The sequence below is a fragment of the Anas acuta genome, chromosome 22 (assembly GCF_963932015.1).
Source record: "Anas acuta chromosome 22, bAnaAcu1.1, whole genome shotgun sequence".
Lineage (NCBI taxonomy): Eukaryota > Metazoa > Chordata > Aves > Anseriformes > Anatidae > Anas > Anas acuta.
In genome coordinates, this window is record NC_089000.1 from 1,317,588 (window position 1) to 1,454,151 (window position 136,564).

General features: G+C 52.5%; 3 protein-coding genes and 2 long non-coding RNA genes across 19 annotated transcripts; all 5 read left to right on the plus strand.

The window, feature by feature from the left end:
• The first annotated feature begins 2,295 nt into the window (after nt 1–2,295).
• Nucleotides 2,296–28,480, plus strand: ARHGEF10L (Rho guanine nucleotide exchange factor 10 like). 15 transcript variants are annotated; one of them, XM_068658242.1, is made up of 30 exons: nt 2,296–2,405; nt 10,446–10,530; nt 10,751–10,936; nt 11,044–11,071; nt 12,095–12,183; nt 12,329–12,412; nt 12,664–12,833; nt 13,273–13,389; nt 14,301–14,409; nt 15,116–15,208; nt 16,024–16,130; nt 16,306–16,383; nt 16,455–16,634; nt 16,826–16,942; nt 17,034–17,126; nt 17,391–17,564; nt 18,253–18,398; nt 18,734–18,748; nt 18,935–19,119; nt 19,221–19,336; nt 19,545–19,672; nt 19,759–19,859; nt 20,776–20,897; nt 21,156–21,242; nt 21,339–21,568; nt 21,738–21,892; nt 23,628–23,773; nt 25,920–26,094; nt 27,387–27,509; nt 27,597–28,480. In XM_068658242.1, exons 1-30 carry the CDS (start codon nt 2,340–2,342, stop codon nt 28,082–28,084), a joined length of 3,993 nt encoding a protein of 1,330 aa, XP_068514343.1. In that variant the 5' UTR covers nt 2,296–2,339; the 3' UTR covers nt 28,085–28,480. The 15 variants fall into 15 exon arrangements, with proteins under 15 accessions (XP_068514343.1, XP_068514353.1, XP_068514347.1 ...); XM_068658252.1 differs by having other exon boundaries at nt 2,389–2,405; nt 10,446–10,526; XM_068658246.1 differs by lacking the exon at nt 2,296–2,405 and adding an exon at nt 3,787–3,923.
• Nucleotides 28,481–49,264: 20,784 nt separating this feature from the next.
• Nucleotides 49,265–58,167, plus strand: LOC137843473 (uncharacterized). The gene is made up of 2 exons (XR_011089543.1): nt 49,265–49,554; nt 55,974–58,167. It is a non-coding gene; the product is annotated as an uncharacterized lncRNA (long non-coding RNA).
• Nucleotides 58,168–86,733: 28,566 nt separating this feature from the next.
• LOC137843487 (uncharacterized) lies at nt 86,734–88,915 on the plus strand. Its single transcript, XR_011089553.1, has 2 exons — nt 86,734–87,256; nt 87,580–88,915. It is a non-coding gene; the product is annotated as an uncharacterized lncRNA (long non-coding RNA).
• Nucleotides 88,916–89,969: 1,054 nt separating this feature from the next.
• IGSF21 (immunoglobin superfamily member 21) lies at nt 89,970–126,929 on the plus strand. The gene is made up of 10 exons (XM_068658673.1): nt 89,970–90,165; nt 112,358–112,470; nt 119,712–119,833; nt 123,432–123,550; nt 124,098–124,213; nt 124,432–124,882; nt 125,997–126,082; nt 126,245–126,437; nt 126,526–126,564; nt 126,686–126,929. Exons 1-10 carry the CDS (start codon nt 90,102–90,104, stop codon nt 126,757–126,759), a joined length of 1,377 nt encoding a protein of 458 aa, XP_068514774.1. The 5' UTR covers nt 89,970–90,101; the 3' UTR covers nt 126,760–126,929.
• Nucleotides 126,930–127,078: 149 nt separating this feature from the next.
• Nucleotides 127,079–134,679, plus strand: KLHDC7A (kelch domain containing 7A). Its single transcript, XM_068658672.1, has one exon. The coding sequence runs from the start codon at nt 131,685–131,687 to the stop codon at nt 134,007–134,009; it is 2,325 nt and encodes a 774-aa protein (XP_068514773.1). The 5' UTR covers nt 127,079–131,684; the 3' UTR covers nt 134,010–134,679.
• The last annotated feature ends 1,885 nt before the right edge of the window (nt 134,680–136,564 follow it).

The window sequence follows — 136,564 nt, forward strand, 5'->3', positions numbered from 1 at the left end:
GCCTGCCGGTCCCAGACGGGATCTGGGAGATCAAAGGCGAAACAGAAGCAGGAAAACGCCGTCAAATCATCATTAAAAAGCGGCTGCAACGCCGGGCTTTGGAAAAGGCGTTTGCTGAGGAGGAATAACTTTGTGGTGATGCTGCCCTGGCTGCCGGGATGGGTTTCGGCGTGCACCCTGGGCGCCAGGGCCAAGTTCCCCTCCTATTTACCTGCTCGCATCTGGACAGCCCGCAACAGCGGCGGCTTTTTTTCCCAAAAATCTCATGCATGGGGAGGCTGGCAGTGTCGTGGCCCATTTTGGGGCAGCTTTGTTCTAATTCCGATAGGAATCAGAAATGAAAATTAAGAACATCATTTGCAGGAGCGTGGGGGGACCTGGTTTATCCGAGGGCTTTCCAGGATGCAATCCCTACCTGATGTGATTAGAGGGCTGCTGGCTGCTTGTCCCTAAAAAACTTATTTTTCCCTCAAAACTCCAGCTGGGTTATAAAGGCCTTGGGTAAAGGGGGAAGGTTCAAGCCGAAAATGAAGTTTCATTTATCTTTAGGGCTTTTTGCACCCGCCTTGGCTGGCTGCCTGCCGGGGGAGCTTGGATAGGGTTTACTCGAGGAATTGTTAATTCGGGAGGGTTTTTCCCCTTTTTGGTAAGGGCGGCAGCACCAGTTGGTTGCGTCAGGCCGGGGCTTAAACTGGTTTTTCCTGGGATAAGGAAAAACAGGTCAGGCCTGTTGCTTCCCAAGAGTGTCTTGGCCGGGGAGCAGCTCACCTCACATGGCTTCGGATGGGCTTTGGCATCCCCTCCTGGATCTGGCCGTAGGCTTTGCATCCCCAGCGGGTGAGATTTGGGGCATCCCCGGACTTGCAGCAATTGCAAAAAGTGAAAGGGGGGGTGGGCGGGGGAGCGCTTGCTGCAAAAATAGCCCCAGCACAACGCAGTGCTGCCGCCGTGCCCCGGGGAGGGGGCGGATTTGGGCACAGCGTGGGAACGGTGTGCGCAGGGGGGGGATTTGCATGCCCTGCCTGCGGGATTCACACTGCTGCGGTGAACGCGAGGCCCTCTTCGTGCTGCTCTTGCACCTTTGCTGTGCTGCTGGAGGAGCCGCTCGAGGTGCATTTGGTGTTTGTCTGAGTTTTTTGGGGGGGTCAGCTCTGTTCTGCCTCCGGCCCTGGTGAGGTGCTGGGGGCAGGTGGGGCTCGAGGAGCGTTTTGCTGCCAAATGCCCCATTTTCTGGGATTTTCACAGCTGGAAGATGAGGGGGGAAACAATGAAACTAAAGAAATTAACGCATTTAGTGCTATAATCCCTGTTCACACACAGACAAAATAATATTCACAATAGGTGTCATTTAAATTTCAAATAACATGGGGCTGTTTGGTTGGTGCACACAGCCAAAGGCCCCATCTTCATCTCATCCCGGAGAGCTTTGCATCGCAGCAGGATTTGCAATGATGAAACGGGCAGGATGGTTAACTGGCTAACGAGTACGGGATGGCAGCGGCATTTTGGGGGTGCAGGATTTCCTTTCGAGCTCGTACCCGACAAGCAAACCCAGCTCAGCTGCTTCCTTGCGCCTTTGTGCGAGGCAGTGGGAGGTGGGCTCAAGGAGCGGTGCCTTCACCCAGGGCGATGCTGCACCGTGGTTTGGGTGCCTCCCTTGCGAAAATGCACGGGGGTTTCCTGCAGCAGGTGCCCCAGAGTTTCCCAGGAGGATGCCAGCAGAGGGCATCCCCCGACCAGCTCCATCGCTCCCATCACCTCCATAAATACCTAAATGCACTCATCTGGAGTGGTTGTGTGAAGTGCACTCTAAATAAACCCTCTCCTCCAGCAAACACCAGCTCTGACCTGTGCTACTTGCAAGCACGTGGTGTGTTTACAAGGCTAATTAAACTCCAAATATTTAAAGTTCCTTGAGAACATCCCCGTTCCCGCGGTGCTCAGCCCCACGGAGCTGCGTGCACGCCACAGCGCCAGCTTGGCTCGAGTCGTGCTGCTACGCACGCCATAAAGCTTCGCGGGCAGGGCAGGAGCACGGTAGGTGCTGGATCTGCTTGGAAGGGGTTGCACCGGGCACTGAGTTTTTGCTTGGTGTGATTTTCGTTCTGCATGGCTTTGGTTGTGCACTGTTTTGCTCGTGCGCAATTTTGCTCGTGCACGAAACCTTCCTATTACCATTTATCCTTGCAAATGAGGCATCTGTGCCCTTGCAGGGGGTGCTGCAGGGTCAGACCAGCTGGGGTCAATGACCAGTGATGGGCAAGCTGCTTATTTAAGTGCTGGCCACCACAGCAAGCAGTTTGCTTGCCTGCTTTTCCTCCAGGTCCTTTCCTGGCTAGATGAAGGTGTCCATCCCTGTTGCACCTTGCCAAATGTCCTCTGGCAGGAAGGATTTGCTCACCCAGGTGGATAAATGAAGCCCCTGCTTTTGGCTGGAGCGTGCCCCAGCCCTGCAGTGTGGATGTGGCCCTGCTGTGCTCCCCCTGAACCTTTGTGGGTTGAACCCTCCCTACCCAATCCCAGCCTAGTGCCAGACTGGACTTTTCTTTGGCAAAGCAGAGATTTTGCTGCGTGGAAGCAGGAGGTGTCCAAATACCCCTGGGGCTGGAAGGAAACTCCTATCCCTTGCGGGTGGTTGCAGGCTTGGTGCAATGAGAGCCCCGTGCCTGGTGTGGGGGGGTCTGGGCTGGAGCTGCTTGCCATAGCCAGGAGCCCCTAGATTTGCAGCCATGAACCCAAATTCCTGATGGAGCAAGGGGGTGGAGGGGTTTATCTTATGCTTTCCCTACCTCCCTATTTCAGTTTTTTTTTTTTTTCTTTTTTTTCCTCTCCTATTTGAGTTGAAATCACTGTATGAGGGGCTGCTTGGCTCCAGCACCCTAGGGTGGCCCAGCCCTTTGCCCTGCCCTGTGTGGGTGCATCGGTGGCTGAGTCAACGTGGCCGTGGCACATGCAGGGCACCCACCCCATGCCGAAATGCAGCCGTGGCACAGGGCTTGATGCTGGGAGGACTGCTCGGGAGGACTGCAGTGAGCAAACCTCCCGCTGCTCCCATTTCTGCTGCCTCCCTGGGAACTGGGGCGTGTGCGGGATCACGCCCTTGGCCGAGCTGTGCCATAAACCCTGGCATTGCCACTGTGCTGACACACCTCAGCAAGGGTGCCGTGGAGGACTGGAGCCTTTGAGGCTGTGCGGATGCAGGCAGCGCAGTGCAGAGCCTGCTCTGGTGTGAAGCATCCCAATAATTGCACCAGGACCCCTCTCTTTGGTGCTGACCGTGCCTCCCATTGGGTAGGTGCGTGCACTTTTGCTTGGCACTTCAGCCGTTCTGTCTTTGCAGAGCTCTTTTTGGGGTGAAGTAGCCACTCGGTTTGGCAGGAAGGCTTTGAGTCCTTGCTGTGAAGTTTCGGAGGTGCAGATGGAGCTCTGGACCCGTGTAGCAGCACTGTTTTCAACCAACCCTTACCTTCCGTGGCTGGAAGACCCGAAAAAAGTCAGTTCCCGTGATTGGATGCTTTGGCTTTTATCCAGCCGTAGTGACACCGGGGACAAAGTCCTCTCTGCTGGGGCACCGATGCTCCCGTGGGGCCTTTCCAGCAGGATTTGGCACCTCTGTGGGCACAAACACCTGGCGGGCAGCAAACAGTGATGCCATTATCTGCACAAAAAGGTGTTTTTGGCAGCTGTGATGCAGCTCCCAAGTCATCCAAGGGCACTGGGGATTTTTTTTTTTTCAATATTTTTTTTTTTTTTGTGTGTCAGGCTTGTTCATCCGGTTGGGGCTGGGATTGGCCTTGCAGCTGCTGGGTTTGTTTGCAAAGGGGCGTTCTGCAGCAGGGCGAGGTGGCAGCAGCTGGGGTGTGACAGTGGGAGAAGCTTCCTGCAGAGCGGGGAAAATGTGGCCTTGAACACCGATGAGACAGGTGAGGCTGGTGCAGTTCGTAGCAAGGATGTTGTGTTTAAATGCGTGCACGTATGGAGTGGTCTTTGCACCTCTCTAACTTGCTAGGTTTTGGCTCTGTGGTGCTTTTTGGGGAGGAGGGATTTTATATATATATATTTTAAATTATTTACTTATTTATTTTTGCTGTGAGTGGGTTTTGGTGCTGGGTTTGCAGAGCGACTTTGTAGTGTTTTGCTTGGGGTCCCTCCTCCGGGAGGCATCGCTGTCCCTCCTAAACCCAGGAGGGGTGCCCGTGGCTTGTTTGAGGCTGGGGGGGAAGCAGCTGTCTCCTCCCAGCCCTCTGCTGGGGCTGGAATTGGTGCCAGGCATGGGTGGGTGCCCTCGGAATGGGAACAGGGATGGGGCTGCAAATTTGCAGCTTTGGTGGGGAAATCCCCCAAAGCGGGAACAGGGCAGACAGCGGCTGCGTTTCGGGGCTGCCACCCGCATCCCGTGGCTCTGGGATAGAAATTCCAGGAGAAACCCTTCACACTCAGAAATTCGGGAAGCCCCCCCCCTGCAAAGCCCCTCTGCCACCCAGGCTCTATTTTTGCACGAGGGATGCTCTCAGCAGCGAGAGGGTTAAACAATCCTTGTGCAGGGGGTTAAAAAGCAAGGAGGGGGCCAGATCCTGCTGGGGGGGCGTGAGTGTGTGTATGGGGGGGACACATTTATTAGGACTGGGAGCACTGGGAGTGTAAATCTGCTCTGGGAAAAGAGCGGGGGGGGGGATGCTGCCCAAATCCCGGCATCCCTTCTGCCTGCTGCCGCTCCCAGCTGGTGCGAGCCCCACGGCGGCAGGATTCAACCCCGGCCGAGGGGCAGGGACCTTGCTGGGAGCCCCCAACCCGGGGATGGGGACCCCGCTGCATGGCGTGGGTGGGCGCGGGCAGGATTAGCCCCATCGCCACCAGGCTGCTGCTGCTCCCCCGCCGCCCTGCCGGGGCCCTGCTCGGCTGATGCGGACACAAAGCCGGAGGAGACGCGGCCTTCCCAGGTCAGCAGAGACCCCCTCCCCTTCCTCCTTGCCCCCCACCTCCTCAGCCCACGTCTCTGTACGTGGGCCCCGATATATTCGGCTGGGTTTGTGTTTATAGGGTCAAGATGCCCCTTCCATGGGGAGGAGGTGGTCGGTTTGCCTCCTGCCCTGGCCGGCAGTCAGGGCTTTGCAGATAGATATGAGAGAAAAGCGCCTATTTTTGTTGTTTTTACTGATAAATATTGTAATTCAGGCTGGGACGGGAGGAGGAGGAGGATGGTGAGCATCGGCGTGTTGTTGCTGCTGTACGAGGCTGTTCCCGCACCCGTTCCAGTTTATTTTCCTCCCCGATTTCTGCTCCGTTGCAAACTCTGCAAAGGTTGCAAACCTTCCCGTGCTTCCCCTGCTGTTTCCTCACGAAAAAAACGGAGCTTTGGGGTGCCGAGCACCGACCTGGGGCACCCTTGCACGGGGGAAAAGTTGGATGTTGCTGTGCTTTGGTGGCGTAATCCAACTGCAGGATTTGCACCCACGCAAACATGTTTTTTATTTATTTTTAATTATTTTTATTTCTGCTGTGTCCCTGTGAGCAGATTTGGAAGAAAATGCCCCAAACTGTTGTGTATTTTTTCTTTCCTTTCCTTTTTTTTTTTTTTTTCTTGGCAGCCTTGAAACTGCTTGTGTCATTTTTAGCAGCAAGGAGGTCTTTCCTTAACCACATACAGAAAATATTCCTGATTTTGGTGCGTGGCTTGCTGGGAATAGCAAACACGACATGTCGTGCTTGGTGCTAATCGCACTTTCCTCCTTTTTGTGATTTTTTTGGGGAGGGGTTTGGACACTGATTGCATTGGAGAGAGGGGTGTGCGCTGTGGGATGTGAGGTTTGCAAAGGGGGTAAAATCCCTGCAATGTTTTTTTTTTTTTTTTTTTTTTGTCTCCATTTGGTCCTTTGTTATGTATAAAGTGTGTTTTAGTGGCTGGTTGGTTGTGAAGGGCAGGGTTTTCCCAAAAAATCAGGGGAAGCAGACAAAAAAAGTGGAAAAATGCACTCACAGTGCAGAAAAGCATCTTATGGTGTGCTTGAATAGGTCTTGGCAAAACAGGTCTGCAGGGGACAGACTAAGAAAATTGGAGAGGGTGATCTCAAATACACCAGCGTCACCCTCCAACACTGATTTTGGGGAGTTTTCAGGCAAAATAAGGGGAAGCAGCAGCAGCCCATGGCGGGAAGAGAGGCTGTTTGCGACAGTGGTGGGAAGTTTTGGTTCAAACTTTGCGTGGAGGCAAAGTTCAGAGCTGTTGTGGCTTTCAAGCTGGAAACATTCCTGGGAAAAAAAAAAAAAAATCTGCTCATTTGTTATTCCTGATTCTGCCCTCCCAGTCCCTTCCCAGGGCAGCTCTATGGTGATGAGCCGGGTTGCTCTGCGAAGCGATGGAGCTGCGATGCAGATAGCCATAGGGTCGGTGCAAACTAAGGCTGCCTTGCTGCTTTTTGAGGCTGTTTGCAAGAAATCTTTGCAGAACGGGCTCTTTTGTGCAATGCCTGCGCCTTCCCGCTGCAGGTCACAGCCAGACCCAAGGCGCTGTTTTTTTTTTTTTCCCATGGCCTTTCTTTGCCTCGGCACTAAACATAGACAGACCCCAAAATGCCAAACCGACTCCGAAGGATGCATGGGTGCCTGCCAAAAAGCCACAAAATGGCTTTATAAGGGACATAATTTTGATTTTTTTTTTCTGATTTTTGTTTTCCACTTGCGCTTCTCATGGCGCAGGCTGGATGAGGAACGGATTTTCCGGTTCATCAGTGATGTTGAAAAGCAAAATTAAAAGGAAAGCAGCAGCAGTTCAGTGCCAGGTCTTTGGGCTTTATCTGGAAGAGGGCAGCAGCAGGGATGTTTGCCCAAAAAACCCTGTTCCAAAATGAAAGGTGGAACCACCTCGCTCAGGAGGAACTTTTCCCCATAAACTGATGGCTTGTGGCAGAGGCCAGCTGATAACAAATGGCAAAAATCCTTGGATTTTGAATCGTCATTTGGCTGAATTTTGGGGCTGGAGGCCCTTTTGGGGGGAGAAAACTCCACTTTCTGCCTCATTTCATTCCTAATGTTTACTCATCTTCCCCTTCTGGCCACCTCCACCAAGCGCTGCTGGATTGTTGGCCCCAAAACCCCAGATTTGGGCACTTCTGAAGACACAGGATAACTTTTCCTTGTTGGGGCCCATCTTTCCACCCAATGCCTTAAAACCTCTGCATTTCTTTCCTTGGAAAGCTGGGAAATTCAGCACGCAGCCCTGAAATGCACTGCATGGACCCAGTTAGGGCTTAAAAAAACTTCATGCAACCCTTTTTTCGCCCCTGCTAGTATATCATTAATGCTTTCCAAGTGGATTGGGTGAAAGATCAACCCTGCGAAACTCTCCATGCAAATAACCCAAGCTGCCGGCTTGCACATGTTTTTGGGGGTGGAAAACCACCCGGAGGAGAGCTGGGGTGACAAAAGCCAGCCCCGAGGTGGCAGTGGGACGCAGGGAGGAAGCAATAGCGAGGCGGAGGAAGCAGCAGTGGATTCTTATTTCTTGCTGTGCCTAATTTATGGGTGATTTATGGGCCGGAGCTGGAGCACCGCCTGCTTCCCCGGGTGGATATCTGCTCCACCGCCTGCTTTCAGGAGCCACATTTGGGGTCTCCGGGTTTGGATCTGGCCACCCTTTTGTCGATGCCATTGCAGGTAGTGCTGCGCTGGGGCTGTTTGTAAGGTGGGATTGACGCAGTGGGGCTGTGGAGAGGAGCCAGAGGGATTCCCTGCTTGAATCCCAGCTGCTTTTGTGCATTTCTCAACTTTGGGCTGGAAAAGTGGAAATCTGCTGTTGTTTTTTTTTCCTAACTTTCACTACTGCTTGTGCTTCACTTCACCTTGACGCAAAGCCATGCGCCGAGCCGCTCGTGCTGCCACTTGCTGCAGGACGCAGCACTCTGGGAGGCTTTAACCCCCTTTTTTGCCCCCCCCTGCCCTTGAGAAGGGGGGCAGTGGGGCTGGGGGGGGGGCTCTGGGGCTGGGATCCTGCCATGTCCCCAGGCTGGCAGCTGCACTGGCAGCTGGGCCCTGTCGCTCCGCCGCGGGGGCTAAAAATAATGTGATGGAGCAGAAGAGGTGCCAGCCCCCCGGGAGAAGGATGCTGCGGCCGGCTGGGGCTGGCTTTAGCAGGTGGCCCTGCTTTTCTGGCTGCAGGGACTTTATTTATATCCATCTCTGTTTATTTTCCCCAGTTGGGAGGGAGACGCTGTGGCGTTTAACTCAGTCCTTCCAAGGGTTGTCTCCACCAGCATCCCCGTCCTGCTCCAGGGTGCGCTCCCTAGCAGGGCAGCTTTCCCCCCCTGCCCTATCCCATGCGGATGCATTTTGCCAGCGGGATGTTCCTGCCCCCGTTTTCATTTTTTGCTGTGCACAGCGATGCCTTCATTTCATTTTACCAAGGCTCAATTAAAGCTCGGGGCCGGCTGGGTTGGAGAGCAGGCGTTCGCCTGTTAACTCTCCCCCCCAGCGGGCGTGCTTGCAGATGGGAAAATAACCAGCCCTGGGACAAATCGGGCAGATAGGAGCTTATGTCAACTGTCAAAATGGTAAGTGACCTTATCCTGCAGCGCCAGTGGGATAAAATCGGGGCCGAGCTGGCTTTGACTGCTGCCTGGGCTGTGCGGTGTTGCCGTCCTCCTCCCGAAAAGCCAAAAGCCGCTGGCGTGCGGGGCAGAGGCAGCAAGCACCCGGGGTCCTGGGGCATCAGCATCCCCCCCCTCGGCTTTCCCTTGTGCTCAGGTGGTTTTTAATCCTTTGCGTTTTGGGGGAGCATCGCCGTGGAAGTGTCTTCTGTGTCGGGTCCCCCAGTGGGGCTGGTTGGTGGCAGGTTTTTGGCTCAGCTGGCGGCTCATCCATAGGGGCAAGCCTGGAGCTTGCAAAAAGGGGGAGGCAGGAGGGTCGCCCGCTCCCGCAGCCGCCAGCAAACGCTGATGGGCAGCAGATTAGGTGACATGAGAGCAGCCTGCAAACACGCCTTGGCTGCGAAGCGCCTTCTGTTCCGAGGGCCAGAAAAAGAGTTCGAGGAGGAGAAAGTGTCCCTGGGTCCTCCCTCCAAATAAATCACCCCAGCGTGTTTATGCAGGCGCCGGGCTGCTTGCAAAAGTGGGTAGAGGAGGATATTTACAGCACTGTGGCGGTTGCTTGGAGAGCTCAGGTCAGTGAGGAAAAGAGGATTTTTTTTTTATTTTTTTTTTTGTGTGTGCTGGGAAAAGGCCAGATGGGTGTCAGCTCAGTGTTTTGGGGGGGTTGCAGCAGCACAGGGTTTTTCTTCCAAGCCCTTTGCAAGACGCCGTCTGTCCTTGTGCAACCCCGAGGAATTGCTGCTGCAGGGGGCTGGGAGCTTGTCCTGCAGGTTCAATGGGATTTTGGGGCGCTCAACATCAATACTGGGGTGTAAGACCCTGGGCAAGTTCGCGGTGTTTTTTCTGACTGTTGGCGTGGGTGTTAGCCTAGCCTGTTTCCCAGGCTGAAACACCAAATAATCAATGGTTGAGGTCAGAAGAGGAGGAAAAAGGGTCCCTTGATATTTCCTTCCTTTTCCTGTGGCGGGGGAGCCTTGGGGAGGTCGGTCTGCTCTGACCTTCCTCATTCCTCCCTCTTCCTCCTCTCCTCCCCATGGCTGTGCCGTCACCTCCCTTGGGGGGCTGGAGAGGAGCAGGAGAGCTGTAGGAACACCTATAGGGACACCTATAGGGACGTGCACCCGTGTGTGTGTGTCCATGGGGCTGGGGGGCTTGCTGCAGGCCCCCCTGTGCTGCAGCTCTCAGGGCTTTGGGGCTTTTTTTTTGGAGCTTTTGCAGCTCTCAGGGCTTTGGGATCCTTTTTTTGGGGGTCGTTTAGGGTCTCTGCATCCCCTGCTTCTCACTCCTGTGGGAGATGGGGGTCCAGGTGGGGGGGAAATGGTTTCCTGGGGTGATTTGGGGTCAGCTCTTCAGGACGGGCTGGTGGCATCTGGCAGATGCTTGGGACCGTTTTGCTCTTTGGGGCTCCCTGGGCTTGCCCTGCTGCGATTTCTCTCCCGTGCATCACCCCTCGGGCTCAGGGGTCTCTGCTCCGTCCTTCCTCTTCCTCTCGGTGACCTTTCAGGGCGCCGTGCTGGGCGTCTCGTGTTACCGGAGCGGGTGGGCCATCGATCCAGGCAGGGAGGACACTCGCTCGGTGCTTTCCAGCCTCTGAGCACGGCTGAGCCCCTTCGGCTGGGTGCTCGGAGCTGGCTGGGATGGATTCGGCCCTACAAGGTCTCTGGGCATGGGGTGGATGTGGCAGCGTGTGCTTACACCCAGGAGTGGTGTTTGTTTCCTTGTGAGCAGGTTCTGCAGCAGCTAGAGCAGGATTCGTCCCCCCATGGGGTGCCTGGGGGTCTCTCCGCGCTGCCCCCTGCCCAGGGGGGACCTGTGGGGCTGCTCCCCCCCCCCTCTGATCCCATCTCTTCTTCCTTCCCGCAGGAAAGGCTCGGGGACGGGCCCAGGCAGAGCGTCCGGACCCCCTGTGCCATGGCTTCGTCTGAGCTGCCCCCATGCCCCGCAGTAGGTACTGTCACCAGCCGGAGCTGGGTTTTTTGGGGGGAGGAAAGCCAGCCCTGTGCAGGAAGCGGGGACATCACCCAATTCCCCATCAGAGCCTCGTGGTACCACCAGACCACGAGGGGCTACTGCAGGGGTTTTTGGGTGGTGATGCTCTCTGCCATACCCCACATCCCTCTCCAAATCCGTGCCGGGGTGACACCATCCCATGGGGTTCCTGCTCGCAGGTGACCGCCTCGCCCCAGAGGCCCCCGGCGCGCTGCCCCACGGCGAGGAGGACCTGGGCGAAGCCTTCGACTTTGAGGACAGTGACGAGGAAGACGACGAAGACTCGGCAGCCGAGGCCGAGCCGAGCAGGGCTGCGGTCCTTCAAGCACCCCCCCGCAGGCGCCGTGCCACCAGCTCCAGCATTGGTGAGGCCCCCCCCGTGTCCCCAAAGTGTCCCCTTTGGGTGGCCGAGCCTGCGCCATGCTGCAAGCTCGGGCACCGACCCCATTTCTCTGTTTTTTTCCCTTTGCAGAGGGGTTGGTGCTGGAGACCCAGGAAGGGTAAGTGGGGTTTTGGGGTGGTCTGGGGAGAAAATGCAACTTTGGAGGGGATCACCCTTTATTTAGCATATCCCAGTTTTGTGCTGTGCCTCGGTTTCCCTATTTTATTCCCACTGCTCACAGCTTGCAAAAAGGGCTGGATGCCTGAAGCAAGCAGACCCTGGGGGTTTGTACGTGTCCCCCCCCAGAGAATGCAGGGGGTACAGCAAAGGGGCAGCCCCCACAGGGGTGGGGACCCCACATCCAGCCTCCCTGGTGAGTCTTCCCCGTGCCTTTGCAGAGCAAAGATTCAAAAAAGCCATTTTGGGGACTTGTGCATCCTGCCTGTGTGGGCTGCCTGGACTAACTTAAGCCACTGTAACCCTAAAAATTTGGTCCCCAAGCCCTGGAGGGCGACAGCAAAGCAGCAGACGTGCAGTGGGATGCGCAGAGTCCCCTGCAGGGCCAGCCCCACGTGCAGCCGTGCTCTCCGTAGGGTCAGTATTAATAGCAACCGGTGGCTTTGAGGCTGCAAGCTCCCTGCTGGGGCTTTGCGAGCATCTGGAGGCGAGCAAAAGAGCACGAGCAGCCACCAGCACTGCTGCCGAGCACGGCTTGTTGAATTTTTCTCTTCTTTTTTTTTTTTTAATTTTTTTTTTTTTTGGTTTTGGTTTAATTTGCGTCGGGATTGCATTTAACGAACGAGCTCATCCTGCTGCTCCGGAGGTAAACGCAGAGCCCCCGCGCTTGCATCCCACCCCCTGATTTCGCAGCTCACATTTCTGCTGCCGGAAAGCCGGAGGCATCGACCTTGACTTTTTAACGCGTCCGCTTTTCTGGCGGCGCGAAACTTCCTCCGTGGGGCTGCAGCTGGGTTTGCATCCCGGGCAAGGCAAGGGGCTTTATTTTTGCTGCTGTGCCCCCCAAATGGGGTGTGAGCCCCATACGCTGGGGGGTGATGGGGTTTGGGGTTTGTATGCATCCAGCCCTGGAGGCTTTGGCACCCCGGGGTGCTCTCTGATGTTTTTTTCACCCTCCCTGCAGGCTGCCGGCGGGGGTGAGCAATGGGGAGGCTGGTGGGGCCCCCCCCAACATCGGCACCCAGACCTGGAAGAGCAAAAACAGCCACCGAGGTGGGTTAAAACACATGGGGAGAGGGGCAAAGCACAGCCTGAGCTGAAAAACCCAGCCTGGCCTTGGGAGCAGGGAATGATTTTGTGGTCCCGGCTTGATTTTTGGGGTCCTGACACGGGGCTGTTTTCTTGCTTCCCCCCCAAGGCGAGCGCTTCGAGTTCCCAGCAGTGGAGGACGATGTGATTTACGACGACGTCCCCTGTGAAAACCTTGATGCTGACCAAGACGGTAGGGGCAGCCCTCCCTCCTGGGGTCATCATTTTTTGGGGTCATGAACCCATTTCACAGCCAGGCAAACTGAGGCACCGGGAGGGGAGCATCACGAGCAACGTCCCCGTTCTGCCCCTCCAGAAGAGGCTGCCAAGGGGCAATGCAGCAGGAAAACATCCAGGACTGGGGAGGGTGCTGGATTTGCAAAACCCCGATCTTCTGGGATCCCTGGGGAGGGAAAAGAGCGACATTTTACCGAAATGTCCCAGGGGCAGAGCGCAGCCTGATCTACGAGGACGTGCAGCGAGGCGAGGGGCCGCGGGCGGGCGAGGATTTGGGTTGGAGCTCCAGCGAGTTCGAGAGCTACAGCGAGGACTCGGGCGAGGAGAGCAAGCCAGAGGCTGAGCCGGCCAAGCAGCGGGCGTCCTTCCAGCCCAAGGTAAGGCTGGCGATCCCCTCTGCCTTGTTAGCTTGCAACTCACTTCTTTTTTTCTTTTTTTCCTTTTTTTTTTTTTTTTTCATGGGTTTCCTGGATATATCTCGCCTAAAGGTCAGGGGCTGCCCCGTGCTCTCAAGCAATATGAAACCAGCACAGCCTCATGAGCTGCTCTTGGATTTTTTTTCTCTATTTACTCTTTTCCTTCCCTTTTTTTCCCCCCATCTGTTGCATCTGGGCATGTGGCTGCCGCTCCCTGCCTTTCCTGTGCTTGCCGCCCTTCCCCGCTCAGACCAAGCCGGATTTCGGGAGCACGTTTCCCCGCGCCGTGCTGCTTGGGGGTGGTTTCTCCTCTTGTTTTGGCTGCTTACCTGAATCTCTCTTCTCTGCCCTCTCTCGCATCCTCTGGCTTCTCCTCCCGCCTGGTTTGCTTGGGGCTCAGCTTTCTCCAGACCTGAATAGACTAAAGGAGAGATACGCCAGGACTAAGAGAGACATCCTGGCTTTAAGAGTTGGGGGGAGAGACATGCAGGAGCTGAAGCAGAAGTACGATTGGAAGGTACTGTCCCTCCTCGGTCCTTTCCTGTTCCTAAATTTCCTGGGGGGGGAGGGAGAAGAAGCCCTTCCGTAGGGATGTGAATGCACCCGGGCTCAATCCAGCCCCTTTTGTCCACCAGCTGCCTCCTGTGTGTCTCGTGGGCATGGGGACATGGGGACATCTCCATTCCTTGTCCTGTGGGCATGGGGACATCTCCATTCCTTGTCACTTTCTCCATCTCACCTGCATCCCCTCTGGCAGTTACCGGTGCCTGCGTAGAGCAGCTCCCCGTCCCCGATCTGCCCAAACCATCTGCTTTTTGGGTTTTTATTTTTTTTTAAGGGGCATTTGGACAAAGCAAGGTTCGGGCACCCTAGATGGATCTGAGGAGGTTTTCCCCGATACGGGGTCGGGAAGGAGGTTAAAGGGAGTGGAGCTCCCTGCAGATGTAGAATCTTATTGCAAAGCCTTTCCCTGCCCCAAACCACTCAGGTTGGTAGTTTACAGCCAGTTTGCACTGGGATTTGAGCAACTTGCACTAAAAATGTTGCAGTTTCAGGTGTGAAGGGCAAACGCCCCTTTTTCCTCTTGCACGGGTGCACACCAAACCCCGCTGCAGTGGGCTGGATGCGCTCGTGCCCCTCTCCCCTCCCTCCTCTCTGCTTTCACTGCATGCTCACGCTTTGCCTGCGCCCGCTTGCAAGCTGATGGCATGCGACCGCGTCCCCACGGAGGGGACAGAGGTGCAGGAGCCGACCCCTTTGGTGCTCAGCTTCCTCCCTTCCCTCCTCTTCCTCATCCTCCCCGTTGGCCAGGACTGGTTTTTAGAGGATTGGGGGGGATGCTGAGGGCAGTGTCCCTGAGGGGATGGGGTAGAGGGATGCAGTGCTGTGCGATCTCCAGCGCCCCGGCCCCTCTCGCCCCCTGCCCAGATGACCCAGCTGATGAAAGCGGCCAAAAGCGGCACCAAGGACGGGCTGGAGAAGACCAAGATCGCGGTCATGAGGAAGGTGACCTTCCTGCACCGTAAAGAAGCACCAGGTGAGCAGGCTGCCACCAGGGAGCCCCCTTTGTTGCCTTTGAGAACCAAAAAAGCCCTTTTGGAAGCATAAAAAAAAAATCCATGTTTTTCGTCATGGCTCCATATGGCTTCTAGCTTCTCTGTTCTATTTTTTTTTTTCCATTTTATGCTTTTAAATTCATTTTCCCCGTTGCATTCCCAGCTCAGTCTGTTCAGCTCCCTCCTTGCCCTTCCCAAAGCACCCAAAGTCCCTCCTGGGAGTGGGGTGGAGGGGGGGACACCAGGCCAGCACCCACGGGTGTTCCCAGTGGGACAGCGAGTGGGCAGGTTCTCCATACAGGATCAGTGCCTGGAACAGTTTAGGAACAGTTTAGGAAATGATGAATTTGGGCAGAACTGACTTTTGGGGTGTTTTGCGATTTTTTTTTTTATTTATTTTTCTTGCTCAATCCTACAAAGCTACAGGGTCAGGTTTGAGGGGCAAACCCCCTGAAGCATGGAGATCCTTTCCCTGTGTGCTCATCCTTTCCCTGAAGGTGTTCCCGTGTCTCTGCTTTGTTTTGGCTGCTGCTTGTTCCCTGCTCTGCCCTGGGATGCGGGGAGCAGCCCCGTTTTCTAGACAAGGGGTGAAAATGCAATTGTGTGTGGTGTGGTGGTGGTGGTGGGGGGGTCCTGGAGCAAACCCCAGCCCCAGCTCAGTGCCCATAACATTTGGCTGCCCCATAGGGGATGGGGAGCGTAGGAGGAGGGCGGCGGAGGTGGAAAAGCCGCCGCCTGCCCCCAGCATCTCGAGGGGGTTCCTGGAGCATCGCGGGCCAGGTAGGATCCTGCCAGGAGGCCCCCCTGGCTCTGCCAGGCCCCCCCTGGGGATCTGCCGTGTGTGCCCTGGCCTCGCTGCATGGTGTGCGAATTGGGGTGGGAACCTGGAGAAAAAGGTGCTCCGAGCATCCCATCCCCAGGGCGCGGAGCAGAACCGTCTTCCTGGCAGGGGGGGCAGCAGCAAGAGAGCTTGGGCAGCCCCGCAGAGCCGGCAGCGAGGCGCTGGGATCCTCCCTGCCAAAATTAGGGAAGGAAAAAGGTCACCCGGCTAGCAGCACCCTCCCCTCTGGTTATTTATACGCGGCGGGGATGGGAGCGGGGCGGCGGGGCCTGGGCGGCTGGAGAGGGGCATGAGGCCTGCGCCATGTGGAGGAAGGAGCTGTCCCTGCCCCACGACCCCATGGCCCACTCGCCCTCCTCTTCCTCAACTGCTTCGGCCTCGGGTAAGGCCTGCTTGGGCGCTGGGAAGCTCGCGGGCCTGTTTTCTCTGCCATGCTGCTTTTAGCTGCTGGTTTTTTCCGCTTCTTCCCTGCTCGCTCCCCCTCTTGGAGCAAGGACGTGGGGGGGTTCCTCAAGCCGGGTCACTTTTTGGGCAGGGTTTGTGCTCCCCCCCCCCCCCCACGGGGCCCTGGCTCCTTTCTGGCTTGCAGGGCCTGACTCATGCTGGTGTCCGGTGACAGCGGCGGGGCCTGGGGACAGGCGATGCCGGCTTCCAGCTCCGCTTGCGGCTGCGAACCCAAGCAGAGCCCCTGGAGCATCAAAAAAAGTAAAATATATTTTTTTGGTGTTTTTTTGTGGGTCGCTTTTCCTCGCAGGGGACTCAGAGGAGGAGGACACGGGCTTCTTGGAGGTCACCGTCTCGGACATGAAGCACCCACCACCGGAGCTCGGCCCCATGCCCGCGGGGCTCAGCCCCCAGCAGGTGGGTGCGTCTTTGGGGTGAGCACTTGGCTTCCCCTTCCCCTTTGAGCAACCCAAAATAACAAAGGGCTGAGTCGGCAGAAAGCAGCGACGCCGTGTCAGCAGCAGGGCGGGGAGGGGGGGGCACTTCTGCATGGGGGTTCTCGCCCCCCATCAGTTATCTGTGTGCCTTTCAGGTGGTGCGGCGACACATCCTGGGCTCCATCGTGCAGAGCGAGCGCAGCTACGTGGACTCCCTGAAGCGCATCCTGCAGGTGGGGGGCCCTGGTTTTGGGGGTGGGGGGCGCAGGGCTGCGGGATGCTGACCCGCCGCCGTCGTTTGTAGGATTACAGGAACCCGCTGATGGAGATGGAGCCCAAGGTGCTGAGCGCCAGGAAGTGCCAGGTGGTGTTTTTCCGCCTGAAGGAGATCCTGCAGTGCCACTCCATGTTCCAGATCGCCCTCGCCTCCCGCGTGGCCGAGTGGGACTCGGCGGAGAAGATCGGGGACCTCTTCGTGGCCTCGGTAGGAGGGCGGTCGGGTGCTGCTGCCCAGCCTCCCCCAGCCCTTTCCCAGCAGTAGCAGGGGGTGGAGGAACCGAGTGATGCAGCCCCACCACGGGGTACCCCAATATTGCCCCAAAACGTCACGAGCCCCCACAGCCTGATTTTGGGGGGCCTGATGACACTTATCCTGCCCTTTCCCCCCTTGCCAAGTTCTCCAAGTCGATGGTGCTGGACGTGTACAGCGACTACGTCAACAACTTCACCACTGCCATGTCCCTCATCAAGAAGGCTTGTCTCACCAAACCTGCCTTCCTCGACTTCCTCAAGGTCAGCGGGTCCCGAGCGTGGGCACACGGGGCTGCTGGTCACCGTTTGGGGTGAAAACTCCCCTTTTTATTGCTTTTTTCCCCCTGCACAGAAGCGGCAGATGGCCAGCGCGGACCGGGTGACGCTCTACGGGCTGATGGTGAAGCCCATCCAGAGGTTCCCCCAGTTCATCCTGCTCCTGCAGGTATGGGTGAGGGGAGCCACCCGCTTTGCACCCCGCTTTGGCAGCCTGGCTGCTGCAGGAAAGGGTTTAACAACAGGCAGTTGATTCCTTTTTGGGGCTGGCAGTCTGCTTGTAGGGCTTTGGGGACTTTCCCCCTTCTCAAGGTGGGATGCTGGGAGGCTTTTCCTCCAAACTCTTGATTTTGCTGGTGATGCAAGCTATGGCACCCCCATTCACAGCCCGATGGGGCTGGTGTCACCCCGGTGATGTTTTTTCCCCCCCCAGGACATGCTGAAGAACACCCCCAAGGGCCATGCGGACCGCCTGTCCCTTCAGCTGGCGCTCACAGAGCTGGAGACGCTGGCGGAGAAGCTCAACGAGCAGAAGCGCGTGGCTGACCAGGTTGCCGAAATCCAGCAGCTCTGCAAGAGCATCAGTGACCGTAGCAGCCTCAACAAGGTTTGTCCTTCAGCCTCGCCACTCCTCCTCATCATCCCCTGCTGCCAGGCGGCTTTGGGGCTGGGTTCACATCCGTCCCCTCTGGCTGGTGTTTGCAGAAGTGCTGCGGTGCTGGGGCTCCCGGGAGGGGGGTTTTGGAGAAGCCAAGCTCCTGTCTTCCCTGAAACGCTGTCCCGTAGCAAAAGCAAAAATAAAAGCCTGCCGTTTGGAAATTCCCTTCCACCCCCACCCTACGGCACCAAGCCCTCCAGGAGAAGGCTGGCGGGGGGTGAGCCAGGGCACGCTGCTTTTTTTTCTTCTGTCGCCTCCTCCCCTCCATCCATCTGCTTGATTTTGCAACCCCTGGTGGAAAACCATGCATGAAGCTATTGCAACACATCCTGGGCCGTGCTGCAAGCACGTGGTGGCCTCCACTGCCTGTCCCTGCGGCTAGGACTTGGGGACAGAGGATAAAGGGACTCAGAAGGGGCTGCAAAAGGGCCGCGTTGATCCTTTAGGGCTCTTTTTTTGCTCTCGGTGGTGTGAAATGCAGGGCGCAAAGCTGTTTCCCATTATTTTAAAGGACCAAACCCAAGTTGTGAAGGGAAAACCCTCACACGAGCACAAAGCTCCCCAAAAACTGGAGGGGGTGGGATGCGGGCAGGACCCCCAGGGCTGAGCCCCCTGCCCGCTCCATCCCCTTCTGCAGCTGCTGAGCTCGGGGCAGCGGCAGCTCCTGCTCTGCGAGACGCTGACGGAGACGGTGTACGGGGACCGGGGGCAGCTCATCAAGTCCAAGGAGCGCAAGGTTTTCCTCCTCAACGACATGCTGGTCTGTGCCAACATCAACTTCAAGTACGTGCCGGCCCTCCTGCGCCCCTAAATCACTCTGCAGAGTGCTGGTGTGGTCACCCCCCAGCACCTGTCCCCTTCCCCACCTCAGTTTTGGGCTTAGTGTGGGTTCTGCTAGCTTTACCCCCAAAACTGCTTCTCGTTTTAGAGGAGCGAGCCCAAGTTTGGGGCTGCTTTGTCCCATTGGGCAAAGCATCCGTGCCGTGATGCTGTGGGGAGCTCCTGGGGGGGGTTTGGGGACCTTGTGGCTCAGATGTTGATGCTGCAAAAGGGGGGAAGGAAGCTCTCTCTCTGGGCTCCCAGTGATGCTTTTTTATTAACATTTCCCCCCAATCCAGGCCGGTGAATCCAAGGTAGGCGCTGAGTGTGGTTTGTGTTTGTGTGCCCCATGTTTTGGGGGTGCAAGCATGACCCGGTGCATGCTGTGGGGTTGCAAACAGAGGTCGGCACCTGCTTTTTGCAAGGGGAAGCGGTGGGATTTGCAGGAACGAGCAGCACCAGCTGCCGATTTACTTGCTTTTTGCCTCCTCCCTTGGCAGAGGCCAGCTGGAAATTAGCAGCCTGGTGCCCCTGGGCCCCAAATACGTGGTGAAGTGGAGCACGGCCCTCCCGCAGGTGCAGGTGGTGGAGGTGGGGCAGGAGAGCGGTGCCTACGACAAGGACAACGTGGTCATCCACAACGCCGGCGCCAAGAAGCACGCGCCCACCGGGCCGGCCTCGCACAGTGAGCACCCAAACCTGCCTCTGCACAGCCCGGGTGGGATGGGGAGCAGGGACTGCTGCTCACAATCCCCTGTTTTTTCCCTTTTCCACCTCCCCACCAAGATAAAGTCTACCTGGGGCCGCCACGGCTGTTCCAGGAGCTGCAGGACCTGCAGAAGGACCTGGCGGTGGTGGAGCAGATCACCCTTCTCATCAGCACGTTGCACGGCACCTACCAGGTACCTAAATGCCAAACTGGGGGCAAAACTTCACATTTAGGCACAAGCCCCCATGATGTGCCTTGGGGAGCTGCAGGGGGGCTGTCTGGACACTCTGCTAACCCCATGGGTCCCATCACCCCGTTCTGAGCTCCACAGCCTCCCTGTGGGTAAAATATGGGGACTGAGGCTCCGTGGAGGTGCTTCCCTGAATTCTCACTTCCCCCAGAACCTGAACATGACGGTCGCCCAGGACTGGTGCCTGGCTCTGCAGAGGATGATGAAGGTGAAGGAAGAGGAGATCCACTCTGCCAACAAGTGCCGCCTCCGTCTCCTGCTGCCTGGCAAGCCAGACAAGTGGGTTCCCAAATTCTTCCATCCAGCTCAAGGAGGGGAGGGGGCTGAAGACAACCCACTGACTGATTTCTTCTCCCCCCACCCAGGTCTGGGCGCCCCATCAGCGTCATGGTGGTCTTCATCACTCCCAGCCCCCTGAGCAAGATCTCCTGGGTGAACCGTCTGCACTTGGCCAAGATCGGGCTGCGTGAGTAGATGGCTGGGGTGGCTCTTGCTTCCGAAAGCAAAATCTGGGAGCAGAGAGGGGTTTGAGTCCTGGTGGGGGACTGGGAGCAGGGAAAGTGTTGGACCAAGGTGGTGGGAGAAGTTTTCAGCTGGTTTGCATGCTGGCTGGAAGTGGGAAATGATGGGAATGGTGTTTCTCCCTCAAAATGCTTTGCGTTATGAGGCTCTGGGGTGGCATCTCTGGGATGCTTGTTGATGGATCTCAGCTTGGCCTTGTGCTGGTGCTGACATTGCCCTGTTTTTCCATGAAATTATACAAATAAACAAGGGGGGAGCCCTTCGTCCTGACACCTCTGTGTCTCTATTCCTTTTTAACTCCATGAGCCACTGCAGGAAAAAAAAAAAAAAGTTTAATGGAAGAAAGAAAAATCATTCCAGCCCAGGGGGGATCTAAGCACTCAAACACGATTTCAAATGATTTTTGATTCTCTTGTTTTTAACAGTTTGTGTTGTTTTTAATCTGGGATGCCTGGGGCATAATCCTGTGTCTGCAAGTTAGAAATGAAAACGCATTAAAGCCTAATGTGAAGAAACACATTAGTGCTTTCTTTTTTTTTTCTTTTTTCTTTTTCCTCCCTTACATATATAGTGTTTTGGGGGGGCTTTTTTGCCTCTGCTCAATGCAGTTGCTTGGCCGTGCGCTGCAGTGAGGTGCAAGAGTTTGGAGAAGGAATTGGGGTGTGCCCCCAGCCCCCTGCGGATGGTGGTGGCTTGGGGTTGGGAATGTGAGGCTGTGCTGGGCATGGGGTGTTTAATGCATCCCAAAAGCTGGTGCTGGGGTGGGTGATGTGGCTTCCCCTGCTGCACCCAGGCTTGCTCATTTTGAGAGGGAGCTGGGGGTGTCCTGGCCATCCTCGAACTACTCTGCTCCCCCCCAGGGGAGGAGAACCAGCCAGGCTGGCTCTGTCCCGACGAAGACAAGAAGAGCAAAGCTCCTTTCTGGTGCCCCATCCTCTCCTGCCACATGTCCGCCTTCTCCTCCAAGGCCCTCGATTTGCAGGTAAAGGCGATGTCCAACCTCCTGAATTTGCTCCTTCCCCTTCAGCTCCATGTGCAGGGAGGATCCAGGCTGAAATCCCACGGGGGGCTGATTGGGAGGGGGTGGCTGAGCTGCTTGCAAGGGCAGAAATGGGCGCAATCCATCCTGGTTGGGGGGTGAAAAATAACAAATGCCAGCTGGATTTTGGCTGGGCCCTGATTTTGGGGCACGTGCTGTGTACTGTGCATGAGCTGGGATAAATGTGTGTGTCTCCTGCAGCTCGGCGCCGCGGTGCACAACCCCGTGCAGTCCTCGCTGCTGGGCTTCTCCGCCATCAGCACCTCGCTGCCGCAGGGCTACCTCTGGGTGAGCAAAACGAGCCCCAAAACGGGGTGAAAAACACCAGGTTTCCTCAGGAACCCATCAGAGGAAAGGCTAAAAATGGTTTTGTGGTCCCTGCAGGTTGGGGGTGGCCAGGAAGGCGCAGGGGGGCAGGTGGAGATCTTCTCCCTCAACCGCTCGGTGCCGCGGACGGTCAAGTCCTTCCCGGTGGCCTCGCCGGTGCTGTGCATGGAGTACATCCCCGAGGCGACTGAAGGGGAAACAACGGGGACCGAGGAGACCCGGGCAGGCACCGAGCAGCCCCCTACAGCCCTGCACCCCACTGTTTGCTTGGGACTGCAGGACGGCAGGTGAGCACCCCGGAGGGAAGGCACGGGCAGGGGTGCGTGCACTTGTGCGCACGCGCTGCTCTTGCAGCCCTCCTCCGTGTGCAATTGCTGCAAAGAGCTTTGCACGGAAATTTTATGGCAATGAGGAGTGGTACTCATCCTGCTCTTGCATCTCCCCTTTTCCCTCTAGCATCGCAGTGTATGGCAGCGTGGACACGGGGACGCAGTGCTTGCTGACCTGCAAGAGCCCGGGCATGCAGCCTGTCCTGTGCCTGAAGCACAGCTCTGAGTACCTGTTTGCGGGGCTGCAGGATGGCACCGTGGCTGCGTACCCCAGGAACAACGGTGAGGGCACCCCCATGCATGGTTTTGGCCCCAAAACGGAGAGCGGGGCACCTTAGGTGGGCTGGCTGCTAAAATAGTGATAGAAGCACCATTTTGTGTTTTTTCTCTGCTGTTTCATCCCCTGCCTTGCAACCCTGGGGTGTGTGTGGTGGTGGTGGGGGACATTATTTTGCTTTGCCAGGATCAGTGGGGTTTGGTTTGAGGGAAATGTGCAGTGAAAGGTCCCAGTGGCAAAGGGCTGATGGGGCATGAAGGAGTTTGCTTGGAGGATGGCAGCACCTGGGGACTGCTGGATCCTTCCTGGGTGCACAAGGACCCCTTGGAGCTGTTTGTATGGGGAAAAAAAATCACCTTTTTGGTGCTATAAAGAGAGCCAGTCCCCTCAGGGGGATGATGTGCATGAGCCCTCTGCTTTATTGGATTGATTTGGGTTTTATTGTCGCTGGCTCCAGCTGTGCCAGGTGTTGCAGCCCTGGTGCAGCTTGCTCAGAGCCGTGTTCCTCGGAGGTTTTTCCCAGCTGTTTTTTCTCTGCTTCGTCGCTAGAGGGTGGGAAAGAGCCTCAGAAACGCTGCCCAGGCCCATTCCGGGGCAAAAACTCCAGTTTGCTCAGATAACCTGCAGGGAGAAGCACCAAAGCTGCTTATGTTGCGTTTTTGGGTGCTGTGCGCCCCCCTTTCCAACCCTGGCAAATTAACGGCGTGGCTTTAATTTCTCCTTGATTGCCCAAATGCATGTGGAAGGCAGCAAGCTGCTAGCAGGATGTTTTTTTTTTTTTAAATCTTATCCCTACCTTTTGCAAATTTGCACGTGGTGGCACACCTGCTGCACGGCTTTGTTAGAGAAAAGCTTTCCCGAAATAGCTTGGTTTTACGTGGAGCTGCGAGCACCAAGATGTGCTCGGTGCAGGGGCTGAACAACGGCTCGGTTGCGATGCTGACGAGAGCAGAGCTCTGAGCACCCTGGGGCTCTTTAATCTCTCAGATCGTGAAGTTTTGTGGTTTTTTTTTGAAATTGCCACGGAAGTAGGATGCCTGCTTGAAAGTGAGAACATTTATCCACTGCAGCCGTCCAGCCTGCTGGAGGTGGTGAATTCATGGAAACCTTGGTCGGTGTCTTACACAGACACTCCACTTCGACCCAGACGAGCAGTAGCACTTTAACAGCTATAAAAAAAAATAAAAGATTAATTTGGGCTTTTCCAGCAAGGATTGGGTGCTGTTGTCGTGCCTGAGCATTCGCTGCAGGTGGCTGTGCAGCAGTGGCACTGTCAGGCTGTGAAACCCAGACTCTTCCAGCTGCTGAGCCATTGGCACAGGGGTGCTGCAGAAGGGCTCGGGGTGGATAGCGGGGTTGGTGGCTGCCCATGGGTGTTCCTCTGCTCTGCTCTGTCCTTAATTCTTCTTGCAGAGTGTGGGGGGAAGAAGACAGCGTGGTAGGAAGGGGTGGCTGTGTGCTGTGGCCCTCGTCCATCTCCCTGCTGGTGGCATCGAGGTGTTGGGGGCACCTTGGGCTGCGTGGGGGGCAAGAGGTGACCCCAGCACCCGAAGGTGACATCTGTGGGTGGCAGGGACACCTTGTGCTGGTACCTGCTTGTGCGTGCCCGTGCCCTGATTGGATTTAAGCCACTAGATGCATGAAAAGATGCTTTTTTTTTTTTTTTTTTTTAAGTTGTTTTTGCTTCCCCTATGGCTAAGCTTCCTCTCACCCTCTCCCGGCCTCTCTGCTCTGCCCTAGGGGGGCTGTGGGACCTGGCTGAGCGTCCCACCTGCCTGACCGTGGGCACTGGCCCCGTGCGAGCTCTCCTGACGCTGGATGAGACCGTCTGGGCCAGCTGTGCCAACCAGGTCACCGTCCTCGACGCCTCCAGCCTGCGCACTCAGGTACGGTGGGGGGGCACTGAGCACTGCCAGCACCCCTGGGATGCACTGTGGGGGGGGATTTTGGGAACTCTTGGTGGGTTGGGCACAAAAGGGCGCATGTCCAGCACCAGGGGTGTTTGTGCGATGCCCAAATAGTTTTTATTGCTGCCTTGCAATGCCTTTTGGTCCCTCGGTGGGTCACAGGAGTCCTGATCCTTCCACGAGGCAGCAGCAGTGTTGCTGAAACCTCGCCCACAGCTGCATGAGCAGGGAATGCTGAATAGTCACTTAAAAAAAAAAAGGGAAAAAAAAAAAAACACTTTATCCCACCTTTAATTTTCTCATTTAGTGTCCAAACTTAGTTTGCATGTATTAGCTGTCGTAAATCCATCCTACCAGCAGTGCCAGGGATGAATAATGCATCGGAGGGCTGTATTAGTTTTCTGTCTCCGATTCTTATTTATGACAGGAGCCGGTTGGGAATTCTTGCAGAAGAAAAGCGTGGGGGGGAGCGCAGGGGGAAAAAGAGGGGGGGGCACATCCTGGGTGATGCGGTGTGAATTGGCAATGCAGGGGGGGCAGCAAAACAGGGCGTTAAAAGGGGCTGGGGAGGGGGTCCCACCCCTGGGATGCTGATGTTGGTGTGCAAGCAGGGGGTGGCAGCCCAAATCAGCTTTGATTCCCACCGGGAGCTTGCACCTCCCTGTCCTCTATAACAACAGCTCTGCAAACCCCCAACCCATAAATAGAGCTTGGAGAGCTGCGTTACGGGCTCTGGGGTCTGTGTGAATGGGGCTGACAGCTTGGGGATAAACCACCGGGGAATAAATCCCACGTTGGATGGGAGTGAGGGGGAGATAACCTAATAATCTCTGTCCGCCTCCGTTCTGTGCGAGCTCGTGGGGAGATTGCACTACGCCGGTGCTCTCCAGGGAGGGATCAATAGCTGCTCCTTTCCTTTAAAAAAAAAATAAAATAAAATCAGAAATTCAAACCCCTAAGAAGTGAAGTTGGAGTGTGTGCGTGGAGGTGATTTCAGCCTGCATCGTGCTCGCTGCCCCGGTGTGGTTTGGGCTCGTTGCTGCGACGTGGAAAGCAGGAGCTGCATTGCAGCAAGACCTCGGGGTTGCAATTAAACAGCAAATCACTGCCCGAGGACGCGTGCACGGTACATGCCACGAAACAGCCGCTCTCCTCCTGCTCCCGGCAGGGTTCGATTTTTAACCTCCAAACCTCTCCTTTCACCAGCATCGTCATGCTCCAAAGTCTGCTTTGCTCTGGAGCATCCCGTGTCTGCAGGCTCGAGCTGTTCCCAACCTGCCTTCAATGCTAATACCGGTTTTTATGCCTTGCCTGCTGCTTGGGGGATTTTCGGAGAGTTCATTTCATAAAGATGTTGCTGGGTACATAAATCCAGCGCTGCTGGAAGCGTTTGCAGCGCGATACTCAGGGGTTTGGGAGCTGGGGCTCCTTGCAGGGGCTTGCTGCAGGAGGGAGAGCGGACAAAATAGGTAAACAAGGTGTTGATGAGGATTTTAGATGTGTTGGAGCGTATCGGGAGCAGGAAGGGATGGGGCAGCACGGCAAAAAGGTCAAGTTGAGGTTTTCAGCTCTGTTTTTTTCCCATCTGAAAGCGGAGACAGGAGATGCAGCAGAGCTGAGAAGGTTGCTCTCCACCTCTGACCTTTGAAGAATCAGCTTTTATACCAAAGCAGCGGATATTTTGTTTTCTCTTCCTTTTGTCCAGAAGTTGTTGTACAACAATGGTCCCCAAACAGCTCTTGTGCAGGGGCTGAGCCTTTGCTTGCTGCCTTTTGGGGCAGGAGGGAAGCAAAAGTTCTCGTCCCACCTTGGCGCGAGCTTGGCTGGTGCATCTAGTCCAGCAAATAAGCCTTTTAAAGAAGAAATAAAACCTGGAGGGTTGGGAAAGGCTGAGTTACCTCCCTAAAGAACCAAGAGGAGGCTGGTGAGGCGCTACTTTTGGTGTGCTCTGCAAAAATCAGAGCTGGTGGGGAGGGCTGGCACCTCCAGATCTCTCCTTTCCCACCTCTGAGGGTTAGCAGCCCCAAAAGCAGCTGCTAGAGAGCCTGGTCCTGCAGCAATACATGGAGCAAATCACTTTTATTGAGATTCCTTCTCTATTTTTTTTCATCTTTGTGGTCTGCAGCAAACTTTCGAGGCCCACCCAGACGCGGAGGCCAGCGTGACACACATGATCAAGGCGGGCAGCGGCGTCTGGATGGCGTTCTCCTTGGGCTCCTCCATCCGCCTCTTCCACACCGAGACGCTGGAGCACCTGCAGGAGATCAACATCGCCACCAGGACCACCTTCGTCCTCCCAGGTGGGCTCTCAATCCCCATTAATGGGAGAACTGGGGTGTCCACCCCCCTAAATGGTTCTGCTTTGCTCGCGGCCGTGTTGATTTGCAGAGGGATTGTGCTGCAAGGGATTTATCTAGCTCATGGTGTAAAGTTTTGGAGCTTTGCCCTGGAGCTTGGCTCTCCCTTTATAAGCTGCAGGGATGGAGCTGGGGGCATCACCCTGAAGCCCCAGGGCATTTTTAGCAGGTGGCAGAAAGAATATCTTGAGAACTCCCAAGCAAAATGCTAACACTTTGCGGAAGGAGGGTGTTCATAGGCTGCGAGAGTAGTTTTTAGGCTGCAGAAGCTTTGGGATGGGCTTGGACAGGTCTGAGTAGGGTGCTGGCAAGGCTGAATGTTGGGCAGATGGAACCTCTTCCCTTCATCCATGCATCCAGTGTTTGCACTCATGCACCCACCCCATTATTGTGTGCGCATCCACACCCCATCCCTGCACCCATGCGTGCCTCCGTGAACCCTGTCTTTGCACCACTGTGTGCATCCTTGCATCTCATCCTTGAACCCATCTGCACTCCTGTGCGTGCAGCCATGCACCTCTGCACCCCTGCACCCCCTCGTGCATGCACACCGCAGCCCCACGCTCCCCTTTCCCCCCACTTACCCTCCAGCACATCCCCTCTGTGCCCGTTTGGCTCTCAGCTGCCCCGATGTGCCGAGGAAAGGACGAGGCTCAGCCCTGAGCTTGCAAGGTTGCCTCCCCCTTGTTCCAGCTACAGAACGTCGTAATTGTGTAATTAGTTATAAATGCAATACTCGTGTAAGTCACTCTTTCTTTTTTTTTTTTTAGGGCATGTTAAAATATTTATCACTTCCTTTTCTTCCTGGGCGAGTGAGCGTTCGGTATTAATGCGTTTTTGAACTCGCGCTCCCTCATCCTTTTTAACTAGACAGGTCATTAATAAAGTTCTCGCAGAGAACTGGAGTTGCATCTCTGCAGATATATTGCTTTGCTGAGTTTGACGCCGCAGCGCTAAGTCTCTGCAATAAAATATTCATTTGCCATTAGAAGCCTCGCTTCTTTTCGCTCCTCGTCCTTCTGGTTTTTATTTATTGGGATTTTCAGCATTTTCCCTGCACGGAGATCTTCACGCAAGGGTGGTGCTCGGTTCAAGGGGGGCTCTGGTGTGTGTCCCCCCATGTAAAACTCTGGGGTGTGTGTGTCTGGGGGAGGGTTGCCCACTTTGCAGTGGGATGCTGCTGTTGCTAAGCCCTTGCTCACCCCTTTTTTTTTTTTTTTTTCTCCTTTCTTCAGGACAAAAACATGTCCGTGTCACCAGCCTGCTCATCTGCCAGGGCTTGCTGTGGGTTGGCACCGACCAGGGCATCATTGTGCTGCTGCCCGTGCCCCGGCTGGAGGGCATCCCTAAAATCACTGGTGAGCACCCCAAAAACTCCCCCGCTCAGCAAGGTGATGCATGCAGCCGTTTGGGCTCTTCTTTCACCAAATCCCTCTGTTTTTCAGGAAAAGGCATGGTGTCTCTCAACGGGCACGGTGGCCCCGTGGAGTTTTTGGCAGTGGCACTTAGCACCCTGGCCCCCGACGTGCTGAAGGGCAACCAGGAGGAAGAGGAGGGTGAGGAAGAGAAAACCCCGGAGCTGGATGGCCCCCCGCCACGAGAAATGAGGAAAAAAGGGATTTTGCTACAATACCGCCTGCGCTCCACTGCCCACCTCCCCGGGCAGCTCCTGTCCGTGCGGGATGCTCCGGCGGGGACCAGCGGCACCCCGGAGCACACGGAGGAGGACGGCTCCATCTACGAGATGGCCGACGACCCCGACGTCTGGGTGCGGAGCCGACCCTGTGCCCGTGACGCTCCCCGCAAGGAAATCTCCTCTGTCGCCATCATTTCGGGGGGCAGGGGGTACCGCAACTTCAGCGCCGAGCCGCAGCGCCGGGGCGGCGAGGCTGACAGCACCCTGCTCATCTGGCAGGTCCCGCTGATGCTATAGCCCCCCCGGGGACCCCCGCCCGGCACCTACCTCAAAACCACCCATAAAGCTGCCGGGGGGTGGTTGAACCCCGGGTGTGGAACCCCTGTTTATTTTTTTTAAGGAGAAACAGGAAAAAAAAAAGGAAAAACTTAAAAGTGGACTCTTTTTTGTCCCCCAAACCAGCTTTGTGCATTGGGAGAGGGGAGTTTTTAAACTTGGGAAATGGCGACCTCCCTGCGGGCTTTGGAGGCGCTGGGATTGTGCTGGGCTCTGGCCGAAGGCATCTGTGTGTATGCGTGTTAATATATATAAATATATATAAATACGGTGTATATTATTACCTGTATAAAGAAGGAATCTGTATATATTGGGGCACTCGGAGATGCAGAAATAAAGCAGAGGTGTGAACATTCACCAGGTGCTGGCTGTGCTGAAATGGGGTTTGGCTAAAATAACCCTTTTTTTTGGACTGTGAATTGAGGATTTGGGGTATTGAAAGCCCATGTTTTGGGAGCTGGTTTGGGGATTTCCCACCGAGCAAGGGAGCTGTTTCTACATGGAAGACAGTTTGGGAACTGCCAAAACTTCAGCCTGGAAATAAATCCCATAGGAATAAATCCCATAGGGACCAGCGTGTTTCCATATGAGATCTTGTAACCCCATTCAGCTTGAGAGCAGATGTTTTCCTTCCATCGCAGCTGTCCCTCCAGCTTTGGTGACAGCACCCCAATGGGTTGATACAATCCTCATGCTCAAAGTTCAACAGGAAGCCCCAAAATTGCTTTAATTTTGCACAGAAATGGTGTGGGATGGAGTTTCTCTGTCCGTGCCAGAGAAACTCAAGGCCAGGGAGGTGGAAAGTTGTCCGCGGACTAAATCAATTTATAATGTGATCCTCTAACTGGCTTCAATTTGATTTTCATTTGTAGCACTACAATTATCAGATTGATATTCCCGGCAACTCAACCTTGAAATGGGACAGCATGGCTCGTGCTGCTGGCGAGCAGAGATTATCTGCCCTGGACCAATTTTTGAGTATTCTTCTAATTAGCCATAAAATGTTCTTTGCCCCCCTCTTACCCTCCCCAAAGTCTTTTCTAATTAATTTTTTTTCCCCATCTCAGCATCAAAGTACAGCATGAATGGGGCTGGCCAAGTCCCAGACCAGCCGTGCAGCTGATGGAAACCAGTTTGGCACTGGTGGAGAAGGGTGCCAAGGAGATTGTGTCTCTCTTCCTACTGTGTTCCCCCTCCTTTTTTTAGCCACAAAGTGTGCTTCAATGCATTTAATGCAAAATATTTCTAGGCAGACACCCTGCATAAGATGCTTTTTGTAAGGCTTGAGCCTGCTCCCATAAATCCGAGTTGGTGATGGGTGTCCCGCACTGAGACTCATCTTCCTAAGCTTTTTATTATTTACAATTATTCCCCTTTTTCTTCTCAACATCCCTTTTAATGATTGCTTCCTTCAGCCTCGTTATCTTGCTCAGATGCTGATGTGCTGGGGCAGCCGGCACGCTTGTTGCAGATGATGTTTGCAAACTCCCAGCAAATGCTTAAGCAGAAAGTTACCTTTAACAGCTGTGCCCCCAGGGTGAATATTTTTCGAAACAAAACCCCAGGGTTTGGGTTTAGGGGAGATTTTGTGCTGGTTCTCTAATGCAAGCTCACAGCGGATTGCTGTCATTGTGCAGGGGTGCTGCGAGGGGCGGATGGGGATGGGGGTGGCAGGGACCCCACTGATGCCATCCTATGGAGGACAAGAGAAGGTGGTCGCTGTGACAGCATGGCAAAAAAAAAAGGAATGGGAAAATATCAGCCTTCCCACATGATGCTTTAATCCCTTCAGATTTGGAAGCCGCCACCTAAATCCTTGGCTCTTTTTCCATCCATAGGCATCTGGATTTATTCCTTCCCACCTTTCTCCTTCTCCATCCATTTTGCTTTGTGCCAAGCCCTGCCCAGACCCTGGCCACCGACGGACTTTGGCCCCCGTCTGCATTGCAACGAGCATGAAGACTGACAGCTTTGCGAACTGCTGCCCTGCCAAAGCTCTGTGAGAGGTTTAAAAGCTCCCCCTGCGTTGGTCTGGATGGTGGCCAGCACCACGCAGCTTTCCCCATGAGGGATGTTGGAGTCACGCTCTTGGTTACAGCTCCTGGCTGAAGGTCGGGGGATGAATTACGCACAGGCACGCTTTTTGCCTGCTGGAGCTGGGTGGAGGAATTTGGGGATGCCAGGGGTCCAGACCCCTGGTGGGACTGGGGCTCAGCTGGGGATGTGCTGCAGCCCTTGGGGTGAGCTCCTGCTTTGGGAAGAGGCTGCGGAGAGTTTTGGGGGGGTACCTTGGACCCCCAGAGAGAAAATGTCAAGGGAGGGTGCTGGGGTTGTATCTCCTAGGGGGTGCTCATGTGTCCCATGGGTGTCCTGGTGGCATCTCCTGGGGGCTCCCTGTTGGTCTGTCCCCAGGGTGTCCCTGCTGCCTCTCCCAGGGGATGGCCTCGTGGCATCTCCTAGAGACGTCAGGACATCTCCCAAAGATGTGATGTGGAGGGGGAAGCCGTGGCTGAAGGCTTGGGGAGGGTGTCCTGCTGCAGACAGGGACGAGCCCTGCCCCACTGTCACCAGCAGCAGGTGACCTCGCTGGCAGCTCGTGGCCATTCCCCAAATTACAGCATCCTCTGGGCAGGGAGGGGCCGTGCCAGCTCCTCACCTCCCAGCTGCGGCTCCTCAGCCACCACCCTGCTTCCCTTGCAATTAGCGAGTCGTTAGGGAGCCGGGATGAGAAATTAATGACCAGCTCCCCAAAATGAAGCTCCTCGCTCTCCCTCAGGGCTCGCTTTTAGGGCAAGCACATAGGGAAGGAGCCTTGCACGGCTAGGAGGATGCTGGAGCTGCAGGATTTGGGGCAAGGGATGAATTGGGTTGCTTTGCTCACCAGCAGATGCTTTTTTTGGGATGCTGGGCTGTGTAAATAGCAGCCTTGGCCTTGTTTCAGCCTGGGTACGGTTGATGAGCACTTTTGCAATGTAAATGCAACTTGACAGGGCTGGGGAGGTCTTGGAGATGAATTGTGGCCAGGGTTTATTTTGGGGGGAGAGGAAGCAGTGTTGCAAACCCACGCTGTGGGGGCGGGTTGGGAAGGGACAGAGCAGCCCCCAGCACTGCCTAACCAGCACAGAGGCTTCCTGCCCCCCCCAAATGGCACTAATTTTCTCATTTTCTCACTTTTTTTTCATTTGAATGAGGCCAAGTGGTATTTGTGCCCCACAGAAGGTCCTCGCTCGTGTCCTGCACCATCACTGCTGCTGATTTAGGACTTCCCTGCAGCTGAGCAGCATTAGGGGGCTGTGCCACCCCCACCCCAACTCCTGCCCAGGGGTCCCAGCTGTGCACGTGCAAACCGTGCAAATAATGCAATTTGCAAGCAGTAACATCATCGGGTCAGCAAACACGGATATTTTGCTGCTGGTGTGACTGCCCTGGCCATCAAGGCTGTGCTACTGGACTACTGGAAGAGTATTTTGGGGTGGGTAATAAATCCCTGAGAGCTACAGCCTCTGGGAGGGGTCTGTGGTCCAGCTGTAGGATTGCAAATGGATGGGGCTGCTCGAAAATCTGTCTTGCTTCCTTCCTCTTCCCTGTGAGATGCAAGTGAAGCCATTTCATTTCCATCACTTTTAATCAAGTGGTTTTGAAGCCTCCTAGGTTCTTCCCCCCTCCTTGGTGACCTTCCTCAAGGAAGAGGCTTTCATCTGCAAGATGGGATAATGCGTGTGGGGGGGGGCACTTGCATTGGCAAGGGCTGGGGACATCAAAGGGTCCCCGTCTTCCTCCCTGGCAAGGCACAGAGGTAACTCTGCCCCCGGGACATGCTTTGGAGGAGAGTCTTTAAAAAAACATATAGAAATCTCTAATAATAATAACAAGCGGCGTGGGAGCCCCAGGGGGGAAGGAGCAAAGGAGAAATTGCTTTGAGCTGCAAAGGCAGGACTGCTCTGAAGACGGGCTCGCCTGAGACTTGGGAAGGGATGAGAAACCTGCCTTGAAAGGAGCAATTAAAAGAGGGAAGCAATTAACTTGCTGCAGAAGAGCAGGGTGCGTGAGCTGGGGCTGGGTGCTGAGGGCTGGGTGCTGCAGCCCTGATGCTCCCCGCTCCCCCCAGCCTGTATATTTAGGAGCATTCAGCTCATGCCCCTCTCCATTTAAATACACACGTACACGTGAACTGCTCGCAGAGCAAGCTTGCCACAACCCCCCTCACTTTCACCCGATGGCTTTGCACTGATGCTTCTTTACACCTGCAGGCAACCGGACCCCCTTCTCTTCCTGGTCCCCTCCAAAATCCCCCAGGTGCTTGGGCGTCCCTGCACACCTCCACACCACCCAGCTGCCTGCTGATGAAAGGCAAGAGCAACGAGCCCTTTGCAAAGGAAGGAGATCGTGCATCCCAGGGGCATCGTGCTGGGAGCCTGCTCCAGCACCCGGCTCGCTGTGTGCACGCGCGGTGCATGCAGATGGAGCGAGCAAAGGGCCCCGTGCTGCTGCAGAGGGGAAGGAGAACGGAGTTTCCCCTCCATGAATTTGGGGTCTCTCTGAAGGTGCGTGGTTATTAAGTTCCGAGCTGCTGGCAGCGAGGAGGCGAGGTGGCCGGAGGGCTTTTGGTGTGGAAATGATTCCATCAAACGCAACAAGTGGCTGCCGGAGCAGGATGAAAGCAAGCTTTGCTCTGAAATAAATACTTGACAAAGCAGCCCTGCTCTGTGAATGATTTCCTTGCTGCAGCAAGCAGTTAAATCCCCCAGGCTCAGCGCTGGCATTGATGCCTCCCCTGACAAAATCCCCTAGCAAGGGGGCACCCTGGGCAAGGGGAAAAGAAAGGAAAGGATGAAAGGGGAATTCAGAGCATCTTATTTCTTTCAACGAGGACCAAGCACAGCACCTGTCCCCCCAGCCATGCCCTGTGGTCCAGCAGTGCTGCTTGAATGCAGTCAGAGTTTAGTTCTGCTTGATCTGCAGGCAGGTGAGCCTGGCTCCTCTCAGGGTAGGACAGGCTCCAATTTGCCCCCGTGCTTTTGCTTTGGGGGATGTAACCCCAACCCTTTATTTCAAGGGATCTGCTGGCATTGAGCAGATCTTAATTATAGCAATCAATTAATTTCAGCTTGGGTTCAGGGTGGTTTCGTGGGCAGTCCCTTTCCTCTGTCATGCTCATGGACTTTGCATCAGGACAAGAAGTGTTTGAGTTGGGAGCTGGTACATCTAATTAAATATTTATGCACATGCCCTATTTCAGCTTAATTTCTCCAGAATTCACCCAAGTGAAGGTAAATCCTTCCACACGGGGCCTTGAACCCCTTTGCAGCAGCCCCGGGCTTGCACTGCTGGTGCAGGGATGCTGGCATGCATGCTCCCTGTGAAAAGCAGGGATTTGGGGCAGTTTACATGGGAATCAGCTGTTTATATGTATATATATAAAAAAGGATAGCTGAAGAGTGGTTACACATGTACAGCCGTGATAGAGAGGTTTATGCAGCGCTCCTTCCTCTTACGAATATCAACATATATCCATCCCATGGCTGTAATGCATGCCTAACAAATGAACAGTTGTAATATGCAGGCAGGAAAAAGGCTCAGAGAGGCTCGTTCAACTGGGGGGAGGGAATAAAAAAATTGCTTTTTGTTGATTGTTGGAATCAGGGCCCTCCTGGGTAGGATAAAATTGCATTTTCTTTCTTCTTCCTCATCCTCAGTCTTTTAAAAATAGGTTAAGAAATTGCTGCTCTGTTATCTGTGGAGGGGATCAGGCAGCCGGTGACAACCCTGCTAAGGAGGAGCTGGTGCCAAGCTATTGCCAGGTGCAAGAAGAGCAAATATTTGCTTGTCTCTGGCCTCCACATGGCCCAATCCTGCTTTGGCTCACCCCCTGGGGCAGCAGGGCTGGAGATGGTCCTGGTCCTGCATGCACTATGGCTGCAAACACATGGGGTCAGCTGCAGGAGGACACTGGGGGCTTCACAATGCCCCCTTCAAAATAAAAACCTCCTGCAAAACTTGCAGTCATGTAAAATTCCTAGGCCAGGTTGGGAAAGATGCAGCATCAATGATTTGCCTGCCTGGGGTGGCGGGGGCTGCCCTGCAAATCTTTGGGGTGGCCCCATGCTCACAGCCCCATCCCTGACCCCTATTTTTGCCCCCCACCCCCCTCCCCCTGCAAACTTCTGCCAGCACCTTCCCACAGTAACTCAGACGGCAATGATTAGCCAAATAAAATTTCCATCTGTTGAGGACTTTCTGGGAGTTATTACCAGCAATAAAACCGATGCGAGGCGAATGATGTATCCGAGGGGGTAAGTGCCTTCCATTATGAGCAAAAGTGACTTTTAAATAAGGTTACAGACTTCCTTATTAGCCTGCCCAAACCCCTGGGAGCAGCATCCCACAGGAAAATCTGTGCTAGGGAACGGCTCTCCTGGCTGAGTTCATTGCTGCAGGAGGTTTTCAGGTTGGTGCTTGGGTGCTGCTGCACTTTCAGTGTCCCTCAGGATGCAGTTTTACTGCAGGCGGTGCAGCACACGCACCAGATTTTTGGGAGCCCAGCTGTGCTCGGAGACGTGCAAACCTGCTGGTGTGCTGTGCTCTGTCCCCTAAACCTGCTTCCCTTCCAGAGAAGTCAAGGAGCTGGTGTCCTTCCCCCAGCCTTTTTGCTTATCTGCCCTGATTGAGGCTAGCAAGGTTGGCCATGCAGAGCAGGGGGTTAACCACGCTGCTCCTGCTGCTCTTTGAAGGCAGGCAGGGCTGGGATCAGCAGGGAAATGGCTGCTGCTGGAAAGAGATGGGATGCAGAGCTATGCCTTACTGCTTCAATATTTTTTTTCAACCTGGTGCTTGCTCCAAACGACCTGGCGGCAAAGCAGGATGCCCCAAAAGGGCAGCTGGAGGTTTTGGGGTGGGCTGCCCAAACCTCGTCAAGGGAGGAGCAGTGCTTGCACGCAGAGGGATGGGTGCCAACGTGCAAAGCTCGTTGCAGGTGGGTGCCTGCGTGCTTCAACCAGCTGTACTGCAGGGGGGCTTTCTGCCTTGCAACAACAGGGCTGGGATGTTTCAAGCCGCAGCTGCACTTCTGGCTGGTTTTCCCCAGCCCGTGCGGCCGGCTGCATTGCAAGCGCTGCAGCATTCGAGCCGTGCCCAGGTTGCGCTGCTGCAGGGGGTCAGCCCAGGAGCATCGCTGGTAAAAACGGCCGTGTTTGCACAAAAAGCTTCAGCTAAACAAAGCGGCAGGGGGGACCGATAGAGAGCAGCGGGATGGAGCCGCCTCCTGCAGCTAACAGGCAATATTCGTGCCCTCTTAATTCCTACAAGTGAATTTTCTTGGCAATTTTGAAAGATTAAACCCAACCGAACAGCAGGTAATAATCCAAATGCTGTTGAATGCTTAACGAGACGGGGGCCAGGTTTGCATCCCAGGTTTGTACGAGGCAGGGCTGGGCTTGGTGACCGCTGCATGGCCTGGGGCAGCTCCAGCCATCACAGCCCCTCTGCACCTCGCCTCCAGAGCAAAGGAGCTGGGTGGCAGCTCGCCCACTGCGTGCCCCACGGGTGCTTGCAAAGATGAGGGTGCTTCTTATTTCTTGAGCTGTAGCAGTGAACAAGAGCGATTTCCAGCTCCACACCTCTCTTCTTTTACCTTTCCAATTGCTGAAGGGCAAAGACGCGGCAGCAGTGGGGCAGGGAGGTGCAGCCGGAGCTGGGGATATGGCAAGGATGACAGCTAAGGGGTGGGTTATTTGGGGGGATGCTGGCTTGGGGGGTGTTTTTGCAACGTGGAGGTGAGAGGCTGTGTGCACAGGGGGTTCAGGTGCTTGCAAAACCACACTGCAGCCTCAGAGCTGGGTCTGCATGGTTTTGGCTGCCAGTTAGGCATGAGGCTCGGCTGAGATCGCCCTCAGGCCCTACTCAAAGTGCTCAGATTGCCTTGAAACTCAGTTTTACCCTCTCCTTCGAGCCAGGCTTGGCTTTCCCAAAGGAGCAGGGTCCTTCCCCAAATGCCTTGTTTCCTTCAGCTGTGTTCACTGCTCTTGCTGGAGCTGAGAATGGTGCTTTGAGCTCAGTCCCAGCTGGGATCTGGGGACATTTGGGGTTTTAACCCCCAGATGGAGCATCATGCCTCCGCCTGGCAGCAACACCAGCAAGGAGTGATGGGGAAGAGCAAAAAGGGATAACAAGCCTTGAGTCTTCCACTGGCAAAGTTTAGAAAACATCCGCCTACCTGCCTCGCATCTCCCTGCGAGCTGTCAGCCCTGCTCATAGCATCCCCAGCACGGGATTTATCGTCGCTTTAGCACGGTTGTGCCACTCAAACAGCTCTTGACATTGCTTCCCATCACCATGCCCCTGACATTTCCATGGCAATCTTATTTATTTTTTTTTCAATAATTTACCTCCCGGTGGGTGAAGGAGGGTGCATGGACACGCATCCCTGGGGTGTGCCTGGGTCTATGTGAAGCTGCGAGGATTGGGCGATGGTGGGGCTGCAAAGGGCAATTTGGGGCTGCAAGGGGCAATTTGGGGCTGTAAGGGGTAATTTGGGGCTGCAAGGGGCAATTTGGGGCTGTAAGGGGCAATTTGGGGCTGCAAGGGGCAATTTGGGGCTGTAAGGGGTAATTTGGGGCTGCAAGGGGCACGGGGTCACCGTTAGCTGGACCAAAGGCTGGGTGGGTGTTGCTAAAAGTTGTTTTGCAGATGGTCACCATGCACCTTTCCTCCATACCTTTGCAGTCCTTGCTGGCCTCTGCGCCTGCTGTTAGGGATAAAGCAAGGTGAGGAGCAGCTTGCACAGGGTGAGCGTGCCCTCCTCGTGCTGATAGCCACCAAAGCCAGCCGCAGGCATCGCCGGCAGCAACCGCTTTGGCTCAGCTTCCCCCCGACGAGCCGCAGACGAATTTCTGATGCAAACTATCCCCCGTGGCATCGCTGCCTTCCAGAGCAGGCAGGGAAGCTGGCGGCCCGCCGGGCTGCAGCTTTCGCTATCAAAGCCTTGCGACGTGGCTCAGGCACAGAGAGCAGTCGGTCCTGGGAGCGATGATAAAAAACCTCCCCAAATCTGTGTTAGTTCGCAAGCTTCTCCTCTCGGCTCTGCCCCCAGGGACCTGGTGAGTGCGAGACATCAAATACAGCGGCAGTGAGGAGCAAAGCAGTGGAAATAAGCTCCTGTGAAGGCAGCTGAGGCTGAGTTCAGGTTCAGTCGGCCTCAATCAGCTCAGCTGCAGCCTTTCCAAGTGAAGCTCCGTAAGCACTGGCAGATCCACCACAAGACCAGGGCTCCGGGCACTAAATCCTGCTTTTTTTTTTTTATTTTTTTTTATTTTTTTCCCCCACTTTTTTTCAGGGCATGCTCCGCTGCGGGTGATATAAATACCGGCTAATTGCCTCTGCCAAATGCAATGCCAGCAAGCCCGGTACCCGAGCCTTAACGAAGCGATTAACCCCGAAGCAGCGGGACGGACCTGACCTCTGCTTCCAGTTGACTTCTGCCGTCAACGCGGCATTGAAGGAGCATCCTCAGCACGAGCCCGGCTGCCAGCTCCGCTCCTGTTGCCCGCCGTTAATTTGTGGAGACACCGTACTGCTGCCAACACCCCGCAGCTGCCCTGATTTCGGTCGGTCCTCCTGCAGTCACACAGGGTGATGGCTGTTGTGGGGAGGGGGGAACGAGGTCCCACCACGTGCACTGGGGGTTTGTCCCCCCAGCTTTCTGGCCACTCTGGTTTTGCAGCCCCGTAACGGGCTCTGAGGGAGGGATGGAGGTGCAGGGGTGATGGGGGCGTCCCCATCCGGGCATTTTGGGGAGCCCCACGTTGCCGCTTCTCAAAGCCAAGGGCTTGGCCGAACGCTTGGTGTTGGAAACCGTCACCTTGATTTGGGAGGAAAGGAAGCAAAACACTTGAGAAATGTCAAAACACAGGCTGTTCAACGGTGATTTGCTAAACTAACAATTTGGGCTGCAAGAAGAGCCGTGATTGCCCTCTTCAGCTCTCTTGGATGGGTTTGTTTTTCCTCCTGGCTCCACGCCCTCCAGCGACGTTTCGGGTTCCAATTCCTTTCCTCGGAAGCCGTAGAGGGGAGGTGCTGGCAGCCTCCGGGATGCTCTCTGGGGCTCACGGGGGACATTTCCCCATGTTTTAGCATTGCTGATGGCCCCAGCACGGCTTGGGGTGCCCCCCACAGCACCGTTGGCATCAAGCAACTGGTAATTGTGCCGGCGCGGACAGGAGCGGCTGCAACCCAAAGGGATGCAAATCCACCCCGAGGGCCCTTCTGGCGTGAGTTAGCCTGGAATGAGGTTTCCCCGCTCTGGCTTGCTGAGACAGGGGCTGACCTCCTGCATTCAGCTCGGCAGCCTTGCCTGGAGCCGCCGTTTAGCGCAGGATGGCCGTAGGCACCACGCCAGGCTCTGGTGTTGGGTCTGCGGGTTAATTTTAGGGCAACCCTCGCCCCTGACTTGAGCAGGGCTATCAGGACCTGCTGTCTAGCGCGTGATGTGATAGCCACGCCGCGTCCTTTCCAACGCCCCGCTCGCTGATATCGGGTGCCATAAAATTGCACTTAAATGCTTTCAACATTTCACCCTGGCACTGCTCAGCTGCTCGTTTGCCCGTTCACGCTGACAAACAAGCCTAGCCTGCATCCAGCCAATTTCATGGTCTGATTCCTGCGCACTAGCATAATACAATAGTGTCCTGGCTAAAAATAATGCAACGTGCACTATATTAAAGGCTGATTCATGATGTCTCTATGAAGCAGTTGCTCTGTTACCTTCGCAGGCAGGGGGTGGAGAATCGTGCCATAGCTGAAGCGTGGCTGGATGCAGCTCGTGCTTTTTCAGCAGTGATGCAGGGATGCTGAGCAGGAGCCCAAGGGCTGTCCTGCCTCTGGCTGCTTTTTTGAAGGATGCATCTGCAATGCAAACACCTTTTGGTCACCCTCCACGGTGCTGGCAGGGCTGGTGGGCATGCAGGGAGCAGGGAAGGGAGCGTTGGATGTGAGACACTGCTACGGGAGCTGGAGTTCCCCCTTCCTGGGGCAGGATATTAGGCAGATGTCTTAATCAGGCGACATTGTTTGCGGGAGCTGGACCTCCGCACGCGTTGCTATTCCTGGTGCGAGGGCTGTGCCAGCAAAAGTTGCCAAGAGGAGAAGTTGGGTGAGCTGAGAAGTAGCTGCTGTGCTTTGGCATCACGGGGCTGGGAGACGTGGAGGGAGGCACCAGCTGGAGCAGAGCCTTCGGGGTGGCTCTAGGTGACCCCCTCTATTGCTTGGGTGGCCCAAGCTGCTGGCACTCTTGCTAAGAGGGGGAGAGATGGCTGAGGGTGTTGGGGACTTGCAGCCTGTGCCCGGTAGCTTTAACAGAATCACAGAATGGATGAGGTTGGAAGGGACCTCTGAAGATCACCTAGGACAACCCCCTAGCAGAGCAGGATCACCTAGAGCACCTTGCGCAGGATTAACCCCACATGGGTCATTGTGACTGGGACCAGTAAGGCTGGAGAACTGGTCTGAAGAGCCCAGGGTCTACTCCCAGCTTGCTGAGCTTGCAGCCATACCCCCAAAACACGGCTCCATCAGCTTCCCCAGTTAATGAGGCTTGGTGAGCTCCTCGTACCCCTGGAGAGGAGGGAAAAGCCGTCAAGAATTTATTAGCCTAATTACATTTTCCTAATGCAGTTGACCCCAGCCGCACAGCAGAGTGCTTATCAAAGCTGCAATCTCCTGGACATTATTGGACTCTTAATAAGAGGCAGTTGGTTGCTGCTCCTCCTCGGGCTGGATGTGGCCGTTCCTGGCAGCTCAGGACCATGGTGCAGCAGCGGGTTTGCTTCTGCACCGCAGTGCTGAGGAGGGCTGCAAAGCCTGGGGGGCTGCAGGGAACAAGGAGGGGGATGCTCGAGGTCGGGGAGGGTGTGCTGGATGGGATGGGGACAGCGGCGCATGGCACGGGGAGAGAGACACACACCAGGATGTGGTTTGTGGTCAGGTCCCTGCTGCCAGCTCAGGGCAGCGCGCTGGATGCGAGCCGTCCTAATAGGATTGAGGGCGGCAAGGGAAAAAGTGCTCTTGCAGCAGCCTCTCATGGAAACAAGGCTTAAACGCTCTTTGTGCCGGAGCTTTTTGAAGTCCTTGTCAAAACGAACAATTTTCAGGTTGTTAGCCTGAAACCCCCCTCTGACAAACCCGAATCTGTCAAGTGGCCGCATCCTTCCCAACCCTCCTCGGCAAAGCTGTTGTCATCTGCAGCAAAGCTCAGGGGGGCTTGTGGGGTCTGCTGGCTCTGGACCCCAAACCCTTGCAGAGCTGCACCCCACCGGGACGCAGAGCCACGAGCAAAGCTGGGTCACCCCCGAGGGATGGAGATCTGGGGGAACAGGGGGCTGATGGCGATGCTTTTGTGATTTTTATCCCTGATAAACTGCTTACAGATGTGCACGCAGCTATTTTGGGGGTGCTGGGGGGAGGCATTCCCCCAAGCCCTGCTCTGTGCCAAGGGCTGTGCTGGCCAGGTTTGGATACGGGCAGCAAGTGCCTCTGCACCCCGGCCAGAGCTGCGGGAATGCTTGAGAGTGGTGGGAAAAATAAACTCCCCTGGGGGGGATGGGGATGAGGAGCTGGGGGTGCAGGGTCTGAGCTGGGTGCAGGCACCTCCTCAGCAAGGATTCTGGAGCTTGAGAGGTGAAATCCTGCCCCCAGCCTGCTGGGGGGGAATCCTTGCTCATAAGCAGCCAGGTCCTTTGCTCTTGCTGGTGGTGATGCGCTGCCCATGCCAGCATCGCTGTGATGTGGGGGCAAAGCAGATCTGGGCTGAATCCCTCCTATTTCTTCCTGCTTTCTATTAATTTTGTTCCAGAATCCAAAAAAAAAAAAAAAGGATTTTGGTTGGTTTGGTTACCTTGGTGGGGGGGAGGCTCGATGGCCCCAAACAGTGTTGGAGTGATTTGATGTGCTGGCTAACCTTCCCCCTCCAGCCCTGCTGCCAAGCTAGGGGGTTATTTCGATGAGGGAGGTCTGCCCCATGCTGCCAGCCGGCCCAAAGCATAGTGAACAGCCCCAAAATCTCAGCCTGTGGGGCTGGGGGCGATACCTCAGCCTGGCTCCCCTATAGCTTCCTGCGTGGGGCATGGGACATTTCCAACTGTAAATGTATCCCCACGTCTGCAGCCGATGGAGGGAAAGCATTTTATTATTATTTTTGATCTGCTGACTGGTTTTCGGGGGCTTAACACAGCAACGCTCCCTGCCTGGCTCGGTTTCAGGTTCCCTGACAGGCTGTAATCTGTTCTTCTCCAAACAATTGACAATCTCTGCAGTGGCACGGAACAGACAGCTGCAACTTGCTGAGAGCTTTTGCACCCCAAGGTGGGGGACGTGGGCTGTGCACGCAATGGGAGCCCCCCCAAAAGCTGTCCTGATGGTCCCTGGTGTGGTGGTGATGCCGGGCAAGCCGTTCTTCCCATCCAAAGCCTTTCTGGGGCCAGGGTGCCCACGGATTTGGGATTCACCCACCTTCACCTTGCAACAATTCTGCTGCACAGCATGGGTGAGGGGCATCACCTTTGAGAGTGTTTTTTTCCCCCTTCCCCCTCCCCAAAATGTGTTGTTGGGAAGGAAAATTGAAGTCTTGCAGAGCACCAGTGCCCAAGAGTGAAGCTGCATCCAGCACCTCCTGTTACCCTATGGCTGCCCTATGGCTGTTTCATGGTTTATAAGGGTTTTTTTTTGGCATAACATTGGTTTTGGTGGGTAGACACTGTGGCAGGGCAGTGTGTTTTCATGACAGGCAGCTGCTTCGTCCTTCCCGGGCTATTTTTGTCTCGTTCCTTAAGCAAATGTTATTTAAATTGCTTCCTCCGGGCCAGTTTACTCCCATCTTTATTTCCCTGTCACTCTGATCTGCCTTTAAACTGGCTTTAAGGCTGGTGGCTACCCGAGCTTAAACTCTCCCGAAGGCTTATCCCTCCCGCCCTCGAATTTTGACAACCCTTTCAAGGCACGCAACCACTCCACGTCTCTTTCTTTCCCAGATAATGAGATTAATTACAACCAGATATGTGCTCTGCGCGATGCTTTTGGAGGAACTGGTTATGTATTTTGACTGCTTTGCTTTCCTGCCCCCTCTCTCTTTGTCTTTGTGCTCCTTAATAGTTCTGTCTGCAGTCTAATTAGCGCTCAGGGGGTAATTGGGGCTGGTGCTTTGGGGGCGACGGTGGCGCAAACCTGTGCGGCTGGTAGATGGAGAAGTGAGGCAATTTTGTAAATTGCCGTGCTGCCGGAGGGATGCTGGAGGGGTGGAGAAGCCGCCCCATAGCGGTGCTGTTCCCAAATTCCTCACTGTGCTGCAGGGCCACATTTGTCCCCTCCGAACCTTGGTGCTGGCAGTGCAGAGGAGCCCTGCTTTCCATCCTGTCCTTGCACACCTCAGGGCACTGATGGCAGTGGTGATTGCTGGCTTCTCGTCAGGGCTCGAGCCCGGGACATTTCTCCTCTTGTTGCCAGCATCAAAGCTGCATACAGCTGGGGAGGAGGTTAGCCAGTCCGTCCGTAATTACAGGGCCAGAGCCCATGTGAACATCAAACCATTAGTCTAATTTGACTATCTAACAAGGAGCTGTGATGTTTTATGCATGGTGCCTAATTTTACCCTCGCAATCTCCTGCTATATTTAACATCATTAATCATTGATTCCCATGGGGTTGGAACCCTGATTAGTGTCAGATGTATTATGGGAGGAAAGGGATTTAAAATAAACCCCCTTTCCGTTCTCCTGGGGGAGATGAAGCCGGTTCACCAGCGTGGAGCTGCCAGTCCTTGCCTAGGTTGAGCCTGCAGAAGTAGCTGGAAGAAAATGCCATTCTCAATGCCATTACCTGGGGGGAAAAAACAACAAAACAAAACAAAAAAAGGAAAAAAAAAAAAAAAAAAAAAAACAGGAACGTGCAAGGCAGGGGGACAAAAGAGCAAGAGCTGGGCAATGCGTGCAGGCATGGCAAGCTGGCGGGACTGCTGCTGCGAGGAGATGGGCTGGGAGATGAGCCCTTGCTCCAGCACAGCACGGCTCATCTCCCCGACTGTGCCTCGCTAATTAAACACAGCTCCCGCCGATGTGAGATGGCGCCGGTTCCTCGCAGGTAGAGCTTGCAAAGCTGGAGGGCATCCAAGAGAAAAGGCAGGAGCTGAGCCGTGGCTGCTTTTTCCACAGCCACCCTGTCTGCTCCCAGGGCGCTGGCGGGACGCTTTCCCCTTCTCCGCTCCCTGCCCGAATCTTATTAGCTCTGTTTACATGGCAGGGATGTCAAGCGATTAATTTTTAATGGCTTGGTTTATTGCGTGTTTGAACGGTTTATTGAGTAATTCCCACATTTAAGTGATTAATTCCCCAGAGTTGGGAGCGACTGGTTAGTTTTACATTAATCAGGCCGTCTGCATGCCAAGGGAGGGACAATCGATCAATCCCCAGTGCCAGCAAAAGTGATGTTAAAATACCTCAAGGTGCAACGAGGTTAAGGGAAAGGAGTAATTAAGGCTCCACGTCCCCTTTGGAAACCTGGTGCCTGGCCAACAGCTGGGCTCTCCACTCCGTCCTCCCGTTCCCAAAGCAAAACAAACCCCGTTAATTAATTTGGAGGCTTGTTGGAGTCCCAGCTCTTGTGGCTCTGTAGGGTTTTATGGGGTTGAGAGTGATTTGGAGTGAAAAACGTGCATGGGGAAGATGTTGGGCTATGGGCAAACACGGCAGAAAGGGAGGGTGCAAGTCCATCGGACCTGGTGCTGTCCCTCCATGCACCCAGCAATGAGACCTGGCTGGCATCCCGGAGCCTCCTAAACCTTGTGCTCCACCACATTTGGCCCGAGGGCCTTGTTTCCAGTTCCTTCCCTCCCTTTTAGCTCCATCCCCAGCATCAGGGCAGCTCTCTCCTTTCCCGCACATCCTTTTTAACCCAAGCACTGAAAAACCCACCTGTGAAGGAGGTGGGAAGGGAGCAAACAGGTGTCGTGCAGCAAATCCCAGGCTGCTGCAAGAGCTGCTGGGCTGGCAAATAAAACAACTGAAGCAGTTTTTATTTTTTATTTTATTTTTTATTTTTTTACACGTCCGCGTGGAAAAGGAGCCGTTTGCTGCCAGCCAGGCAGATGCAAGCTGCTAATGATGGCTCCCGATGGCGCAGGGAGCTGCTGTCTCCTGCCTCATCAAAGCGGGCGGTGGCGAGCTCGGCTCCGCCGAGGTATTTTTAGCAAAGGCTTTGCGCTCGCACTGCGACTCGAGACGTGCGTCTTTGCCCCCCGAGAGAGCAACAAAGATGTTTTTTTTTTTTTTTTTTTTTTTTTTTTTGCAAGGGATAGGTGGAGATCAATGCCCTAATGGTTAAAAAAAAGGGGGCTTTGGGGACCCTACCCCTACCCTGTGCAAGGGCTGTGTTGGAAATGCAGTTTTGCCACCTGGTACAGGAAGATGGAGGGATGGTTTTTGTCATTTCCAGCAAGGACATAATTGTTGGTTTGGGGAGCGGTGAGTACAGCAAAGCCTCCTGATTCCCCCCTCTTCAAATCACCAGGTTATCATCTCCTTAAGGCTTCGCTTTTCCTCTTCTCGCCTCCTGCCTTGTGCGGCCAGGCTTCCCCTGGGTGGGGAGTGGAGCAGGGATTTATGGTGTGTGGAGCGATACTTTCACTCCTACCTGGAGCTTTTACAAAGCAATGTTCAGCCTTTAGAGCAAAACAGAGGAAACCCTGGTGATTTTATGAGGTGCACAAAATGAATTGAACTGCATGGAAGAAATGCTTCTCTTTTTGCTGTTACTGTCAGCAGCTGGGGCCAGGTCACCCACTTGTTTATTTAAGCACTGGGAAAGGCTGATACATCTTGCTCCAGGCTTGAAAATTCATCCCCATTAGCATCTCTGCTCTTGTTTGAACAGTCTGCAGCAGCAGTTAATAGTGCTGGCATTGATGGTGTGACTGTAACTCATCAGGGGACTGACTGCACGAGCGCTCTGCAAGCAAATGTGCTTCCAGCCAGAATCAGGTGCAACCCCCTTCCCCAAATCTGCCGCTTTTAACCCAATTTTGGCACTGTGGCTTGGCCCCACTGTGTTCTTGCTTGTTTAATGGCCAAGGTCTTCCTGCTGTGCCATCCTGCGTGCACTGTGGGGATGCACCTGGGGACATGCACGGTGCAATGGGATCCTGCACCCAGTTGGGTGCTGCTTTGCCACCAGCACGCTCCATTACCCATTTCCTGCAAAACTGCCCCAAATTGGGAGCACCGAGCCTTGTGGCTAGCGGGCCTGAATGTTCAAGTCCTGGATTTAGGTGAGCTGGTGGCTTCCCAGCCTACCCCAGCATGGGCTGCACCCTGATGGGGTCAGGAAGCGATTTTTGCACCCCAGGCTGGCAATTGCTTTTGCATTTAGCAAAATGCAGGTGGAAATAACCCGTATTGTGTTGTACCAGTGCACAGGCATGTAGTAAACTGAGCAGAGCATGGAGTGCTTGGCAGCATCCTCGATCTCAGACCACAGGGGTGAGACACAGAAAGGACGTTCAGCCTTCAGTGGGAGGCTTCAGTGCTCTTGCAGTGCCAGGTTCAGGGAAGGCTTGGGCTGGGGGAGAAAAAAAGAGGAAAAAAATAAAACTCCCCTGCAATTTCTCCAGGGAAGGAAAAAAGAGAAGGAGAGGAGAGGGGAGGAAAAAAAAATTAGCAAAACAAGGGATGGAATCACATCCTCCCAAAGCACAGATGGTGCAATTAGAGGACAGATCCTTCGCTGAAGATGATGCCACTCAAGGAAAGCAAACAGTCCTGTGGGGGGTCCTTTCTCTTCTTTAAAATGCTGCCAGCAGCATGTAATTCCTTGATGGAAATTGTATATTTAAGTACTTAGGACAGTTACAGAGGACACAGCCAAGAGAAATGAATTCTTTTGCCCTAAAACGTTCAGTGTGGCTGCAGAAAACTCTGTCCTCCTGCTTCTCCATCAGGTCCAGACCTGTCCCCACCGTGGTGATGCTCTGAGCTTGTTATGTCTCCACCCTGATGCTTTGCAAGAGGAGAAAACCCCAAAGCAGGATTTGCATCCCTACAATGCACCTGGATCTTTTTGCCTTTTTTCCTCCTTTTTCCCCACATATTTTGGGTAGCCAGACCTGGTGCACAGGGCGCTGGGTGGGGATGGAAGGGGAGGGCAATACAGCGTCCTCAGGGTGCACCCCACAAATGGAGAGCAGAGATGGACCCCTGCAGGTGATTTCAGGAGGGTAAAACCCAAGGAAAACAGCATCTCCACCCCAATGAAAGCCTGCAGATGGATTTTGGGTTTGGGGTTGCAGCTCCACCTCCCCTCTTGCCTCTTCCTGGGTCGCCGATTCGGGCTCTGGAGACCAGAAACAATTTCCAAACGCTTTAAATTAAGAACTTCTTATATGAGAGTTTAATTACCACATTATAGGACAGTTACTGGGCATTAGGATTTTTTTAATAATTATTAATATCATATTAAACAATGAATTATCGCGAACAATTAGAATTAATTACATTTCTCCAAGTTAATTAAATTATTCCTATAGCAGGGAGATGAGTCTGCTCCACCATAAAAATTAGTGTCCCTAATGGGAGTTGAATAACATGTCACTGGCAGGAGCTAGGATGGGTTCGGTGCTCCCAGATTTCTTGTCTTGGCTCTTTCCCTGCTCATCCCAGTCATATTCCCATGTCATCCCAGTGTCCTGCTGGTGTGGACTTGGACAAGGGTGCCTTTTTTTCAGCTCTTTCACCAAGAAAACATTAGAAGCAGGTATCTCTGCTGAGTTTCATAGGAAAGGGGATTTTTTTAGTAAATGATTTTAACTGAGCTGCTGGAGGCAGGGCGTGAGCAGAAGTGAAGAGAGCAGAAGCAGGAGGAGAGCAGCAGTCCATGGGGACACGTTTGTATCCCCAAACACCCCTAATTTGGGCAGTTTGACCCCACATGTAACATAGGCTATGATTTTCCCAGACCAGCCTTGCTTTGGACAACTGCTCTTCACCAGAATGCCCTGGGGGTATTTGGGGAGGCTCAAAACTCCCCACAAAACCAATTTCCCGGTGCAGAAGCACGACCACATTGCACCCCCTGGCCCCTGCTTTGCACTGGCTCCTGCGCCCTTGCAGAGGCTTTGCTTCCTGTTACACGCACTAACTCAATTAAAACCCCAATTTATGTCCTGCTTGCGTTGTTCAGGGGGAAATCTGCCTTTGCTGTACCTCCTTGCACAGCACACGCATGCACTGGGATAAACCCATTTGACCTTCCCCGCTCTTGGCCATAATGACAGTTATCCTCCATCATCGCTTGGAAATAACTCGCCGTCATTACGTGCCTTCTTGCAATTTTCCCCCATTTACCCGATGGGCTGGCTGGGCGTGGATGGGATGTAATGGCTTTATTTTATTTTATTTTTCTCCCTTCCGTGGCTCATGTAGGGCAGCGGAGGTTGCTTAACCCTTTGTGGGCACCCGGGGTTTGCAATTTCCATCCCATATCGTGATGCTCTGGCTCTTCCCACCCCACTCCACCATCAACTTCTGCTGTTTTGTGCAGCCTCAAATGACCCCAAGGCTCCTGGCCTCAGTTAAAGTTTCTCTTTGGGAAAAGCACCTCTGCTGTATTTTATTTTATTTTTTTTCCCTTTTCTGAATAAATTTGCAACAGGGTCCAGGAGTGAAAAATAAAAGCTGCAAGCAGCAACAAAATGAGATTTCTTTCTCTTTAAGACTATAATCCCCTGAGATGTAGCAGTGCAACTGTCGACGGGATGAGATGCTGCTGCAGATGAAATAAGCACTTTTTTTGGGGGAATATTCAGTAGCTTGGGGGTGTTGCAGCCCCCAAACCAGCCTGGTTTTGGCTAATTTGGTGCCTTGCTCAGAACTGCCCTTGCTGCTGGGCTTACCCCCTGCCCTGAATGTATTTACTGCAAGGGCTTTCCTGGTGAATGACATGCTTGAAGTTGCTCCTGGATTTGCCCCATCTGTAATGTTCCCATTACGCAGACAAGAGGAAAGGAAAAAAAATAAAGTGCCTTCCCAAAAGGCACATAAATGCTGAAAATTTCACTCATTGAACTCATAAAGTGATCCAGCAAAGCACTTAAGCACCTCTGTGGTGATGCTAATGCCGCTGCTGCAATTAGCAAGGACTAAATACATAAATTGCTGCTGGATCTGGCCATTGTCCCCTCTCTGCTGCTCCACTTGCTGAATTACAGCTGCCCAGAAATGAAGCCGCTCTCCTGAGCAGGAACAGGAGCACATCCTCATGCCCAAGAGCAAGGCTGCCCTTGTTTTACAGCCTGACCTATTTGTTTCCTTCTGTTGAACAAGGCGAGCATCGTGCTCCTATTTACGTCGGTGTCACTGAGGCGGTGACACGAGTCGGAGCCAGCCTGGGGAAATGAAAAAAAAAAATCTCTGTTAATAAAGTGCCGGGCGTGCTTGTTTGGCAAATGTTGGCTTTATTTCAGCAAAACATAGCAATATGGTATTTTTTATTTTGCAAAGGGGGGGTTGCACTACAGCAGAGAGGGAGAAAAAATATATATTTTTATTTTATTTTATTTTATTTTATTTTATTTTATTTTATTTTATTTTATTTTATTTTATTTTATTTTATTTTATTTTATTTTATTTTATTTTATTCAAGAAAATTCCTTAAATTTCCTGCTCCCCTTTATACTGCTGAGACTGGGGGAGGCGGGGGGAAGCACACTGCCTGTTAGGCTCTCTGCACAGTTCCCTGATTTACCCCCATTTATGCTGGATTTGTCCCTTTGCTGTGCTGGGCACCCCAAATTTGTGTGCTGTGCTCTCCTTGACCTGGCAGCTGCAATATTGGGGAAAAGAGCTGCTGAACGATGACCTCCCTGATCCCTGCACCCTGCTGGAGGAGCTGAGCCCCATGTGGGGCAGGTTCAGGTGCTGGCTTTGAGCTCTGCAAGAGCCAGAAATCCTCCATGGGGCATCAGCAAAAAGTAGGGCGCAGGTCCTGCTGCAAAGCAGCTGAGCTTTGCACCTTCCCCTTGGTCTTCCTATTTTCCTCCTGGTGTTTTTTTTTTTTTTTTTTTTTTTTTTTTTTTGTCTTTTCCTCCTTGTTTTTGCACCACTCCCTGGTTCTACAGGCAGCCTGGGGGTGGGGGCTGCAGCTTGATGCCCCCCAGCTGTGACCATCACCTGCGGCTCCCTGGGGCTGGGCAGGTGGCAGAGGCTCTTGCTGCTGGTGCTTCGGGGCTTTTTGCCCCCAAATTCATGGTGTGTGCTACTTTGGGAGAGAGAAGAGGCAGAGCACAGTCCCAGCCTGCTTTACCCTGTGCCCTGGAGGAGACAAAGTGCTGGCGTGCTGCATTTTGGAGAGGGGAAGCTGAGGCCTTCACCCATGGGAACCTCCGAAGGACACGGATTCCTGGTATGTTCCTCAAAAAAACTAATACTATTTAGGCCTGGGGTTGTTTGGAGAATTTTGGGAGTGGGATTTTTTTTTGTACAGTTTTTTGTCACAGGTGAATTTGAGAGAGGGGCCTGTGCTCTGCAGGGCCTTTGGTAAAGGTGAATGTGAGGAAGGAGGGTGTGCTCTGACCCCTGCCTCGCTGGGATGGTTTTTGCATTGCCTGTACGTCCTGCTGCCTTCCCGTCCCTACAGCTGCTGCTGGTGGGGTTGTTTTTAGCATTGAAGCATTAAAAGCAGGGAAAGAACAGTACGAATCAGCACTTCAGGCTTCACCACCTGAGCCTGGGGTGGGGTTGGCCCTGTTCTTCGCAGCCCTAAAGCAATCCCCATGGCTGCTTGGTATCTTATCTTATGCCTGGCTGTCACCTGGGGGCATGTTTCTCATGAATGTGAGTCTTGTGTATTGGGTTTTAGGGGAACAAGCTTGAAATAGGGCCTGTGGTGGCTGTGGGTCATTCCCACATCCCATCCAGTGTGAGCTGTTGCACCGTGATTGAAGCCTGGGTCCAGAGTCAAGCCCTGAACCCCCAGACCTGCTTTTTGGGTTTCCCTATAGTACTAATATCCTGCTTTTGGGGCTCTGCTCTACTTCACCCTCCTGCCTGGCCCGATGAGCAGTTTCATGGGCAGGCACTGTACTTGGGGCGCTGGGCCACGAGGTGGGGAATGCCACTTGGCCTTCACTCCTGACCTCAATGTTTAAGGGAGCATTGGGTCCTGTGGTGCTCAGCGCCCCTTGGCCTCATCCTGCAGCCTTGCTGTGCTCTCAGGGCTCCAGCAGGTGAGCACCAGCTCTCAATGCCCTGCTTGTGGTGCCTTGCACCAGCCCAGAGCTGCCACGCATGCAAAAAAAACCTGCAGCAATTGGGGGTGGGGTGGGAGGGGAGCGGAAGACCACCCTTTTTGACCCATTTTCATAACCCAGTTGCCAGGCAAGGTGCAAAACGTGGTGCAAAACTGATTTATTTTTATTTTTTTTTTCTATGAAATTCACGTCAGGACAGGGAAACAAAGAGATGGCTTTGCTAAGCAGTGCTTAAGCAGGGCCCGGTGGGATGGAGCTCGGCTCATTGATTGCAGCGGGTGTTTCATCTGCAAGCCTCTTGCTTTTGAAAACTCACTCAAAGAGGCAGGTCTGCTCTGCGACAGGGGGATTTGCTTTGCCTAGAGGTCTCTTTTACCAAGAATTTGCTTGTTGGGGCTTTTACCAAACCAACATGTAAAATACAGCAGGCGCAGGGCGTTGTCTCACCACGCATCAGGGCTCCCCGTGTTTGCATGCAGGTACTGGTGCACCCTTCACCAGCCTCTGATTTGTAACTTAAAGGCTTGAATATTGGGCTGCGAGGGAGGAAAATGGTGCATTTTCTGCAAATTTAGGTTCCTTCTTCTCTGCCTGCTGGCAATGCAAGCTATTGCTCCTGGACTGGAAAACACCCTGGGGAATAGACAGCCAGGAACCAGCCGTGCCATTTGGAGCTATTGCTTCAAGCTTAATTTGTTTCCCTAATGCACACGAGGAAAGAAACGTAGTGGTGCGGGTGTACAGAAAGAAAAGTCACAGGGCTTCTGCAAATGGGGAGGGAAGAGCAGCAAATGGGGGAGTCCTGAGGCCTCTGTAAGCTGATGGAGTCATTATGACATGATGTGCCCAATTAGTGGTGTTTTTTTTCTTTTCTTTTTTTTTTTTTTTTCCTAAACAGCAGGGTGCTGGGGAACTGGGTGTACTGGGGACTTAATGCAGGCAGGTGTCAAACTTATCCAAACTACATGCTCTGGCTTAAGGGTAATGCTTTGAGAAAAAAGCTAAAGCTATTTTTCCAGAGAAGATAACTGTCCTTCTGCAGTACCATTTGTATCTCCCTTTGCAAATCTGCATTATCGAGTTATTTTTCCTCTCCCGCTTCACATCCTGGCACTGACGGAGCAGGACAGCAGAACTGTGGGGCCAGCTGCCCTTTCCTCACCATTTATACTGCCTGTGCCCATTGATCCCCTCTGCGTTTTCCTCTTCTTCTCTTCCTCTTCATCTCTCCCATACACCACTAGTACCTAGGATCAGCACGGGCACAGGTATGTAGGCACGGGTGGAGTTAATTTATAGGCAGCTGTTCTCATCTCACCCTTGACTGCAAATATCTCTATCAGCACTTGCACCCTAGGATTTGCAGTGCCCTGCCTTGCCTGCTTTCTCCCCTTTTGCAGTTTAAGTGTTTTATACCAATGCTCCTCAGTTCCTGGACTGAATTGCTCACTTCAAGTGCTAACTGGGTGATGGCAGGAAATAAATGCAAGAACCAGGCTTTTAAAGAGGGAAATAAAGCATTATTTCATTAAATTAAAATCCAGCAGTGTAAATACACTTTTGTTATCAGCCAGGAAAGTGCAGACAAGGCAAAAGTGTCTTTTAAATATGAGCGTGCCTTTATCTGGAGGTCTGCACGCAGGGCCGGGGGGAATGGGAATTGCGGCTGTCAGAGCTGGTGCTGCTGCAGCGTGGGGAGAGCAGTCTCCACCATGGCTTTCTCCTATGGGGTCTGGGAAAATACGGGTGTGCCCATTCTGGTCCATCTCCCTGGCACTGAAGGAAAAGCAAGCATGTGGCATGAACACAGAATGAATACAGAATGATGCTCTGCCCTTAATTTAGGTGCAGTTTGGGATCGGTGTTGTTTACGGGGTGTTCCCAGCCTCCTTCAGCTCTTCTCTTTCCCTTTTGCCCTCTGCATTTTGAGTTTTTGTGCTACTCCCTCCCGATGTGGCGGTGATATTAGCACCGGGGCTGGAGGTGGTGGCTGGGCTGTCTGGGTGGGGACATCTGGGTTTGGGAGCTCGGGAAGGTAGAGAGAGACCCGGCTGCTTCCCCTTCCCCACCTGCATTATCTGCTGCTGTTTTGGTTGCCTCGGGGGGGGATCTCAGGGATGGCTGGTGTGACAGACTCGCCTTCTTTGCCCATTTAGCCACCTGACCCCATCTTGCTCCTGGCTTTTGGGTTCCCCATTAAATGTGGGCTGGTTGCAACCATAACAAACGCTCCTTAAAGATCTCTTCCCAAAGCAGAGCCAGCCTGGGGGCACCCTCTGGGTGCAGGATCCGTGCCAGCTGGGAGTGGAGAAGGGCTTCTTTGCCCAGCCTGCTTGGGGGGGAGAAATAAACAGTCCCTTTGGATGTGCCGCTTCATGCGGTAAGTGGGTTAGCGGCGGCTTGGTGGGAATTAGCTGGGCTGGGAGATAACAAGGAAGAGCAGCTGCACGCAGAGGGTCTCCCCGTTTATCTTCCAGCTCGGGTGCGTTGTGGTTGAATTCCCAAGGTTTTCTCTGCAATCACAAGGGGGAGAAACTTGCATCTCTCTTCCCAAAGCCTGAGATGCTGGCGTGATGATGAGATGCCGGGAGCTGAAGCCTTAAAAACATCGTAATCACGAGAGCTGTCAAACAGCGCATTAAAGTAAAGAATTACAAGCGTGGAGAGTTCCCAACTCCATGCACATTTTAGCTTAAAACAATTTTTCATACAAAAAAATAACAACAAACAAACACAGATTCAATAGATTGTTACTGGCTCCACTCACAACCCTTTTTATGCCTAAATAACCCCTTAAAAAATTCATTAAAGTCTTATTGCAGTGCCGGAGTCATTGTGCTGAAAGTGTGCTGGGCTGCATCGACGTGTTCAGGAGGATGCAGAGTCAGCGGCGAGGTGGGGGCTTGCAGGCATTGCCAGGAGAAAGCCGAGAAGGGGTGCTGGGGGCAAAAAGGCCAGAAGATTTGGTCCTGAATGGGTTTGCAGGGATTTCCAGCCTGTTTATAGCCCCAAGCCTGCTCCATGATGTCTCTGTATGCACGGTGCCCGAGGACCAGCTGTCCCCTGTCAGAGAGCAGGGATGCTGCTGCACTCCATCAGGAGGGAAAAGCTGGGGTTTGGGGCATTCCTAAGCCATAACGGATCTTTCTCCAAGGCTTTGTGGTCACAGAGCAGAACAATCCGATGACAAAAAGCCTCAGACGTGTTTGGAAGCTGTTAAATTTTTGAAAACAATCTTTTGATTTGGGAGGAAGGAGAGCAGCTTAAACCTCGTCAGTGTGTTGGAAAGATTTTTCTGCGAGTGCCTTTGTACAGGTAGGGAAGGGTGATTGACTGACAGCAGCGTTACTTTGAAGACGTTTTCGAGTGATTGCAATAGATTTTTATGTTCTGAAATTGTCAAAATGGAGCAGCTTTGTAGTTGCAAATGATTTGCTTTGGAAATCTAAGCCGGTTACGGGAGGAAATTGAAATCATGAATGCGCAGGACCGTGCCAGGAGCTAGCATGCCTCTAAGCGATGCAAATCCATCACCCGCTGGGGCTCTTGGTGCAAGGCTGGCCTTACCCGAAGGCTCACGAGTGACCCCACACCCTGTCCTCAGGGCTGCTTCAGGTGATGATGGCATCTTCCCGACACCAAAAGCCCTGGCACGGTGTGTGTGTGGCCTTTTGGTCTCCGCGGGTGGCAGCATTGTTGGCAAATGTCCCGGGGAGGTGGCTGCTTCCCCGTGGGCTGCGCACCCAGCCTGGTTATCTATGTCCCAGTTTGGGGATGTTTCTGCTCATGGCAGGGCTGGGAGCAGTGTCAGCCGTGCCAGTCCATCCTCCTGCAGCCCTCCAGCTTTGCTGTGCATTGCCCATTCCTGTGGTTTTATTTTTATTTTTTTATTTTTGCAGGAGATGCATTTACTAGTGCTGTTTGCAAGCCTGCTTGGGGGCAGTAGCCATGCACTTAACTCCTGCACCAGGATTTTGCCCAGTAAACTTTTTCTTCTCCTTTTCCAAGCAGAAAGAGGCTTGCTGGTGCTCTGAGAGCTGCAAAACGCCTGCGTTGTGCTTGCACCATGCAATGACACCAAAGCTGATGTGGGAAACTTCAGCTTGTAATCTTCCCTGTTCTGGTGGGGGCAGAAAAAAAATCTGTGAAATCCTGCAAATTGGCTCATGTTTCACTAGAAAGGGGTGTACAGCAGCGACAAGGGCCCTTTTGCCAATGCAGCTGGGTTTCTGCACCTGATTTTGGGGAAGAGGTGGCTGAAAGTGGTGCATTGAGGTGGGAAGTTTTGCATTGCTGAGCCCATTAGTTTCTCTTGCTTTAAAATGAAAAATGTCTCTAGTTTAAAAAATAAAATAAAACGGAATGTCTTTTGGATAAATGATCTGGGAAAGAGTAAGAAATAACAATGTTTTTTAACAGATGCACTATTGTCGAGCTGGTGGTTTGTGAGCTAGAAAAATGGCAAAATTTGCTAAACAGGGCTCAGTAGGTCACACTGCAGCTTGCTCCCATCTATGGGAGCTGCTCGTGCATCAGAAATGCTGGCAGAAATCATTGGGAAGACGTTACAGCCCCAAACCACGAAGCCAGGCAGCAGGAATGGTCTGCCTGCTTTTGTTTTGCCCCAAAGTCTCAGCTCCCCCCACAGAAAGCTCTGTGCAGCTGAGCCCAAGAGTGGTGATTTAGTGTTCAGCCCTTGGAAAGGCTCCTGGGTCAGCCTGAGCATCTCCCTCTCCTGCTCAGCCTCTGATTTCTGGGAAGGGAAGAAGGGGAGAAATAATCCTCCCCATTTAAGGGATAAACCTGTTAATGGGGTCAGAGGCTTCAGGAGGACACAGGCACGCCATGGGATGTGCAGATGCTGCAGTGCAGCCCCTATCCCTGCCCACACCAAGGTCATTAATGATACTTTAGAAGCATCCTTCCTCTCTGTATATGCTAAAGAAATGGAGAAAATAAATGAAAATGAAATGCGAGGCTCTTGAGTACAAGTGGTGCTAGGCAAAGCCCCTTTTGAGGCTATTTTCCTCCATCTCGAGTGCATGGGATTTGCACGGCTGTTGGCTGTACCTGCTCTGCGTGATGTGGATTTAAATGGCTTTGGGGAGAGGAGCAGTTTGGGGGTGAAGTGCTAAGATCTGGAGAATAATAGTTTGGTACAGGGCTGGTGCTGCTTGGGGCACTGTACCCATTGTGTTACATCTCTCCTTTCTACCTCATCCCATGCTTGTCCATTTTTATTTTTTTTTTTTGTCTAATATTTTGCAGACGTCCTCGTGCTGCACTTAGTGCCAGTTACCCTACAAAAAATAAGAGAGATTTCCTTGTGGGAAGGGAAAACTTTGCTCGTGTTGGAGCATCACTGTTCAGACCAGTGCAAACACTTTGCCCAGCCAAGACCTGCTTTATTTCCACGTTCTTTACCATTATTTAACCTTTTTCTCTGTTCTTTGGCAACACAGCTATTTGTCAAATACATTTCACCACGCTCTGCTCTGACACTGCTGGATGTCACGGATGGCCTTAAGGCTGCATTTTCCTGTCCTCAGTGAGGCCACCTCTCCTTTTCCAGGTGACAACCCCCTTCCCACCCAGATGCCTGTGTGCAGAAGCAGATTTTGGGCCATGGGATCCCCACTCCAGCGCCGCCACGTCCTGCTGCACATCTTGCGCCTAAATTATTCACGCCGCTCGCAAGCTGCTCCGTGCAGCCCGGAGTCGTCCTGCGGTTGATTTTAAGGCATGGTGACAGGTCAAGGACTGGATCAGTAGCGTTAATACACGAGCACGGGGCACGCGGCGCCGGCGGAGCAGATGTCGTGTAAGTCACAGCGTGTTAACGCTGCGATGAGGCATCGCGGTGACGCTGCTGAGATGATGCCACCTTGGAGAGCAAACGGGGCGTAGTGGTAATCCAGGATGCTCCGCGCTGCTTCTCCCATGAGCATCTCCATCGGTTTTGTTAAATCTCGTCCAGGACCCGCTCCGGGATACTGCGGGAGATGGGATGCTCTTTGCCTGGTTTTTGGTGCCTGGAGTGAAGTTATCGGTACTCGTGCAGGTTGTGCATCTTTCCTTAAAGATCAGCACAGAGAAAGAAATGCCTTCAGGGGGCTGTTAGCTTGTGCGAGTGCAAAGCAAGAAAGCAAAGATGAAGGATGTCTCCTTTTTTCCTTCTTGACTGTTAAGGTCGTGAAGGTCATGGCCAAGATGTGAATACCCATAAAAACATCTTGGGTGATGAAGATGAAGCCCACCTTGGGTTTCAGTTTGGTTGAATGCCAGACTGGCCAGAAAGTCAAGAAGAAAAAGGCCCGGTCCCTTTGCTGCCTTATCTGACTTGCACCTTGCAAGGAGTGGGTCAACTGGAAGGAAGCAAAACCTTGGACTTGGATTCAAAGCCAAAATCAGGTTCTGTCACTGCAAAGCTTGGAAATGCTTGTGGTGTCTTTCCTCCCATCATAGCACGGGGGTTGCAGCCTTCCCACCAAACAAACAAAAACCAACCCCCAAAACAACGGGGTTACTTGAAACCTCACCCAGGATGGCTGCATTTTTTTCCAGCTCCTTTGCAAGGGCCGGGATCCTGTCTGCAGTGAGAGATGAGTGGCGTGCTCACCCCCATGCAGGGGCCCTTCAGCCTCTCCTTTTGCTTTTAGGGGTGCCCAGGGTCTTGCTGGGGGCCAGGGCAGCTTTGCACCTGGCAGGAAGGGATTCAGGGAGGCGGCAGCAAAAGCTCAGCCAGCATGCCAAAATCATTAAAGTCTCATGAGCTTGGCAGTATATAAATATGAAACTTGGACAAAGACAGCTTTTTTTTTTTTGTCTGTTCCCCCCATCGCCAAAGTACAATCAATTTCCTCCGAGTAAGTAAGAGCATCTATATATAGCCATGGGGAGATGCTGAAGTGTTGCAAGAGGCTCTGCTCAGGCAGCAGGGTGCACTCACCATGCCTGAAGAAAACCCCCAGGAGCTGGGAATGTGGGGCTGAAGGGGCTGAAGTCCCTTTTCTGTGTACACTGGCTCCGTGAAGGTGGCCATGCACCCTCCAGCACCCCAGGTGATGCCTCTTTGCTCTGCTGTAAGAAGATAAAGGAGCCCAACAGCTCCTGGATTGAAGGAAGTCGAAGGGTACTTTTTGCTTTTTTAAATTTTCAAATCGGATTTTTATTTAAAATGGTTATCTATGAAAAGCAGGAGCCCATAAGAGGGTTAATGACTCGGTCACTGGTTCCCCGCGAGCCAGCAATAACCTGATAAATCGCTGAGTACACTCAGGCTCGCATCGCCTGAGTCCCAGCTCAGGCTATTTCCTGTGCGGTGGAGACCTCTGAGTAGGTCATTACTGCCTAATTACTGCCTAAACGCTCTCATTTGTCCTCCCGTTGTCAGCCCAGCCATGGCAGAAGTTCCTCCTGGCCTCCCGCGTCTCTCAGACCCAAGAAAAAAAATGGTGAAGAAAGACAGAAGCAAGGCTTTTTTCCCATCATATTGCAAAGAAAACTCCTTCCACGCCAGCATGTGCTGGCATTTGGCTTTTTCCTTCGTTACAAGCCGGGGATGAGCACGACACATCCTGGGTGCTTGCAGCAGAGCTCGTCCCTTCTCCTCGCCTCTGCTCTTGCATTTGATGGCTTGGTCGTGAGCACCCATCTCTTGCTCCCGCAGCCAAAAGCACTGCCACGTCAGCATCTTCCCCAGCCTCGTGCTGTTTGGGCAGAGCGTCAGGCTTCGGGTGGGTCCTGGATTTTTATTTTTTTTTTAATTTTTTCTTTTATTCCATCCCCCCACCCCCACCCCGGTCCCTCTCTCTCCTCGCTGCTGTTTTTCTGCTCGCGGCCCTGGTTGTCGTCGCTCGGTGACAAGCTGATGAAAGCTGCTCCAAAAAGAGGGTGAGGAGACAGATTGGTGCGGAGAGGAGGAGGAGGAGGGAGGGGAGAAAGGACGAGGCGTCGAGATGCCACTTGGCTGCCGACGTTATTCGACTGCATCTCTTCCGTGCCTAAGCACACGCTGTGACTAATCCCCTCCTCCATTTGTGGTACCTTTTCCTATTTTTGTATATATGTATGTTAAATTTTAGACATCTTGAATTTATATATATATGTGTTAAATATATAACACGTACATCTCTATCTCTGTATGCGCAAGTGGCACCCATGTGACGTGGGGACGGGACAGACCTGGTTCTGGGCTGATCCCTTACTCATGGCAAAACGCAGCACAAAATGTAACAGGGCTGCTGTGGGTAAAATCCAAGGCAAAATAGATTTTTTATTTTTTTTTCCTGAAAATATTTTGGTTTTTCCTTCTTCCTCTCCTTCCCAAGAGGGTAAGAGCTTTACAGGCCAAGTTAAAGCTTTTTTTTTATTTTTTTTTATTTTTTTATTTTTTTTATTAACTAAGTTCTTAGTGTAAGCTCAGCCATGGAAAATGGTATTTAGGACCCAACGGTTTGGGGATTTCTAGCAGTGGGGCAAAACCTGCAGGGAACTGCAGTGGGGTCCATGGAATTATTCTCCGTATGCTTCCTTGGAAATGGCTCGGTGCGATGCTTTTGCAAAGGATTGGGTTTCTCTCGGCATGGGAGCGGGAGGCAGATGAAGCAGAGAAATGCAGCTTATCGTACTTCTTTTTTTTTTTTTCTTTTTTTTTTTTTTCCCCCTTTCTTCTTACCTTGCACTTCCTCCAAGCTGTCGTTGGCAGCAGCCTCCTCCCCAAAGGCAGCGGCACCTGTCTCCAGGATTATTTTTACAATCTCTTTTTGGCAGCGGCGTCTCCTCCCGCACAAAAGCCTTTCCTATAAATAACTCCCGGCTGCGCTCACTCCCCCTCCCTCTGCGTCACTTCATCTTGCCTTCATCTATCCCCGGGCTGCGGGGACGAGTTGTTTCAGGAGCCCAGAGCAGGACTTGGGCTTATTCATCGTCCTCGTGAGTGCTTGGAATGGGTCGCATCCGAGGCTTGTGTGGGATACCCTGTAACTGGGTCACCTGTGGAATACACCACCTTGATTTTCTCCCCAAACCCCGTTATTACATGATTATTAAATTAATGTAAATGCGTTCCCTCTCTGTGCATCCTCTCTGATGCTCCGAAGGCCGGGCAGCTCCACCCTTAAGCTTTGCCCCCATCCAGGAGTTGCCCAGCCCTGCAATGCTGACCTCAAAAAGGCCAAAGCTGAGCTTTTCCTGAAGGAGGACGTGAGTTTGGTGCTTTCCAGCCCTTTCTGTCCATCTCAGAGCCTGGCTCGAGTAGGTGAGAGGGGAAAAAGCTGCATCACCCCCTGCATGTGCATTGTGAAAGTGACCCCTTGCCCCACGGGAATATTTTGGATTTCTGGAAAAAAATACTGGAAAGCAAAGTTTCAAGAAACAAAAAGTTGCCCCAGTGGAAGCATGCTGGGTATGGACCCATCAGGAAAACTGAAATGAGCTTCGAAATGAAAGCTGAAATGAAACGTGGGATAAATCCAGATTCAGGCCCTGGAAACCTTGCACTGGGTTACCCACACCTCCGCCCCGTGCTGCCAAAAACTGAGGGCAGAAAAAAGGCAAATGCACTGGGGAGGGGCACGAAACCTCCCATGGGTTGCAACCGTGGTTTTTATTTGGGATTTTTGATGAGATTTGCTGGGGAGGTGGTGGTGGGGGGGCACAGTCGGTAATGAAATGCTGCTCACGCACCCTAATGAAGTGCCAAAAGACTCCGTGCAGGGCTCACGGCAAATTAGATGTGGATTATTGGAGCAATGAGAATTGAACGACCCGAGATGTTATCAGAGGGGCCGAGTAGGCGTCTCCTTGCCTTACAGCACCCAGCAGCCTGAATTTAATTACCTGCAAGGGAGCAAAAGGTGTACCCCCCTACCCCAGAAGTTGCACTTTTGGGTTGCACGATGCCCAAGTGCGCATCGCGCGTGTTTGCGAGCAAGCAGTGCTGCTTTGTTGCGTTTGCACATGCTTCAACCTTTTCCTTGCCTATATATCAAGGTGCTCGCAGCAAGCGGGAGGCGACTGGGATTGCCCCCTTTCTCCTTTGCATCCTCCCCCAAAAATGCCTGGGAGCTCTGCCCCTGGGGGGCAAGTCGGAGCTGGGTGTCCCCTCCGCTGTCACGCAGGCTCATTAGAAAGCCAGCCCCGTCAGCAGAGAACAAGCAGATTTAATTAAACGTAACCTTCCCTTCAGCGAGAAAATAAACCATGTTCTCCTCGTAGAACAATTAGTATTTACAGCCCCCCCTTACGGTGCTTCCCTCCCTCCCCCCCCACCCTTTTTAATACTCTCCTTTATTATCCCTGGCTGGGAACAGGCATCGTTTCATTTCCATAAATTAGCATGGGGAATTGGGGGTGGAGGAAGAGCAAGAAATATAAAGGAGAGAGCAGGGGGAAAAATGGATGGGGCTGAGGAAACTCTGGGGACAAGTGATGCTATCAGCCCCCTCCCAGGATGGCGATTTGGGGGGTTTCTCCCCTTTAAGCGATGGCTGGAGGAAAGCTGGGAAAATGGGATTTTTAAGTAATGAACTCGGTAGTGAGGAAGAAACAACGCCTCTCGCCGGCTGGAGGAGGGAGCTGGCAGGAGGAGGTGGGAAACGAGGATTGTTTTTTAAAGTTCACCCAGTCCCTGGTGTTTTGCAGGAGATAAAAGCTTTCGGCGGCCTGGGCAGGGAGCCAAAATCCGTGTTTATCTGCACACAGATATAAAATTCGATCTGCGCAACAGCCGCTAATTCCTCTTTGTTCGTGGGGACGACCCGGCAGCGTCTCCGCGCCAAGGAAATGTCAACTCGCTGAAACGCCGGCAAGCACCAGGAGGAAAACCCCTTCGGCAACGCCACCTCCAAGGTCGAGCTTCAGGGAGGGCGTGAGCCCAAACTTGCTGTTTCAGAGGTGTTTTGTGGGCAGGCTGGCTTGTCCTGGGGGTTTTGGTGAATCCCCATCACACGAGTGTCACCCGGGCGGAGGGGGATGCTGAGCATCGAGGACCACGATGGTCCCGTCTCTCAGATGTGCGTCTGGGTGCAACCAGCCAGGTTTATGCTCGTTGGAGGTGTGTTGCACACGAATTACTGATGTCCTCATTCAGATGTGGAAGCAGGTGGGCAAGGCTGGCTCCCAAAGCTGCTCTGCCCTGACCTTAAAAAAAATCCTCTTTAATGTCGTTGCGACGTTGACCTGCTTTGCTGGAAGATTTCACAGCTAATTGCTGTTAATGGATTAGTTTCAAGATCTGGGATCTTGCATTTTATTCTCAGTTTCCAAAGCAGCTATGCTGTCGTTGCAGGATGTGCTGGGTTTGTCCCCATGGATTCATCAAGCTCCTTGATCCCAATTTTCGGGTCTCAGGCTGGAGCTGGTGCATCAATGCTGGGGCTCCTCTGGAAGGATGCTGTTGCATTGCCTTCGCATGATGCCCCTGTGTAAAATGTTTGCAACCACAAAACATTCACGACTTCTGCTTTTAAGACAGCCTTCCAGGTATCAGAGCTGGATGTGGCATTGCGGGCTGCTGCTTTCTTGGGTAGTCTTCCTCCCGATGGTGGTTTCCAGGGGTTAAGAGCTGGGGTTTGGCACTCAGGGAGTGGTGGGGCGATGCTGTCTCTGTCCCTCAAGCCTGCCTGTTGCCACCAGCTGCCTGTAGCCAAAGCATCTTCACATATCTGATGGCTCAATGCAAAGGCATCACGGACTGCAGTGCACCTCTGGGCGAGGACAGGCTGTGTCCAAGTCCCACATAACCCTGCTGAGATGTCCATGGTACCAACTGGTGAAACAACCCGATGAACAAACACCTCAGAGGCTTTTCTGTCCCTGCTATCGCTGCGTTAGTTGTTCGCTGCCCCTGAAAAAACACTCAACGAGTGGAAAGCGCTATCAGCACCCTATCTGTTTACTCCCTCTTCCCAAGCCGTCAATCAGCTGTCCTGATTATGTAGGTGTGATTGACGGCTGCGTGGAGGTGACATCACGGCTGCTCACAACAGCTGGGGAATAATGAGTGGCTTGCGGTGATTGATGCCGGTGCCGGAGAAGGCGCACGGGCACGGCAAAACCCCCGCTCCCAGCAGCATCCCTGGAAGCGAATTCAATCTGCGAGGTTTCCAGTGGTCCCTTGCTTGTTCGAGTTACGGTTTATGTGTTTTGGTCTGTTTCGGAGGCAGGCGGGATGTGTAAAACAGCTGAAACATGTAACTGGATTTCAGTAGTTATTACGGGAGCGCCAGGATTCAATCTGCTCTAACCCGAATGTGAGAAATTCCCAGAAAGCCAATTTAATTGACACGTCTGAATGAGCTTTTAGTTAAAATTGCTTGTAAATGCCATTTTCTTATTTTAAATGACCTCAGCTGTAGACAGCTAACCTGACTCTAGCTTTTTGTTGCCCAGCCGGAGCCTTTCCTGTAGATATTTCCATATGGTGATTACCAAAGTCGGCTTCCCCCATCACTTGCAGTCCCACAGTGAAGGGAGTGGAGGGATGTCCTTTGGGAATAAAGGATGGAGAGACAGAAATACTTTTAGGGGTTGCTTTTCTGGTCTTCCTCTTGCACTGAGCCATTTTGGGGGGAGGGCAGGGGGCAGGCACTGGAGCATTTTTCCAGCTTCCCTTTGCTGAATTTCTCTCATTCCCTAGGAGATTTCAATTTGGGCCACGTACGCCTGGTTAGGTTTTTTTTCCACCACCCCCAAAAAACCTGAGCTGGAAACCTTTAAATACCTTTTGTCTTTTATTTTATTTTATTTTTCATCTCTCCAACTGGTGCAATCTCTCAGCATCCCATCCAACGTGTTATCTTTTGACAAGACGTCCCCGGTGACGCCTGGCACTTGCACATGATTGCCCTCGAGGGGACAAGGCTCAGCACAAGCCCCTCTGCTTGCAGATGGAGCTGTCTCCCTCTCCTAACCCTCACTAAAGGTGTAGGGCTTTGCATCCACAAAGGACTTTTAAACAGGCAATCTAGAGGTGAAAGCAAATGCCCCTAGCCCCACAAGTGTGTCTGTGGGGGTGTTTATAGCAAATTTTCTTCATTTTTAATTTGAATATGAGCCTGGATTTCCCTGTGGAAACCCAGTCCTTGTGGGTAGTGGCAGAGAGAGAATGAGATTTTTAGAGAGAACCCCCCCAGCTCTGCCCATGGTCCCTGGGGCTCCAGCACAGGGAAGAACACCCACGGGGGAAGAAAAGGGAAAAAAAACATCAGAAAATGAGGGGTGAGAGCTGAAAGGCTGGAAAATGCTCATATTTATTTGTTTTTTATTTATTTATTTGGCATGCTGCTGTGCTCAGCATCCCCAAAAATGCCTCATTTCCCCCCCATTTTGCAGGACACCAGCTGGCTTCTCCTGTTGCTGAACTTGCCCTCTTTTTTTTTTTTCTTTTTTTCTTTTTTTTTCCATCTATATGTATTTATATACACACACACACACATCTCTCTGTGTGTGCCTGCAATTTCCCCAACCCTATCTCTTTTATTTTTTTTAAAGTGAGTTGATTTTTTCGCTTGATAATCCTTTGAATGTCGCCTCTCTTCCCCACACAAATCCCCGCAGCTGTTAGGACTTCAAATCCTTCATCCATCAAGAGAGGCAAGGAACGAGGAGGGCAGTGGGGGGGGGACTGAAAAGGTTCGCCTGGCACGCACAGAAGCGGCAGAACCTGGAAAAAGGCCCCAGTGATGCGGTCGACGCATAAAATGGGGAAAATTTCTGGCACTCGTCGTATCATTAATCTGTCTAAAGTGGCTTTGATCTCTTCTGCTTTAATTAACTTATAATTATAATGTGATTATATAGATTTTTTTTTTTTTTCTGCACAAAGTGGTGGTGCAGAGGGATGGGTTCCTTCCGCCCATCACTGTCCCCACAGCACCCACATGGTGGCACGGGGACAGGTGGCCCTTTCCTCAAGGGATTTTGAGCAGCCACTGGGGACTCCTGCTCCTAAACACCTTCCGAAATGCTTTTTATCAAGAAAACACTCGCGGTGGGTTGAGTTTTGGGGTCACAGCTGGCATGAGCCCAGTTGTACCTGGGTGCTGTTGAGCTCGTTGTGATTTTTGGCACGTTGCAATTTTGCTGTGAAAATGGGATTTCGTGAATTGGTCAAATTGCTAAAATGAAAAGGAGACAAATTGGGGTGAAGCAAATGGAGCTGCCTGAGCATCCCCGAAAACCCTGCACCAAGTGTAGCCCTTTACAAGAGGAACCCCAGGAGGATGGGAACCAGCTCATGTGCATCAGTAGCCAGATGGAGTTCTTGAACCTTATTTTGGGATCTATTTCTGTGTTCCTGCTTTCAGTCTCTGCATCCTCTGATTGCTTTAGGAGCCCGAAGGCAGGTATTTGGCTTTTGCCAGATGAGACACCTCTGCCGTGCGAATTGGTTCCTGTTAGGAAGAATGAATGGGGACCCCAGGGCTGAGGATGAAAACAAAAATAAAAGCATCCTTTTTGCAGATGTCAGTGCATTAGCTGTGGGAATGGGAGGGGTGGGACATTGATGGGTAGTAGGGTTTCATCATCATGTTGGATGTTACCCCTTCAGATGATAGATATTCCCCCAAAACTGCTATCAAGCAGCTGCTTTACACCAGTGTCTGCATCCGTTAAGGGAAAGGGAGTGTGCAGAGATTTCGGTTCGTGTGGTTTCCCATTTGCTGTTTTTTCCCCACTCATTGGAAGGTTTTCGTTCAGGGGCTGGGTTTTGGTGCAATGGGGAATACAGAGGATAGAGCAAATTTGCACCTCAGCGCTGCCTGTGGAGGTGCAGAGCTGCTTTGTCCTGTTTTTTCCCTCATTGCCTTTCCTCATCTGACTGACCTGGTGGGTATTAGAGCAGGAACGGGAGAGGGGAGGTGTATGGAGCTGTGCTAACTTCCTACAAAATACGGGCTCACTTAAGCAGCACCTGCTAAATGCAGAGCCCAAATTAAGGTTGGGTTGGGTCTCACTCATCGTCTATAAGCTCCATGCCTGTTTTCAGCCCCTAGCATGCCCTTGACACGCTGCTTTCTGCTCCTTTTCTCATCGCCACCGATGCACGAGTGGTTTCTGCATCCAAATTGTGAATTAGCAACGAGCAGGTATTGATCTGCTTTGCACACCTGGAACTTGCTTTGCCTGGCATGGCCCGTGGAGGAGGCAAAGGTGGGCAGGAGGATGAGGGGGCTTAGCAGGTAATGCCCTCGGTGGGCTGTGGCTCCCCTTGGCTAGCTCTGTGCGAGGAAAGCCAAATGCATCCCTGCAGAAACCTCTCTGCGTGACCACGGGCTCAGGGCAGGGCCATTCCCTCAGCATCCCTTGCTGCTTGCAAACTCCTGAAGTCAAGAACTATCAACGCTGTCTATTCAAAGTGTAACCTCGCAGCTGGGGCATCTCTCACATCACATAATCCCCATCCTCGTGCGTTAGATAAATAAATCGCAGCTCCCGTGTTTCTCCAGCTGTCCTCCTCCCTGCAATGAGCACTTGGGCCTGCCGGATGCACTCAGAGCTGGTAGCAATAGTGAGAGGCTGTGATTCGGCTGGAGAGGGAGAGAAAAAGTGACATTTACTTGAATTCAAACTATTCTCAGTGCTGAAAGCATCCTGTCCCCAAATCTGACCACGACGGGATGGTCTGTTTGTCTGTCTGCACTGCGGCCCCAGCACAGGAGGAGAGGTGGAAGCAGCGCGTGCTTGTCTGCGCAGCCCAGAGAGTCAATTAAAATGAAATGCCGATTGATTTTTGCAATCAGCATTTCAGGAGGATTCCTGTGTTCACTTGACTGAGATAATCAGCAGTGTCAGAAACCTGGAACTGCGCAGCCTTGGGGGGAAAGAGTGCAAAGCTGTTGCGCTTCCCATCGCTCGCGTGGAGTTGTCTGAGCAGGGTAATGTGGCCAAGCTGCACCTCGGCATCTCCTGTGGGTGCATTTGATGATTTTATGTCTTTTAGAGCATGGAAAATTCAGCTGTTCCCCTCTGTTGCAGTGCGGTGATGTCCAGTCCCCAAACCCCATCTTGTCTCTCCATACAGAAGCCCAGCAGGGTAAATCTTTGAGGAGCTCGGGGTTGTCCCAGCTGTTTGGGAGACACCGACACCAGCACCAGGGTGGCCACGGGTCCGGGTTGAGCTGCTCTGGCTGGGGAATGCTGGTGGCGAGGGGGAGCACGGGGCTGTGCACCTGGAGTGCTGCTGAGCTGCCCGTTTCCAGGACCATGACTTCTCGCTGGAAGATGCTCGTGGAGAAAGTTGCAACGAAGAGCTCATTCGCACCTGCCAGGCAGGGCAACAGGCAGCCGCCAGCAGGCAAAATGCTGTATCTCACCCTGAAATGGTGTTTATTGGTGGCAGACAGCGCTGGGACCACTGTCAGGTGGCATAGGTGAGGCTAACAACCAAGGGACAGAGCCTATTCTCATCCTCAGACCCAGCCCTGCTTTGTGCAGGCGTTGTGCAAAGGTCCCACGTACAAACAGCAGCAAGGAATGCACTGGGGTGCACTGATACGTCAGAGTTATAACTCAAAATGAAGGAGCTGGCTTCTGAAGATGTATTTTGGTCCCCAGGCAATTTTTGCTAAATCTGGCGTTGGAGGCAGACTTGCATGGGTTTTTATTAAGGTGAATAGTGCAGAGGTTTGGTACATCCGGAGGGGTTCTTTCAAGCTGGCTGGAGACACTTCGATTGAATTATAATCTATAAAAATCCAAATACTTTGCAAAAATGCTGCTGGTTTCACCAGGGTCCCATTTGGGAAGATGGGTCCAGAGAGAGCAGAAATACTTTGTTTCATCTTTTCTTTCAAAAAATGAAGCACTTTATTTATTTATTTCCCCTGCTTTGAAGCATTTGGTTTTCAATTTGGGTTTGAAATGTATAAGAAGACATTTCAGAAAAGCCTAAACTGCAGCTTTTCAGACAACCCAGCCTGCTGCTCTTGGTGGAGTTTTTCTCTGGAGAGATGGAGAAATCTGTGTTTTCTCTGAGGACAACAGTGAAATCCAATTTCTGCATTCGCGGGACGCAGATTTCTGAACTTGGTGGTTATCTGCTCGGGATAGGTGCTGCTTGTTGGGCAAAAACCTGGATTTCTTGGTGCTGCACGCAGGAGATTACAGGCATCCCAAATGACTCATAGCTGAGCAGATCACTCTGAAAAAAAGAAAACCAGCTCCTCAATTCCAGGCTCTTTCTTCTATATATTTTGCATGAGATAAATATGCATATTTTTGGTTCCTAGAAGCAGATGACAAATACTGTGTTGGTGACATTCCACCAATGGCTGTAAATTTGTTCTGCTTCTTGGCCATCAGGAAGACCTGGTTGGATTTCCACCAGCTGGAGCGCTCACCCATTAAGCAGACCAAAACGGAGTGAATTTGCAATATTTTTAGATAGAACATATTGAAATGTGCAGGGTAGGGGACAGGGAGGGAAAATGGACGTTTTCTTTCATTGCCCAAAAGCATTGGTTCAAGTGCAATTTGGCCCCGATGCTGGCTGGGTGGGAGGTATGGTGCAATTAGCAAAGCCAAAAATACGGCGTTAAATGGGAATATTGGGCCGGGAGGGATGGAAGCTCCCAAGCACAGCAGCAATTTTCATAAAATGGATAGAAGCCATCGGGGTACATTAGGTTGAGAGGAAGGGGTTTTGTGGACTGGGAGTGGTGCTCGGCCCCAAAAATACGTCTGTAGCTCTGTTGTCCATGGGGAATCAAAGTTATTAACTAAGAGGAGTCCGTGGATATAGAGAATTGAGTTTATTAGGTGAAAGGACTCTTTCAGCCCTGGTAACAGCCGAAATAACCTGAATATTCATTGCCTTATAAGCAGCCGCAGGAGTGTGGGATGCTCCCATGCAGCAGGGAAGTTGCCGCAGGCTTGTAGAAAAGCTTATTTTTAGGAAATCCACCCTGAATCGATGCGGAAAGCTGGCTAAGCAATGACAGCTGAGGTTTAGCCCCCAGGGAAAAGAAAAAAAAAAGTTACCGATGAACATCGCCCATCCAGGAGATTGAGATTGGGAGCAAAACGCAGGGGGTAAAGCAGCAGGTGCAAATAGGAACTCCTGTTTTCATGGGAAATTGGGATGGAGAGGGGACGGCAGGGGATGTGCCCATCCTGCTACCTCCTCCCCAGCCAAGCCTGCTTCCCTGCATGTGCCCAGCCCTCGTCGCCTTCTTATTCATCATTATTAAGTCCTGAAATTGGCCGAAGACAGGGAAAAAGGTGCCAATTAGAGGCTTTATTTCAGCTATCTGTCTTCCTTTCAGGCGCTCAGCTTACAGGAGCAGGACTCGCTGCAAATGAAGAAAGACTTAAACGTACCAGAATGACTTACAAAATGTTTAAATAAGATTTCCATCCGTCTTCCCTTTTTGACCGGGTGTTTCGGCGTGATGGGAAGAGGATGATTTACAGCCCACGGCTCCCTAATGGGCTTCGCTTCGCCTGGAGGCTTCGAGGAAGGGGGGGGGGAGGCTGAAGGTTAACGGGCTGGGGACGTGAGCTGGCACTGCGCCCCCCCCCTCGAACCTTCTTCTGGGTGAGCAAATCCATCCCAAAACCTTTCGCTGAGGTTCATGGCCCCTTTTTGGTGCTGAGGCTGATTGGGTGGGGATGCAGCACAGGACAAGGCTGGAAGCCATCGAGAGGTTCTGCTTTGCTCTTTTCAAATTAGGAAGAACAAATCCACTCCAGGACCTTTCCCTGCACGCCGACGTTTAAAATTTTGGTTCCTTTTCCAATGTTAAGAAAAAGAGTGGGGGGAAGAAAGCCTGAAACTGTTAAAGCAGAAAAGCAGAGTGAAATGCAGTGACTGAACTGATCATTTTTTAAAAAGCTTTCAGTATTCAGTATTTCATGAGGTTATGACATATACATATGTATTTCTCCCCTTATTCAGAACAGACCCATTTTGCAGTATCCTGCCAATCTTCTCTGCAGTTCTGTCCTCCTGGGGCAGAGCTGGGCATTAGGAAACAGAAATGAGCAGCATTTTGTGATGCTTTTAACCCAAAATGGGGGTGGTGGTGGGCATGCTTACACCCCTTAACTCATTTCTCTCCATCACCTCTAGGGTTATTCTTGACGTTTGTTTTTTTCTCCCAATTGAATCTCAATTAAGAAGATTTGCTGGGGCTGACTTTATATGGGGCAATGCAGTAGTCTCTTGCTTAATGATTTAGCTTTAAAGGGGAAGTTTTATCCCCAAATTACCCCTTGGCAGCAGCTTTTCCTGCTGTTCTGTTGTGTAGCTTTTGGGCTGAGCATCTCCCATCTGACTGAAGTGTGGCACAAGGTGTTGTGGGGCTCTTGCAGCCTTTGTTTAGGCTATGGGGACCATAAAGATGTGTATTTACACCCCGAGCATGCTGCAGTCTCAGCTTTCATTAAAGCTGCCAGGGCTGCAGGTTGGTGGGGAAAAAAAAAAAAAAAAAAAAAAAAAAAATAAAATCCATCTACTGGATGTAAACCCTGGAGTTGCATTTAGGATGGGGTGCCAAAATTAAAATGCTTTGTGCAGGCTCCAAACCCCCTCACGTACTCTGTGCCACCAGAAATAATATGCCAAGGCAGATACTGGGGGAGAAATTGAGAAATCTGCTGCATGGTGGATGGTTATGCAGACACCTGCGAGGTGTCGGGATGTGGGAGCAAAGCTTTTGTCGCTGGAGTCCATCCAGCTCCATCGCTCTTGCCCCGACTTGAATAAATCACAGCTCCCTCGGTGTCTCTGCTTTTCCGTACTAAACCTGAGGCATGGGGAATTTGCTGAAAGACATAATGTTTAAAGGCTGAAGGATTTCTGCTGCTCGAACAGCCCGCTGTGCTTCGAGAGCAGTGGAAGGAGAGGGCAGAGCAAATCCTCCGGCGACCGATTGCAGAGCCAAGATCATCAGTAACAGGAGCGAAAGGAGCCGGAATAAATCTCACCGGGAAATTAATGCAGCTTAGGAAGAGACAGGAAGGGTCGGGGGGGAGAAAAAGTCCATTTACTTCATTCGGCGTCTCACTGCGAAGCTCCCTAAGTGAATGAATCCGAAATAAATCTTAAAGCGAGGGCTCAGGGAGGGAGAGCGTGGTGAATGCGATTCTGCTGTCCCAGATGAAGACAAAAGCTGCAGAGCGATACCCAAGCGCCTGTGCACTGCCTTCAGCTCACCTCTGATTTATGCCATCCCCTATGCACTTACCCCATCACACCTTCCCCTTCCTGAGGCCAAATTCAGCTTTCCTCCCCAAATTCCTCTGCGTGAGTGGGTGCAGGGGGTAGGTTTGTGCAACGCTGGCTTGCAGGGGGGTTGCTTTCCCCCTCTCTGCTTCTTATTTATAGGCAGCCCACGGGGGCTGAACATCTTAATATCGGGGCTTATATAATGCCTTTCGTGCCAGAGTGCTCGGCGACGTGGGAGCTTCACCCACCAGCAAAACGCAGCCGTGCAGGAGTGGGAAGCTCCTGGGAGAGTGCGGAGCATCATCAGTTCGGGGGGAGATTTGTGCTAACGAGACCATTTGGCCAGCCTAATGAGGCAAGGGTGGCGTTCTCCTGCATGGGACCGCCCGTGGTGCTCGCCCACCTGCTGGAGCTGGGGAAAGGGGAAGGTTAACGGTGCCGATGTGGGAAGAGTAGGAGGGGAGAGGTTGATCGGGAGACTCGGTTCGGCTTTTTGCTGTGCTTTGCTTTTATAACACGACTCCTTCGCAGCGGTGCGGTGACAGGTCCTGCGTCACCGTGAATCCGAGACCATCAGAGGTGGGATCTTCTCCCTCCTGTGATTCACCTGAACCCAGTGAGGAGAGGCAGTTGGCTGAATTTGCACCCTTGGGAGCTGCTGTTTGGGCTCTCTGGATTTCGAGGAGCAACCTCACTCTCCTTACAACCTTTGGGGCACTGCGCCCTTGCTGGTGGTGCGGATGTGCAGGGGAACCAGGGTGCTGAGCCCCGATGCTCCCGTAGCAGGAATGGGGCTTTCTGAGCAAGGAAAAATCCCATTAACTCTGTCCCTAGGGGGGCTGAATTCGTTACTGGGAGATGAGGGATTGATGGGCCTGGTCCTAAATGGAGCATTAATGCATTAACAGCACTTCTGCGGAAAAGCAGTGGAGCGGCGGCCACCCTAATGCGATTTCCCAAGGCTGTGGCAAGAGGCCAGCGGGCACCAGCGCAGCTGTCTGTCCCTCCCGGCCCCAGTTCCCCCTTCAGAGAGCTGACACCAAATTCCCTCCAACTCCATGCTCTTGTGCAGCTCAGGACGTGTTTCTCAGCTTTTGGAGGCATCCTGTGCCTGGCTGGGTTTTTTAATTCCCCTTTGTATGTGCATGCGTTGAGGAAAAAAAAGCATTTGCCTAAAATATTTTTGCTCCTTGTAAATCAGACTGGCGTGTCCTTGCCCAGGCAATGCTGAGCTAATCAGACAATTACTGCATGATGGATTTTAAAAAATACTCAAAATCCAAAACAATATCTAGGAGAGGAACTAATTTGGCAAATGTTTGACTTGGACACCGTAATTCTCCCCTTTCTTTCTCGATGTCAAAACCGGCGCTGGCTAAATGGACTTTGAGTAATTTCATATTAATCAATCTCTCTTTAAGAGGAGCTCAAAGGACATTCAAGGCCAAGGATGGAAAGGAAGGCACGAGGCCAACTTAATCCCTGGTGCAACACCGCCAGCAAAGGCAGACAGCAGGCACGAAATGGGCAGGAGGCAGGGAGGTGATGGGTTCCCTGCATCCCTCCGGAGCACAGTGTGCGCTGAAATATTTCCAGAGCCAGCAGAGGGACAGTGGAAACACCGCGTGATGCCCGTACGTCCAGCAGCAGGTGTGTGGGCACCCGGGTTTTAAAGCTGCTCTGTGTACACAGCCTGCTGTAGTGAGAACAGCCGAGGGTTACCGGGCTGACACACAGGTGGTGTCTCCCCAGGAGCTGCTGCGAGCAGTGTCCAAATCAGAGATGTTCTGAATTGCAAGAGGATGCAATTGCAGCGATGGTGTTGGCTCAGGAGGGAGGTGCTGGTGCTCCACAGCAGGGCATTTCTCTTCGTTTTACTTTGTTTTATTGTGACGCTGCAATCGAGCCCATCCACCACCTGTTTGCAGATGTGGCCACCTCATCTGTGTGGAGATACAGCCGCAGCCTCCAGCTTCAGCCTGAATTGCCATCAAGCACAAAAATCTTGCTTTAGGTGAGGCTCAATGCACGCGAATCCTATAGGAGCACAAAGCAGCTTTATCGCTGCTCCTTTCCCTGCTCTCCCCACTGTTATTTCCCCTCCCAAACACTGAAATCAATTACGGAGCTAATAAAAAAAATTAAAAAAATGCATTGAGTAGGTGTAGCCTGTCTTCAGCTTAACTACACGGATCTCTTGCTCGAGTCTGTGCGGTATTTCTAAGGCCACCTTGCTGTAGTTCTCCTCGAGGCTTTTCATCGATTTCTGTTACCGCAACACGGAGCGTCACGGCTGGGTGAGCTGCAGAAACACAAAGTGCATGCGGTGCTTATGGGGCTGGATGTTGCAATGCCTGTGGTACATGGCTCACCAAAAGCTAGTAAAAATGCTCTGGATCCATTTTGGGGTAAAACTGGTGTGGAGAACTTTGGTTTTCTCCATGCTGGGGCATCATCCAACCCTTCCTTGCTTTAGCTTCTGCTTGCTTGCCATCCCCACCCGGCAGCTGGGTGCTCAGTCACCCAGCAGTTATCATCAACATCATCATCTTATCATTGTTACCATCACAATGTTATTGCCATCGCATCATCACCACGGAACAGGCTGCCCAGGGAGGTGCTGGAGTCACCGTCCCTGGGGGTGTTCAAGGAAAGGTTGGACGTGGTGTTTGGGGACATGGTTCACTGGGTGACATTGGTGGTAGGGTGGTCTTGGAGGGCTTTTCCAACCTTAATAATTCCATGACCAAACCCTGGTGCCATGCCAGCATGAGCCAAGAAGGCATTTTCTCCTTGTCCCAAACAATTTAAATCTTAGTGCCACTGCGCTGGGTTTTGGAGAGATCAGGACAGAAGGCAAAAGAGGGGAAGTTTCTGCTGGATGTTTTATTTTTGTTGGCAGGTCCTCCTGGCAAGGCAATCACCCAGCCCTGCCCTCTCCCCGGGGAGGAGGGAGGCAGCTCTGCAACAACGAGGAAAACAGTCTGCTTTTGTGCCCAGCCCTTTCTCTTCCTTGGCTGCCGAAGGATTTACCAATTAAACGGTTGTTTCGGGTTCTAAAACCACTAATCAGATCTGCCAAAAGCCTTAATGAGAGCTTTTCACTTCCCTTCCTCTTTGTTTTATTTTTTTTTTAAAGGTTCATTAAAGATCCACAAAGGATGGAAACGAGTTTCTCAAGCCACGCTCCTTGCCCCAAAATAATTGCCCGGGCGGCTCTCGCCCAGCCTTCGCCGCCGCTCACTAACCTGCCGTGCTGGTGGGAACTGGCGGTCAGACACTTTTCCCTGGGAATTGTTCTGCTCTTGTTTTCCCTTTCTCATCCCCCCTCCCCTCCTTTTTTTTTTTTTTTTTTTTTTTTTTTTTTGGTGCATTTGGGCCTTTTTCCCCATTTTTTCTTTGTTTTTTCCTATTGTGCATGCGAAGGCAAAGAGCCCTTGGACAGAGGAAGGTTGGAGCACGTTGGGTGTGACTCCATCCTCGACCTCCAAAATTCTCCTGGACATTTAGCTGCTCTCGTTATGGTTTCTCTTGCTGTTCCCAGCCTCAGAAACAAACCTCTCCCCAAAGAGCAGAGCCCTTCAAGGGTAGCAGATGGCTGATGAGGAGGAAAGTCGTGGGCAGAAGGATGCAAATGATCTTGGATGTCTTTGCAATATTCATCTCATCAAGGCCGTGCAGCTGGGGAAATGCATCATCCAACTTGGCTTGTTGCAGGCTCTTCCTCCAAGATCACCCAGGTTTTGGGTGTTTAATGAGGGTTTCACCCTATTTTAACGCTATGTGGTCCCTATCACACATGCTAACAAATCATTAAAGCTCCATAAGAAGTGTTTTGTAACACGAGTGAGACTTTTCTGGAGATACTGCTCCAAAACTGAAATTGCACCGTGTCCGTGGGCAGTTCTGCAATATCATCTCCTCCAGCAGCTGGAACAAACCCGCAAATTTCAGGATGTCAGGATCACTCCTGGAACTGAAATTCCATGTTTTGACCAACACTAATTACGGGGTGTCACCATGTGCTGCTTGTGTGATCCGCACATGTCGGTGCTTCTAAGATCTCCAGAAAACAACAATTTCCACAGTTTAGCTTTCAAAAGTTGGGCTTATTGCAGCAAGAGGATCTGCCCACATCTTCCTAAAAGAGCGTCTTGCTCCTGGACCTGCTGGCAGCTGTTCTAAGTAGGCAAGGACGGCACGGTGCTGAGCAGATATATTTTAATATTAAAGGAAAAACCATAATAACATATGCAGGAATGACAAGGAGTTCCTCAAAGCTACTTATCAGCTGCAAAACTTCCCCAGACCTCTTCAAAACTGCAAAACTCTGCTCTCAGATGAGCATATTGCACATTTAATTCTCTCTGCACAGATTTCCTCTGCATTGCCAGGCGGCTTAAGATACTTTAATGTGTGCAGCAAAGGCTTGTGGTGACACATGTAATTAAGTCTTGCAGAACACCCTTCAACAGTACAGATCAAAGCAATTTGCAAAATAAATGTGTGTCATTATCTCAACTTTACAGGGAAACTGAGGCTTAGAGAGGGGAAATCTCCCAGCAGACAAAGGCTGGAGGCAGGGGGGAAAAGCAGGATTCCCAAATCCCCGTTTTGCTGACGAGGCGAAACTGTAGAGCGCTGAAATTCGTGAGGAATGTGTTTGGTACACTGCAGTGAAGGCTCCAGAGCGGGGTATATTTCAGCTAGAAAGAAGAAACAGACTGAGATGCAGACAGATTCTCCCCTCAAAATGACGTCTTGAAAGAGAGACTTGCTGTATAGGAAGCTATTTTAAGGAGAAAAGACAGCATTTTACAGTGTTGGTGCAAGGAGCCCCATCTAGCATGAACGAACTCCTTCTGTCTCCAGTTCTCGTGCTATGAATTGGGGTCACCCAACCTGTTTGCAACCCGTGGCAGCTTCCCCAAAAACTTCCGCTTGCTGCCATGCTATGGCACCTCCAGAGACCACATCTCCAGGGTGACAAGGAAATATCGGCTGCACCTACGTGCTGCCGTGCTCAAGGCTCGCCATGGCCACGTTGGCCAAGCAGGAGTGGAACACACCCGAGTGGTCCCTCAGGTCCCCATTTGGTGACCCTTCATGGTGGTGATGGGCTGCAGACAAAACTTCGTGCTCTTGCTCCTCCTTGAGCTGGATCTACCACTTGCCCACCCAACGCTTTGTTTCCAACAGCCCTCGGTATAGCACCCCTGTGCTTTCTTTGCCGTAATTAAATTTTGCTTTGCAATCACACACACACACACAAAAAGCCTCCTGACAACCAGTGAAAAATAATTAGCGGCACATTGTGTCATTAAACACTAGACTTTAATTAAATTGCATAGAGATAACTGCCTCTAACGACTGGAAGTCTGGAGCCTCAAGACAGCTGAGTACTCAGCAGAATGGAGTAAAACACCTCATAAAATAGACGAAAGTCGGGTCCTTTCCTCTGGTTGATAAAGCACCTGCCAAAACAGGGCATCACATTGCAACTTCCACCTGAAAATAGCTTATCATCCCTTTTCCTTCCCTGCTTTTTATCTCTTTGGAGCTAAAGGGCATTTGTCAGGGCGAGTATCACCCTGGGAGGAGGAGCTGCTCTTCTCAAGTTGGCTTCTCTGTGTTTGGCAACTTTTTTCAGCCCCTTGCCTTGGGAAAAGAGGTTTTCCCTTGGCCGTGGGGTGGTTGGACCTGGACTAACCATGACAGCAGCTCTGTGGAGGTGACCCATGAAATCTGTCAGCGTGATGGGTTGGCTTCTTGGAGTGTCTAGGGCACCATATCTTGTTGCTTGCCCACGTCCTTAATGGCCTTGAGCTTTTCTACTTGAGATTTCCAACTGCTCCTGATCCATTTTCAAGGTCGTTTGGGATCCCCTCACATCTCTGACCCCTTTTCTGGCCATGCACCAGCTTTGCTGCCCACCTGCAAGTCTCCCTGCTCGGGGACTGTTGGGGTGAGATGGTGCCGCTCCTCCTGCTTGCAAACTTTGCGGGGTGTCTGTGCACGTTTAGTGGGCAAAAAAGGGACAGTTGGATAATATAGGGTGCAGAAAGTGCTCCCAGGCTTGCACTTGCTTTTTGAGCCAGGAAACATTACATTTTTCTAGGATTTTTGCCTTGCCCTAAATACAATTGAGATCCCCCCCATTGTTGGCCCACCCTGATGTTTTATGCTGACTTCTCCAAATGCGGGCACAAAGCACAAGCCTTCTTCCGCCGTGAAAATTTAATTACTGCTTTCTCGCATGTTTCTGCCAGACCTATAAAAAGAGGCTTATCAGAAGCGATAAGCCCGGCGTCCTCGGAAACCGCACCGTAACTCAAGCACAGAGCAGAAATGCAAAGGGGCAGCTCCTTTTGTGGCCTTTTTCCAACCACCTTTTGCTGGCAGTGTTACAGCGAGGCACTTTGACAAGATGCAAATGCCCAAGATTTCCTTTTTCCCCTTTTAAATAAAGTAAATATCATTAAAATTCAACCGCTTCTCCATGGCTTTTCGCTCTATCTTCCATCCTCACCTCTTCCAGCTGGAGTAACGTATTTTCCCCCTACTCCTTTAGTTGTCAATCAAGACTTCTGTTGAGAGGTTTATTTTTAAGCGGTCCCATTGCTGGTGCGAAGGAGCTGAAAGGATCTGTGTTGGACACTGCTGGTGGCTCTTTACTTGCTATCACGTTGTCCCTGAAAGCTGCCCCTTGCCTTCACCAGCGAGCAGATGTCTAACAAAATCTCCAAGGAGAGCAAAAATTGAATAGAGAAAGCAATAGGAAAGAGAGAGACCTCCGAGAGTGCATTTTCTGCAGATTCCTCAAGGTGTTTTTCCTCCTCGTAAAACTGCGCTTATGGACCAAGGTTGTGTCTCCGAAGCAAACAGCCGTGTGCCGGGCAGGGGTTGAGGATGTGCCCGGAATGGGGATGTCTGATAGCAGAGCTCAGCATTGGCTGTGAAACAGCTTGAAGAGGGCAAGGTCTCCTCTAAAAGGCTTGAAAACCCATCGAAAAGCAGAAATCTCTCTTGGCTATCACTTCACGCTTGAGGCAAGGGGTCGCACAGAGCAGTTCACTCCCAGCCCCTCTTGGCTTCCTCCCCGCGCTAGCTGGATCACGCTCTTTCCCTTTTGTCTCCTCCTTGTTTCATGGCAGGTTTCGGAGGCTCACTTTGATTTATTATTGCTGTGTTGTTTTTTTTTTTTCTCAAATGTGCCAGAAACGTGGTGCTCCTGCTCCCCACTCCTGTTTCACCGGGGCCAGCAGCAGGGTGTGAGCTCTCCGCAGCACAGAATTTACTATTTATTGTTTTCCGTTTGAAACGCTTCTTATGAAAAACACTTTTTTTCTTTGTCTCTGCAAAAAATACATACATATATATGTATGTATGTATATACTGCTTGTTCCTCTGTTTGAAGCAGAGATGTGCATGTGTTGGGGTACAAGGTGGGCTCAGCAGGACCTGGCCATTCTCCTGCATCGTTTAAGGCCAGCTCTGTGTGTTTTTCCTTGAAGAACTTGGCTGCTGGCACCACAGCTTGTGCTGAAGCCGAATTGTGCATCCAGTCAGCCAAACCCCTACTGTCTTGACAGTGCAGTTGTTTCCCTCTTGTAAAATCTGTCTCTTTCTCAAGGTCATTTTTAGGCTTCTCAAAGCAACGCTTGGCTGCACAACCTTTACCCGTGAGGCTTCTCCCAAACTGCTGCAAACCAAGTGGGGTGGCTCCGATGTGTGGCTGAGTTTCTGTGCTGGTGCAAAACGTTGCTGCCTCTGTGCTTTTGCTAGAAGGTGTTTTTGGAGGGATTTGCTCCTGTAGGAGCGATCTGGCATGAACGGGGCCTTGTGGATGTCCTCGAGCTCCGGCTGGGACGGGCAGCGTTGAGCCATCTGGCAGGCTTTGCATGCAGGCAGGTAGCTGGCAAGGGCAGCACATGGTGCTTTCAAAGGGAGGGGAATAAAAAGGCACTTGGATCAGCCTTGCAAAGTTTGTGTTGTGTACTAGAAAGTCTTTTTTTTTCTTATGCAGGGTTGGTGCAAACGCTTTCTTGCAACCCTTGCCCTGCAATCTACTGCTGCGGAGGGCAAGAGTGCCAAATGCAGGGGCTGCTTTCAGCACTGCACAGGGATAACCCCTTGAACTGGGGGTCTGGCTTTAAATCTGAGCTGCTCACCTATTTCTGCCCTCTGTACCGACCTCATCGGGGAAGAGTTTTCTTTGGTTTGGGGAGATTGGGATGAAAATAGGGGAAAACTCGTGTGCTTCTGACCAGGGAGTAATAAGACAGTACAAGCATTTGCCTGCCTGTGCCCATATCTATGTTTGCTCGGTGTTTTATTTACTTCATCTCACCCAAGGGGGGAAAGGTGATTTGTTCCTTGGGGGAAGCATTTATAAAGTCTTGCCTGCCTTGGAAAAACTCGTCTCTGAAGAGTGATTGCCAGGATTGGACTTATTTATCCAAGAGGAGAGCCTGGTAGAAAGGATATTATGGGTCTGTGAAATACAAAGTAGAGGAAAGATGAAAAATCAGGTGCCAGCAGTCCTGTAAGAGGAGAGGAGTGGGTGACTGAGGAACATTGCAAAAACCCTCCAGGGAAAACCTGAATTGATAAAAGAAACATTTCATGCATCTGGTCCGTAATGAGACCGCGTGCTGCCCCACTCCAGTTGTCGATGCTTCCTCTTCCAGCTCCCTTAAATCCAGGCCAGTGGGTGCTACAGTACAGCCTCGATTACAAAACCCAGAAAAGTCTATTATTGGGGAAAAAAAAGGTGATGCAAGCCTGCTTTTAGTTGCTGCTCAGTGTGAAGCAGCAAACTGCTTTGATTTGTGCCAATTTCCCCCGTTTCTGATGCTGAACCGTGTAGCAGCATCTCATATCAGATTTGGGAGCGGGCGAGGGGGCTGCCCCCTGTTTTACAATGAGCAAAGCATCCCCGCTCCCTCCCTGATGCCTCCAAATGCATTTCGTTATGCTGTTTCCATGCAAACTTCAGCGCAAGTTTATTCTGCTCTTCTCCAGGTACTTGGCAGTGAATGGATTTAATACTTAACCACAGCCTATTCGCACACCTCACCTGCCCGAGGAGACACAGGGAGCGATTTGCATATTTATTAAATATCTTTTTGCAGGATACACAAACCGCAGCATTATGTCTTGCTCGCGGTGCTGGCAGGTGCAGGCTGGGGGGAGAAATGCACCGTAAAAACTGTGCAGGAAGCCTTGAAGGCAAAACAGGCAGCGGTGCCTGAGCAGCCAGGGTCTTGCTTTTGCTCCCCTCTGCGCTGTGCTCAGCATCTGCCATGGGCAAGGGTTGTGGGCAGAGATGCAATTATTTTTTCCCAAATTTGGCCACAATTCTCACATTCTGGTGTAGTAGAGACAAACTGTGGAATCCTCTTGGTCCTCACCAAAAAAAAACCTTCTTTTTTTTTTTTTTTTTTTTTTTTTCTTCTCCTGAGGAAACCCCTTCCCTGTGATTGCTGCGTGTCCCTCCTCTTGCCCCAAACCTGAAATTCGGGACCGGGCTGGTTGGTTGTCCCAAAGACCCCACTCTGAGTTTTTTTTTTCCAAAAAACATCCTTTCCCCTACCCTCACCCATCCCTTGCCACTCGGGAGGCTTGTGCTAAGGAGATGCTACAAACCCCATGTGTGGGCTCGTGTTGCTCACCTGGATGTTAAGCAATCAACCTACACGTCCTCAATCCAGGCTAAAAACATGCTTTTTTTGCCCTCCTGCTCGCAGGAGCACTCACTAACCCAGCTGCTGCTTGCATAATTCACCTTTCTTCCAAGGCACACCAAGCAGAAAGCAAATAAGTTGCTGCTGGGGTTGGGGGAAGCAAGCACACAAACAAGCAAATCCCATTTGCACCTTAGGGAAGGAGCCTCGGATGCGTGGAAATAAATGGAAAATGTGGTTGCAAACTTTACCCGAGCCTGAATTTCACCTGTTTGTGTCAGCACGCGTTGCCTGTTATCTGTATTTCTTGCCGGGTGATGGACAGGGCTTGAAGTCAGCATCTAGAGCAGAAAACAAATGCTCTCTTCCGAGATGGATGTATGCTCCCCGCTCCACAAAACATATTATGTGCCCAAGGTGATACAGACATTGTAAGAGCTCCCCTGACAATATGTAAAAATTTATAGTTGCTTCAGACCTGTTCTCTGTGCACTGCAGATTTATGGGCTGGGGAGGTAAGGCTGCATGAAAGTAAAGTGGGGAAGGGGCTGCACGAAGAGGGGGAGAAGGAGAAACATTTGGGTTTTGCAGTTGGCGCGGCTCTGTCCCAGTAGCGATGGTGGCTTGGCGCAGATGTGCGTATGAATTGCAGCAAAAAGAGAATTTATTTTTTTTTAAAGCTATTTTTCCTGAAGGTTAGGGGCAGTTCTTTCAGGCTGTGGATTGTGCGTATTGAGCTGTAGAGGGAAGCAAACTTTGTAGAATGGGATGTGGAGAGAGCTGAGGCGGTTTGGATGGGACATGAAATGAAAAGACGGAGGAGAGAGGCTTGGGCAGCACTGTTTTTGCAGGGTTTTTAACACCCAGTCCCACACACACTGGCATCTCTGTTGGAACAGAGCACAGCAGCTGTTTGCTCCTGTGCTGGGAAGTGCCTTGAGCTCTCCCCAAAAAGCCGCTTGTTCCGATGCATCCCAGGCTTGTCCTCCCTCTGTGCCCTTTGGTGGGGATGTGCTTGCAAATACCCCTCTTAACATGCAACCTGTGCTGCATAAGCCCTGGCTCAGCCTCCCCAGAAATGCAAGCAAGCACCCAAATCTTGGGCACAGCAGATGCCGGATGCAAAAACGACCTGACAGCCTTTTCACTTTGTGCAGCGGAGGCGAGCAGCAGCAATGAGCATCGGTAAATAAATAACAGAGATCTCCGCGCCGCGGACGGCGGCGGGGCTGGATTCTGCTGACCCTGGTATTGTTGCTACCTGAAGGGAAAAGGGCTCTATAAAATATTGAAAAAAAGGTAATAGAAAGCCAGACAGCATGACTAATGGCATGGAGAGGGAGGTGGCTGGGTGCTCCAAGCACGCCCAGCATCGCTGCTTGCTGCGTTTTGCAAAGCTCGTAAACGTGGCTGTGCAAGGAACAGTGCAGCGGGGGAGACACTCCCAAAATATGTTGGCAGCCCAACTGCCGGTGGTTTGCAGCCATCTGCAGCTGCCCCTGAAGCGGGTGGAAGCCATGCTCAAGCTTTTAATTTTAATTTTTTATGTTTTATTTTTTGGTTCTGTGCTGCGATGTAGATAAGGCCATTAAAATGTTTCGGGAAACAAAGTGTAACAAGATGCACATTCGGGGGGGGACTAAACAGGGAACCATGTACGGGTTCGAGGCAGCTTAAAGCCCTCTAAGAAGTCCCAGAGGAAGTGGCTTTTGTCCTGTCCGCGTGTCCGTCTGTCCTGTGCTGTTGCTTGAGGTTGGAAACGCGTTGCACAGGCTGGGCTTGGGCTGGTGAGATGCCTGCAGGGATTTTCCCCATTGCATCGGGTTTTAGTGCAAAACTCAGAGCTTTGCACTAAAAGTTTCCTCTGTGCACGTGGCCCTGGCCACAGAGATGGGAGTTTTATTGATTTTTAACAGCTGCCAAGTCCCAGCTCTGCAGAATAGGGCTCGGGCTTTTCAAATGCAGTGCTTCAGGCTTGCTCCAGTGGCACGGACAATACCCCTCCTCTCTCCTTGCATAGGTCCTGCTAATCACAGCAAATATTTTTTACCCCTTTCTTTGTGCTTTTCTGGGCACCTCCAAGATCCTTGAATGGCGGTGGTCCCCAGGGGCTCACAACTTACCCAAAAAGACCTGGGAGGCTGCAGGTTGCCTTGACTGAATGCTGGCTCCCTCCTTTACCCTCTCAATTACATGATAATGTGTATTAAAATTACAAATGTATTTATAGTCTCTATTTTCTCCCCCAACTCCACGATTTTTCTTACAGCTCATCCACTGTAACAAATTTGACTTCATAAAGCGAAGGCATGGGTTGTTATTACCTTACAGAAATAAACGGGAACCGCCGATCTTTATTCCCAGGCCTGGCATTTGTCTCCTTGAATGCTTAATGTGGTTTTGGTTGACACTTCGGATTTGTTCCAGTCACTAAAGACAGCCACAAGCTCAGCTCAGGGGGCTCAGGTCGTATTTTCTCCCTCTCCTCACTCCTTGCAATGGATATCGCTTGCAAACCCCATGTTATTTACTCTCTGGAGGGATGCCACATTGCAAACCCCACACTATTTTCTTGCTGGAGGGGTTCTCAGAGGAGGAGATGGGGATGCAAGCCCTTTTTTGCAGACCTCTGCACTCCTGGGGGGTTATTTTGCAACCCTTGAAGGAGCAGAGGATGCTGCTCTGGTTTTGGTTGGTGCAAGGGCAAGGCAGCTGGCAAGGTATGAGCTGGGAGAGGGCTCGCCACAAATTTGCAAGGGTTGAAAGGGGTAAAAGCCAACAGGACAGACCCAGTGGGGGCTGAAGGGCGTGATAGGGTTGGGATACCCAAAGTCAGCAGGACCTGGGGCACCGTCCCATGAGATGGGATGGGACGAGCTGCAATTCTACTGCCCGTGAGCCCATCTCCACTTCCAACCCAACCACAGCTGCCCCCATCACAGCCAAACACCCCCTCACGCTCACCACCCCAGCACCAAACCAAAATCTGACCAAAATCAAACCAAAATCTTTTTTTTGACACCGGTTGCAAAGCTGCTGTTGCTACAACCCGACACCACCATGCCCCTCCGTGTGCTGGATCCGTCCCCTCTCCTCCCAGGCTGCTTTATCAGCCCCGGCCTCTCTTTTTGGAAACAGCCCAAATGGGCATCCAGGGGCTCCAGCACCCTGGGGCAGCCATTTGGGTGGGAAAAGGCAAAATCCACTGTTGGCAGAGCATCCTTTTTTCATCCCGCCTTATCACAAGATGCTCCATGAAGTCTTTGCTGTAACTATTTTAATTTTTGTGCAGCAAACGTGGAGGTACGACGGGGGAACAGGCAATGGCTGTTTTCTGCTCTTGTTTCAGCGCTTGTTCATTTTGATAATGATTTTCTTGTTTTCTACTCATATGTGGGGGAAAAAAAGCTGAACCAAGCATTCAGTGTGGCTGCCAGCATTGGCAAGATCAGAAAAAGATCCTAAAGTTATTGCTTCGTTTTTTTAACCCATTTTCAAGGCTGAGGAATATATGAGAGACCCTGATTTGGCACTACTGTTGTTTTGTGTTTTTTTTTTTCCTTCTTTTTTTGAACAGGAAGTATTGGAGGAAAAGGGAAAAATGCAGCATTTTTGCCTGCATCTAGCATCGATTGGTAGCAATTAGTTTTGTGAGCCAAAGACTTGGCAAATGAGTTTAAAATTAAAATGCGTGTCATCCTGCACACTGGGATGGAGGAGGGAAACAAGCCAGGGAAAGGGTGCCTGCAACTTTTAATCTTATTTATATCCACCCCTTGGCTGTCATCAGCCTATTTATGCAGCTGTGAAGACGTCCTCTCAAACGTCTTCCATGTATATATATCTGTACATGTGCACTTGTATATTTATATAGCTCCTGGGAGGATTCGTTCTGCAAAGTGATGGGGGATGTTTCACCAGCTGAGGCTGGGCTCCTTCCACCTCCGCTGCATGCAAACTGCTTCTCCCTTCTGGGTGCTTTTCTGGTTTTGAGGCTGCCCAGCGTGGATTTGGAGAGTTTTTAGCATTGTGGGCTGGTTGAGGTGTGCTCGGGATGCACATCCCATTAGGGTTTCCAAAAGGTTCAGAGATCAATTTACATTAAATTGGTTTCTGTTTTCCATTTCCAAGCTGGAAGCCTGGTTTTCCCATGAGCCTGGTGTAAATCCCATGGGATAGATGCTCCCGGGGTGATGGGCACACTGGGAAGAGCACAGCCCCCACAGGCAGTGCAATTTTAGGGCTGGCAGCACATATGGGGGAGAACAGTTGTTCTGGGACGGACAGAAAATGTGAAGGGTTCCTGGCACAGCCCAGGTGTGGGTGAAAAATCCAAGCAGCTTCAGATATTTCATCTCAGAGGCGGCTGAAATGTTTCAATTTTGTGTTTTTTTATCCACCCTCCCCCTTTTTTTTTTTAAGGCAGAAGTGAGGGATTTCTGAAACAAAATGTTCTCTCCAGCTGAAAAACTGAAACCTTCCATTTGCAGGGAGGGGGAGAAAGGCCAAGCTAATCCTTTCAAAATACTCACCATTTTTCTAAAAAACATGACATTCGAGCCCAGAAGACCTCCCCGAGTGACTTACAGTTGTGAAATACTGCAGTGTTTTGAAAACCGGGGGGGTTTTTTGCACTCCCCCAGGTCTTTATTTTGGTGGAAAACAGAAAAATCAGCCTTAATACTGACTCATGGGCTCGGGGGAAGGGATGGGGCTGAACAGATGGGGACGTGCGTGCTGGATTTTGCCTGCATAGCCTGGACATTTCTCCCTCTCCCGTAAGCACATCATGAGCTATAGGATCCCCTTTTGGTGCATAGATATTTATATATCTATATAAATGTATTAAATATATCTGGTGAGGCTTCACCTTGAGTTCTGTGTTCAGTTTTGGGCCCCTCGCTACACGAAGGACATGGAGGTGTTCGAGAGAGTCCAGAGAAGGGCGAAGAAGCTGGTGAGAAGTGAGGGAAGTGGTGGGGTCACCATCCCTGGAGGTCTTTAAAAGACATTTAGATGTAGATCTCGGTGATATGGGTTAGTAGAGGACTTGTTAGTGTTAGGTCAGAGGTTGGACTGGGTGATCTTGGAGGTTTCTTCCAACCTAGATGATTCTGTGAAGAAATCACAGTGCTGCAGCAGCCGATATCTCACACTGGTCTGTACTGGTGTGAACTGGGAGGGACTTCTCCGAACTGGTGGCTGTGGTGGGTTTTTAGCCCTTTAACTCAGCGCAGGATCAGCCTCATTGAGCCATGCATTCTGGGTGGAAAGCTCTGCCTGAACACAGCCCTGTTGCCCTCTTTATTTTTATTTTTAATATATTTTTTTGCATGCAACGTGTGTTCAAAATGCACAGAGCCAAAAAGCACGCTGGGGAGAGAGTCGTATATCAGAGCATTACCGAGAGCGATAATTTAATGAAAGCAAATACCTGGACTCGTGATTACACTGGAGTGGGGAAATAAGGACTTCTTAAAAGCATTAGCCACTGGCACAGATTTATATGAATAATTACGGCCCAAACACCAACCTTGGGAATTATCCGTGGTGGAACCAAGGCAAGGAGCTGGCCTAAATAAAACCCAAGTATTTTGGGGTGTATAATATTGCAGTATCTTGAGGTATATAATACAGTAATTTGGGGGGAATAATACCTTAATATTTTGGGGTATAAATTGTATATCCTCTTCAAGACTTGGGGATAAAAGCACTTCTGTGTGGTGGCTCTGGTGCACGCAAGCACAGCTACAGCTTTGGGTGCTCTGTGGTTTGCTTCTGCCCTTCTGCGTTGCTGCTGGAGCACGTTAATTATAGCATATTAATTATATGGATTAATTAAAACCTGGATGCGGTGAAAAGCCTGGTGCTTACACGACGTGGCCCTTTTGCTCCTCGGGCTTTCCGACTGCCTGACGTGCCGAGGGAGGAGGAAGGCATCGAGGAAACAGCTTCGGTTCCCTGCCGGGGTCAGCACGGCCTGGTCGGAGTGGGATCAGCCAAAAATGAGTGCAGCGGGACGGCAGGGCTCCTCGCCACCGAGACAAGCTCGAGCTGAGCCCAGAGAGGCTTTGAACCAAGGAAATGATGCGCTGGCTCCGGCTCTGAGGAGAACTTCAGGCAGAAATAGCGGACAAGCTGCGTTTTGGGAACACTGCTGTTTCATTTCACAATGGCTTTTTATTGTTAAAAAAGGGATGAAAATAGCTAGAACTTTTGCTACGGCAGCAAAGCAAAGCATTTGGGGTTAAACACAGTGTGTTGGGTTAGCCTACAGTGATGCTTTTTTGCTTTCTGCCTGCTTGCGTTTCTATTTTTGATGGAATGATGCTAGCAAGGGTCAGAGGCCAACCGGCAGTCAGGGCTGGGAAAAGCGGGGGAAGATTCTCCTTTTCTATTGGGAATCAGGTGGGGGTCCATAAATTAAGACCAATCTTCTTTTCTGTAGAGAAAATCGGGCTGTTTGAAGACGGGCAGAGTCTGAGGATTGGCCTTTCTGCTGCATCCACGGCGGCTGATGCTTTAAATCCTGCCCGATGTGCTTCTTCCCCGTGGCAGCACAAAACGTCCCGGTTCCTCCTCTCCAGCCAAGATTCCCCCAGAACTCTCTCTTTCCCATTACATCCAAAAAAAAAAAAAACCAAAAAAAAACCAAAAAAAAGCCACAGGGATGGAACAGGTGTGCAAGGGATCCGATTTCTTTTCGCACCAGGTGTTGAACCAAAGGCAAAGGGAGCATGAGCTGTGTGGGAGCAGTGGCATGGGGTGCATTTTTGCAGCACAAAACGGGGTAATTAACCAAGGAGAAATCCCCATTAATGTTAACGGGAATTACCTGCAGCTAATTACCCCTCTGTGCTATTTCTATGGTTGTGTGAAGCGACTTCATTGCAAGGGCAGGTGCAGGAGGTGCTCACTGGGGATCTGCTGAGATTGTGAAAGCGTTTCCTTGAGTTTTTCAACCTAAAGGGAAAACTTGGTTCCTTCCCAGACCTGGCGAGGACTTTTTTCTGCCAAGGAAGACCTCAAAAAAGCCCATTTTAGGGTTACTTGACTCCCCGCAAAGGGCAGGGGGGGCCGGGCAGCACAGGCAGATAAAGCCCTGTGCTGCTCTTTGCCGATTTCCTCATTAATCTTGATTACGGAGCCCTCGCGCTGAAGTTAATTTTCTTGTAGATGCATATCAGTCATGTAGCTGGGAATCTCTCACACGCTAATGAGGAATCTCAGCCTCGACACGTTATTACTCTGCTAATTAGTACACAGGCTTCTTCTGGAAAGGTCAGGAGAGAGGAGCTGAAAAACTTCTCTTTTCACAGCCTTTTTTTGTGTCAAATCGGGGTCACCGTCTACAGACAGAGGAGACGCCTGCGATTCTCTGCCCTGGATTTAAGACGCTCCCAAAGGGCGCCAGGAACACTGCTTTGGACCTCGTTTTTCGGGCCAGATCCATCCACCAAGGACAGGAAGGGCATCGGCTGCTGGATGAGGCTGGAAGGCAGCGACTCCATCCGCAAACAGGGATTTTCTGTGATGCTGGCCTGTTGCAGCGGGAGCAGGCTGTGGGGAAGCCCTTATCCCAAAAACCAAGCCAAACGCAACCAAACCAGCTCCTTTTGCTCCTTTCCAGGGGCTGTCAGCTGAGTGCCTTCACCAGCCGCTGAATTCACACGAAATTAAAACCCAGGCAAAACCCAATGAAGCCAGACACCCAATCCAAACGGCAATATTTTTTTTCCAGCAATTTACATCACTTACTGTCTCCTCTAATGTCCTGGGATCCGGCTGACGGCCCGCACGCTCCTCGCTGTGTTTTCTTGTGCTTCGGTACTAAATCTGGAGGCTGTCAAAGACGTTTTGCCCGGGGAAGACGGCTCCTTCTCTAAACGTTTTGGGATGCTCGGTTCACGCCTCTCCTGGGTCGCTGCTCCTGCTCGGGGGGGGGTCAGAGCTTTTGCACCCAGAAAGCAGCTGCAGAGCTGCAAGGGGATAAAATTGGGGTCAAGAAGGATTTGCGAGGAGCAGATATCTCACACCTGCCCCCAAACTTCCCCTCTTCACTGCTTTTGTCTGGTGGCCCCACTTTGAGCCTCATCTCTGCCTCTTGACGCATTTCGCCTATGGGCTACGGCATCCAAAGCTGGAAAAAAAAATGCTCCATGCCCCTCCTGAGGAGCACAGAAAAGGGGATGCTGAGGGATGGAGGCTCAGCACAGGAAAGCAAGAGGAGAATAAAGTCTTGACGGAGGCATCTGGGAGCTGCAGCTTGTCCAGGAGCTGACAGCACCCGTTGGGTCAAGCACGGGTGGCTGCGCAGCTCAACTCAGCTTCGCCTTGGGGCTGGCTATTTAGGGAGGTGTCCTCGGGGTTCCCACGTTGGACAGCCCCGTGAGCATTGTTTCTTCCTCCTCCTGTCAGTGATAGTCCCGTGAGACTAAAGAGAATGTGATGCCTTTGAGAGGGGGCTATAAAATCTGCCATCAGATAAAGCGAGATTTGATTTCCAGGCACCCCCACGCAAAAGCACGCCCAGCTTTTCCTGGTGAATGAAAGGCTGTGGGAGAGCAAATCCAGCCCATGCAAAGGAATTTCACCAATTAATTGATTTGATTTAATTTGTTTTGATTTGATTTTGCGCTGACCTATGCAGGGCCCGATTTCTTTTACGGCGGTTGGTTATTTTAAGAAAAAAGCCGTAACCCAGTGGATTTTGTCCGACTGGTGCTGCTGGTTGTGCTGGTCTCAGAGCAGAGGCTGGTTTTTGTGGATGGGACCCCTACAGAGGACGTTGGGGGGTGTTTGCACGAGGCTCGGTGCTGCTGGAAATGAGGGGAGTTCCTGGGATTTTGAGAAATGTCAGGGTGAAGCTGGGGTTGGGGGCTGTGGGGAGAGGTGTCGGGGACACGGGGCAACCCCATGGGACCGGGCAAGCCAAAGGCAAAATTGCAAAAGATAATTTTGCAATGAAAACGCCCAGGAACTAATTAAACGTGGAGAGCTGGATGAAAGCAAGGTCATCTGCCATGGAGGGCCACGGAGGGATGCACATCCAGGCCAGCACATAAATGGGGGGGGGGGACAGCCCCAGGGTCGGATCCTGCTCCTGGGGGCTGCAGGGAGAGGGGAGGCGCTGAATGAAGCCGGAGCGAGCCCCCTGCGCTAGGGGGATGGCTGCAAACCGCTGCTCTCCGGCTCCCTCTGGCTCTCCCAGCCTGCTCCCCCCAGTCCCTGCCTGCCTCCAGCATCCCCTTCTGCACCCCGCACCCCCCCCACACTGAGCACCCCCGTACAAAGCACAGCCCCCCCCCCCGAACCCTTATATTCCGCTCCCCCTGCATCCCTATCCAAATCACATCCACCGCCCCCCCCAGCCTCCATACAAAGCACGGCCCTTCCTGCACCCCTATACAACGCGCAGCCCCCCCGCACCCCCATATAACGCACAGCCCCTCCAGCCCCCCCCCGTCCACCGCCCCCCCCCATCCAAATCACGGCCCTCCCTGCCACCCCCCCATCCTAACCACAGCCCCCCCGCCCTCCCCATCCTTTGCCCACCCCCCCCTCCATCCAAGCCACGGCCCCCCCTCCGCCCCCAGCCCCTCCCCGGGGCCGGACCGGGGCGGGCTCAGCCTGGGGGGGGCGGGGGGGGCCGGCAGCGAGCCGGGCTCGGGCTGCGAGCACTCGGCTCGGCTCGGCGGGACCGAGGAGCGGGGGGGGCACCGAGCCCAGCCCCCGGCCCCGCCGCCATGCCCCACGGACCCCCCCCGGGTCCCTCGTCCGCCACCGCCACCGGGTCGGGGCAGCGGTGAGCCCCCATGGGGCGCCCCCCCCCGCGGGCACCATGCGGACCGTGAGCCCCCTGCCCCTCTGCCTGCTGCTTTGGGATCTCCTCGACCTGGCGCTGGGTGAGTGCTCCCCCCCCCAAAAAATAAAAAAAAAATAAAAAACGGGATTGCTTCTAACCGCCCCCCCCCAGCCCCGGAATAACGGGGGGAGCCGCTCCGCAGAAAGCGTGCGGTGGCTCCGGGCTCCGCATCCCCCCCCCCCCAGGGGTTTGGGGGAGGTGTTGGGGGGTGATATGGGGGGGTAGAGGGGACAGGCACCCGGGTCGGACCCGGTAATAGGGCAGCCGGTAATAGGGTACCAGATTTGGAGCCGCTAGTAGGGCAGCCAAAAATAGGACACTGGGTTTGGACCCCGTAACAGGGTACCCAATGCGGACTTGGTAATAGGGGAACCCGCTGATATGCAGCCAGTTTGGATCTATCAATGGGGTGCCAGGTTTGGACCGAGTATTAAGGTACCCATTAATAGGATGCTGGTTTTGGACCCCTTAGTAGGGGGTTTGTTAATGGGATATTAGGTTTGGACCCATTAATAGGACATTTGCAAATAGATCACCTGTTTTGGATGTGATAATATGGGAGCCCACTAATACAGCGACCTGTTCAGACATATTAATAGGGTACCGGATTTTGACCTAGTAAAGGGCACCCAGTAAGAGGATACGGGGTTTGGACCCGTTACTAGGTCACTTGCAAATAGAGCACTCAGTTCGGACCCAGGAATAGGGCACCCCCACTGGACCCGTTAGTAGGGTACCTGGCTTGGATCCAGTAATAGGGTACCTGCTGGTAGGACACTGTTTTTGGACCCGGTAGCAGGGTATTAAATTTGGACCCGTTAATAGGGCACTTGCAAATAGAGCACCCAGTTTGGACCCATTAATAGGGCACTCCCAAACAAGGCGTTGGTTTTGAACCCATTAACTGGTACAAGCACTAGAGCCATTAACAGGGCACCCATTAATAGGGTACCTGCTAAGAGGACATGCGGGGGCACCCCAAACCCTGCAGGCAAGAGGGAGGGGGTACCCAGCAGGGAGAAGACCCCCCCATCCAGCCAGGCTCCTAGAAACCCATTGCAACGCCCGCTTTGCAGAGGTTTCATCCACCCCCCTCCTCGCATCCCCTCCCCAAAAGCGGGGTTCCCAGGAGGCAGAAATGCACAGGGCAGGAAACTTTCCCCTCCCTGCGCTTGGAGGCTGTGGGGCAGTCGCTTGCTTCCATTTCTGGGGGTGTTCAGAGGCACCGGGTTCACGGCCCCCCCCGTGCCCACCCAAGCCACCCGCTGTGGGGTCTCGGCAGCCGCTTTCCGTGGGAGGAGCGCAGCAAAGCCCCGGCTGCTTTGCAAAGCTCCGGGAGACTGAATCGGGTGGCAGAGCTCGTTCGGCGCTGCTTGGGTTTGGTTTTTAATTTCTAGCACACTTTTTCCTCTACGGAAAGCCGCCGTCAGCTGCTGCAGGGCGCGGGGAGGGGGAGCAGCGGCCGTGCTCTGCGGGCTTGACACAAAGGAGCCGATTCTTCTCTGGTTTGGGATGCCGGGGCCCCTGTGCCTTGTGGATTGCACAAAATCATCCTTTGGGGATTGCACCCAGTGTGGCCGTGGCCATATCCCGAGCCGCGGGTGGGGATGCGTCGCGCAGCTCTGTGCCCCGTGTCCCTCTTTGCTCGTCCCCGTTTTGGGGAGCAGGTGGAGGATTTTCAAGGAACAATGCGTCCGCAAGCTGTCCGTCACCGCTGCACGGAGCCGTTTTCCTCTGTTTCACCTCTTTTTTTTTTTCACAATTGCTCTTCCGCTGCCGATCTGGGAGAATGAGTGAGTGGATATGGGTAAACCCGTGCTTGTGGCATGGATTTGGGGGAAAAAAGGAGGCAAAAGTTGTTTTGCCATGGGTGCGGAGGCAGCCCCTGGCAGGGGTTGTGCGTTGGGAAGTGATGCGAGAGGAGGATCCGAGCATGGCTCCTAAGCTGGCAGTGTCTCACGGACCCAGACTCATACTTCCATGAACCTGTTGTTGGCTCTTAAAATCCCACTGGGACTTCACTGTTTCCCCATATCCCGAGGCTGAGCTGCTCAAAGCATCTCCTCGCAGGCCCTTGGTGGAGAAATGCTGTCCCCAAACCCAGTGCTTCCTCTCTGCTTTTAAAGCAATAATAATAATAAAGATAAAAATTATTGCCATGCATGCCCGTCACAATGCTCCGGCAAGCGACGGAGAGCTGCTCCCGAAATTCAGTGGGCAGATGGCTTTTCCTTGGCTGACAGCATCCTTGGCTGGAGCTGCTGCCGACCTCCGCGCGTGGCGGGGGAGGACGTGCCCAGGGAGGTCCTGCCCCTCGCTTGCCAGGGATGCAGCAGGACCTGGCTGCAGCCCCCAGAAAGGGGACGCAAGCTCCCGCTGCTCTCTCCCACAAGCGCACGTGCCCTCGTGCTCAGCATCTGCAACGCTCCTCCAAAGCGAGGCTGGCAAATCTTGTCTTTTTTTTTTTTTTTGTAGTGCCATCTCTCTATTTTGCATGGTGCATGCTCCAGAGCCACTCATGTGCATTCTCTCCCTGTGCTTTGCCCCGTTGCTGCCCCGTCCCAGGGCACACGAGGTGTGCTGCTGCATCCTCTGGTGGAGCAGTGCGCCCGGAGCCTTTGGGGCTTTTCCATCCATTGCCTTTTCATAAAAAAAAGCCCTTTTGTTTGCCCAAACGAAGCTGCCTGCTTGCTTGCTGCGCGTTAGGTCAGCTGGATCCTTCCCAAAGCGTTATGCAGCCCTCCGGGAAGCTTCACCCACCCCCAGCACAGCTTTTTCCTTTAAAACAACCTCGAGCTCTGCCTTTGGCCAGGAAAAGCTGCCTGGGCAGGGCTGAGTGGGTTAAGGAGCCGTCAAGATGAGAAAATGAGGGTGGATGCGGGAGGAGAGCGGTGGGACAGTGGCTGACGATGGAGCCGGAGCCTCGGGGCCCCTGGTTTTGGAAAGGCAGAAAGCCCCATCTGCAGGCAGGGCGATGGCTTCTTGGCATCGCTGAAACGCGGGCTGGCTTATTAGCTGGCGCTCAGCTTGTCGCCTGAAATATGTTCCCATAAAATGTTCATCAGCAGCGGTCGGGTTTGTTTTACGGCCGTGTAAAATCAGAGCCGTGTTTTGCAAACATGAAAGGAGGGCGAAATATGTCAAGTTTGGATCTCAGCGAGATGTTTATATATAGCCCTCGTCTTAGCGTTTTCCTTCAGCTTCCGGATTCAACCTCTGGTGATGGGGAAAAAAGGGGAAAATTCGAGTGTGGTTTGAGGCTGCTCAGGAAATTGCTGGGCTTTGCCCCAAAAGGGCAGGTTTTCTGGAGCAGCTCGTGTTGCGTGCCTGGGACTGGGCTTTGCAGGTTCCTGCCCTTGGAGCCGTGTCTGTGCTGCTTCTCCGAGCCCAAATCGCAAAGAAAAGCAGCTTGGAAAAAATTCCTTTGTGGTTGTTGTTTTGTTGGTGAGCGGATACTGGAGAAATGCTTCGTTTTTCTCCTTTCTGGAGGAAAATCACAGCATGCGGCGTTCGCTGGGGTGATGGGAGCCACCTGCACGAGTCTCCTGCTTAAAGACAAGAGGTGTACGGTGGGAGGTTGCACAGCGAGGGAGAGGAGGAGCATCCCCTGCACCACGTGGAAGCAAAACCTGCTCTAATTCACCTGCAAATGCATGGCACTGACCTGGAAAACCGTAGTGTGTTCTCGCCAGCCTTTCTGCTCCTGCCTTTCCCTGGCAAATCTTGCATTCAGCTCAGGGTCACCTCATTTTCATCCTTTCCTACCAGTTTCTGTAAATTCTGCTTATTGCAAAGCCTCTCGCCGTCCGGGTAAATCTGTGCTGTGGAAGCAGACGGAGCACCTTCCAAAAACCCTCCTAACCATGCTAATTGCCCTCCTCCTCTCCCAACTAGGCCAATTTTGATATTCCCTTCTCTCTCCCCACCAGCTGCATTTTGTAGCAGTTTATAGCTGCCAGATTGAATCCAGAGCACTTCCAAAAAGCTGGAAAGCAGGCGAGGATTTTCCCCTCTCCTTGTACCTTTCCCAGCTAACAAGCAATTTGGGGTACTTACTTTTTCTGCTTACACTCTCATGCATTGAACCCCATTTCTGAGGGTTTCATTCATTGAACCCCATTTCCACCTGGCTGGTGGAGCTCAGTTTTGGGGCAAATCCCCCAAATTCCCCTTTCCTTGCTGCAACAGGGAAGCCTGTGGAGTTACTGGCACCTCCAAAAAAACCTAGAGGTGCTTCAGGGTTTGGCTTTAGGTCTGGCTGATTTTCTCCTTCTGGAGTTTGCTTTTATTTTTTTTTTTACCAGATTTTGGTTTCTTTGGACTCACGTGGGTCACAGAGTCTGGGAGAGATGTCACCGCCTTCTCTGGTGTTACAGACTTGTGTTACACGTCCTAATTTTTCTTCCAAGAGCTCAGCAGCCCCTGCTATATGCAAGCTGCTATGTGCAGCCTGCCAAACGCTGTATGCATCGTGCAACACGCCGAATGCTGTGTGCAACATGCTAAGCAATACATATGCAATGTGCTAGATTTTATATGCAGTGTGTACAGTGCTGTATGCTATACACATTGCAGCCCTCCTGTGTGCACTCTGACTTATCTCTGGTGCCTTCAAGCACTTCCAGGCAAGGTCTTCCCTTCCCTCGAGTTGCATCCAGGCTTCAGCAACATGCAAATGCAATTGAGCTCCTGCATCCCCGTGTTAGTTTTTATGGAGCATGACCCTCATTATGTTCTTGTGAGCCTCTCCTTCCCATGGAGACGTTTTACGGCTTCACACGCCCCACCTGCTTTTTTTTTTTTCTTTTTTTTTCCTTTTTTTCCTGCAGATGGAAAGCTCTCCACCTGTTGGGATAAGAGCAGGTTTTACCTAATGGCTTGTGAATCGGGATGGAGCTGGGGTAAGGACTCTGCTAAGGCTCCTGCAGGCCTCCGGGGGAGGTGGGGAAGGAGCTGAGACCTCGCCCCCGGTGAGGATGGCGATGGCTGGGAGCTGCCTGCGACCACGCACAGGAAGGATGAAGCATCGCTTGGGACCCACCACCGATTTGCTCACGGCTTTGTTTTTTTTTCCCCTATTTGCTTGATTTCAGCGACTCCAAGTCAGGCTCTTTGCCCACACACTGGGAAAGAGGAAAGGAAAGGGAAGGAGCCCCCAGATCCCTGGTTTTTAGAGGCTCAGCTCCTGCCTTGCAAACTTCCCGGCTCATAAATCAGCCTGCAAAGAGCCGAGCCGGGAGGATGCAGCTGATGCGCCCGGGTTTGTTCCGTGCCAAACTGCTCTCTTTGCCCTTTTGTTTGCTAGCTGCCGAGGCACTTGGCGTACTGATGGGCTTGTTTTTAACTAATGACTGGCACTCACATTATCTCCCCGGCATTATCTCCTTCCCACTTTTCCCCTCTCCTTCCTAAAATAAACCGTCAATCACGGGCTTGTTTTCAGCACTGGGCTCCTGCTGCCTTTGGGATGGGATTCATCGCCCAAGTGCCAAGGGCAGGCGGGCTCTTAGAAAAGTGCAGGACAATAACTCGCCGCAGTGCTTCCCGCTGTGCACTTATTGTCACTGCCAGCCCTATATTTTCTGCACGTGGTGGCTGGGAGCGGGCACAAAGCCCGTAATAAACAGGTGATTGGGTACCGGCCGGCACCAAATGTCAGCGGAAAGAAAGGCAGCAATGCTAAAGAAGGGGTAAATGGAGCCATTTATATATTTTTTTTTCACACATTTATTTATTTATTCATTTATTTAAGAGTGCGGGGCCATTTGGCACCGGGAAGGTTTGCGTCTGACTTGTTTCCGCTCTCAGATGGAATGGGTTTCGTCCCCCCGAAGGGCTGCACCAGGGCTTTCCCAATGCTTTTACCATTTTGGGGTGACCGTCACCTCCCCTGCCCTTGAGAGGCCACCCAGAGAGGGGCATCGCGTCCCTGCGATGGCATCTGCGATGCTGATGAGTGAACACCTGGGCGGCGGGTGCATGGAGCAGAAGCCAGTGCTGGAGCCAGTCCTTTGAAACGTAATTAGCGCTGTATTAGCTAGAAGCAAAACTATCATTAATAGGGTCCTGACAGCCCGGGAGAGGGAGGTTTTGAGCAGGGAAGGAGGCTTTCCAGCGCTTGGCTGGCTCCACAGCAAAGCCCTGCCCGCCGGAGATCGCCCGGGGGCTTTTTGGCTGCCAGCATCACAGGGCTTTACCCCCTGACTCCACGGAGGTTTGGGGAACATCAGGATAAAGACACATTTCCCGTTGGAGGGATGCTGAAACGGAGCCCTTCCCAGCCTGCAGACCACACATTTTGTCTCTTCTGCTGCCGGGAGCAAATCTCCATCTGCAAAACCCTTCTTGGCTGAAAGACTCAGTGTCCCGGAGGGCCAGAGAACGGAGCAGGGATTTCACTCCTCTCCTACCCAAACCTCTGTATAATTTCCCATTTATATAATGCCTTCAACAATATACTTTGGAGGGGAGGGCAGAGGGGATTAGCGGCGGTTATTCCAGCCCTGCTCCGCCTCCCTGGGCTTGCAGATAAATCCTGCTGCTGCATCCTATCAGCCCAGGCTGGGGAAATGGGAGCTGCGGCTTCTTCCACCTTGCACGTGCATTTGTACCCGTTTGTTTCTTTGCAAAGTGATTCGGGCAACTTCGGTGCAGGGATGGGCAGGAGCAATCTGGGGACGCCCCTCAGTGGGGCTTTGCTTTTCCCTGTAGGACCGAAGTGATGGGAGGGATGTGGGGTGATGGGGGGACGGGGCGGTGGCACTCAGGTGTGCCGCCGTCTGTGGAGATGCTTTTTTGGGGAGTTGCTTGGATAACGCTGGCTGTGCTGGTAGCATCGCTGCTTTTGGTGGTGGGAGTGCTGGGAAAGGCTGCTCCCTTTCCCAAGGGGGTGTTTTGCCCTTGGTGCTGCTTGAAAGGAGGAAAATGATGTGAAAGGGGTGATTTCTGCTGGCGGTTGTGGTCATCACGGGAGGCAAGCGATGGCTCTGGGAGCCACTGGCTCCTCACAGGGGGCCAAGATGGGTCTTAAATGTGGGAGAGGGGCGAAAAGGCTCTGGCTTTGGAAAAGCACCGGGATCACCCCGGTTTTGAGGTGAGGCAGGGGTGTGGGTGAGCTGTGCTCCCCAGCGAGCCTTCTTTTGGGTGTTTTCTTTTGAAAAACGAAAACAAACAAACCAACAAAAAACCCGCTTTTGTCGGAAGTGGCTTTTTTTCTGGAGGAGGATTGCAATGGCCAAGTGATTTCGGCTTCCAGCAGCAGCAGGAACATCCCAAGAGCCAGCAGCTGAATTTGGCTGTTTTTCTCGCTTCTCTCCCCACGTTGCATCGCAGGAGGATGCAGTGGCTCAGAGGGGGGCTGGAAGATTTGGGCAACACCACTGCAGCCAACACCTCAAAATGTGCATGTAGAGGTGTTGGAGAGGGGGGTTTGCTCCATGATGGATGAACAATGCCGGCTGGACCTGATGGAGAGTCACCGTGTAACGGGGAAATATTGCTCCAGAAAGGATGCGGAAGACACATCTCCAGCAGGAGCAAGGCACTTCCACTGCCTTTGGGATTCCAGACAGGCAATCGTTTGTGGAGAGCAAACTCCAGCTCTTCAGCTCCACGCAGGCTGCCGTCATCTTACAACTTGGTTATGTGCATGCAGAGATGAAATATTTTCCACAAGTGCTGGCAGAGGTGGCTCTTTTCAAACTATATCTGCGTCTCACTGCGTTATTATGGCCGGGATTGGTGCTTTTTTTTTCTTTTTTTTTCTTTTTTCTTCTGTTTAAGGAAGTATTTGGACAGACTTGATGTATGCAAACTGGCTGGCGATGGCTGGGTTTCCTTCTGACGGAGAGAGAATTTACTCCGCTGTAATTATAGCGGTGGCGTGGGAACGCAGCGGTGCTCAAGGAAGCCTGGTTTCCAAATTAAACCCCTCTGCTCGCAGAAATACATCTTCCTTTTTTTTTTTTTTTTTGCAGGAAAACACATCTGGGTGACTTTGGGATGGGAAATGGTTTTGCTGGGGCAGGATCTGGACATCAGGATGCGAGGGCTGCCCATGCCTCTGGGTTTTCCCAGTGCACCACGGCTGCTTTGTACCGTTTGTTTGCACAGACCCCCCCCCTGCCTCCCACCCCCTGATCTGCTAAAAGCTTCCTGCTGTGAGAAAACAACCCAACTCTTTAAAATTTAAAAGGCTTATTTAAACAATGTTATCTCTCTTGGAAGGGAGAGAGCATATTGAATGGTTATATTTAGTGGTCGGTGTAGGACAAAGCAGATGCGGAGAGATTTTTAACACGGGGATGTTAATCACTTCTGCCACACCGCCTGGGAGCTGTGGGCACATGCATTGGTGTATGAATATATGCAGCACACCCGTGAGGATGAGGATGGGAGAAGCAGGGGGTGCACGCCAGCTGGGCATGACTTGAACATCCTTCCTTGATCGTCTTTTCACCTTTTTCCACCCCAAAAGGCAGCTGGACGAAGCGGCGTGTCTCCATCCCCATCCCCAAAACGCGCAGCAGGAGGGGGATGCTCTGGGTAGGCGGGGTGGTGACGGCAGGATGCACAAGCCCAGCCTTTCTGCCCCCAGATGGGACTGGGATGGGAAGCAGAGCATTTTACAGGCTTGCAAATGGGCTGTTTAACAAATCCTGCTGTCCTCTCCCTGCCGGCGAGCCGCGAGGAAAGCCTACCGCATTACCGAGCCTCTATTACCCACCCTCGTGGGAGCACTGAATTAAAGGAAATATTTTATGATCCTACGCTTCGTTATGTTTTATTAAAAGCAGAGCATCGGCCTCCCCTGCCACATTCATCAGATCAGAGGCTCTGTTGTTTTTTTTTTCCTCCTCCCAAGCTTTCGCTGCTCTTGCTGCTGTTTCCGAAGTCGCCGGTTTGCTCTCGTGGCGGAGCAGGGAAGTCTGAACTAGGGGAAAATGGGGCGGTTGGGTTTATCTGGGGAGGCCCCATTTCCAAATTGCTTGGGGATGTGGCGTTGTGATGCAGAATTAAGGGATGGAGGTGGGAAAAGTGGAGACGAATGCAGGTTGCAGGGAGGTGTGGAGGTGTTTGTGGTGCTGGGGACTGGCACGGCCCTGTGAGCCCTCAGGATACCCCATGGAAAAGCTGCTTGGAAAAACCTCCCCACGTACAGCACCTTTCCTCCATCTCAGGGCAATCAATCCCACGCTGGGAAGACTGATGCTCTGTTGCAGATTTGGGGGGAAAGACCCCAAAAATGCAAACACTCCCCTTGCGGAGCCGAAGTATCCCTAGCAAGCAGGGCTGGGAGTTCGCCTTATCAGCCCTGTAGATCGGCAGCGAAAAGCCGGCCAAATAATGATAGTCAAGCATGTCTGGAAGCAGTCAGGAGACAGAAAGGTATTAATTAGCAGTTATTTCTCAACGGAGCGGAGATGGATAGGGATTAAGGTAACAGCCATGTGCATCCTTTCCGTAGCGGCGGCGAAGTGCCGGTAAATCAGCGTTATGAATCGGTGCTGTAAGAGGGAGATATGTTTTAATCTTATTAGCGGCGCGGCATTACTGGGAGAGCAAAGGGATTATTAATCACGGAGCGCAAATCGGGGAGACGAGGGTGGCTTCAAATTAGCAATCCAGCTTTGTGCAGAGAGTGCCGAGAGGGGTGTCGGAGATGGAGAAGAACAGGCATCAGATAGGGGCTGAGGGGATGGGAGGACGCCAAGGAAAAGGGCAAAAAGCCCCCAGCAAGAGATGAGGGTGATGCTGGGGCTGTCCCCTGGGGTGATTCGGTGTTTTTTGCAGGGAAAAAGCAGCCCAGCTTGGGGGGGAGGGAGCCTCGATTCAGAGCTGTTGGAAGAACAGGACCATTGCTGCTCTTCCTGCTGGTTTGGGGTCTGGCTGCCATCCCCCTCCGGGAAATTGGGGCCAACCTCTTGGTGGGAAGGGGGCAGAGGGCAGGGGGAGCTCGGCTGTGTGTGTGGGGCTGGGTGAGGGATGAAGAGTGGACCCTGCACTGGGACTGTACCAGGACCTGTGAGGGTACCAACACTGGAGATCCTTTGGGATCACGCCTAGGATAACGCAGGACCTACAGGCATCCGTCCCATCCTGCCACCCCTCATCCAGCCTTTGGGGGTCCAGGCTTTGGGGGTTTGGAAGCACTTTGCACTACTGCCCAGCACCAGGCTTTATTTTCCCCTTTTCTATGCCCGAGGTTACTTGGTGCATTAAGTTCAGAAGACGGAAAAAAAAAAAAAAAAAAAGTTGTATTTTTTTATTATTTTATAATCATAATAATAAAAACCCTTCCCAGTTAGAGCGTGCAGGAATTGATGGTGTGGGCAGAGCTTACAGACGGCAGGCAGCAGGGAGCAGGGAGTGGACAGCTCCCTCATTTGTCACCAATCACAAGTCCAGGATAATTGGATTGCCTGCAAATAGAGAAAGAAAGAAGCAAATTCATCATCTTGCTCCCACTTACCTCCTTCTCCTCAGCCGGCGTGGTGCTGGCGCAGCAAAAACCCTTGTTGGGACTCATAATGTGGTGGGAAACCTGACAGCAGCATCCAGACCTAAATCCTCATCCCTGCTCTTCAGGAAAATTAATTTTTCCCCCTTCTGCCCATCCCAAACCTCTGTTTTTTCCCACTGAAGTTGGACAAGGAGAAGGTTTAGGGAGGATTTTGGTGTTTCAGATGTCAAATTTCAAAATTGCACTATTCTGAGGAATAGAGCTTGCTTCTAGTAATTCCCTTTTGGTACTCTCATTTTTTTTTTCTCTCTCTTTTTTTTTTTTTCTTTTCTTTTCTTGATCTCAGATGGTTTTGTAAAGCAGTGGCTCTTGCCCTCCCTCCGTCAAATGGGGAAACTGAGGCACAGGTGGGACTTGCTTCAAAAGGCACGCTTTGAGCTGCTTCCAGCTCTGCTAATTAGCTCAGGCTGGGATTATGGTTGAGCCTAGATTAACAAAGTGAGCTATGGTTTCAAATAATTAGCTCCTAATCATAATCCTCACCCCGACGCAGGGCAAAGCAGCAAAGTGACCTGCTGCTCCAGCAGGCTCTCCCCACTTCACACACACACAAAAAAAAAAGAGGATTGGGCTCTGCTGGGGACTTGGGAACATTTTTCCTAGGTTTCAGCATCTTTAACACATCATGCTGTGTTTGGAGCTCTAACAAACTGGGTTGGATACAAATAATTTGCTTTTTTTTTTTTTTCTTTTCCTGTTGTGCTGGTGGTGTTTCCCAATGAGTTGAGTCTATCGGGAGGTTTTGGCTCAATGTTTTTTTGGTGCTGGATGGAGACAAGACCCTGAGCCTGGACCAGCCCCGGGGGATGCTCAGGGACAGCAACCGCACCCAGGAATTGCATCTCCCTGATGCAAAACCAGGGAAAGACCAGAGATGTGAGAAGGGGGCGACCAATGAGATGAAAAGCAGAGGAAAAGGGGGGAAAAAGCATATCCAATTCTTTGCAGAGCAGGCTGGGATTATGATCTGCATTCTCCTTCTCTTACTACTCAATTCTGGATTAAACCTGCATCTGCGCCAGGGGTCAGGGAGGGGAAGATTTGCTGTGCAGTGAGTGGAGAGCAGCAGATCCGCCAGCCTCGCCGTGGTGCCGCTAGGTTAAAACTAACTAAAAAGCAAAAAAAAAAAAAGGGTTTGTGAGATTTTAGCATGCACAAACCTGGAGGAGGCAGCTAAGGCTGCAGGGCAGCCAGGTGTCCTGGTCCCGAGCATCAGCCTGCATCATGCCCAGGCGTCAGGGAGGCTCCATGCACTATTGCGAAGGGTTTTGGGGTGGTTTTGGGGTGTTCTCAGTCTGTGGTGCTCCAGCACCGGTTGGGCAAGGTCTCCTGCTCTCTCACAAAAGGCTAGAGTGGAAATACAATGTGAAAATGCCATGGAAATAAATGCAAAGTACTGAGGAGGAAAGGTCCTCACTGCATGCTGCAGCATGTGGGAGAGCTGGTAAAGTACTAATGGGGTAAAATAAAAACGACTTTTTTTTTTTTCTTTTTTTTTAGCAAATCTAGAGGTTAATTAGGATCAGCAACGAGGTGCTATTACAAAAAGGAAAAAGCCAATCTCTTCTGGGAGTTATTAGCAGAAGTGGTGCACAGGAGGGAATTATCCCTCTGCAATCGAGGCCAGCGGGGTGGCAGCACTTTGGGGCACGATGCTTTAAGGAAAAGAGAGCTGACAGGGAGGCGAGCCACAGGGAAGTGAGAAATCCAGCAGGAGCTGGGTTTGTCTGACTAGGGATGGGGAAAATTGGGGCGGGAGGGGAGGGACAGGCATTTACAACCAGTGCAGTTTGCCTGGAAAGCGTGTCCTTGCCAAGACAAGTGGAATCTCTCACCCATTGCACCTAGCCTGATTTTGCCAAAATCTGGCATCTTTAGGTCATGGGGTGGAAATAAAGTTGGCGTGCAAGCAAACTCATTTTGTTTCAAGAATCAAGAATCTGCCTTAAATTGCTTGTGTGTGGTTTCTCAAGCAGCACGAATAGCAATCAGCCCCGATTTGCATATATGCATACATGCAAACGAAGAGCGCGATCTCCATTTGAAAAATGGGGCATCTGGGGCCCTGGCTGACCTAGGCGCATTTTGGGTTTTGGTTTTGGTTTTGGCACTGGCAGCTGCTTGCTGGCAAGAGGCTGAGAGGTGCAGGCAGAGCTGTTACCCCAAATCACTGGCACCGATGGGTCTGGGGGAATTTTGGCTCTGCCAGGCTCCATTTCCCTCCCCTCCTGGACCAAGATGTCACTGAGGACTCTGAAAACTCAGAAAAGCAGCCACGATCTCCAAATCCCCTGTAAATGGGGATAAAGGAACAAGAGCAACGAGCAACATCCAACCCTTCCAAAATCCCAAACCTAACAACGCATCGCAGGTCGTGGCCACCAATTTCAGCATCACGCCAGCAGCAATAAACCACTTCAGCACTGCACTAAAACCCTGTGTTTTAATGGCAAAACCAGGAGTGTGAAGACGCGGCAGTAAAGCACGCCCCTGCTACCCCAGCATCATTACGAGACGAGGCGTGCATCGTACGCCGATGGCTTTAGGGCGCTGTGCTGAGCACGCTGGTGGCGGGGGAAGAAATGATAAATAAAACTTTACTGCGCTAGAGTAAATGCTGCTAAACATACTTCACGTCTGCACGGTGGCAAGAGATAAATATTCAATCTATAATTTATTTACGTGGCTTCTCAGCCTGCGCAGTAGGGTCTGGTAGCGGCTAATAAAATACAATATATCAAGAAGACTTATCAATGCAGCAAACACGACCCTGCTGATAATTCGCATGGGGTGATGAGACTCATCTTCTCCACGTTGGCTGCTCTCCTTTGGGTTTGATTTACGGGTTTTGGGGCTCAGCAGGTGTTTACAAGTGGTTTTGGTTGGGTGTCTGGTCTTTATGGGTGTGCACGTGAAAAAACGCTCAGTGAAGAGTAATCTCAGCATGCAACCCATGGGGATGTTGAAATAGTTCCCAAATGGATGATATTTCCCAATCATGCCAGTACGATAACCCCAAAACCCTGCGGCTCCTGGTTGTCCTCTGCCTATTACTCTCCTCCGAGCCTCACTTTTCTTGTGTTATCTTCCAAAATTGGCACTTTTCCATTATTTGGAGCCTCTCTCATTTTGTGATGGGTGCGTTTGGCTTTGCGGTGGCTCAGCTCTCCCCAGGACTGCTGCGGGTTGGGGTGGGCAGGACGCTGCTCTTGGCTTTCTGCCTGCAGGATTTCCACCATCAGCGTTGCACCTCGGAGTTTCTCTCTGGCAAATTGCCTGATTTTTTATAGGGATCTATCTTTCGGGCATCCAAATGGAGCACCCAAGGTCACCCTGGGTGTCGTAGCAGCGCATGGGCTGGCTCTGGCCGGTCACCTGTCTGTTTTGCCAAACTCCCTCAAAACTTCCCATTTTTTCCTCTTTGTTTTGTGGCTTGCCACGCGCTGGCTTGCATTGCACAAGACAGCCGCACGTCCTGCTGTCTCCGGAGCAAAAACCCATAACCCGCTCGTGGGAATGACCGATTTCCCGGGGCTTTTACACAAACATCTCGCTTGACGGAGATGTAGTACAAGCGCTAACTCAGTGCCGCGAGTGAAAGAGCCAAGCGAGAAATGGGCTTTCTCATACTGTGCTCCGGTGAGCTGGAACAGCCTCGCTGATGAGCCTTGGCTGGAGAGGCGCGATGAAGACGTTAAGGCAGGTTTTGTTTCTGTCCGTGCACAAGGCGTGTAGCTGCTGGGGATGGCTCTGGCTGACGTGGATTTGTTTGTGGGGAGGCACACTCCGGAGGTGACAACAGGCTTGTAAAAAGCAGGCGTTTGCATCCATTTTATTAGCTGGCAGCTGGTGAAGGATGGAGCTGGTGTTTGAATAATAGGGGAACAGGAGAGGCAGAGGTGGAAATGCTGGAAGGAGGTGGAGAAGGGGCAGAAAATGGACACTGGGGAGGGAGAAGACCCCGCAGCTTCCCAAGTTTCCCAAATCGCCCATTGCATTTGCATGCCCAAAGTGGCCCAAACCCCCTTTTCTGTGTCCAAGCTCATTTACTGCCAGCAGACACAGCCTGAAGGATAGGGAAGTGCTGAAGCAGATGGAAGGATGCCGAGTCCTTGAACCTCATTTATAACTTCCCTCTGGGCACGGCGGAGGGGGCTGGCACTGCCTGGTGGCTCAGCCGAGCTGGTTTGGGGGCGGCAGTAAGGCTGCGTTGCAGAGACTGCTCCCTGTCTGCACCGTGAGGAGTAGTTTTTTTCAGTTCACAGTAGGTTTTTTTTGCCCAGCATAACCTATTCTAAGCTTTGCTTTTAATTTCTCTACAGCCTTTGCTGGTGCTGTGCCGTCCCAGGGCTTGGCTATGGGCACTGGTATGCTAGATCCAGTCTGTACCCATAAGAATGTAAAACGGGCTGCAGTGTTCATAATGAGGACAAAACTGGGCTAAAATTCTTAAGGTGTGTCGGTGTAACTTTTTAGGAAGCCCTGGTGTGATTGTGCAGTGTTGGAGATGTTCTCCGTGATGCTAGGACTGGCTGCACTCCGGTGGTGTTTGGGGTTTGGGGTTTGGGTACCATGGCACAGCTCGACATAAAGCTTTACTTGTTGGTTTGGGGGTTTGGGTGGGTTTTATTTTTTGTCTAGGATTATTATTATTATTTTTTTTTCTGGAAGAAATGCAAGATTTAAAGAAAAAATTAAAAAGAAAGAAAGCTGTGAGCGGTATTCAAAAGTCCCGTCTCAATTGGGTTTTGGAAACAGCGTTGGAAATAGTTGTAAGCTTTGTGGGGTTTTTTTTGCATTATACACTATTCGGAGTGTGACACGGTGATAAAAATCTGACTGGCAGAGCTTAAAAAGAAAACATTGGTTTGTGGAGTTTGCAAAGATTTTAATCATGAAATCCTAATTGAAGCAGACCCCTTAGGGTCTGTCTGTCCCCAGCAACCCTAATGAAGGGTCCCTCTATAACTGATGACGCCAGCGCCCTGCCTTTAGTGGTTTTCTCAGTTAATCTTGATTTAAAAGGGGTTGAAAGGCCAAACCAGCCACGCTCAATCAATGCATCGATTAAAATTATTGATTAAAATTACAAAGAGCTAACAAGACACGCGATACATCCGTAGGATGGAGGCAGCTTGGCGTAGAGTTCAATGTGCCTGCTGCATCCTACTTCATCGGAGAAAAATATTCTGTGTTTGCTCTCTATACATTCTCCCTGGCTCTACCACAGATAAGGATTTAGGTGCTGGTGTGGTCCAGCAAACCCCATAAAGAATAATTAGTGGTGCAGCTGCAAAGTGCTTCCTCCTGCTTATGCAAATGGGTGAGGTAAGAGGCATCTAATTAAATGTTTGTACTTTAATACACTGCGGTGTGAAGGAAGATGAATTTTAATTACCGGCTCTTTAATTGTTTGGTCGGCCTGTTAATATCCTATTTACACAGCATTAATACAATTTGCTCTCTGCCAGCAGGGCTCTTCCTTGCGGCAGGAGTGAGGTTTTTCCTCGTGCTCCGGGTGGCCTGGTGACGACAGCTCTCGTGGTTTTATTGCGTGAATAAAGAAAATAAATATAGCACAAATAAGGAAAAAACAGATTTTGCAAAATGCAGAACATTATTTGGGTGGGCAGCAGTGGGTTTTAGGGATGCTAAGCCCTGTTGGTATTCGTCTTTTGTTTTTTTTTGTAAGGGAAACCTGGAAATTTAAGTAAAACTCATGCACAGCAGCCAGATCATCCCTTTAGGAACGTGAACGGGGTCCCCCCAGCCTCCTTTTTCCTTAGCAAAAGGACCGTCTCCTTTGGATGCATGACACTGCCTCCATCTGTCACATCCAATTTCGCTCGCTGATGTTAAACCTGTGTTAAAATACTTTTTCCTCCATTTCAGTGGAAAAAAAAAAAAAAGAAAAAAAAAAGAAAGGAAAAAAAAAAAAAGGAAATCAGTGCAGCAGCTTGCCAGGAGGAAAAGCTCAAGATTCAGTAAAATTTGGCTACTCTGTACTGGGACAGATGCAGGTCCTTCACCAATTCTTGCCCCTCGCAGCCCTCCTGGGTTGGCAGGGAGAGGCAGCAGCACATTATAATTGTAAATTGCCTGGGAAGATCATAAATAAGGCATCAGTGGAGCTGGAGCCGGGGAGAGAGGGAGAAAGTATTTTGCTGTGCTCACAGGAACGGGAGCAACTGCTGGCATTTAATCTTTAATGAACAAGATGTTGCGAAGTGCTGCAAGTAAAAGCACGTTTGCTTAATGCTCCTCAGCGCTGGCCCTGGCACCGTGTGCCATCCACATCCCGGGGCTTTGCGCGTGGCCATGGAGCCTTCGGCCTCACCTCGTGCACCAGCATCCTCCCCTTGTGCCAGCCCTCATCTTCCTCTGCTTGAGAGTGGGGAGCGGGATTGCCCCCTGCTAGTTTGGGGGCATTGCGAGCCTTTAGCATCCTAGGTGGCTCTTTTGCAAGCACTGCCTTAAATCCTCTAAAACCCTTCTGCAAAGCGGGGCTGTGCACCTGGCGGATTTCCTTGCGCTCGCTGCTGGGTGCCAGCTGAAGAAACCCAGGAGGGCAAAATTGCAGAGAATAACACAAAAAAAAGGCCAAGGAGAGAAAGAGCAGGGGCCGGGCTGGCATCACTTTAAAAGCCAGCGAGAGGAAAGGTGAGGAGCAGAGACAAAAGGCTGGAGGAAATGAGAAAGGCCAAAGCTCAAATGGAAGCAGGGAGACGCCAGAGTCAAAGGAAGAGAAAGGAACAGCAGGAAGCAGAGGGAGCAAAAGGAGGAAAAATGATGCAGAGGAGCCCTGCATGGGCTGGGGGTCAGGGGACCGGTCACTTTTTTCCCCTCCCTCCCTGCATTTGCACCCCAAAATATCCTCCCAGCCCCGGTTTGAAGGTGCAAGTGGCAGGAGCTGGTGGAGGGCTGGGTGTGAATTATGCATGAGCCCTGCTAATCACGCGCTGATTAAAACGGGGATGTGTTAATAATACCTCGGGCTGGTGCCTCCGCGCGGGGGGACGTGGTGGCACCCGAGGGGTGAAGGAGACACGGCGGGGACAGACGAAGGGACAAAACCCATTGCTGGTTTGGCGGTCACTTTTTGGGGACACGCCACCAGGTGAGAAACGGGTAACCGGGCAGGGCACGGGAGCACCGAGCGGTGGTCGTAGATCCACGATTGCTTGAGATGTAGCTTAAAACCAGCTGGCGAGGACGTGGAGGGCTGGCAGCGCTGCAGGACCTGCTGAAATCTCCATCACCCCAAGACTTCGGAGCACATCGGCGCCGGCGGCCGCCCACACCCTGCGTTCGGGGTGAAACCTGCCTCCTCCCTTGCAGCCATTCAGTAATTGAAAGCGCTGAGCATGTTACAATGTGCTGCTTTTATTAATGTGTCACTCCTGATTTAAAAGGACATTTCACTTATCTCTCCCTTCCCCCTCCCTTTTTTTTTTTTTTTTAACTGGATGTCGCAAGAATTCCCACTGCTCGCTATCAAAAATACTCTTTTTTTTTTTTTTTTTTTTTTCCTCAGGGATGCGATCTAATCAGAGGGCTGCATCTCCATAGGTCAGAATCTAATCAGAGGGTGGCGTGGCACATCGTTGGCTCTGAAATATGTCTTATTTTAAAAGAGCAAAGGGGAAGGAGAGGAGCTTTGGGATCGGGAGCTGCTCGCAGGTGGTGGCAGATGCTGATAGCGAGGCGGCTGCTGGAGGTGTAGGGCCGGGCTCCTGTCCGTGCACAAACGGGGTGCTCAGTGGTCTCATATTCAGCGGTGCCCAACGCTGCTCTTCTTCCATCCCCATAAAAATCCCAAATAGGGACCGATGCGGGGCTTTCTGCACCGGTTCCACGTGGGGTGGGTTCAGCCCCCACTGCTGGGGAGGGAAGGGAGAGGCGCTGGTGGGGTTTTGCGTTGAAGCCCGGCAACATCAAGGGTATGGGTAGCGTGCAGTCCTTCCTTTTTCAGGAACAAAAAGGGAAATTTTGGACCAGAAAGGAAGTGTAGACCAACGGCTTTAGCCCTATTTGTCTTTTTCCGTGTTCTCTTCCTCCCCCTGCTCTTCCAGCTGAAGAACAAACTTCCCAAATAGGAAGAGCATCTTGCACAGCTCAAATTTAGGCTGAAATCGGGTGGTGTTAGGCTGCGGGAACCCCTCTGAACCAAGGTGGCTGCTGCCTCGGGACCCTCCTGTGCCCCCAGCACTGCGACTCTCCCAGCAGAGACCTGGAAGAGGAAGGGCCAATTTTTTTTACTTAAAGTTGCACTTGAGCAGGTGATGGGGGGAAATCCCGCTGCTGGAGCTGGGATGGTGCCTGCTGTCATTGCAGCCTGATGAGAGCATCTCCTGCCCTAAATGGCATTTTGGGGAGTGAAAATGCAGAGCAGAATCCATCCAGCTAATAGTTGGCCTGAGCATGGGAAAACAAGTGAAGAGACGGGCTTTAGACTGCAAAAAGCCTTTTTTTTCAGCTTCTCTGTGCTCTGATGAAGTGTTGGCTGTGACGTCTTAGAAAGTTCGATTATCACCTGGGGAGAAGGTTCTTGCTAGGGCATTGCTGGGGAGCACCGTCCCCGAGATCCTGCAAGTGCCCGCTGTGAAGCACATGGCTTTATTCTGCATTTTTTTACCCCCACTTTTGGAAACGCCACAATTCTCAAGTCAAAAATGTGTTGGGAGGGTGCCAGCAGTGCCACTCTGCAGTCCCCCAGCCTTGGAAAGCAAGGGGAAGGGGAGGCGAGCACCAAGATTCACAAGCACCACCGCCGATGACAAGTACCCTTTTAAGAAACCCAATTAGCAGCAAACTGCAATATGCCAGGATGGCAAAGACCCATCTCGGTATCTTTTTTTCCTGCCAGCAAAAGGTACGGGGAGAGGGGTGGTGAGCAAGCCGAAATCAAAGCTGGCATCAGCATCACAGCTCCGGTGTCTTGCCAAGAAGGGGCCGGGACATTACATCGGAGATTTCTGTGGGGACACGCATCAAATGCATCAAACCAGCAGGTTTTGGATGGGTCCATCTGTATTTCTGCTTTTTTCTTTCTTTTTTTTCTTCAGTGCCTGGCTTTATTTTCCCCAGCTCTTTCCCTCCACACATGTACTTAGCATCTGGGGGGCAGACTCCTCTAGGGACTGAACATCTGCTTCTCCTCGCTCGCCTCCCTCACACTTGTGCTCTTCCCTTCCTTCTTTTCACCATCTTCCTTCTGGTGGGCTTTCGCTCTGAATTTGGCATCTGCTGCTTTTTAAGCATGCAGGGTCCCGGCCCCCACAACACCAGTGCAAGAAAGCAGGAGGCTGCAAAGAAACCAGAGCTTTGGTGTTGCAAAGTGCAAACGAATCCCACGGCGATGCGCTGTTAATTTTTGAGGTGCAGATATCCTCCCAGCAGTGCCAAGCCTGAATTACCTGTGCTGATGCTTGCACGTTGGGCACTTTTTTGGATGCTGTTGGTCCAACCCTGAAGGAGCAACCCTGTGTTGGCTGCGTTTGGATTTGGGGTTTGGAAATTGGTTTTGAGCAAGGGGAGAGGTTGTAGCCTGGCTGACCTCTCCAAGCAGCGCTTCGGCAGCACATGGAGGGTGAGAACAAAAAAAAATAGAAACCAATTCAGACTTTTGGAGCCATTTGGGGGTGTGTCTGCAGGGGGAGCGGACACCGGTGCAGGGATTTGGGTGGGGATGCTCTGGCTTTGCAGCAGGGCTGCGGGCAATGCAAAGCAGCAGCTTTTGGCTCTGCCGCTCTGCGGTGCATTTTCTCCCCCGTGCCTCAGTTTACCCCCTGGAAAACCAGGCAGAGCAAGGCCACGGGGATCGCCTTCAAGCACCAGAGCCACGCTGGGACTTCTGCATTTTTATGCCATGCAGGCACTGGGCAAAATGAAGCCTTAACTCTGTCTTTGTCACCTGTCACTTAACTCCAGTGCCGCCAGCTTGATTTGATTGCCCAGATGATCCACACGGGGGGCAGGAGGGAGCCACAATCCAGCCCGGAGGCTCCCCACATTTGTTGACACACAGGCAGAGCTTTTCCAGGCATTGAGCATAGCCAAGGCATGGATCCATCCCTGATTTCATTTTTGGAGCTGCACGGGGAGGATGCGCCCTGCTTTGCCCCAATCCCCCTGCTGCTTTCGTGCCTGTTGCTCTTTTTGCAAATATCAAAAGTGAAGCGTGGAAGGCAGGGATGCGCCCGCAGAGACCTTGTGTGACCCTTCCACATCCCTCCTCCTCTTCCTTCTCCTCCTCCTCTCCCGTCTCTGCCATCCACGGCTGTCTCTTGCAATGGATGTGGTGCATGTAATTCAGCAGGAGCGTGTGCTGTGCTGGCAGCCACAGCAGCAGAAAGGAATTAATCCCTGCTTTTGCTTGCTAAAATAAACCCCAGCCAGGCGAAGAGCCGGTCTGGATCATCGTGAGAGCTGGTTCTGAATGGCTGTGGCTTTCTGCGGTGGTTTGGGTTATGTCCAGCAAAGGGGGGAGGCTTCAGGTGGTGGTTGCAAAAGTGCAGATTCAAAACAAGCCTTGCTTTTGGTGGTGGGAGGCAGCTCGAAGAGCCCAAATCATCCATCGATGGCCAAGAGCATCTGCTGGGATGCTTCTCCTCAAGCAATCCCCACCACCACCAGAAAGCCCCCATTTCTCCCAAATTTCCACGCAACCACCTGGTTGCAGCAGCGAGGCTCCAGCACTGCTTTTGCACATCAGGGGGCTGGAAAAGCAATGCAAAGAGGATTTTGGTTTTGTTTTTTGTTTTTTTTTTCGGTTGTGCCAGGCCATATCACAGGCAGGTGTGTGTGCAGTGCAAAACCTCCAGTAAGTTGTTTTACAAATGGCACAAGCCTCCAGGTGCTGGCCGGTGCAGTGAGGTGATAAAATTGCTGGTCCCAGTTTCAGGCATCCTCTGCCAAGGAGTTTCGGTTCCTGCACCACATCGTGCACCGCTCCTGGTGATTTCCAAACCTGCTCCTTGTTCTCCCACCTGATACGAGCAGCTGTTCGAAAAAATAAAATGAAATAAAAGGATTTTTGTAGTGGATTAGAGGCAGTTTCAGGATGCCCTGGTTGGAGACGATGTCAAATGATGCTAAACGAAGGCTCGGATCCACAGGGCTGTCAATCTGGCGTTTTCCAGCAGCTGGAGGAAGGACAGGACAATAAAAATTAAATGTAGTCGCCTGCCCTCCTGACCCCGGCTGCTCCACACTCCCGCAATAGGTTTGCAGCAAATGGAGGGGAAGAAGCAAGATGGGGAAAGGGAATGGGGAGAAACCTGTGCCAGGTTTCTGAGCCATTCTCAGGGCTTGCACGGGGTCAGAGCTTTGTGCACGGCTCAGTGCCAGCCTCCAGGTCCGGGCTGGCTTCTGGCATTTATGGGCACGTTGGGCAGTGGTGCAGAGCTGGGGAGAAAAGTGGCAAAAGGGTTGCTCCTTGTGTTTTGGTGCCTTAAGCTGGTAAATAAGGTCGGGAAGGGTTTTTTTTCCAGCTGATACCTGTTTTGGTGCATTGGGAGCAGCCCAAATGCCTCGCTGCAAGGGGCAAGGTGGCACGCAGGCAGGCTCACACACGAGGATGGAAGCAACATCTGCTCCTCATCGCAGAGCTGTTCCTGCCCCAAAACCACTTGAGCAAAGCTCTGTAACCCTTTGCTGCTTCCTTCCCCAGCAGCTCACGTCCTTTTTTCTCCCTTTTAATCTCTTGCAGCCTACCTGACGGTCAGCATTGAGCCGCTGCCGCCCGTGGTGGTGGGAGACGCCGTGACGCTGAAATGCAACTTCAAGACGGACGGGAAGATGCGGGAGATCGTCTGGTACCGGGTAAGCGGCGCCTGTCCCCTGCCCTTGGGGACAGGGACATGAAGCCAGCCGGCTGCTTCCCTCCTGCGTGACATAAGGTCAAGGCTGGATGACGGAGAGAAACCCAGCCGACTCTCTCGATGATGGGAATATCGATTCTGCTGCCGCCCCGCTGTCCTTGCACAAAAGCCAACGAGGCGGGCGGCTGGGCTCTGAAAAGCCAGGAGGGGAGGTGGAAAATGGCTTTGCAATCATCCCGAGGCTTTTTGGTGTGTTTCCTGGGTGGGCTCGGTGCTTGCTGGCTCAGTTCGATGTGTGGGGTTGCTGCAGAGGGGCCGTGGTCGGGTTTCAGAGCTGGGGCTCGGATCAGCTCCACGGAGCAAAAAGGATTTTCAAGCTGAGGGGAAAATGCTGCACAATCAGGGGTGGTTTTCACACTGGGTGGGAAATGGTGCAAAATTGAGGGCGTTTGGTGCTCAGGGAATAGTCCTGGGCTTTTCCGTGCTGAGCCTCCCCATAAAGCTTTTCCCTTTCCTATCTCTGCCTGCTGTCCCTAAAACACCCACCCAGGGAGGATGCTGGTCTGCGGGTCTGTAGCATCAGCTTTTATATGGGGAGGGGGAATTTGGGCGCTGTAGTTTCCCCCTGCATCAGCATTACCCCATCTGCACCAAGCCTGCAGAAGCCTCTGATACAAAGGCCCAGGGCAATATTTTTGGCTTCCTCCAAGAGAATTGCAGGATACCAACCAACAGCAAGGAAAAAAAAATAAATAAAGTGGGTTGAGCAGAGAAAAGCTAGAAGTTTTGCAGGAGATGAAGACTCAGCTCTTTGGTTTGCTCACAGAGGAGGCAAAGAAGCAGCTAATGGGGCTGGTGGTTTCGGATGAAAGGGCCGTCCTTCGCTGCAGGATGTTTTTTCTTGTTCCTACCGTGTTGTTTCTGCTCCCCAAATGATGAGTTTCTGTGCCTTAAAGCTCTTCTTCACAGCCAGCGAGGTTTATAAATAGGGAATGTTGCCTCTGTACTGATGTATATTCAGTTGCCAGCGCACGGTGTGCGTGTTTCCATTGAGTCCTGGCTGCTGTTTGCTATAAATACATGTGTTTAGGAGTGTAGGGTGCATAATTGGAAAAAATATTGAATTACAAAGCGAAAACCGTCCCATCCCCCAAAATGCAACTTTCATCTCCCCCTCATTTTGGGGAGGAAGAGGCTTTTTTTACATAGTGCCATCTCCACCAGGTTTTTGCTTCCCTTTTCCACTCGGTAATATTGGATTAACCCACTTTCTCGCGAGCTGGGGCTGGATTTGCCTAATCCCCCTGCGCGGAGGCACGCTCGAGCCCTCAGCGAGGGGATGACGTGCCGGAGCAGCCGAGCAAACTGTGCTTGGGGAAGCCACGGAGAGAGTGGGAGGGAAAAAAAATAACCCAGCTTTTATTTTTATCTCTGCAAATCCCCCCTTTCTTCCAGTTTTTTTGCCTTCCTTGCCTATTTTCCCTCATTTCCCAGGGCGCTTGCTGCATTCAGAAAGTTGTGTTTTGTGTTTGTGTTTTTTTTTACAGGAACATCTTCGAATTTACCAAATTTCTGTTTCTTGTACTAAAGGGCATGACACCAGGGCACATCACTTCTCCCTGTCCTGTAGCCAGAGCCTCAGTGGGCATCACAATATGGGGGTGACAGCCCTGGACCCCCCGGCTGTTCTGGGGACGCTGGGCATTGTGGCTGCCTGCTGCACCACCACTGCTTTGCAGCAGCACCTCACCCCCCTCCTGATTTTGATGCTTTTTCCCCTTTCTCCCCTGTTTTGTCTCACAGATTTCTGCAGCTGCCCTAATCCCCATCCCTAATCTCCCTGTGCAGGAAGGTGACGGATGGTGATGGGCAAGCTGGGCTGGAGGTGCTGGGGCTGCGGAGTTATATTTACACCATTTGTAAATCATCCTGACAGTGCTTTTGTGCGTGGCACCGGAGCAGTCATGCAGGGCAGCGCCGAGACTCGTGGGGGCTCCGGTTTGCCTCGTTTTATTTTATAGGAAGCAGAGAGAGCTCGTCGGCTTTCAGATGCAAAGATTCTCCAGAGGTGTACGTGGCATGCAGGGGGGTGAGGCAAAAGCGGGGGAAACTCAGTGGCAGCATCGTGGTGTAGAGCACTGGGGTGTGTGCACAGCCCTTGGGGGGGGCATGCAGAAGGGGGTTTGTCCCTCACCACAAGCTGCTACTCTGGATTGATTGAAATGCAGAAGGCTGGAGGAGAACATATGGATTGTGGCACCTGGGATGAGCAAAGGACACAGCATGCAGGGGAAGGAGCATGGACTCAGGCAGCTTCTCCGTGGAAAAACAGGAACATGTGCCGTCTGCAGAGGTGTTAATTAATATCCAAACTCCCCCCCTGTGTCCTCCACGGTGAATTTATCTCCAGAGGATGTGATTTGCCTGAGGACATGTGCAAACATGGGTTTGAACTCCTGGCTGTAGTCTTGCACGTTAGACGAGTGCCCAAAACCTTCGCAGGAGCCGAGGGTAGTGGCATCCTTGCAAACGAGCTTGTAATGAGTGCGGGAAGACACAGAGCTGTCAAGCTGTTAGCTGGCTCCAATCGCAGCTGTCTCGGGGGTCGCTCTCAAGACCTGATTAGTATGGTCACTGCCACGCTGCAGCAAGTGATGGGGAGGGAGAAAATTACTTTTTGCAGCAGTGCAGAGCTCTTAAAAAAAATACACACAAAAAGGAGAGGGAGGGAAGTCCTCCGGGTCTGTGCTGACTCTGCATGGGCATCTGTCAGCACTGGGAAGCTGCTGAGCCTGTGCACACAGCTTGGAGGTGGCAATTGCAGAAAGGGCTTGGGCAGGTTTTTGGTGTGTCCTGCCTGGGGGCACAGTGTTTTTCCTGGGGACATGTAGCATCCAGCACCAGGGGCAGCGGGGAGCCCTCAGGTCCAGTGCCAGTGGCTCTCCCTCACATCTTTAGTTTGGTGCTCAGGCTAATTAGCAAGAAGGAGAATAACAGAGAGCCAGGGGCCGGCATTGTGGTGCCCCTGCACAGGCATTGCTCTCCGTAGCACCCACGGTGCACAGGTACTGCTCTCCTGGTGCACCCGTGGTGTATGGGCATTGCTGCCCGTAGCACCTGGGGTGCACAGACATTAATCCCCATAGCACCCCTGGTGCACAAGCATTGCTCCCCGCAGCACCCATGCACAGATATTTATTTCCATAGCACCCACCGGCAGGTGAAGGGGCTGTGCGCTGTGACCCCATATCCCCCATCCCATCCTCGGGCCGTTCTCCCCACCCTTAGGGACACCACCTTGTATCCCTTGCAGGGATTGCAGAGCGTTTTCCTCCACTGAGGGGCTCGTTGGGCTGGCCCCTACACCTCAAATGCTGTGCAGCTGCAACTGGCAAACCCCAGGTGCGAGGCAGGTGGTGGCCGATGCCTTCCAGATGTTGGCGGTGCTGCCTGATCGATGGTGACAACACGTGGTCCCCACAGGGCCTTCTGCTGCCACTGCCCATTAGGAGCAGTGACATGTTGCAGCCCTGCGCCGGCGTCTCCTGGTGGCAGCGTTAAAGTCACAAAAGGCTCCAGGGGAGGGTGATGGCAGGGTGAGGGATGCTGCGGGGAAAGCCTGCAGCAAAAAGACTGCAAATCTGGGGGTGCTGTGCCCAGAGGAGCCAGGCTGGAGACAAAAACCATCCACCAGCACCTCTTGCTCCTGCAAAGCATCTCCAACATCTTGCTGGCCAAAATGAAGCACCGTTTCCAAATTTTCCAGGCGAACTGAGTTCCTGGCAGGTTGCATCTCCGATTTATAAACCCGCTCCCATTTCAGGACGAGCCACTGGTTTTACAGCTGCAGAGAAATGCTCTGAAATACAAGCACGGCACTGATGTAGAGATCTTGGGGCAGTAACTGAGCGAGGGCTGACTCGTGCCATTCATCTCCATGCCGGCTGGGTCGTCTCCGCTGCCCGGAGATGATAATTTAAATGTCAGCATGGGTAACTATTTTAATTCCTCAAGCTCAGGCAAAGAGAGAAGGTCGCACGCAGCAGCGTGGTGTATTGAGAGCCATGTCTGCCCTCTCTGTTATCACTCTGGCTTCGGGGAGCACCCCCACGCCTCCCAGAATTGCACACACTCCTTCCACAGCAGGGGCCGTGCACATCCAAGTGCACGTGTGGTTGAGCGGTGCTGGCTACCAGCACCCATGCTCCCTTTTGGATGCATGGAAAGGGGGCAGTGGAGGTGAGTCGCAGTGCTCATTGTGGGATCAAACTGTCTGGGTTTGGGCAAAAAAAACTCAGCCACCTGGCTTCTTTGCCCCCGGTGGTGCTCTGAGCAAAAAAGCAAGGTGGAACTGAGGGGTGAGAGCTTGCCATGCTAGAGTGGTGCCCTGGGTACAAGCAGCACCTCCTATCCTTTTGCAACCCATCTTGTCCTCCAGAAGAGCTGCCTCTGTCCCCTGTCCCCCATCCATCACTCCCGCATGCTTATCTAGCACCCCGACGAGCAGCTCCAGCAATATTAATGGTGCAAGTGTGTTTTGGGGGCAGCAAACAGCTGGGTCGCTGGAGAGGTGAGAGCAAAAGGGGGAGAAGCAGGAGGGGCTGCATCCGCACCAGCGGGAAGGAGCAGGAGGTTAATGTCTCCCTGCACAGTGGCAATCGCTGGGTTTTTGTCAGGAATAAGATTTTTGCTGGGGTTTATAAATAATGCAGCAGGCAGCCTGCAGCATCAGGCTGAGCTCGGCTCCAGTGCCATAAATGCACCTTTTCCTCTCCCTTCACCCCTTTTCCTTCTGCAGTGATGCTTGCAGGGGGCACTTGGTGTTGGGGCATGCGATCTGGGGCAATCACCATCCAAAGCTGCCAAGTTACCATCCTTTTTCTCCCCAGCGGGAAGCCGGGTTGCTGCCGAACCCCCGGTAAATTCACCATCAACTTTCTGTGTAGCTCCTCTCTCAAAAAAACCCTGACCCTGGGGCGCAGATAAAAGGCTGTAAGTAGGTCTAATCCCTGGAGAGAGACTGTTTTGTGTGCGCCTTTTCAGAGGAGCCTGTTAGCTGCCTGTAATCCCTTGGGACCTGCCGGGCTGCAGCGCCTTCCCTCACTGGGCATCCTCAAGGGACCGGGTGGGGGGGGCATGGGGAGTGCCTTCAGCCACGCTTTTCTGGCCCCCTCCTTGGGTCTCTCTGGGTGATTTCATGCAGTGCTTTGGCTCCTCTGCCTTTGCCCACATCTGGCCAGCTGTTCTGCTGGGAGGAGGAATCCACGCCTCTTGCAAAGCCTGGGATTGCAAACTTCTCCGCAGCACACAGGTACCACCGCTGCCACAGCGGGCTTTGCAAAGAGATTTTTGCAAAACCGGGAGCTGAAACCAAACCCTGGCACTCAGCGTCCGTCCTAGAGCAGTGACTGCACTTGAAAACAGCACAAAGGGAGAAAAATGCAATTTAAGCACATGGAGTGTGGCATCCCGGCTGGTCCTGTGCTGTGCCACTATTGCATCTTACAGAAATAACCCCAGAAAACCCTCCCAGGACTCACACCAAGAGCTATGGCACTTCTAGATGCAGCAGCAACAACATGTTTTCTCCTCCTTTGTCTGAACCTCCCCAAACCCAGCCCAGGGCGTATATAAAAGTCGGGGGGAATGGGATCTGTCCTTGAAAACTTCCCCTCATCTCCCAACGGACAGAGATTTACGGCTCTGATAATTCTTCGCGCAGCTCTTTATCCCATGTCCGTGCGAGTGTGTATTTTCTTTGTAATAAAAGCCTCAGTCTCGGCAAATAAATCTAAGGAGACAGTTTTACTGACAGCTTTTTTTCCCTCCTCTGTGCAATAAAAAAGGGGAAGAAAAGATAAAATCTGGAGTGAAAGTTGAGTTTCTCCAAGCAGGGAGGAAAGTGCTGGGCAGGAGAGCCAAAAAATGCTCCTCTGCTGCTCTGTCACTCACTCCCCTTCTTCTGGGCCCAACACCAGTTTTGTTTCAAAAAGGACAATTTTTATCACCCTCCAATGTACTGATCTGAGCTGTTTCAGCTCCCCAAATCACCATCACCAATCTGCGTTGCTTTCTCCTTCTTTTTTCCTCTTGTCTCTTTTCTTTTTCCTCTTTTCTCACAGTGGCCGGGGAGGCGAGGGGTGGGGAGGAATAAGTCAGAAGGCATTGCAGGGCTCGTGGAAGAGATGAATCCTCTCCAGTCCCCAAGAAAAGCCTTTTTCCAGTTAGAAATGACAACCTGAAGTGGGTTTACTTGACAAGGTTTTGGTAGCGGGGGGCCATAGGGGTAAGAAGAATCCAGAAGCTGCCCCATGTTAGGTAAGGGGCCTGCTGCTGGCCAGGTGTAGGCCAACAAGTGATGTTGTTTGTGCCTCTGTGAGAGCAGATTTAAGGGAAAAAAAAATAAAAATAAAAATAAAAATAAAAATAAAAATGCTGGAACAGCAGCTGGGAGAGAGAGAGGAGTGAGAAACATCCTTGCAGCCACCAAGGTTGGTGAAGAAGGAGGGCAGGAGAGATGCTCCAGGCTCTGGAGCTGAAGTTTCCCTGCAGCCTGTGGAGAGGCCCCCGGTGGAGCAGGCTGTCCCCCTGCACCCATGGGTCCCCCATGGAGCAGATCTCCACGCTGCAGCCCCCCCATGGGTGGAGGAGCCCCCGGTGGAGCAGGTGGCTGTGGCCTGGAGGAGGCTGCGGCCTGTGGAGAGCCCCCGCAGGAGGAGGCCCCAGGCCGAAGCTGCAGCCATGGAGAGGAGCCCACAGGGAGCAGGGGCAGAGAGGGCCCATGGAGGAGCAGCAGGTGGTGAAGTGTTCTGCACTGACTGCAGCCCACATTGCCCCGTTCCCCTGTGGTGCTCACGGGGAGTAGGTGGAAGAGGGTAGATGGGGGGAAGGTGTTTTTGGTTTCTTTCCTTCGTTTCTCACTTCTCTAGCTTGCTAGTGATAGGCAATAAATTTTACTAATCTCCCTACTCTGAGTCTGTTTTGCCTGTTACAATAATTGTTGAGTGATACTCCTGTCCTTATCTCAACCCTTGAGCCTTTTCCATCGTATTTTCTCCCCCTTCCCTTTGAGGAGGAGGAGTGAAAGAGCGACTGAGGTGGAGCTCAGCTGAGTGAAACCACCACCACACAACCCCAGGGAATGGCTGGAGCTGGGGATGTGATATCTGCCCCCGGTGCAGCAATAACCAGGCAGAAACGCGAGGTTTTTGCTTTCTCTCACAGTTGGATTTTTATTTGCAGGTCACCGATGGCGGCACCATCAAGCAGAAGATCTTCACCTTTGATGCCATGTTTTCCACCAATTTCTCGCACATGGAGAATTACAGGAAGAGAGAGGATCTGGTCTACCAGTCCACGGTGCGGTAAGTTGTCCTGATGCTGGTGCCCTGCTCTAACGTCACCTCCTTCAATGTGCCAGCTGCTTTTTAAAGCCTTTTCTTTAGAAATTTTACCCCAGTTTGGGGTGGTTGAGGATATTAAGTCAATACTCACCCTCTTTGGCCTTCCATGGGGATTTGTTGGCCTTGGTTGCTGCAATCAAGGGGTTTTGCTAATAAGAATAATTGCATGCGCTGAGAAATCACCTCTATTTTTGCTGTGTTTGCTGCATTGCAATCGCTACAAATAAATTATCATATTTTAATGCACTGTCACCAAATATCCAGGGTCTGTCCCCACAGTCTGCCTGTCCCTGGGGGAAAAAGACAACATTGGTGGAGGGTTCCAGAGGTGGAAATGAGCAGAGAAAATCAGGGCTGGAAAAAAAACAATATATATATATATAGCAGGCAGCATGAAAGCTCGTCTGCATTTCTTCCAAGTATGAAATCACTTGCAGGAGTGTCAGCTTTATTACTAATTACACACTTGCTTTATTGCTGGTGTTATAAAAACAAAACTGGAGCTTGAAAAAAGTGTCAGGGGGAGACTTAATTTAAGCCAAAAAGGCTGGGGCGAAGTATTTATTTTCACATTTTTTGTTTTTGTTTCCTTTTTAAATTAGAATTCGCTAATCGTATTTCAATGCTCGTTTTTCCCAGCGCCGGGTAATAAAGTTCCTGTGTATGATGGGGAAAATACAGTTGTTTCCTCGAGGCAACACGGTGCTTCGTGCCTGCAAACGTCCACAATCTGGTTTGGAAAGGGCTTGGCATGGCTCATCCCTTCAATGAGCATGCATGCACAGCTATGTGCAAGAATTAAATTCTTTCTAATTTTTTCAATTTGAATTTTTTTCCTGTGTTTTTTTTTTTTTTCTGTTCATTTGTAACTGTGTTTTGTCATAAGTAGGAGTAAGTGCACTAGATGGCTGCATGGGAATAAATGTGAATGTAGAGTGGAAAGTAAGCAGCAAAGAAGGGCTGGAGATGAGATGCTCAGAGGAGGCTCAGGAGATACTCAGAGGATGCTCAGGAGCTGCTCAAAGGATGCTCAGGAGATGCACAGAAGTTGCTCAGAGGGATGCTGAGGAAATGCTCAGAGGATGCTCAGGAGGTTCAGAGGATGATGCTCTGAGGTTGCTTGGGGGGATGTTCAGGGGGTGCAAACAAGGTGCTAAAGATGCAAGGAGGTTGCTCAGGGGATGCGGAGGAGATGCTCAGGGATGCTCAGCAGGCTCGGAGGATGCTCAGGGTGGTTTAGAAGATGTCCAGGAGATGCTCAGAGCATGCTCAGGGGATGCTCCACTCCTCAAGTTTTGCTTCCCCACGTAGCACGGGCTGTGCTGAGCCGCTCAGTTGGTTGTTGTGCAAATTTCTGACATGACTAATTACTGTTGGAGGATGTTTCAGAGGCTTCGCTAATGGATTACATATTCCCAAATTCGACAACCTTGTTTTCCTGCTGTAAAACCAGCATTTCTGCCCAGCTCTGGATTTAACCACTGCTGTCCTGCAGGGCAGGGAGTTAAACCAGAGCAAAACACACGGAGCAAGACCCCGACCATGTGCATCCCATGAGCTGTCCCATGGGGGTGAGGATGTGCTGAAGTCACCTGCTTCTGGCCACATTGCACCTAACAGCCTGCTGTCTTTTTGGCTCAGAAACCTCCTTTTTTTTTTTTTTTTTTCCCTCTCTCTCTCTCTCTCCACATATTGTAGAACTAATAGAATTTGTGAGCAGAAAATTTTGCTGCCCTAGGACCGAGCACTTAAAAGCATCGGTAATTGTTGGTGCAGCGCTTGCGAATTGTCCGAATTACCATGCAGCCCAGGATGTTTGCACTGAAAGTATTTGCACTTGGTTGCTTTTTTCAGAGGAAAACAGCAACATGCCTCGTGCCCGGGGGGAAAGGAGCTGTTCCTCAGAGGGTATGAAAAGAGCCCATTTTCTGAATCATTGGCTTGATGCTTTTCGGGAGGGTCAATCCCTGCCTCTTTCTGCTTTAGTGGCTGCTTCAGCAGCCTGTGAAGTTGATTTTTGAGTGTGTTTAGTGGCATTTCAGTGGTTTTTGGTAGCCTCCATATGACTCCCTCTGCAGAGAGGTTGGTACCACGCAGGGGTGAGAGCTGGGGGGGATTTGCAGGGCCTTATTGGAAGTTAAGAGGAAATCTCCCTGGGGGATAAACAAGCCTCCTATTTGGGGTCTCCCTGCTGATGGAGAAAGCAGGGACTCAGTGACGTTTCCCAGGAGCAAACAGCAAAAAAGGCATATGCAAAAACCCAAAAAAATCAGTTCAGGATTGAGAGAGGACACGTGTCTTAAGGCTGTGGCTCTGCCACCAGTGTGGCATCCCTGCTTACCTACCAGCAGGCATCTGCACAGCTTCCCAGCCTGGCTGCACGATGCAATGGGGCAGCCCTGGAGCTTTGTAGGGCTGGAGCCCTTCTCTCTTGGACCACAGCTGCAGAAACCTCAGCATGGCCCAATCAGGACCGTTTTACACCCAAATCCCCTTGCAACCTTGGAGGGCTCATCCACTGCAGCGAGAAGCAGACAGTGATGGGGCAGCCCAGCTGCAGCCTCTCCATCTCAGCAGAGCCCAAAATCACCCCGACCACTTCTCCCTTTCCTCTTCCCCGCTAACAAAGCGCGCGTGCGTGGGTAATTAGAGGCTGCAACAGATGGCGGAGGCTTAGTTGAGAGCGACGCGTCCATTAAAAGGCGCTGCCAAGCGACTGCTCGCGTCGGCGGGGCTTGTTTGCGCTAGCAGGGCTTTCGCACGGCGAGGAGGTGTGGGAAGCCAGCCAGGGGCTTTCAGCAAGGAGCCACCGAATTTTGCTTGCCGCCGTGTTTCCCCCTTAGCTGGGGAAGCCCTGCAAGGTGCACACCTGAGTGCTGCGGGAAATCCTTTTTTAGGGATAGAAAATATTTTTTTTTTTCCTTTTTTTTTTTTGGAAAGCTGGGGGCAGCCAGATGATGTTTTGGCATGGCTATGGCTCTGGGAGGATGCTTGGTGGCTACATCCTAATTTCCGTGGCTGGGCAGCTCCTTTGCAGCCGGCTGGAGCATTTCCACCTCAACTGCATTCCCACATCCCTTCCTCTCCTGTGTTTTTTTTAAAATACGTATAAAAATCTAGATACCTTATAGATCAAAGCATGCCCTGCACAGGAACACGTTTGCTCAGAGTTTGTGCTTTTGATACTTTTTATTCGCCGCTCTTTTCTACAGCTGGAAGGGGGGTCCGTAGGATCCGAGCCTTTAACGTCGGCGTTTCGCGGGCGTTTAATGTCCGCAGTTCGCAGGTTTTTGCTCTCAGCGGTGCCTTTACCTCCTGTGTGCTTCTCCTTTCACGAATGCCATTACTTACCCTCCTGAGGAGCTGTCAGTGCCGGTAAACTCCAGCTGCTAAACCGCATTACACAGCTCACTCCTGAAGCCTTTGCAGTTATTAATAGTTTATTGATCCGCGGCTCATTGCTGCTGAAAAGCAACACCGTTAGCGGGATGCTCCCTCCTGCCGTGGACGGGGTCAGCCAGGGTGGAGGCTGGCAGTGAGTCCCCTCTCTCCTCCCCAGCCTGCCCGAGGTTCGCATTTCGGACAACGGCCCCTACGAGTGTCACGTGGGGATTTATGACCGAGCCACGCGGGAGAAAGTGGTCCTGGCATCTGGTAACATATTCCTCAACGTGATGGGTGAGTGCAGCTCTGCTGCTGCTGCGAGGGTGGTGGGGATGTGATGATGGTGGCGAGGATCATAGAAACACAGAATCATTAAGGTTGGAAGCGACCTCCAAGATCATCTGGTCCAACCATCCCCCTACCACCGTATCACCCACTAAACCATGTCCCTAAACACCACATCCAACCTTTCCTTGAACACCCCCAGAAACGGTGACTCCACCACCTCCCTGGGCAGCCCATTCCATGATGATGCTGTGATGGTGATGACAGTGTGGTGGTGATGACGATGTGATGGTGGTGATGATAAGTGATGATGATGATGATAAGTGGTGGGCGAGTGAGCACCCAGCTGCCAGGTGAGGATGGAGGGGAACCATTGCAGGGTCTATTCATTGCTCCTGAAACCATCACCGAGGCGTTTTAGTGATGGAGCAAGGGGCGACCTCCAGCTGACAGCTTCCCAATTTACAACCCCAGGGATTTTCAGGGGGCCGGGGGGTGATGTTGGGGCTGGGGGGGGGCAGTGTGCTCACGCCCCAGCTCTTCATCCCTGACGCAGCTCCACCGACGTCCATCTCGGTGATCGCCGCCGACACGCCAGCGCCCTTCAGCCGCTACCAGGCGCAGAACTTCACCTTGGTGTGCGTGGTGTCCGGTGGCAAGCCCGCCCCGCTGGTGAGCCCATCATCTTTATTTTATATATATATCTTTTACTTATATATATATATAACAGATGTAATAGATCTGGAGGCAAAGCAGGGCACCTACCCGCCTGTTAGCCCCGTTGCATCCTTCTGCAGAGCCCTGGGTTCCAACCCCATGCGCTGCTGCCCAAGGGACAAGGGGCTGGCGGTGTCCCCGTGCGCTCACCGTCCCTTCTGTCCCCTCCTCAGGTGTACTTCAAGCGCGATGGGGAGCCCATCGAGGCCACCCCACTGCCAGAGCCGCCGGCCGCAGCGGGGAGCTGGGCACCACGCAACCTCCTGCATCGTGACCTGGATGACACCAAGGTGCCCAAATCGCTGGCAGCGGCCGACGGGGATGCGGGGGGTGGGCGGCCCCCCAACACCGCCGAGCCCCCCCGGGGGCTGGCGGCCGAGCGGGGTCCCGCCACTGAAGCCATCCCCGAAACCGTGGTGAGCCGGGAGTTCCCGCGCTGGGTGCACGTGGCAGAGCCCATCTATTATTTCCGCCACACTCACGCGCCCGTGAGCGACGGCACGGTGGAGGCGCGGGCCACCCTCACCTGGACCCTCAACCCCCAAATCGACAACGAGGCGCTCTTCAGCTGCGAGGTGAAGCACCCGGCGCTCTCCATGCCCATGCAGTCGGAGGTGACGCTCGGTAAGGGCAGTGGCTGTGTTTGGAGGGGTCTCTTGTTTTTTTTTTGGGGGGGGCGGGCAGGGTGATTTATTGCAATTTTGCTTTTTTTCCCCTTTATTTTTAATTTTTTTTTTTCATTTACAGCCTTTTTTTTTGCATTGGGCATTTTTGCTTTTTGTATTTATTGCTTTTCTCCACTTAGTCAGTTTTACATTTCTTGCATTTTATATTTTTGTGTTTTTTTGACTTTTTGCTTTTTTTCACATTTCTTGCTTGCTAACTGGGAGCCCTCCCACCACCTCCTCACCTTCATTAAGGACCCCAGACTGCATGTAACCATTCAGAAATAGATTAAAACTCCTGCACTGGGCATCATCCTGCCCTGCACACAAGTCCAGGACTGGCTTCAGCCCCTGCAGCTCCAGTACCTGAATGGCAAAGCTCACCCCACACTGGTCGGGATCAGTTCCTCACCCCTTAAGATGCCTCCAGCCTGTGCATCCCATCACCTCCATCAACGCATAGGTTTTGGGACTGACACAGCAGGTCTCCCATTAACCCCGTCATCATATATAAATAGTATGGTAAATATATATGTATGTGTATATCCCTAATATGAGCTGGGCACCCAAAAAAAAGGCAATACGGAGGTGATGCTGTGCAATACAGAGGGTGGGGACTGGTGGACTGGTCTCTGCCCAACACCGAAGTCATCAAGGTGAGCCCTGGCTTTAGGCACAGGTACAGCCATGAGCCCCTTCCCCAGCCCCAAGGCTGGCATGGGGAGAGGAGGGGGTTCCCCTTTTTGTAGGGCTGTGCTTGGCATTTCATGCCCTTGGAGCTTTGTGCCTGTATCCCCAAAACTGCCTCATCCTGGGGACACTTCCCTGAGGTGCCCACCTCCATGCCCCTTGCATCAAACCAGCCCACCCCTGTTTTGGCTGGGAAGTGCATCCTTGGCCCCATCAATGCAGCCATCTATCAAGCCTGCTGGCCCGGTCATTTGGCCAGCCTGCAGTCTGTCCATCCAGCATCCAGCCTTCAGCCTCCTCACACCCCCTGCCATTCAGCAAACCCTCGTTAACCCCAGCCGAGGGCTGATGCCCCTTTTCTCCCTGTCCCTTTTTTGTTGCAGTCGCTCCCAAGGGCCCGAAGATCACCATGACCCCAACGAGAGCCCGCGTTGGAGACACCGTTCGCATCTTGGTGCAGGGCTTCCAGGTCAGTGTCCCCATGCAGTGATGCCGTCCCCCATCCCCGTGGGGTCACGGGGTCCCTGCATCCACAGCAGCGCTTCGAGGGTGCGCTGTGGCCACCAAGCTGGGACAAGGGTGGCCTTGGCTCAAGGGTCACGGTCCCCACGCTGGTGTCCCCTGCGTGCAGAACGAAGTCTTCCCCGAGCCCCTCTTCACGTGGACCCGTGTGGGGAGCCGACTCCTGGACGGCAGCGCCGAACACGCTGGGAAGGAGCTGGTGCTGGAGCGGGTACCGGCCGAGCTCAACGGCTCCATGTACCGCTGCACCGCACAGAACCCCCTGGGCTCCACCGACACCCACACCCGCCTCATCGTCTTCGGTATGGCACCACTGCATCACCCCCTCCCTGCGTGCCCACTCCCCCCCGGTCCCTCCTAACCCACTTCTCTGCTGCTTCTCTCCATTAGAAAACCCAAATATCCCCCGCGGAACAGAGGACTCCAACGGTGAGTGGTGGCCAGAGGAGGGGGAACCCAAAACCAAGAGGTGCTGGCCCCGTCCCGTATTGAAGCCGAATATCGATTTGTGGCTCTGTAAACTCTCCTTCCCTTTTTTCCCCCTGCCTAGGTTCAGTTACCGGCCACCGCAGCTTCAGACTAGTTTTGGCGCTCACCCTAACAGTGATCCTGGAGCTAACGTGAAGCTTCACTCGCCTCTTCCTCCTTCTCTTCCTCTGTACGGCTCCACCCAGCATTTACACCTCTGTCAATCGGTTCTCTCTCTCTCTCTCCTATGTTATTTACAGTCTCGGTCTCTTTCTGTCTGTGTCTTGGCTTTCTCAGACAATTTAATTAAAAGGAAAAAAAAAGAATCTGCCCTGGTAGAAGGCTGCGCTGAATGTTTTGCCTCCTGTGGGTAGAGGCTGGGAACTTGGTGGGCGTCCAGGGACTGCCTGGGGTACCCAGAACCTTACCTTGAGGCACCCAGGACCTCACCTTGGGGTGCCCAGGACCACCTTGGGGCTCCCAGGACCTTTCCTTGGGACTCCCAGGACCTTGCATTGGGGTACCCAGGACCACCTTGGGGTACCCAGGACCACCTTGGGGTACCCAGGGACTGTGCAAGGTCTGATCGGTGGGGGGAACACACAAAGCTTTCTGGTGCAACAAATGCAAAGGCCCAATTTCCCTTGGAAAAGCAGCAGGGAACATCTCTCTCCCACATTTATACCATCCCCAGTGCACAGCCTGGCTGGCAGAAAGGAGGGTCCTGAGCCTACCGCATTACTGACGCACTGAGCTGCTCCAGGTCTCAGCTCCAGGGTGAGTCCCAAAAAGCCAGCCCCGTGCTCCGCACCACCCTCCCAACACCAAACCAGCACCACGCAGGCGTTCGCTGCCCTGCGTTTTCCTCCGGGAACCATTAATCCTAGAGGATTAGCCAGCAGCCATGCAGTGCTTCAGCTTTCCAAAGCCCTGTACTAGTGCTAAGCATTATTACTATTATTACTATTATGATTAATTATTATTAAGCAGATTCACTTCCTACCACTCACTGTTGCCAGCGATTTCCAAACCTCCAAGGAGCTGAATAAACACACAGCGGCTCAGGAGTTTCTTCCGATGCGCAAAATCACCCGGCATTGTAATTTGGGCTGGAAGCGACACAGGGACAGGCTCGCTCCAGAGCCCCCGGCTGGCTGGGATTTAGAAGGATTAGTGACTCCACTTCCATCCTGAAGCAGGGGGATCCGAGCATCCGAATCCTTTTGGGTGAGGAAGGGTGCTGGCTGCCTTGATCCCCAGCCCTCCAAAACAGCTGTCCCACGGCGATACAGGACACAGCCCCAAAGGCTTTTGCTGCTCTAAACATGTCCTCTCCCTAGGTGAGATGGGAGCCTTTATATTTTTGGGAAATCTACGTTATTATTTGCTTTTACTCCTGCACTGTGGACCAGGCAGCGGAGCCCCAGCGGAGCGGATGTTCCTCACCAGGCCGGAGATGCACCAACCCCATTTGTGCTCCAGGGCCCGCATCCAAAAGTGATTAAACACCCATTATGCCTGCTCTCCATGAAAACGGGGATTTACAGACACCCAAACCTCTGTTTAAATGCAAATGTGGCATTTTAGCTTGGAACCATGGACACGATGAGCATTAGGGAGCCATCACACAGCACCATCTCAGGAGTAATGTGACCTCTGGGAAAGGATGAACTGGGGGGCTCGGCATCCCGCATCCCAAATCCACCCCTCCATCTGGGACTCTGTTCTTCCCCTGGTGATGCTGGCACAACTGTGGCAGAATATCTAGCACCATGCAGAAAAGGATGGAGGTTTGGACCCTCTCATCACCGGGACAAGCCCAAGCGATGACCGGGGTACACATGAGCCTCTCATTTGGGGCAGAGGTGCCGCCTGCTTTCCCGATACCCCACCGAGCACAGGAGCAGCTCTCTCTTGGTCCAGACTCAACGACAGATGAGCAAAGGTGATGGACACAGAGTGGTGTCACCCCGCCAGAGAACCCCCCCGTGCCACGTGGACACACAGCCTGGACCCTGCTGTCACCTCCTGCCCCCCCGATCCTTCACCTGCTGCCTTCCTGCGGGGAATTACGGAGACAATCAATTAAATCCCTGTCCCGTCTCACCCTCCTCGCCCCCCACCACACCCCCAGTTCTGTGAGGACCTGGCAGTGAATAATGCAGGAGGCTGCAGGGATATGGAGCTGCTCTGCTTGGTTCATTATTGATGAGAGATGACAGATCCTCCGCTGACAATCTGCCTAAGAGATATGATTAGCCTGTAAAAAATTAATCGCACTTCTTAGGGATGACGCGAGCTGAAAACCCCAAGGAACGGCGTTATCGATGTTCCCTAATTTCAGGGGACTTTGAAAAGGTTTTAGCAAAATTTGGAGGCAGCAATTACATTCAATTAGAATCACAAGTGCCAAGACATCACCGCTGCTCGCAGTGACCGTGTCCCCTGCTCCAGTGCAATCCCTGCACAGTGCTCGGCCTTTCCAAACCCCATAAAAACCTGCTGGCGATCAGAAAAAAAATCCACAGCCTTCCCAACACCCCTCCATGCCCAAGGCTGGGCTTTTGGCAGTGCAGCCCTACATCTCAAGGGTGTGCATCCAACTCTGGGAAGCCCCCAGCCTTTGGGGATATTGGATGGGGACACAAGGGCAGGGATACACGGACTCACCAGGGACTGGAAATACTGGAGGGAGCGGCAGCGGGCTTTGCTTGGTGCTTCCCCTGCCTCCATCCCATCATTACCAGGCCCCGTAACTTGCCTGGGTTCACAGGGCTGCTGACAAACGCATGCATAATTCATAAAACCCCGCACAAGAAGCCCTCTATGCAGAGCTCGGTGCTGATTAAAAACCACGGCAGCAAAAGATGAAAAGCCCCCAGGGACACGGAGCATACAGGTGGCCAGACCCTGCACAGTGCATGCTGCCAATTAGCCGAGCCCCCAGATGTCTGCCCAGCCTCACGCCACACGCCACCCTGACCCCAGCAGCTTTAGATTTTGGGTCCCTGGAGCAATTTGGCACAAGATGGAGTGGGGCCGTTGGGTGTTTTTTGGCAGGTCTTGCTTTGGCCCTGGGCTAGAGCTTGAGGTGCAAGTGGGATGCATCAATGCTAGCACCCGCTCTGCACCAAGGTGTGGCTCTTTATCCAAATATCCTCATTCCCCTGACCTTGTCTTTGCCACCTTTCCCAGCACGAGGTGATACCTTCCCAAATGCACCCCCACCCCAAAAGTGGGTGCCAATGTCTGGGACGCACACAGGGGTCCCCACCAGCCAAGCCAGCACCCAGCACCCCTTCCTGGGATCTGGTCCAGCAGCACCTCTCTGGTTTGCTTCCACCCTCTTCCTATAAATATTGTGCTGTTTGTCATGGGGTCCTGCACTGGCTGCACACAAAGACAGCCCCCAAACCAAAGTCCCGCACAAAGGCAAGCAGTGCTGCAAACCTCTGTCAACTTATGAGTAAAGAAACCCAGGTGCCAGCAAGCATGAGATCCCAGCAGAGCCTGCTTCCCACTTTCTCACGTAAGAGGCTGACACCATTATACCCCGTGCCCACACCTCACATGGGAAGTTGTTTTAGCATCACCAGGGCTCGTTTCTCCAGCAAATCCCATCGGGTCAGGACCAAGCCAGCAGGGAGTGAAGCCCTGCGTACAAGCAGAAGAACGGCAGCAGCCACATTTTGGCTGTTTGGTGGGTTTTGTTTGTTTGTTTGTTTGTTTGTTTGTTTTTGTTTTTTTTTTTTGGGGGGGGGTTGTTTTTTGTTTGTTTGTTTTGCACTCGGAAGAGCTCGTGGTCTCCCCTCCCTCTCATTCCCCAGCTCAGCCTCTGGGCTGCGCAGCCCTCGCAGGGCCTCGTTCCTTTGCACATCTCTCAGCATGCAGAACCGCTCCCCTGGGGGAAAGGAAATTAATTTTTTCCCTTTGAATTCAGCCTGCTCAACAGAGGCTGCTGTAGGATGCCATTCCCAGGACGGCCCCAAGCCCCCTCCTTTTCTCCCCTTCCCTCCACCCCCGCCATGGTACAGGCATGGGCACCTGGGGACGTCAAGCAAGCGTAATTCCCCAAAATCTTCAGAATTCAGATGGAAACTGGTCACATTCCTGATACCTTATCAGGGGGAGAAGGAAGCAGACCTGACGTTGGCTGGCATCCTCCATACCTCAGTTTCCACCACCACCACTGCCATCCCCACGTGCATCGCGAGGAGCCCCAACACGGTGATGTTCATCATCACTTCCAAGTGATGGCTCCCACCTCTCCAATTCCTTCCCCTCCCGATTTTTTTCCCTCATTCCAATGATTTTGTCTGTTTTCCGGGGTTCATCCTCCTTCCCCACCCCCACCCCCCAGCCTGCAGTTTCACTCCTGCCTCCACTGGAGCTTCATTTGCAGGAGTTTCCCCTTCCCAAGGCCACAGCTCCTCTCCCGATGGCTCCGCATTCACCCGCTGCTTCCAGGCTCACCACGCACAGAGCTCGGTGCCTTTAGGGACACTTCCCATCACCCTTCGTTAGCGAGCATGCTGCATGCAAAGCCTGCCAAATTAGTCACTCAGTGGCGCAGAGCAGCTGCTTGGTGTCAGACCAAAGGTCTGCCTGGCACCAGGCTGCCTTCTCCCTCCCTTCCCTGTGCTCAGGTTCCTCCTGGTTTCACCCATCCAGGGGGGTAAGCAGGGAAGAACCTGGACCAAGCAAGGTGTTTTCTCCTTCCAGTGCCTGGCCAGTATTAAATAACAAAAACCAACAGAGCAGGGTGGTGTCCCCGGGTTGCTCAGAGGAGTTACCTTCCCTCCCGTCGCCTTTGTGCTTCCTCAAGCTTCTCTCTGAGCCTCTCTGTTTGCCAGGCTAATAAAGCCAGCTCTGTGTCACCAGCTCCCTGCTGGCTGCGCTCGAGCCCAGCCCAGCCCACCTTACTCAAACATATAAAGCTTACATGCCAGCTCCTGCCAGCCAGCCCGCTCAAAGTCACCTTGCCCCAAACTCCCGGTTGAGCCTGTTCCTGCTCTGCTGGGGGCTCGGCAATCATTAATCGGATTCTCTGCATTCCCCAGCGCCTGCCCTGGTATGGAAAAATGAGCCAGCGGGTAACCGTGCCCTGGCAGTCCGACATGCAGCTGGCCGGCAAGCTGGTCCTCTCCGCCGCCGCACTGCTCCTGCTGACTTTGGCGTACAGGTTTTACAAATCCCGCTCGGCCCCCAGCGGCCCCGGAGGCAGCACCTTGGCAGCCGATGCTTGCGGAGAGACGGAGAGAAGGGAAAACACCGCCCAAGATGGGGAGGTGGTGGCAAGTCTGCGGCGCAGGCAGGTTTTCGGTGGTGGGGCTTGGCAAGGTGGTGGCAATGCCCGAGTGAGTGCCTTGGAGCCGCGGCAAGTGCTGGCCCGAAGAGATCGATGTCTGCCAGTGGGCAAGGAGGAGGAAAGAGGGGAGCCGGGAGGCAGTGGGGACCTGGCCGAAATGCTGAGTGGGGAGGAGGGCAACGGGCATGGACACAGCGTGATCAGCCCATGCACCGGGCTTTCCACCCAGATGGGGGATGGTGGAGGTGCCCAAAGCACCGAGCAGGATTTGGCCATCGGGGGCATGAGCCAGGAAGGGGGCAGGGGGGTGATCCAGACCCACAGTGTCACCTCAGACCTTGGGCTAATGATAACAGCGAGCAACAAGAGGTCGGACACCTCCTACTCTTTCTCCTCACTTGCGAAGATCCAGGTGGAAGAGAACTACATCACCAAGAGGAATGCGAAGGATGGGGCCAGACAGCTGGCCCCTGGCCTCAAAGGCAAAGTGTATGACTACTACATCCAGTCCATCTCCCAGACGGTGTCAAAGAAAAGGTCTCTTCCCTATGCCCCTCTGGGAGAAGCCCTGAGCTGCAACTCAGAGTATGTCAATGAAGAGCTGCAGAACTTGGAGCAGGCCAACAAGGAGCTGCAGAGCTTGGAGAAGGTCAACGAGGAGCTGCAAAGCTTGGAGAAGGTCGCTGAGGAGCTGCAGAGCTTGGAGCACATCAGTGAGGAGCTGCAGAGCCCTGTCACCCCAGAACCTGAGACCAAGAGCCAGCAACCAACCGTGGCAATGCAGGACCCCATCACTTCTCCCATAGTCCCATCACCTGTGGGGAGCTTGGAGGTTGCCACCAAGCCCCCAGCTCCCACTCGCAGCTTCAGCCGCAAGAACAGCGTCATCCAAATTGCTGAGAACCCCCAGCTCCAGCTTCCCATGGAGGGCTTTGGTGCACCACTGCCAACCAACACACCACCAGCAAGCCCCCGGCTGGAGCTGGTGGCTGGAGCCAACTTCTTCCAAGTGTCACCTCCTGCCCCGGACACCCTCCTGGATCTGGGGAACTGCTACGAGGTCCTCTGCATGGCCAAGGCGGAGAAGCTCAGCCACCTCCAGGAGGCTGCCTACAAGGTCATGAGTGACAACTACCTGCAGGTGCTGAGGACGCCCTCCATCTACGGCCGCCTCAACGCCAGGGAGCGGGAGCTCATCCTCCAGCGGAGGATGAAGGGGAAGATGTGTGTCACCGTGGCAGACATCAGCACGCAGGACCCTGACCTCCACGCCAGCCGGCTCTGCTACTACGATGACGGAGGGGACCGCTGGTACCACCTCTGCCACATGCCACCGGAGGCGGTCTCCCAGGGGTGTGCCATGTGTAGCATGTTCAACTACCTCTTCGTGGTGGCTGGCTGTGAGGGCTCGGGCCGTGCACAGAGACCTTCCAAACGTGTCTTCTGCTACGACCCCTTGACCAACATCTGGAGGGAGATCCGCTCCTTGAACCAAGCGCGGCCGCACTGCAAGCTGGTGGCCCTGGACGGCTGTCTCTATGCCATCGGTGGGGAGTGCCTCTACACAGTGGAGCGATACGACCCCCGCCAGGACCGCTGGACCTTCACCGCCCCCCTGCCCCATGACACCTTCGCCATGGCCCACACGGCCACGGTGTGCGACGGGGAGATCTACGTGACGGGGGGCACCTTGCGCTACGTGCTGCTGCGCTATGCTGCCCGCAGGGACAGCTGGATCGTCAGCCCGGCCGGCGGCAGCAAGGACAGGACAGCGGAGATGGTGAGCACCAAGGGCTTCATCTACCGCTTCGATCTCAACCGCAGCATGGGCATCGGCGTCTACCGCTGCGGTGCCAAGGCCAAGCTGTGGTATGAGTGTGCCACCTACCCCATGCCCTACCCATCCTGCTTCCAGTGCGCTGTGGTCGGCGGCTTGGTCCACTGCATCGGCCGGCGCTTCCATCTCCGGTTCTTGGCCGACCACATCTCACCACGCTTCGGGACCAAGGAGCTGCAGCCCTTCCCCTCGCCCCGTGGCAGCCTCCTCCCTGCTGTCCTGGTGCTGCCACAGGGAGGGATGGAGCAGGTGCAGGTTTGAAGCATCCGTGCTGAGGTCTCGTGCAGCTTGGACCCGATGGGATGGTGAAAGCCAGGCAGCAGAAACCACCAGCAAGCATTTACCTCCCAAGTGCTGTTGATGCTGTTGGACCAACGCTATCAGGGCAACGTCACCCGTAGCCACCACGACAGCATCCTGCCAATCCCTGTAAGTGGGAAGGGAGAAGACAGATTGCACTTAGACACGAGCAAACCCAGCCTTGAGGACACAAGGAAGAGCAAAGCCGGAGCTGGGTGGACTCATTTGTTTGCAGGTATTTAAACACAGGTGTGCTTCCTCAAATACAAACAAACCCGGGCTCACTGCAGGCTGTGTACTGCCCCGTAAGTAGCTGCTTTGCAGGCGCCAGGTGTTTAACATTGACCCGGACACCGAATGCACAGTGGGGGTTTAGGGTGTAAAAGTACAACAGAGAGGTTTGGTCCCCATTGGCATCAAGCTGTCATTGATCCTCACCCCAGGGCAGGAGGCTGGGGACCAAAGCATCCCCAGAAGGTATTTCCTACCCTTGCCTTGTTACCCATTACCTTATCCTCAGCCTGGAATAATGTATAGATAGATATTTACATGCACACCATTTAAATAGACACTGTAGATTTATAGACAGCTGGTCTTAAATAAAATTAAAGCAAACATTTGGTAAAATTAACCACAGGCTACTGTTGTGCATTGTTTAGAACCTAATGGGAACAAAGAGGCCGGTGCATGTTTTACATTGCTAATTACTACACAAGCAACATCTCCAAGGAGGAACCCAAAAGCAAACCAGAGCCCTTGCTGCGAGCAGCCAGTTCAGCATCTGGGCCTCTCATTCCCTTTTCCTGGGGTTTTATCGACCTCACTCCAATTACACCCCAGTGTCCTGCCAAAAGCCCACTTTGGGTAATTGCATTTTATTCCCATAGCTGCTTGAGCCGTTAGAGAAATGGCTCATCATCCGTCACGTTCATCGCTCCGCACCACTGCTGCGTGCTCTCAGGCCCAGACGGACAAAAGCTGCTTCCAGACAGACAAACCGCTCCCATCCCCACATCCTTGATCAAGCACAAACTCCGTAATGCGTGTGAAGCACTTAAAGATGAGGGATGGTGCTGGGCTGGCCCGCGGGGGCTGCTTTTTATGCCCTGCTGCTGATTGCAGCTTAGGTTAATGTTCTTTCAGAGCGCATTTTCTGGGTGCGAACGAGGAAGCATTCTTAATTTGTTTGTTTTTTTCTCCCAAGGATTGTTGCTGCCTCATTGCATTCCCTCCCTTTGCCATCGTGGTAATTAGGGCACAGGACTCGTCACGGTCATTCATGGGTTTTAAGGCCACGTATTCCGGAATAGTTTCAGACCTGGTACCGAAAGCCATTAATCCACAGCTCAAAGTCAACAACCCCACAGAATGCATTTCTTCTTTCCACACAGGCAAATGGCCTCAAAGGGCTTCCCACAATGGTCGGTGGCATCGATGGGGACCTTCTCACCCATGTTAGGAGACCTTGGGAGGAAGCAAAGCCATGCTAATTAACCCTACCTCTGCACTTTTTTTGTTAGCCCACACCATATAGCACAATTTTCTGGTGGTGGAGGGCGATGATGCACCTCTCCCCTAAAATCTGTCATGGTCCTGGGGCCTATGGCACTTTCTCACCTCTGTTACCCTTGGGATCACTTCATATGCCCCATCAATGATGTGCTGGAGCTGCAGTATCCGGCATCCCAGCACCAATCTGCAGGAAGACTTGGTCTGGTAAGTTTGGGGAATGAAAAAACTCCTAATTATTATTACTTAGCTCCTTGATATTTGGTTACCTCCATAGCCCACACTCAGAGCTGCAAGCCCAACACATGCACACGCATGCTGTAATACATTTCTCCTTCTTTCCCAGCAAAACCCAGGTACTGGCCATGTCACCAGAGCATCCTCTTTGCATCCCCATTTTCTGCACCACCATCCCCACTGCATCCCCAAGCCTGGCCTCAACCCCTTGGGCATCCCAGCAGCAGCAGGCTTGGTACTGGGAAGGTTCAGTGGAATGGAGGCAGCAGGAGCTCTTCCAGCTGATGGCTTTTATTTCAGCTCCAAAAAGCTTTGCTGGGACCCTGCCCTTCTCACACGTCTCACCCATGATTTAACTCCTTATTTCCAGGCTGCACAGCCCTGCACAGGTGAGCGTGCACACAGTGAATAAACACAGAACAGCTTTTTCTCATTCCCCAGCATGCCTGTGAGAGATTAATAACTCTGACCGTGGGGGCCAGGCTCTCCCCCCACTGCTGCACTCTCCAATATTAACACAATTCGCCTGGGGAGGCATTTTGGAGATTGAAGGCACCGAGGACGTCCCGTACTGGAGCAGTGCTTGTTCTGCAGGAAGGGCAAAGCTGGCTTTGGGCACAAAGCACGCAGCGATCCTGTGCTTGAGGGCAAAATGAATTTTGGCTGAGGTTAGGGGAAAGCAGCAGTGAAGAAAGGGAGAAAGGACAAATGCAAGGCGATACTCAAACCCAGATGACTTTTTCTTTCATTGCAGCTTGCAACATCAAGAT

Excerpts from the sequence above, each read along its gene's own strand:
- ARHGEF10L (XM_068658241.1), top strand. The coding sequence starts at position 9,077 with ATGCAGGCGCCGGGCTGCTTGCAAAAGTGGGTAGAGGAGGATATTTAC. Across the intron at positions 12,413-12,663 it reads CCTTGATGCTGACCAAGACG|GGGCAGAGCGCAGCCTGATC; the intron begins GTAGGGGCAGCC and ends GAAATGTCCCAG. Across the intron at positions 23,774-25,919 it reads CCTCCAGCCTGCGCACTCAG|CAAACTTTCGAGGCCCACCC; the intron begins GTACGGTGGGGG and ends TGTGGTCTGCAG.
- IGSF21 (XM_068658673.1), top strand. The coding sequence starts at position 90,102 with ATGCGGACCGTGAGCCCCCTGCCCCTCTGCCTGCTGCTTTGGGATCTC. Across the intron at positions 112,471-119,711 it reads GGGAGATCGTCTGGTACCGG|GTCACCGATGGCGGCACCAT; the intron begins GTAAGCGGCGCC and ends TTTTATTTGCAG. Across the intron at positions 126,565-126,685 it reads CGGAACAGAGGACTCCAACG|GTTCAGTTACCGGCCACCGC; the intron begins GTGAGTGGTGGC and ends CCCCCTGCCTAG.
- KLHDC7A (XM_068658672.1), top strand. The coding sequence starts at position 131,685 with ATGAGCCAGCGGGTAACCGTGCCCTGGCAGTCCGACATGCAGCTGGCC.